The 112,489-nt window shown below is 45.8% G+C and overlaps 1 protein-coding gene across 1 annotated transcript; it reads left to right on the top strand.

Annotated features, from left to right (window-relative positions):
• Positions 1–20,466: 20,466 nt before the first annotated feature.
• ciroz (ciliated left-right organizer protein containing ZP-N domains) lies at positions 20,467–74,645 on the top strand. Its single transcript, XM_085967560.1, is given in 13 exon segments — positions 20,467–20,554; positions 55,618–55,719; positions 60,280–60,404; positions 62,536–62,679; positions 62,781–62,819; positions 65,390–65,527; positions 67,336–67,426; positions 67,794–67,981; positions 70,118–70,134; positions 70,136–70,197; positions 70,200–70,226; positions 70,549–71,318; positions 71,320–74,645. Coding segments are annotated over 13 exon segments (2,082 nt in total). The 3' UTR covers positions 71,611–74,645.
• Positions 74,646–112,489: the final 37,844 nt, after the last annotated feature.

The following is a 112,489-nucleotide window of genomic DNA, read 5'->3' as shown; positions in this document are numbered from 1 at the left end:
TTAGTAAGCGCTACGTGGCCTCCTGCTGCTGGAAAATGGGGCCCGAGGTGCACGCGCTTCTGATGGGAAGTGCGAAGGATGCCATCTTGGTAATGGGGTTTGTGAGCACACACCTCACGGCAGCCTGCACAGCAGGCAGATTTATGACGTCAATCAGTGTACAATGCTGATTTGACACTAGCGCTGCCATTTTTGAGTGTCACGCTCCAGCCTGCGCCCTGTCTTAATTGAATGGCATGAAGGATTGAAGGACCTCCCCACTAGTGCTACTTAAAGGGATCATGAAGTATTTACAGGTTAGTTGCTGGATTATTTCTTCTTGCGCAATTGGCTGGAGAGTCTCAAACTAGCGGTCATAGTCTCAGGATAAGGGGCCGTCCATTTAGGACTGAGATGAGGAAATATTTCTTCACAGAGGGTTGTGAATCATTGGAATTCTCTACCCCAGAGGGCTGTGGATGCTCAGTCGATGAGCATATTCAAGACTGAGATCGATAGATTTTTGGGCACTAACGGAATCAAGGGATATGAGGAACGTGGAGTTGATGTAGAAGTTGAGCCTAACAAAAGGTCACCAACCTGAAACGCTAACTCTGTTTCTATCTCCACACATGCTGCCTGACCTGCTGAGTATTTCCAGCAATTTCTGTTTTTATTTCAGATTTCCAGCATCCACAGTATTTTGCTTTTGTATCAGCCACAATCTTCTTGAATGGTGGAGCAAGCTCGATGGGCCGTACGGCCTACTCCTGCTCCTGCAATATAACATGGATAAATGCGAGGTTATCCACTTTGGTGTCAAAAACAGGAAGGCAGATTATTATCTGAATGGCAATAGATTGGGAGAAGGGGAAGTGCACGGTGGCATAGTGGTTAGCACTGTTGCCTCACAGCGCCAGGGACCCGGGTTCAAATCTGGCCTCGGGCGACTGTCTGTGTGGAGTTTGCACATTCTCCCTGTGTCTGCGTGGGTTTCTTCCGGGTGCTCCGGTTTCCTCCCACAGTCCAAAGATGTGCAGGTTAGGTTGATTTGGCTATGTTAAATTGACCCTTAATGTTAGGGGATTAAATACGTGGGGTTACAGGGATAGGGTGGGATATGTGTCGGTGCAGGCTCGATGGGCCGAAATGGCCTCTATCTGCACTGTGGGGATACTGTGGATACTGTGGGTGTCCTTGTGCACCAGTCGCTGAAGGTAAGCATGCAGGTGCAGCAGGCGGTTAAGAAGGCAAATGGTATGTTGGCCTTCGTAGCGAGAGGGTTCGAGTACAGGAACAAGGATGTCTTGCTGCAGTTATACAGGGCCTTGGTGAGACCACATCTTGAGTATTGTGTGCAGTTTTGGTCGCTTTATCTGAGGAAGGATGTTCTTGCCATGGAATTAGTTCAGCGAAGATTCACCAAACTGATACCTGGGATGGCAGGAATGATGTATGAGGAGAGATTGGGTCGATTGGGCTTATACTCGCTGGAGTTTAGAAGAATGAGAGGGGATCTCATTGAAACTTATAAAATTCTGACAGGACTGGACAGACTAGATGCAGGAAGGATGTTCCCGATGGTCGGGGAGTCCAGAACCAGGGGTCACAGTCTAAGGATAAGGGGTAAGCCATTTAGGACAGAAATGAGGAGGAATTTCTTCACCCAGAGAGTGGTGAACCTGTGGAATTCTCTACCACAGAAGGCAGTAGAGGCCAATTCATTAAATATATTCAAGAAGGAGTTGGATATATTTCTTAAGGCTAAAGGAATCAAGGGGTATGGGGAGAAAGCAGGGACCGGGTACTGAATTTGGATGATCAGCCATGATCGCATTGAATGGCGGCGCAGGCTCGAGGGGCCGTATGGCATACTCCTGCTCCTATTTCTTATGTACGCATTTTTGGAGCTTTCCCATAGTTACTTAGTTTCAATAGTCTACAGGGACTGGTCTGGCTGGTGCTGAAGTACTTTCTTGTTGATTTAAACTCTTGGGCTGAAACAAGTTGCTTCCAGACATGGGTGGCCTGGTAGGCCTTCCTCTTGCAATTAAGCATGACTGGGAGAATGAAGAAAGGCCATGAAGAGCAGCACATGCTACTGGAAGAGGGAGACTGAAGAATGGGTTTCCGGGGAGAGAGGGAGACTGGGGAATGGGATTGGGGGTCTGGGGAATGGGGTCATTGATGGGAGTCAGGGAGACTGGGGTATGGGGTGGGCATGGGAACCAGCATTTTCTGCAGATCCAGGAGCAATAGCAAAGTGGTGAGTGGCAGTGAGATAGGGGCAGCCAGTAAAGGGATGATTGAAACCTGGGGACTTTAGGCTGGGTAAATTGTTGGCAAATGGGGAACAAGAGGATGGAGACTGAGGATTCCCACTGCAAGAACCAGGGGTGAAAGGAGAAGGAAGGTTCTTAAACTGAGGGCCAGTAGACCATGGGATGCTTTACCACGTGGCTATTGAGGTAGATACTTGAACATCATTTAAATGGGAATGGGATAAATATTTGAAAAGAAGGAATATAAAATGATCTGGGGGTAATGGGGTTACAGGAGCGAGCCCCAGCACTGGCACAAGCACCAGGGGCTGAATGGCCTCCTCCTGTGCTGTAATTTCAATCATTCTTTGAAAACTCTCCTTTATTGAGTCTGAGCCCAGGGAGTGGTTTAGAAATGTTAGTGCTGAGCTGATGTTAGGACGATGTGCCCTGTGAGAAGTACCCCAAACACTGAGCCCACTGCCCTTTGTGAGATATCTTGATTTGGTTCAGGTCGGTCTGTGCTGGCTGGTTGCGACATGTGAAGTCCAAATATAGATCAGCTCTGACTGGGATTCCCAGTTCAGAGTTGTTACCTTCACACAAAATCTGAGTCCAAACCAGAGTCCAATGAGATGGGGAGAAAGATTGGGCCTGTTAAAAGTAACATCGACTGGGGAGCTTGACCGCATTGTGTGCAGTGCTTGGGATTCCGGCTGTAGTTACAAGGTGAATATTAGCGGGTTGTAGGATTACTACTAGTTACATACTAGGATACTGGGGTATTACTCTATACTGTATGTAACTTGTAGTAATAGATGTATCAGTGAGTTATTGTATTACTGTTGCTTATGAGGAGAATCTGAGGGTTACCAGTATTACTCTGTATTACGCAGTATTACCAGTATTACGCAGCAACTCGCCAAGGCTTCTTCGGCAGCACCTCCCAAAGACGTGACCTCTTCCACCTAGAAGGACAAGGGCAACAGACACCTGGGAACACCACCACCTCTGAGTTCCCCTCCAAGTCACACATCATCCTGACTTAGAAGTACATCGCTGATCCTTCATCATCGCTGGGTTAAATACCTGGAACTCCCTACGTAACAGCACTGTGGGAGTACCTTCACCACACGGACTGCAGCGGTTCAAGAAGGCGGCTCACCACCACCTTCTCGAGGGCAATTAGGGATGGGCAATAAATGCTGGCCTTGCCAGCGACACTCACATCCCATAAAAACGAATTAAAAAAAATTACTATTAGTTAACAATGCAATTTCAGTAAACTTCTGTGAGTTACTGGTGGAATCAAAGCTTCTCTCACCTCTGCGAATCCCTTTCCCATTCTCAGTTTCTCCTTTTCCCCGCCCTCAGTTTCCCTTCCTCACCTTGTTTCTCGAAACATCTCGCACAGTAGCTACTGGTGCGAAACCACGAGCAAAGATACTCAAATACCACTTAATAGACTTGTTAGCAACATTAAAGCCCATGGGATTAAAGGGACAGTGGCATCATGGATCCAAAATTGACTAAGGGACAGAAAGCAGAGAGTAGTGGTGAACAGTTGTTTTTCAGACTGGAGGGAAGTCTACAGTGGTATTCCTGAGGGGTCAGTATTAGAACAACTGCCCTTTTTGATAATATATTAATGACCTGGACTTGCGTATACAGAGCATAATTTCAAAATCTGCAGATGATACAAAACTCGGCAATGTAGCAAACAATGAGGAGGGCAGTAACAGAGTTCAGGGGGACATATACTGGTGAAATGGGCAGACACGTGGCAGATAAAATTTAACAGAGGAGCATGAAATTGCGTTCAATCCTGGGCATCACATATTATGAAGGATATCAAGGCCTTGGAGAGGGTGCAGAAGAGATTTACTAGAATGGTAACAGGGATGAGGGACTTCAGTTATGTGGAGAGACTGGAGAAGCTGGGGTTGCTCTCCTTAGAGTAAAGAAGTTTAAGAGGCGATTTGATAGAAGTGTTCAAAATCATGAAGGGTTTTGGTAGAGTAAATAAGGAGATACTGTTTCCAGTGGCTGAAGGGTCAGTAACCAGGGGGCACAGATTGAAGGTGATTGGCAAAAGATCCAGAGGCGACATGAGAAAATACTTTTTTACACAGCAAGTTGTTATTATCTGGAATGCACTGTCTGAAAGGGCGGTGGAAGCATATTCAGTAGCAACTTTCAAAAGGGAATTGGATTGAAGGGAAACATTTTACAGGGCTTTGGGGGGAAAAGCAGGGGAGTGGAATTAACTGGATAGCTCTACTAAAGAGCCACACAGGCACAATGAGCCGAATGGCATCCTTCTGTGCTGTATCATTCTATGATTCTGTGATAACTACGGGGACCCAACCTTTATAAGGTAAATGCAATGACATTTGCTGATGCCACATGATCAGATGTGACGTGATCAGATGTGATGTGTAGTCCCTTTGGACTTTCTGTTCGATTGTTCGACGCTGACACCATATTGGTTATTATATTTATGACTTTATTTAGCACAAGCAAGAATTACTACATTACAGTATTGAAGTAGTAGTTTACAATGTACAATTGAGAATTATAATACCCCTTCATCCTTTAGGGAGAAGGCGTGACCCATTCCCGCACCGTCTACTCGCATACGCTCGTTCACCTGCCTGGTGCCCTCCATGGATCTTCTACACTGTGAGAGACCCAAATCCCCTAGGTTATACCCTATAAAACGGAACTTTGGCAAAATGAAAAGTCCCAATTATCTGGAATCCACAATTTAAAAAAAAAACACAACTGAGAGAATCAACTTTGAACTGAAAAATAATGTTAATGCCACTGCTGTACAGAAGCTGGAAGGCTCCATCCTAATTTACAATGTTTTGTGGATTTTTTTATTTTCAGTTTCTCGAAGTGGACAACTAATAGTGTTAGGGAATGGAATATGGTTCTTCAATTTCCAGTATTCAGAGACCAGATTACTTTAAAAACATGATGAGGGTTTCTGCCTCTACCACCCTTTCAGGCAGTGAGTTCCAGACCCCCACCACCCTCTGGGTGAAAAAAGTTCTCCTCAACTCCCCTCTAATCCTTCTACCAATTACTTTAAATCTGTGCCCCCTGCAAGTTATTGAAATGGTATGTTGGCCTTCGTAGTGAGAGGGTTTGAGTACAGGAACAAGGATGTCTTGCTGCAGTTGTACAGGGCCTGTGAGTTGTGAGAAGGATGCAAAGAAACTTGAAGGCGATTTAGACAAGTTGAGTGAGTGGGCAAATACATGGCAGATGCAGTATAACGTGGATAAATGTGAAGTTATCCACTTCGGTAGGAAAAACAGAAAAGCAGAGTATTATGTAAATGGTGATAGATTGGGAAATGTTGATGTACAGAGGGACCTGGGTGTCCTTGTACACCAGTCACTGAAAGCAAACATGCAGGTGCAGCAAGCAGTTAGGAAGGCCAATGGTATGTTGGCCTTCATTGCAAGAGGATTCGAGTACAGGAGCAAGGATGTCTTACTACAGTTACAGAGCCTTGGTGAGACCACACCTGGAGTACTGTGTGCGGTTTTGGTCTCCTTACCTAAGAAAGTATATACTTGCCATAGAGGGAGTGCAGCGAAGGTTCACCAGACTGATTCCTGGGATGGCAGGACTGTCGTATGAGGAGAGTTTGGGTCGACTAGGCCTGTATTCACTAGAGTTTAGAAGAATGAGAGGGGATCTCATTGAAACGCATACAATTCTGACAGAGCTAGACAGACTGGATACAGGGAGGATGTTTCCCCTGGCTGGAGGGTCTAGAACGAGGGGTCACAGTCTCAGGATATGGGGTAGGACATTTAAAACAACAACATCTTGCATTTATATAGCAGAGGAGTTAGGGAGAGAGTTCCAGCGTGTGGGATCGAGGTGCCTGAGGATTTGAAAGTTTGAGTGGAGTGGGGAGGAGATGAAAGAGTGGAGAGCCTGTGCTGACATGTACAATGGGTGGAGATTGCAGATGTTTGGAGTGCCAAAGACATGAAGGGGTTTGTAAACAAGCAGGTTGATTTTGAATTCACTGTGTTGGGGGAGATGAGGCCAGTGGAGGCTGCAAGGACGGGGTGATAGGGGAGTGGGGCTCAGTGTGAGACAATAATCAGGGACAAGTGTGGATTAATTAAGGAAAGCAAGCACAGATTTGTTAAAGGCAAATTGTGTTTAACCAACTTGATCGAGTTTTTTGATAAAGTAACAGAGAGTGTTGATGAGGGTAATGCGGTTGACGTGGTGTACATGGATTTCCAAAAGGCGTTCAACAAAGTGCCACATAATAGGCTTGCCAGCAAAGTTGAAGCCCATGGAATAAAAGGGACAGTGGCAGCATGGATACGGAATTGGCTGAGTGACAGGAAACAGAGAGTAGTGGTGAACGGTTGTTTTTTGGACTAGAAGAAGGTACACAGTGGTGTTCCCCAGGGGTCGGTTCTAGGACCACTGCTTTTCTTGATATATATTAATGACTTGCACGTGGGTGTACAGGGCACAATTTCAAAATTTGCAGATGACACAAAACTTGGAAGTATAGTGAACAGTGAGGAGGATAGTGATAGACTTCAAGAGGACATAGACAGGCTGGTGAAATGGGCCGATGAAATTTAATGCAGAAAAGTGCAAAGTGATACATTTTGGTAGAAAGAATGAGGAGAGGAAATATAAACTAAAGGGTACAATCCTAAAGGGGGTGCAGGAACAGAGAGACCTGGGGGTATGTGTGCACAAATCGTTGAAGGTGGCAGGGCAGGTTGAGAAAGCAGTTAAAAAGGCTTACAGAATCCTGGGCTTCATGAATAGAGGTATAGAGTACACAAGCGTGGAAATTATGATGAACCTGTATAAAACACTGGTTCGGCCTCAACTGGAATATTGTGTCCAATTCTGGGCATCGCACTTTAAGAAGGATGTGGAGGCCTTAGAGAGGGTGCAGAAAAGATTTACGAGAATGATTCCAGGGATGAGGGACTTCAGTTACGTGGATAGACTGGAGAAGCTGGAGTGGTTCTCCTTAAAGCAGAAAAGATTGAGAGGAGCTCGAGGAACAGCACCTCATCTTTCTATTAGGCACTTTACAGCCTTCTGGACTTAACATCGAGTTCAACAATTTCAGACTAACCTCGGCCCCTGTATTTCTTTATATTTTCTCTCTTTTCTCAAATAGTAGCTGTTAATGATGCTGCCATCTTCATTCAAACATCATCTAGAGCCACCTTTTGTTTCTTAACTTGTCCCATTACCTCTCCTTTTGCCTTGGACCATCATCCCTTTTGCCAGTCGATCTCTCCTGCCTTCTGTCCTATCACAGACCTTCCCTTTGTTCTTTCCTCCCCTTCTCCCTGCCACTGCTTAAAAATCTCTCTTCTCTAACCTTTTCCAGTTCTGACAAAGTGTTTCCGACTTGAAACGTTAACTCTGTTTCTCTCTCCTCGATGCTGCCTGACCTGCTGAGTGTTTCCAGCATTTTCTGTTGTTATTTAAGATTGAGAGTAGATTTGATAGAGGTGTTCAAAATCATGAGGGGTCCAGACAGAGTAGATAGAGGGAAACTGTTCCCATTGGCAGAAGGGTCGAGAACCAGAGGACACAGATTTAAGGTGATTGGCAGAAAAACCATTAGGGATAGCCAGCATGGCTTTGTCAAGGGAAGATCATGTCTGACCAATTTGATTGAATTCTTCGAGGGGGTGACTAGGTGTGTGGATGAGGGTAGTGCAGTGGATGTGGTTTACATGGATTTTAGTAAGGCTTTTGATAAAGTCCCACATAGGAGACTGGTCAGGAAGGTAAGAGCCCATGGGATCCAGGGTACCTTGGCACATTGGATCCAAAACTGGCTTAGTGGCAGAGGGTGATGGTGGAAGGTTGTTTTTGTGACTGGAAGCCTGTGTCCAGTGGGGTACCGCAGGGATCGGTGCTGGGTCCCTTGCTGTTTGTGGTCTACATTAATGATTTGGATGTGAATGTAAAAGGTATGATCAGTAAGTTCGCAGATGACACGAAAATTGGTAGGGTGGTAAATAGCGAGGCGGGAAGCCTCAGGCTACAGGACGATATAGATGGGTTGGTCAGATGGGCGGAACAGTGGCAAATGGAATTTAACCCTGAAAAGTGTGAGGTGATGCATTTTGGACGGACTAACAAGGCAAGGGAATACACAATGAATGGTAAGACCCTAGGAAAGACAGAGGATCAGAGGGACCTTGGTGTGCATGTAAATAGATCCCTGAAGGCAGCAGAACAGGTGGATAAGGTGGTTAAAAAGGCATATGGGATACTTGCCTTCATTAGCCGAGGCATAGAATATAAGAGCAGGGAGGTTATGATGGAGCCGTACAAAACGCTGGTAAGGCCACAGCTGGAGTACTGTGTGCAGTTCTGGTCGCCACACTATAGGAAGGATGTGATTGCTTTGGAGAGGGTGCAGAGGAGATTTACCAGGATGTTACCTGGGCTGGAGCACTTCAGCTACGAAGAAAGACTGGACAGGCTGGGGTTGTTTTCCTTGGAGCAGAGAAGGCTGAGGGGGGACCTGATTGAGGTGTACAAAATTATGAGGGGCATAGATAGGGTAGATAGAAAGGAACTTTTCCCCTTAGTAGCGGGGTCAATAACAAGGGGGCATAGTTTCAAGGTAAGGGGCAGGAGGTTTAGAGGGGATTTGAGGAAAAACTTTTTCACCCAGAAGGTGGTTGGAATCTGGAACTCACTGCCTGAAAGGGTGGTAGAGGCAGGAACCCTCACAACATTCAAGAAGCATTTGGATGAGCACTTGAAACGCCACAGCATACAAGGCTACGGACCAAGTGCTGGAAAATGGGATTCGAATAGACAGGGCTTGATGGCCGGCGTGGACACGATGGGCCAAAGGGCCTCTTTCTGTGCTGTATAACTCTGACTCTATGACTCTATGACATGAGGAAAAACTTTTTTACACAGTGAGTGGTTAGATCTGGAATGCACTTCCTGAAAGGGTGGTGGAGGCAGATTCAATCACGGCTTTCAAAAGGGAGTTGGAGAAGTACCTGAAAGACATTTTTTTTTGCAGGGCTACGGGGAAAAGGCGGGGGAGTGGGACTAGCTGAAGTGCTCTTGCAGAGAGCTCGACGGGCCGAATGGCCTTCTTCCATGCTGCAACCATTCTATGATTCTATGAATATAATGCACAAAAACGGAAAATGCTAGAAACACACTGCGTCTGTGGAGAGTACTTACACCACATGGACTGCAGCGGTTCAAGAAGGCCGTTTACCACCACCTTTGAAAGGCTGTTAGAGATGGGCAATAAATGCTGGCCTTGTCAGCAATGTCAGTTAGTTATAATAAAATTCACGTCCTTGCAGTACTAAACTCTTCCTACAGGATGGTGCTAACGCAGCGCCACCGATTGGTATTTAGCAGTATTACAGCAATAGCGGGCTGATCTGCAGTACCTTTAAAATCCTACAGATGGTGCTGATAAGAAAAATGGCGTTTAAATTTTTATTCGGTCTGCAGCGCCATCATTTGGTACTTAGTGGTACTACAGTAAATTTCACGCGGCTGCAATACCAAAATATTCCTACAGATGGTGCGGTTGCAAACGATGCCTTTTAATAGTTAATCAGTCTGTCGCGTCCTCAGTTGGTATTTAGTGGTACTACAGTTTGAATACATGGCCCACTGCTGCAGTACCAAAACATTCCAACAGATGGTGACAGTTGGTATTCAGTCGTATTGCAGCAATATCGAGTTCCCAGTCGCAGTACCAATAAATTCCTACAGTTAGCAAGCTATGGTTTTTAATATTTAATACTTCTGCAGCGTCACCACGCTGCCATTTGGTGGCATTTCAATTAGTTATCATCTTTGGAATTCTCTGCCCCAGAGGGCTGTGGATGCTGAATCGTTGAGTATATTCAAAGCTGAGATCGATAGATTTTTGGACTCTAGGGGAATCGAGGGATATGGGGATTGGGTGGGAAAGTGGAGTTGAGGTCGAAGATCAGCCATGATCTTATTGAATGGCGGAGCAGGCTCGAGGGGCCGTATTGCCTACTCCTGCTCATAATTCATATGTTCTTTAAACTAAAAAAAAGGGGGGGCAGGGGTCAGGTGAGGGAAAATGTAGAAATCTAAAGAGAAAGGTCAAGGCAATAGAGCAGTGTAGCGATTTGGGTAAAAATAAGCAGAGTGTGACAGGAAGGGACAGAGAGTTTAACGGTAGCAGTGCAGCAGAGAATAAGGTCAAAGCATGGAATAATGGTAAAAAAATTAAATTAAATTCTCTTTATCTGAATGCACAAAGCATTCGTAACAAGATAGATGAACTAGTGGCACAAATAGAGATAAATGGGTTTGATTTAATAGCCATTACAGAGACGTGGTTGCAAGGTGGCCAAGGTTGGGAACTAAATGTTCCAGAGTACTTGACGTTTCGAAAAGATAGGCAGAATGGAAAAGGAGGGGGAGTAGCCCTGATAATTAAGGATGAGATAAGGACAGTAGAAAGAAAGGATCTCAGCTCAGAAGATCAGGAAGTAGAATCAGTATGGGTGGAGATAAGGAATAACAAGGGGCAGAAAACACTGGTAGGAGTAGTATATAGGCCCCCTAACAGTAGCTATACCGTTGGACAGAATATTAATCAAGAAATAGTAGGAGCTTGCAACAAAGGTAATGCAATAATCGTGGGGCACTTTACTCTTCATATAGACTGGACAAATCAAATTGGCAAAGGTTGTCTGGAGGACAAGTTCATGGAATATATTCGGGACAGTTTCCTAGAACAACACATCATGGAACCAACCAGGGAACAGGTTATTTTAGATCTTGTATTGTGTAATGAGACAGGGTTAATTTGCAATCTCGTAGTAAGGATCCTCTGGGGCAGAGTGATCATAATATGATAGAATTTCATATTAATTTTGAGAGTGACTTGCCTAAGTCCAAAATTAGAGTCTTAAACTGAAATAAAGCCAATTACATAGGTATGAGAGCCGAGCTGGCTAAGGTAGATTGGAAAAATAGATTAAAAGGTATGGCGGTAAATAAGCAGTGGCTAGCATTTAAAGAAATATTTCATAATTCTCAACAAAAATACATTTCATTGAGAAACAAAAAGTCCACGGGAAAAGTGATCCAACTGTGGCTAACCAAAGAAGTTAAGGATAGCATTAGATTGAAAGGAGAAGCTTATAATGTTGCAAAGAATAGTAGTAAGCCTGAGCATTGGGAGAGTTACAGAAACCAGCAAAGATTACCAAAAAATTGATAAAAAGGGAAAAAATAGAATATGAGAGAAAACTAGCAAGAAATATAAAAACAGATTGTAAGAGTTTCTACAAGTATGTAAAAAGGAAGAGTAGCAAAAGTAAACATTGGTCCCTTAGAGGCTGAGACAGGAGAAATTATTAAGGGGAATAAGGAAATGCAGAAACATTAAACAAATATTTTGTATCTGTCCTCACAGTAGAAGACACAAAAAGCATACCAAAAATGGTGGGGAACCCAGGGTCTAATGAGGGTGAGGAACTTAACGTAATTAATATAAGCAGAGAAAAAGTACTAGAGAAACTAATGGGACTAAAAGCTGACAAATCCCCTGGACCTGACGGCCTACATCCTAGGGTCTAAAAGAGGTGGCTGAAGAGATAGTGGATGCATTGGTTTTGATCTTCCAAAATTCCCTAGATTCTTGAATGGTCCCAGTGGATTGGAAGGTCACAAATGTAACACCGCTATTCAAGAAAGGAGGGAGAGAAAAAACAGGGAACTACAGGCCAGTTAGCCTGACATCAGCTGTCAGGAAAATGCTGGAATCCATTGTTAAGGAAGTGGTATCAGGGCACTTAGAAAATCATAACATGATTAGGCAGAGTCAACATGGTTTTATGAAAGGGAAATCGTGTTTGACAAATTTATTAGAGTTTTTTGAGGATGTAACTAGCAGGGTAGATAAAGGGGAACCAGTGGATGTAGTATATTTGGATTTCCAAAAGACATTCGATAAGGTGCCACATAAGATTATGGCTCATGGGGTTGGGGGTAATATAGTAGCATGGATAGAGGATTGGTTAATGGACAGAAAACAGAGAGTAGGGATAAACGGATCTTTTTCAGATTGGCAGGCTGTAACTAGTGGGGTGCCGCAAGGATCAGTGTTGGGGCCTCAGCTATTTACAATCTATATTAATGACCTAGATGAAGGGATCGAGCGTAATGTATCCAAGTTTGCTGACGATACAAAGCTAGGTGGGACAGTAAGCTGTGAGGAGAACACAAAGGGCCAGAAATTAGGATCGGGGGCTTGCCGTGCGTGCAAGCCCCCGATGTGCACTCACCCGGCGCGCCAACATCTGAAGCCTGGGCCTGCTTGGAATTCCTGTCACTGGCCTGGTTCAGATGTCGGCGCGATGTGCTTGCCTGATCCAGCGGCGTAGTTAGTGCGATGTGCCGGCTGGGATCAGGTGAGCACTGTGCAGCCAATCAGGGGAGGGGAAACTTCATTCATGAGTTTGATAGTAAGAACTGTCAAACTCATGAAAAGTACGGGCGCCCAAAAGACTAGTTTAACTTTAAATAAAATATTAAAAAACATCCCAATAATTAAATAAACTATAAATAACTTTAAAAAACTATTTTAAACAATTAATCAAATTTTTGAAAAAAATAATTTTTTAAGAAATCTGGTCTAAAAATAAACTTACCTTACTGTAAAGTCCTTAAAAACAATAAAGCTGTGGAAAAAATGTTATAATTTTAAATAATAGACCACTTACCTTAAAGAATCAAGTCCTTACGCCTCCTTTTTATATGTCTAAAAAGTTCAGGCCCTTACACACGGGCAAACCTGTCAAAAAGAAGGAAGTTCAACGCGTGCGCGCAGAGTTGGACCTCTGAACCCCTTGGAGGAAATGCCAGTTTCCCGCGCATGCGCTGTGCATGCTGAAATCCGGCACTTCCAACGGGCCCCCGCGTGAGTACTCCGTCCGTACTCATGCGTTGGGACCGGAATTACTGGCCCATTGAGTCTACAACGGGATATAGATAGACTAGGTGAGTGGGCAGTAAGGTGGCAGATGGAGTATAATGTAGGGAAAAGTGAGGTTATTCACTTTGGTAGGAAGAATAGAAAAACAGAATTTTTTTAAATGGTGAGAAACTTTCAAATGTTGGTGTTCAGAGAGATTTGGGTGTCCTCGTGCAAGAAAATGCACTATAATGTGGATAAATGTGAGGTTATCCACTTTGGTGGCAAAAACAGGAAGGCAGATTATTATTTGAATGGCAATAGATTGGGAGAAGGGGAAGTGCAAAGAGACCTGGGTGTCCTTGTGCACCAGTCGATGAAGGTAAGCATGCAGGTGCAGCAGGCGGTTAAGAAGGCAAATGGTATGTTGGCCTTCATAGCAAGAGGGTTCGAGTACAGGAACAAGGATGTCTTGCTACAGTTGTACAGGGCCTTGGTGAGACCGCACCTTGAGTATTGTGTGCAGTTTTGGTCGCCTTACCTGAGGAAGGACGTTCTTGCCATGGAAGGAGTGCAGCGAAGATTCACCAGGCTGATACCTGGGATGGCAGGAATGACGTATGAGGAGAGATTGTGTCGATTGGGCGTATACTCACTGGAGTTTAGAAGATTGAGAGGGGATTTCATCGAAACCTATAAAATTCTGTCAGGCCTGGACAGACTAGATGCAGGAAGGATGTTTCTGATGGCCGGGGAGTCCAGAACCAGGGGTCATAGTCTAAGGATAAGGGGTAAGCCATTTAGGACTGAAATGAGGAGGAATTTCTTCACCCAGAGAGTGGTGAACCTATGGAATTCTCTGCCACAGAGGGCAGTGGAGGCCAGTTCATTAAATATATTCAAGAAAGAGTTGGATATATTTCTTAAGGCTAAAGGGATCACGGGATATGGGGAGAAGGCAGGGACAGGGTACTGAATTTGGATGATCAGCCATGATCTCATTGAATGGCGGAGCAGGCTCGAAGGGCCGAATGGCCTACTTCTGCTCCTATCTTCTATGTTTCTATGTTTCTAAACACAGAAAGCGAGCATGCAGGTACAGCAAGCAATAAGGAAGGCAAATGGCATGTTGGCCTTCATTGCAAGGGGGTTGGAGTATAAGAGTAAGGAAGTCTTGCTCCAATTGTACCGGGCCTTGGTGCGACCACACCTGGAGTACTGTGCACAGCTTTGGTCTCCTTATCTAAGGAAGGATATACTTGCCTTGGAGGCGGTGCAACAAAGGTTCACTAGATTGATCCCTGGGATGAGAGGGCTGTCCTATGATGAGAGATTGTGTAGATTGGGCCGATACTCTCTGGAGTTTAGAAGAATGAGAGGTGATCTCATTGAAACATACAAGATTCTGGGGGGGATTGACAGGGTAGATGCTGAGATTTTGTTTCCCCCCTGGCTGGAGAGTCTAGAACTAGGGGTCACAGTCTCAGGATAAGGGGTCGGCCATTTAAGACTGAGATGAGGAGGAATTTCTTCACTCAGAGGGTTGTGAAGCTTTGGAATTCTCTGCCCCAGAGGGCTGTGAATGCTCAGTCTTTGAGTATATTCAAGGCTGAGATCGATAGATTTTTGGACTTGAGGGGAATCAAGGGATATGGGGTTCGGGTGGGAAAGTGGAGTTGAGGTTGATGATCAGCCACGATCTTATTGAATGGCGGAGCCGGCTCGAGGGGCTGAATGGCCTACTCCTGCTCCTAATTCTTATGTTCTTATAATATTCACACCGCTGTGGTACCAAGATATTCCTACAGATGGTGCAAAATGGGACAAACACCCAATTGAGATCCTACATGCAGAATTCTGTAAAAGTATCCTCCGGACTCAAAGGAAAACTGTAAACAATGCATGCAGGGCAGATCTAGGCCAATATCCATTAATAATCACTATCCAAAAAAGAGCCACCAAATTTTGGAAACACCTAGAAATGAGCAACCCCCAATGCTATCATTACGAAGCCCTGAAATGCCAAGAGAGGACCATAAAGAAGAATACCCTCAGTCAACTAGTCCTGGGACTCAGTGAAGTAACTACTAACACTACTAACAATAACCAGCCCCAGGACAGTGACAGCGTAACACAAAGAATTCGACCCAACACAATCATCGCTAAGCAAAAGGAAAAATATCTGTCATATTGGGCAGAAACAACAAAAACCCAAAGCAAACTCAATTGCTACTTGGCCCTAAACAGACAATACAACATAGCTGATTACCTGACCATGGTAAAGGACAGCAAACTGAGAAAAACCTTGACAATGTACAGACTTAGTGAACATAGCCTGGCGATCGAAAAAGGTAGACACAGGCAGACCCGGCTACCAAGAGAGGACAGGATATGCTCTCACTGCAGTCAGGGAGTGGTGGAGACAGAGATGCACTTCCTCACAGCTTGTAGAAAATATCAGGGCATAAGGGGGAATTTCTACCCAAAATTCACAAAAATATGCCCGGAATTCAGAAATTTGAATGACGACCAAAAACTCCCATACCTACTAGGGGAAGAGAGAAATTGCGTAACACTAGCGGCACACTATGTTACAGCTTGCCATAAACAGAGGGACAGCCACTAAATATAAGAAAAGAGTATATATAAATTATATGAAAGTATATTTATACACTCAGGGATATATCTGTTTATACACTGTATGGATAGATCTGTATTTTTGTGAACAAACATGAATGTTTTCCGATGCTTTGGCAACATAAGATGTAACTTGTCATGCCAATAAAGCGATTTGAATTGAATTGGTGCTGTTGCGAGCGCTGGCTTTTCAATTTTAATCGGTCTGCAGCGCCATCGGGTGGAAAGTTCAGGTACTGCAGGCAGTTAAAGCGCACTTTGTTACAGTGTTAAATATCTAACGATAGTGCAACTATAACTAATAGATGAAAAATAAAATCATGATTGCTTTGTTCAGCCTTTCTGATGTACGCAGAAACCTATTGTCATGTTTAAGAATCTCCAAATCAAGCCGCTGAGGAATCTACACCCAACAGGGAGTGTGCACACCCACTTACCTAAATCCAGGAAGCTTAGGTACAGGTTGGAAAGGACCTTAGAGATACCCAGAGTGCTGCTGGAGTTTAATTTACACTGAAAATGTACAACTTACCAATACAGAACACTGGTCAGCTTCCCTCTGCATACCCACCGAGGCCCACCCTACTGTTGGGGCAATGGCCTGCAGGGTTATTTGGAGCCAAGAGGGAAGAATTCTCCCCTCCTCCCCCAGGTGCATTGGTGAATCAGGCTGGCTGGCCAATCACAAACACTGGTGCACTGGAATACTGCAGACTTGCCTGGATTAGGTATAGGATTATCGAACCCGCCATCGAAGGTTGATTTGGTTCCAGATTACCGTTGCCGGGCATGTCAAAGAGAACATGCTTACCTGCCACCATGGAGTATAATTACTTTTGTTGATCTTCAGACCACTGGCAAGGCAAACATGGTTGGCAGCAGGTGAGCAGCATAACTCTTCATATATTGTGTGAGTGTGATGCCTCCATCCTTCCAACCAGAGATATAGAAAGAAAGACTTGCATTTATATAGCGCCTTTCATGACCACTGGATGTCCCAAAGTGATGGACACACATCGTATCACATAGGAGCAGGAGTAGGCCATTCAATTCGATCATGGCTGACCGATATCGTGACTCCATTTACCCAACTTGGTTCCATATCCCTTAATCCCCTTGCCTAACAAAAATCCATCGATCTCAGTTTTGAAATTTTCAATTAACCCCCAGCCTCAACAGCCCATTGGGGGAGAGAGCTCATGTTCCCACTACCCTATCTTGACTATTCCAAAGCACTCCTGGCTGGCCTCCCACATTCTACCCTACGTAAACTTGAGGTAATCTAAAACTCGGCTCCTCGTGTCCTAACTCGCACCAAGTCCTGTTCGCCCATCACCCCTGTGCTCGCTGACCTACATTGGCTCCCGGTTAAGCAACGCCTCGATTTAAAAATTCTCATTGTTTGCAAATCCCTCCATGAGCTCGCCTCTCCCTATCTCTCTAATCTCCTCCAGCCCCACAACACCTCCCCACCCCCTAGCTATCTGCGCTCCTCTAATTCTGCTCCCTTGAGCATCCCTGATTATAATCGCTCCACCATTGGCGGCCGTGCCTTCTGCTGCCTGGGCCCTAAGCTCTGGAATTCCCTGCCTAAACCTGCCCACCTCTTTACCTCTCTATCCTCCTTTAAGACCTTCCTTAAAACCTACCTCTTTGACCAAGCTTTTGGTCACCTGCCCTAATTTCTCCTTTTGTGGCTCAGTGTCAATTTTTTTTTGTCTTGTAACGCGCCTGTGAAGCGCCTTGGGACGTTTTACTACTTTAAAGGCGCTATATAAAAACAAGTTGTTGTTGTTACCCTTTGTGTGAAAAAGTGCTTCCTGACTTCAGCCCTGCAGAGCCAAGTTCTCATTTTAAGGTTGTGCCCCCTCACAGTGAACAGTGGTTCTATCAGTTGGCAGCTGCTTTTCCCCTTTTGGAACTCAATCACTGTCGGTGCTGAGGCCGAGATATATGAGCGTTTCTTCCGATACCAGGCCTCCAAGTAATTGCTCCAAATAGCTGTTGCCCCAAGTTTCAGTGTCGTGGGAAGATCTACACGGAGCAGTTTGCGTCAGCCCAGACACCTTGATGTTCTCGACACACGGATCCAAGGTGCACTCATCACCAACAGCTAATTGCTGGGGCTTTGGAACGACAGAGTGCCCGTGAGGCTAACTGCTCCTCCTGACTATGTGGCAGCAGGTTGGTGTGGGCCAAAGCACTTCCTGAGGCCTCTTTCTCTTCTTGCCTCATATAAACCCTACACCTTGTTCTTGGGCTGCACACACGAGCCAGAGGAAGCCCTTCGGTTGTCAGCCTTGGCGTGCTGAACCATCTTTGTAAACATGTCACACAACATATGACATGCTTTACCGCATCGGCATTTTACTGTTATTGAAGAAAGATGAAAATCTGAAATAAAAGCAGAAAATGTTAGCAGTACACGGCAGCTTAGTTATAAACAGGAGGAGCGGTGATTGTACCGAGACTGGAGTTGCGCCAGTCCGATTCTCAACCAGTCAGTTCCTTTTATTTCATTAGTTTTTTTTAAAAAGTCTGTTCTCCTGTGTTTGTCCCATGTTCGTTCAGTTTTCCTCCCCACGCGCTACCTCAGTGCAGTCGGTGTCATCTGAAGAGCAGAGCGCAGGGCCGAGGCTAATTTGAAGAGATCATTTTTCATTTTTCAGTCCTCTCTGGCTTCAGGTGTGGTGCCGGAGGACTGGAGGACTGCTAATGTGGTACCCTTGTTTAAAAAGGGAGAAAAGGATAGACCGAGTAATTACAGGCCAGTCACCCTAACCTCGGTGGTGGGAAAATTATTGGAAAGAATTCTGAAGGACAGGATAAATCTTCATTTAGAAAGACACGGATTAATCGAGGATAGTCAGCACAGATTTGTTAAGGGAAGGTCGTGTCTGACAAACTTGATTGAATTTTTTGAGGAGGTAACAAGGAGGGTAGATGAGGGTAGTGCGTTTGATGTAGTGTATATGGACTTTAGCAAGGCTTTTGATAAGGTTCCACATGGCAGACTGGTCATGAAGTTAAAAGCCCATGGGATCCAGGGCAAAGTGTCAAGCTGGATTCAAAACTGGCTCGGAGACAGGAAGCAGAGGGTAATGGTTGATGGGTGTTTTTGTGACTGGAAGGCTGTTTCCAGTGGGGTTCCGCAGGGCTCAGTACTAGGTCCCTTGCTTTTTGTGGTATATATCAATGATCTAGACTTGAATATAGGGGGTATGATTAAGAAGTTTGCAGATGATACTAAAATCGGCTGTGTGGTTGATACTGAAGAAGGAAGCTGTAGACTGCAGGAAGATATCAATAAATTGGTCTGGTGGGCAGAACAGTGGCAAATGGAATTCAATCTGGAGAAGTGTGAGATAATGCATTTGGGAAGGGGTAACAAGGAAAGGGAATTCATATTAAATGGTAGGACACTGAGTAGTGTAGAGGAACAAAGGGACCTTGGAGTGCATGTCCACAGATCCCTGAAGGCAGCAGGCCAGGTAGATAAGGTGGTTAAGAAGGCATACGGAATGCTTGCCTTTATTAGCCGTGGCATAGAATACAAGAGCGGGGGGGGTTATGCTTGAACTGTAAACACTAGTTAGGCCTCAGCTAGAGTACTGCGTGCAGTTCTGGTCACCACATCACAGGAAAGATGTGAGTGCACTAGAGAGGGTACAGAGGAGATTTACAAGGATGTTGCCGGGAGTAGAGAATTTTAGCTATGAGGAAAGACTGGATAGGCTGGGCCTGTTTTCCTTGGAACAGAGGAGGCTGAGGGGAGACCTTATTGAGGTGTATAAAATTATGAGGGGCATAGATAAAGTGGATAGAAAGGACCTATTTTCCTTAGCAGAGGGGCCAAAAACCAGGGGGCACAGATTTAAAGTAATTGGTGGAAGGTTTAGAGGGGATTTGAGGGGAAATTTCTCCACCCAGAGGGTTGTGGGGGTCTGGAACTCACTGCCTGAAAGGGTGGTAGAGGCAGGAACCCTAACCACATTTAAAAAGTACTTGGATGCGCACTTGGGATGCTGTAACCTGCAGGGCTACGGACCAAGAGCTGGGAAGTGGGATTAGGCCGGATAGCTCTTTGTTGGCCGGAGCGGACACGATGGGCCGAAATGGCCTCCTTCTGTGCTGTAACTTTCTATGATTCTATGAGATTCCTAACAGGGAATAGAACTGGGTGGTGACTACAGGTTCAAGAAACTGAGTGAGAAAAGTGAGCTTAGTTACAGGCCATAGTTGGAAAGAACAAAGGAGTTTGATGACGGCAGTTTTGAAGGAAAGGGCACGTTGCCTGTGCAAAGGGAGCCGTTAACAATGTTGGTGAACACTGGGGCAAGGGAAGGCAGTTGAGTGGTCAGGAGCTTGGTTGGAAGGGTTATTGAGGGAGCAAGAGGTGGGTCTTGTAGAGGAGATGACACTGGAGGAGGTGGGGGGCGGAGTGATGGAGAACAGTGAAAAGTCCTGCAGCAATATATAGGGGTCAGGGTTGATGTGAAGGAAGGAGGAATTGCAGTAGCCCTTGAAGGCAAAGAGATTGAAGGAGAAGTGGCAAGGGGAATTTAGGTAAAAGCTGATGTCATTGAGGAGATACTGGTTGCAAAGACAAGCAAAATGGTTGGAAAGTGGCAGCTTGCTGGAGGGCAGGAGAGCAAGTTCGAGAATCCAGAGGCTGCTGTCTGTCTCCAGAGGAGGTTCGCTGGTGAGCAGGTAGGTCACTGGGAGCAGATTTCGGGAGGGTCTTGTGGGAGAGAAGAGGGGGTGTCCAGGGCAGGGGAGGCTACGACATTCATTGTGGAGCCTGGAGGAGGTCTCCTGCCCCACAAAGGAAATGTTTTCCAATTACCTTGGAGTCTTCCAGCGCTCGCTGACCTACATTGGCCCCTGGTCCGGCAACATCTCAATTTAAAAATTCCCATCCTTGTTTTCAAATCCCTCCATGGCCTCGCCCCGCCCTATGTCTGTAACCTTCTCCAGCCCTACAACCCTCCGAGATATCTGCGCTTCTCCAATTCTGGCCTCTTGAGCATCCCTGATTTTAATCGCTCCACCATTGGTGGCCGTGCCTTCATCTGCTAAGGCCCTAAGCTCTGGAATTCCCCCCCTAAACCTCTCCACCTCTCTCTTCTCCTTAAAACATATCTCTTTGACCAACCTTTTGGCCACCTGTCCTAATATCTCCTTACGTGGCTTGGTGTCAAATTTGGTTTGATAATTGCTCCTGGTGCGCGCATTAGGACGTTTTACTGTGTTAAAGGCGCTATCTAAATGCAAGTTGTTGTTGTCGCACTTACCTCTTACTCCTCCCGACAGCTGCTGACCTGCCTTGACCTGGAGGGAAAGCTGTGATGGTCTCCCCACTGTGGCCCGGGTCGGGTCAAAGTGCAATCAGAGTCCCATTGACGTAATCGGACCCTGATTTGCATAAATGTATGAGGCTCCCGCCTGCTTCCAGTGGCCGCTTCAGCCTCTGAGCCGCGCTGAGCAGTTACAATGGTGGCCAATGGGATTCCAGCAGGAATGGGGCGGCAAGACGGAACACTTCATTTTAAAGGCTCCCTCTGCTCCGTTCCTGCCGGGTGCGATGGGTTAAAATCAATACCCACATTTCTATTCAATAAAGCAGCAGACAGTGGATTTACGGAGAGGCAATTGGCTTTCAGTTTCAAAGAATGAAAGAAAGAACTGGCATTTATAGAAGCATCAACCTGGGCTCGGTCATAGCATTCGTGCATCAGAACACCAGAAGGTTGTGGGTTCAGAGACTTTAATCTAGGCTGCCACTTCCAGTGCGGTACTGAAGGAGTGCTGCACTGTCGGAGGTGCCGTCTTTTGGATGAGATGTTAAACCTCTCAAGTGGATGCAAAAGATCCCATGGCACTATTCAAATGTTGGTGAAAAATAAATTCACTTGAGTCTGTCTTAAAGTAAAAGTGAAAGTACACAGTTTATTAAAAGAACGTTCTGGGAGAAGGTCATAGACCCCACGGTCTATTGACACCATTCTCGTTCTCTCTTGGTTGGTACAACTTTTTATTCCATTTTCATCCAATCACATTGTATTACAATAATCACCTGATCACATATGGCTTATTTATTCTTTTCAGTATTAGTAAAGGTTAGTTACATCTTACTATGTCTTTGGTCACAGGTCAAATTCCCATGACCCCTATATTCTGCTGTGTCTACAATTTTTAGCTAAAGCAGCACATTTCTTATCGCTTAACACACACATTCTGTCTTGTCCCACAGCTGCGTCTTATCTTTGTTTTTCACATAAGAAAGTAGCACTTTTCAGTCTATCCTTTGTTTAGTTTTGCCTTTTTACATAAGTCAATTTTTATTGTGATATTTCTTATCGCCACCTGGTTCCTTTTAGTTCATCTTCACATGACCCCACTCCTTTGTTCTGAGTTTAATTTTGCTGGCATCACTTAATTAGTGGTCACCTCGGCTGTCTGAATTCTGAGAGGATTCATTTTAACCCCTTCAGTCCCTCCTGTTGGTCCCGCACCAAATTTAGACTTTGGCTAGGGATACCAACTTCTTTTCCACTTTTACCATCCCCGGGATTACTCCTATACTGATAGTACCTAAGTTCGTCTTTCCCCTCTGTCTATCTTGTTGTGCTGGGCGTGGTAGTCTGTGCAAATGACCGAAGAGCTTTACATGTATGTACCTACTTCTGTCAGTTCATTATCCCGCATTAACTGTTTGGTTCCTGGCTCAATATTGATTATATCAACTGTAGCAACCGGCACTATTCGGGACACAGCTGCCCTACAACATGCATTCAAAAACCGTCATCATAACACAAAATAATACTACAACTATAATAACAATTATAAGTCCATGCCCAAGATCCTCCAAATAGCCAACTCCACCAGCCTTCCCCTGGGGTTTCGTGGCTCCTTGTTATCTAGCAGGTGCTATCCTCCCTGTTTCCTTGCATTTTACCATTCCCTTATCATTTCTATTTGTCTTTTGATGCTTGATACTCGACTTTGCTGGCATTTATGCTATCCTTTTCCACTTGCCTGTTGTCAGTCCCTGGTCTAAGAATTAAAACCCATCTTTGAATCTAACAGCTATTTCTTACAATTCCCTTTTTTGAGAAGGAAATATCCTTATTGACTTCTCACAATCGGCTCTTGACTAATCTAGCTAGCTCTTATTGCTCTCTCAACTTGGGCGTTAGTTAGTAGGGAGTCTTGAAGATTTCTCCCTTCCTTACAGTCCATTCCTTTGAGGAGAAGCAGCAACCTTTGACCCCTTACTCAAATTCAATTCACTGTTCCGGTGTTCCAATTCTGCCCCGCCTGGGGCATCCTCTGTTTCTTCTATCTTTCCTGATGTTACCCCGCCTGGGGTCTCCTCTACATTGCTTCGGATCTTCTCTTTCGGTATGCTCAATTAATTTGTTAGTGTTGGTTAGTCATGGGCATGAGTACACAATTGGCTTATGTATCAAAGTCTTACTGCACACGTTACATATATCAAATACACTATCATTACAAGTTGGATAACTACCAGAGCATGTGAAATAATACAAACCTAAGGGTGTGCTGATGTATTAAGCCCAATATCCCATCAATGTGAGTTGTCCCCTATGCTGTCAATTTCAATATCTATTTTCAAATTGTCTTGCTGCAAAACATAAAAATGCTTTAGGGAGGAGTTCAGTCGCATCATGAGTTCACTGAAACCCACAAACAACAGGGGAATGTCATATCCGAGTATCCGAATTGTGCCACATAATTGTGTAGCTCATACTTAAAAACGTGTTGGTTTATGGGACAGGTCCTGTTAGACCCATAAAGCATGGTAATTGCAGTAGTAGTGACACAGGAGGCACTACTAAAATCACCTCATACTGGATTCGTACTGGTTTTTCCCACGCTCTGTTACCTACAAAACACAATTATTACAGTCACAGTTAAATTCAGTCTTACAATCATATCAAATACATTACAGTTTAACATCTAATCAACAAATCATGGATTTAAAAGATTCTCCAGATCTCTCTTTTGCTCGTATCCATCGTGTGGATAATTCTTACTAATCATGATTTCTCCTTAGCCCTCGATTGTACCAATCCAGATCCCATGCAACTCTCCACTTCAACTTCAATCCCTACCCGTGTATTTAACTCTATTCTGATTGTTTCATTAATTAGATAGTTTCTCGATGGAGTATGCTTTAAAAGTTGTCTCGCTCTCCTGAGCCACATTAACCATTTCATGTCTTGCTGTTGTCAAGTAACTGAGCATGTCTGAGACCCATTCTTCAGTGCAAACTCAACATACATTCCTGGATGGTAATTACCTCATACGTATTGAATCACATTTGCACACTCATATCAGTATCTCAATATCGTGCCACATGTGCCATCCGATACAGGCCTTTCTCGGGCTTTCAGGTATCTTATCGAAAGATTGTAGTCGCCTGGAGATCTTTGCTCATCTTCCTCTGCATGGTCCCGATGTCTTGGGTAGTGGCCAGACTATCAAATTCAGTTTTCTTAAAAGTTCATTAAAGGCAGGGACACAAATGTCTCCAAGAGAAAGCTATCAATTTACTATTCTTAACTACGTTTTCCTGACTTTCACTAGAAAATTTTGAAAATTCCCATTCAGTAGTGTAATTCTCCTGTTTCAATCTTTCACTTTCCTTTAATTACCATTCATATCTCATTCATGAGTCCTGGAAAAACTTTACTGTCCAGTACAATATTTAAGATAGAAAACATAGATCAAACGTTCTCACTTGATCCAAGTTATTAACACATTTTATTATCATTATTTTTAGAGGATCTTTTATTTTCCCAAAAGTAACCAAATATATAGTGCCTGAGTCCATTTTGTCATTTCAAAATTATCCCAAAATCCAAATAGCAGTACAGTTGAACTGACAGGTTTTGTCAATGTTCAATTTCATCTCTATCAATTTATCTTCCATTTCCAATTTCAGAAACAAGTGATTCTCAGGCTAGGTAGCTTACACAGTGTTTTTAACATTAGAGACAGAAGTGCTGCAATTAGTTTACAAGGTAACTTCCATATAACAAAAGAAAGAAGGGAATCCATTGTGACTCTGCTTAGAGCCCAAGGGGTTAATTTATCAAATCTTAATTTTCCCTCTGTCACTGTGGTGAAATAATAACTTAAAATTAAGAAACTTAAATGTAATAATGTCCAATATCTTTAGATTTCATACTAAAGTTGTTGCTTGGTAAACTTAAACAGCTGTCAGTGGAAAGGGTTAACTCCTTTGCAGGTTTTTAAGAAGGTGGAGCAAAACATTATCAAATGCACGCAACTGCGTCAATTCACGTAAATCAAAAAAAAGAACTTTCCTGATCGAAAGACAGTTGTGTTTTCACACTTTAACTAAACACGAACACGGAGGTAATATGGACAGTGAAGAAAGACGGGATTGAGCAAAGTTCACAAGCTAAGTAAGTCTTTGTAAGGAACTCTGCAACTATCGGATGTTCTTGCGGAACGGAGTTATCTTATTCAATGCGGTCTACAAAAATTTACACCAGCCAAAATTTCACCGTGGCCACAATGAAAGTCTGGTTTTAATAGGTTAATTAACCTCATAACTCCAATTTAATCCAGATCTTGTAAACATTCAAATTAATTTTCTTCCAAGCACATTGGCAACTGTAACTTTAAGGCAGAAGCTTATCTTTTGTAAAACTATGAACAGACAAACAAAACAAAATAGCACATTCTTGTAGAAAACAGTAAATTACGTCATATTTTCTTATTGTCCTTTCTTCAGATGTCTTTCCAAAATACTGTAAAAACATTGAATATAACTGGAGAAAAATTAGTTTTTCACATTTAAACAAATCAAATCAAACTGCTTTAGAAGATTTCACCATAGCAACCGCGACTCCAAGGTTAAATCTTAGACTGAAACTTAATCTTTTGTTAAACAAACTTTTTGTTGCTCTTCTCAGTTTTTACACACCAGCTTAACTTAAATTAGTTCAAAGGTTTTTTCCAATTCTTGGGGCACAATCTTATTCGCACATTCTTAAAACTTCCAAAATCCAAGACAAGACAAAAGTTTTTAAACGCTTTTAACACAGAGAAGTGGGTGGAGCTAAAACAAACATAACAGAATCTTTCTTTTAAAGACAGACTTTCAGACAAAAGAAATAGGGTAACTTCTTAAACATTCATAGTCAGGAAATCTTCCACACTTTAACACACACTTTCACACAAACTGAATTTCCAGCATTTTTTAAGGTTCCTTTCACTCAGCAAATCTTGTGTTTTATTTGTCTCAGCACAAATGTTAATAACTTCCATGTCAGTAAAACTTTAAGGCCTAGAAATTCACTTGGGCGCGGGCAGCTCGCTCGCACCCAAAAGTTAGCGCTGGGCGGGGAGGCATTAGCGCACGCCGTATATTCGTCTTCTGCGCCCCAGTTCGGAAGCGGGCGCTATACCAGGGTGTGCCCGCCTCCGTTTGGGGCGCTGCAACTGAATATCGGCGCGCTAGTTGCCGCAGCGCCACCCGATGCGGTGCGGCAGGCTGTGGTACTGCAGGCCTCCTCCTTCTCTTAAGGGGGAGGTGCCTGCAACGGCCGGAGCCCTGATCGCGAGTGCCGGCAAAAGAGCCCGGCACAACGGAGAAGTGCCGGGCTCCACGGAAACCAGCCGGCAATGCTGCGGGGGGGGGGGGGGGGTGGAGGAGGCAGGGGAAGGAGGTGCGGGCAGGCGGCCGCCGAAAAAGCGGCCGGCCGCACCTTCAGCTTTAAAGCGCCCCACTATGGCAGCAGGACGGCCCCGTTTTCTGTTCGCTGTTTGCGCCCGCTTCGGAGGAGGCGGGCGCAAATAAATATGGGGATCGGCGCGGTTTCGGGGCGTTACGGGCCACCGCGCACACCGATGACGTCATCGGTCCCGGCGCAGCGCTAACGGCTACCGCCGCCAATACCGTTGCACTCAATTTCCACGCTACCACCCCGCCGGCGCAAAAGACCTCTTTAGGCGCTAAGTGGGCGCAAGGCCCACTGAATTTCTAGGCCTAAGTTTCTCTTTTTTCCTCTTTTTCCATCGGTGTCCCTATCTTCTTTCTCCTTGTTTATCCTTTAGTTTTGCCAATTTTTTCTCTAATTTTGTCACTTGCTCTTGTAGATCGCCAATCTCCTTATCCTTTCTCTCCATTTTCGTTTTAATTTCCTCGGTCTTTTGAATGACCGTTACTAATTGGTGTACCAATATAACTCCCGCTTTCTTTGTCTTACTTCCCTTTTGTGTCTCCCACTATTCTCGTTGGTACACTGGTACTTTAGACGGATCCCATCCATCCTTTTTCATCTTATCTATCAAACCCTTCCGGTCGTCTGCATAGAGCCTGGTAAGGGACCCAGGGGGTCCCCATTCCATCTCTTTCCCCGACGCCATATCCAGTCCTACGTCAGTCTTACCTACTCTGCTGCGTTTCTCTGTGCGGGTTTGCCATGATCCTGTCTTTATTCGTGGTATGTCCGTGACCTGGGATTTCTCCCCTCCGTCTTACCTCTAGTAACACCCCCGGTGGTCGTAAAAGACATTTAAAGTGGTTAATTAATCACAATTAAGCACACATATATTCATTGGCTTCACGATCCCAGGGTACTTTGGAGTCTCTCAGCCTACTTGATCCTGGCCATCACGTGGGGCCCAATCGCCCTCTTAATTCCGGCTCAGGGTAGGGTCGATGAGACCGGCACCCTCCTTGTCCTTGTCGATCAGTCAATCACTCATTCCTTCGCGACCTCTATTGCTACACAGTGTTCCCTTAGTTCATGTGATCCACACTCACACAACTGTGTTCTCTCACCTCTTACAGACTTTCGCTTGATTCGTAATGCTACGGCACTGTCCCTCCGCCTTCCCAGATGACTCAATTTCTGGACGGTCAGAATTTGACTTCTCCTCCGGGTTCACTGGTACGGGCAGTCTTTCAGTTCCGTAGCACCCTGCTCGCAGTGCCAATTTGTTGGTGAAAAATAAATTCACTCGAGTCTGTCTTAAAGTAAAAGTGAAAGTACACAGTTTATTAACGGAACGTTCTGGGAGAAGGTCATAGACCCCACGGTCTATTGACACCCTTCTCGTTCTCTCTTGGTTGGTACAGCTTTTTATTCCATTTTCATCCAATTACATTGTATTACAATAATCACCTGATCACATATGGCTTATTTATTCTTTTCAGTATTAGTAAAGGTTAGTTACATCTTACTATGCCTTTGGTCACAGGTCAAATTCCCATGACCCCTATATTCTGCTGTGTCTACAATTTTTAGCTAAAGCAGCACATTTCTTATCGCTTAACACATACATTCTGTCTTGTCCCACAGCTGCATCTTATCTTTGTTTTTCACATAAGAAAGTAGCACTTTTCAGTCTATCCTTTGTTTAGTTTTGCCTTTTTACGTAAGTCAATTTTTATTGTGATATTTCTTATCGCCACCTGGTTCCTTTTAGTTCATCTTCACATGACCCCACTCCTTTGTTCTGATTTTAATTTTGCTGGCATCACTTAATTAGTGGTTACCTCGGCTGTCTGAATTCTGAGAGGATTCATTTTAACCCCTTCACAAAGAAGAGCAGGGGAGTTCTCCCCAGTGTCCTGGGGCCAATATTTATCCCTCAACCAACATCGCTAAAACAGATTATCTGACCATTATCTCATTGCTGCTTGTGGGAGCTTCCTGTGTGCAAATTGGCTGCCGTGTTTCCTACATTACAACAGTGGCTACACTTCAAACGTTTTTCATTGGCTGTGAAGTGCTTTGAGATGTCCTGAGGATGTGACAGGTGCTATATAAATGCAAGTTCTTTCTTTCTTCACAGCCGGTGCATTATTTTCGGTACGTAGGCAAAGCTATGAATATAGTAAAGACTTTGTTGGAACATAACCATAAGGGATGGTTGTAAAGTGACAAGGTAGAAACCATTCATTTAAACCTGAAACTATTTTAGTAATCACTGTCAAGTGATCTAATCTGTATAAAAATATGGAGCCACAAGAAGTGATAATAAACCAGGCGTTTAAGGTTTCACTCAGAAACAAGTTAAAAATATCACTTTTTAGTTTTAAGGTCCCAGACAATTTATTAATAAAATATTGATACGAATCATAAAGCACCATCTGAAACTGACATTTTTAGCAGTAACACCACGGCCTAGAAATTGGGTTTTGGTCTTGCCAGGGCTGTAGCGCCAGAAAGTTTGCGCCAGCGGTAATGCGGCAGCGCGCGCCGAAAATTCGGGTGCGCCGGGCCCAGACGGCGGCGGGCGCTAAAACCCTCCTTTAGCGCCTCAAAACGGGCGTGAACTTGGGTTTCCCGGCGCTAATCCCCCGCTGCGGCACCCGATGCGGTGCGGCAGGCGGGGGAACTGCAGGCCTCCTCCTCCTGTTAAGGAGGAGCTGCCTGCAGCCGACAACTGTCCGGCGGATTGACTCGACATCTGAGCCCGGCACCTCGGGGAAGTGCCGGGCTCGCATCAGACACTGATCAGGGCCGTGGGGGGGGAATGCAGGAGTCCGGGAAGGGAGGTGCAGGCAGGCGGCCGTCGGGAACGCGGCCGGCCGCCGCTCCACCTTTATGCGCCGGCGCACACTGGGGGAAGACTCTGTTGCCAGAGTCTTAGTTGCGCCTGCCACGGGCGAGGCGGGCGCAACTGAATTTCGGCTTGGGGCCGGGTTACCACGGCAACCGGGACGCTGCGCACACCGATGACGTCATCGGTGCCGGCGCAGCGCTACCGGTGCAACGCCGATTTAGGGCCCCAGGGAATTTCTCAACTTTACAGTAGAGGACACGAAGAATATCCCAACACTTGACAAGCAGGGGGCTATAGGGGGGGAGGAGCTAAATACGATTAAAATCACTAAGGAAGTAGTACTTGGTAAAATAATGGGACTCAAGGCGGATAAATCACCTGGACCTGATGGCTTACATCCCAGGGTTTTGAGGGAAGTGGCGGTAGGGATTGTGGATGCATTGGTAATAATCTTCCAAAACTCCCTGGACTCAGCAAAGGTCCCGGCAGACTGGAAAACTGCTAATGTAACACTCTTATTTAAAAAGGGCAGTAGACAGAAGGCTGGAAACTATAGACCGGTTAGCCTAACATCTGTGGTAGGTAAAATTTTGGAGTCCATTATTAAGGAGACAGTAACAGGACATTTGGATAATCATCATTTAATAGGACAAAGTCAGCATGGTTTTATGAAGGGGAAGTCATGTTTGACAAATTTGCTGGAGTTCTTTGAGGAAGTAACATATAGGGTGGATAAAGGTGAACCAGTGGACGTAGTGTATTTAGACTTCCAAAAGGCATTTGACAAGGTGCCACACAAAAGATTGTTGCTTAAGATAAAAAATCACAGGATTGGGGGTAATATTCTGGCATGGATAGAGGATTGGCTATCTAACAGAAGGCAGAGAGTTGGGATAAATGGTTCCTATTCAGACTGGCAATCAGTAACCAGTGGTGTTCCGCAGGGGTCAGTGCTGGGTCCCCAACTCTTTACAATCTATACTAACGATTTGGAGGAGGGGACCGAGTGTAACACATCAAAGTTTGCAGATGATACTAAGATGGGAGGGAAAGCAGTGAGTGAGGAGGACATAAAAAACCTGCAAGGGGACATAGACAGGCTAAGTAAGTGGGCAGAGATTTGGCAGATGGAATACAATACTGGAAAGTGTGAGGTTATGCACTTTGGCAGGAAAAATCGTAGAGCAAGTTATTATCTTAATGGCAAGAAACTTGAAAGTACTGAAGTACAAAGGGATCTGGGGGTCCTGGTGCACGAAACTCAAAAGGTTAGTATGCAGGTGCAGCAAGTGATTAAGAAGGCCAATGGAATGTTGGCTTTCATTGCTAGGGGGATAGAATATAAAAATAGGGAGGTATTGCTTCAGTTGTACAAGGTATTGGTGAGACCGCACCTGGAATACTGCATACAGTTTTGGTGTCCATACTTAAGAAAGGACATACTTGCTCTCGAGTCAGTACAAAGAAGGTTCACTCGATTAATCCCGGGGATGAGGGGATGGACATATGAGGAGAGGTTGAGTAGATTGGGACTCTACTCATTGGAGTTCAGAAGAATGAGAGGCGATCTTATTGAAACATATAAGATTATGAAGGGGTTGGATCGGGTGGATGCAGGGAGGATGTTCCAGATGATGGGTGAAACTAGAACTAGGGGGCATAGTCTTAGAATAAGGGGCTGCTCTTTCAAAACTGAGATGAGGAGGAACTACTTCACTCAGAGGGTGGTAGGTCCATGGAATATGCTGCCCCAAAAAGCTGTCGAAGCTACATCATTACATAAATTTAAAACAGAAATAGACAGTTTCCTAGTAGAAAAGGGAATTAAGGGTTACGGGGAGCGGGCAGGAATTTGGACATGAGTCTAGGTTCGGATAGGTCATGGCCCTGTGGGTAGCGGAGCGGGCCCAGGGGCCGTGTAGCCTGATCCTGCTCCTGTTTTTCGTGTGTCTAATGCTGTTAGATTCAGGAGATAGTCCTGTCATAGTGGATTGGCGGTTAGGATCAGATCAGCCATGATCTTATTGAATGGCGGAGCAGGCTCGAGGGGCCAATTGGCCTACTCCTGTTCCTATTTCTTATGTTCTTATGTAACTGGCCATAACTCCGGCGCTAGGCCCTCTAGCGCCTCAAATGCGGCGCTAAGCCTACCGAATTTCTAGGCCCACATGTTTTAGTTCACTGGAGCAACCCAGTAAGATTCATTTTAATTGTAAAACACATTTGCAATTAAATTACTGTTATAAATTTCTTCTTCACATATTAATTATCTTGCTGAAAGGAGAAGGAAAGTCCAGGGGAATATGTTTTATTCAAAGTACTCCCCCATTTTATAGAAGAATGTCATAAACTTACCGTTAAACTTATTTGGCCTCTTTTTGAAAATCTCTCTTCCCCCTGGTGGCAGGAGACCCTCCATTAGGGTCCCCTTTTCTACTGAGCTCCCCTGGTGGTAGATTCATGGGACTTTCATTCCCATGTGTACCAGAGCTGCTCCAATGCAAACAGGACGAGATGGGAGGTCAGCCTAGACTGGGGGTCACTCTGGAGTGGCCCAATCCCGGGAAACCAATGCTCCGGGCTGGACATGTGCATTCCTGGCCTGCAGTGTGGTTTCTCGGAGTCTCCTGGCTCCGTCTGCCAACCCCGAGGGCAATTTAATGCCCCTTACCTCCCACTGTTTTCACTGGATGAGGTTTGGGACCCTCCAGTCCAGCCTGGTATCACCCAGTGGCCCAGCAGGGAGGGAGAGGCTAGGCGAGAGCGTATTCATGTTGGCGGATAAAACTGGCATTTAAAAAAAAGGGGCCAGGCAAATTGAAAGTAAGTTTAGAATTTCTGGGGGCGAAATTCAGTATCGCCCCGTTTGGGGCGCAATTATCGGCTGGGCGCAAAGTTTAGCGCCTGGTGCTAATTATCGCCTCCGACTGCAAACTTGGCTTTTTTCGCCCCTGGAGGTGATTCGAGTGCTAAATCAGGCGCTTCACAACTGTCTTAAGGCGCAAAGGCCGAGGAGCGAGGCGCTACCTCAGAGCGCTGGCGAAGCTCATGTGATGTCAGTCAGCAATGGAACACAGACACACTGGCACTGGCCAGTTCTTAAAGGTGAGGGTCGATCTTGCTCTCCATCCACACCCTGCTCATTGCAGCCTTGAATCTCGGCTTGGAGAGACCTGTACATCAAATCTGCTGGGAAGAACAATGGAGAGGCCCAGGGAAAGAGCTCAGAGTGCAGCCCCCACAGTCTCTTCTAAATCGATGCAAGGAAGGTCAAATCAAAATGAACCTGCAAAGTGCTGCTCAGTACCCAAAACTCCTTCACACAGCATTGAATCTCTCCAGAAGTCTCTCTCTCTCTCAGAATGCGTGGTGCAAAAATGTCACCAACAAAAAAAGTCAGGAAGCGGTTGCCTTTAAATAGCGCTCCCCCAGTCCCTTCCCGACTGCAAAACACTCCCCTCAACCTGTCGTTGCTAGCGGCAGGCGGTAAGGCAGGGGGTGCCACTCAATATCCGGTCCGGGGCGCTAACGGGGCATTGCGCACTCGACTGACGTCACGATCTGTGGTGGTAGTGTTTAGCGCCGCCGCAAAATGTCTAGTTAATTTTGTGAGCGGCGCAATCATCGCCGCGCCCGGGCGCCAGTTGCTTTGCGCCCCATTAGCGCCCTTTTAAGGTGCTAATGGGAGCTGCAAACCAACTGAATTTTTCCTCTTTCTCTAAAAAGGGGAGATATTTTGAATAAAGGTACTTTGCTCCCTTAGTGTGGTAATGGAGGACTGCCAGTAAAAATGATAGCTTGTGCAAGTATATTGATAAAAAAACATGGCAATAGGACACAAGCATTGGAAAGGCTCGGTCATTGCTGTTTGCTGGATTGACTCCACAGACCACCGCATGAGGCAGATTGATGGTCATATACATTGCATGCCCGCGTTACCATGTTGCCCATGTTGCCAACTATTGCTGGTTGATTTTTCAGCATTTTTTTCCAGCTGTTAACTACTGTTGGCTTCGAAGTAGACGGTGCCATACCCTGAAACCGCTCGGGGGGGGGCGCAGTTAAAATGGAGCGGGTGAATTCCCAGCTCCGTCCCTAACCCTGGAGGATTTAAAATGCCTGATATTTCAGGCATATGGGGTTCCCGAGTCAGGTGGGGGCCTCATACTCTCGTGCAAATTGGGGTCCTATTATGTCAATAGGAACCTGACGCTGAAAATAACTGACACAAGAGCCTGCCCTGGTTTAATAAATATCTGACTCTTTACCCTGGATTTTTTTTATTGAGAAACTTTGGTGAAAGACCAGGGCTCAAAGTCCCAGAATTTGCCACGGTTGTAGAGAACAAGCTATTGACTGAATTCTATTGATGATCGATATGCTATTTATTTAGGGTTAATTAGCAAACTCATAGTAAAGGATCCTCTGGGGCAGAGTGATCATAATAATCACATTAATTTTGAGAGTGACTTGCCTAAGTCCGAAACTAGAGTCTTAAACGTAAATAAAGCCAATTACATAGATATGAGGTGCGAGTTGGCTAAGGTAGATTGGAAAAATAGATTAAAAGGTATGGCGGTAGATAAGCAGTGGCTAGCATTTAAAGAAATATTTCATAATTCTCAACAAAAATACATTCCATTGAGAAACAAAAACTCCATGGGAAAAGTGATCCAACCATAGCTAACTAAAGAAGTTAAGGATAGCATTAGATTGAAAGAAGAAGCTTATAAGAACATAAGAAATAGGAGCAGGAGTAGGCCAATCGGCCACTCGAGCCTGCTCCGCCATTCAATAAGATCATGGCTGATCTGATCCTAACCTCAAATCTACTTTCACTCTCTATCCCACCTGAACCCATGTGATCTCCCGGGAGAGGCGAAAAACCAGATAAAAAACCCAATGTGCCAATTTGGGAGAAAAAATCTGGGAAATTCCTCTCCGACCCATCTAGGCGATCGAAACTCGTCCAGGAGATCACTCTATCCCTGTATTTCCTACAGTACTTACCTTCTGTAAGAGGTAATCTCCACCCCAGCCAGGAACAGGCCCAATTTACTCTTGAAGGACTCCTAGCTGGCAGCCTGTTCCCGAGGTCTTCACTAATCCCTGTGAATAGAACCACCTCCTGAAATCTAACACAGAATTAGAACACAAGAAGTAGGAGCAGAACCAGGCTACACGGCCCCTGGGCCCGCTCCGCCACCCACAGGGCCATGACCGATCCGAACCTAGCCTCATGTCCGATTTCCTGCCCGCTCCCCGTAACCCCTAATTCCCCTTACTTCTAGAAAACTGTCTATTTCTGTTTTAAATTTATTTAATGATGTAGCTTCCACAGCTCTCTGGGGCAGCAAATTCCACAGACCTACCACCCTCTGAGTGAAGAAGTTTCTCCTCATCTCAGTTTTGAAAGAGCAGCCCCTTATTCTAAGATTATGCCCCCCAGTTCTAGTTTCACCCATCATTGGGAACATCCTCACCGCATCCACCCGATCAAGCCCCTTCACAATCTTATATGTTTCAATAAAATCGCCTCTCATTCTTCTGAACTCCAATGAGTAGAGTCCCAATCTACTCAACCTCTCCTCATATATCCATCCCCTCATCCCCGGGATTAACTGAGTGAACCTTCTTTGTACTGCCTCGAGAGCAAGTATGTCTTTTCTTAAGTATGGACACCAAAACTGTATGCAGTATTCCAGGTGTGGTCTCACCAATACCTTGTACAACTGCAGCAGTACCTCCCTATTTTTATATTCCATCCCCCTAGCAATAAAAGCCAACATTCCATTGGCCTTCTTGATCACCTGCTGCACCTGCATACTAACTTTTTGTGTTTTGTGCACCAGGACCCCCAGATCCCTTTGTACTGCAGTACTTTCCAGTTTCTTGCCATTAAGATAATAACTTGCTCTATGATTTTTCCTGCCAAAGTGCATAACGTCACACTTTCCAGTATTATATTCCATCTGCCAAATCTCTGCCCACTTACTTAGCCTATCTATGTCCCTTTGCAGGTTTTTTATGTCCTCCTCACTCACTACTTTCCCTCCCATCTTTGTATCATCTGCAAACTTTGATATGTTACACTCGGTCCCTTCCTCCAAATCGTTAATATAGATTGTAAAGAGTTGGGGTCCCAGCACTGACCCCTGCGGAACACCACTAGTTACTGATTGCCAGTCTGAGAATGAACCATTTATCCCAACTCTCTGCTTTCTATTAGATTGCCAATCCTTCACCCATGCCAGAATATTACCCCCAATCCCGTGATTTTTTATCTTAAGCAATAATCTTTTGTGTGGCACCTTGTCAAATGCCTTTTGGAAGTCTAAATACACTACGTCCACTGGTTCCCCTTTATCCACCCTGTATGTTACGTCCTCAAAGAACTCAAGCAAATTTGTCAAACATGACTTCCCCTTCGTAAAACCATGCTGATTTTGTCCTATTAAATTATGTTTATCCAAATGTCCCGTTACTGTCTCCTTAATAATCGACTCTAAAATTTTACCAACCACAGATGTTAGGCTAACTGGTCTATAGTTTCCAGCCTTCTGTCTATTACCCTTTTCAAATAAGGGTGTTACATTAGCAGTTTTCCAATCTGCCGGGACCTTTGCTGAGTCCAGGGAGTTTTGGAAAATTATTACCAATGCATCCACAATCCCTACCGCCACTTCTCTCAAGACCCTAGGATGTAAGCCATCAGGTCCAGGGGATTTATCCGCCTTAAGTCCCATTATTTTACCGAGTACCATTTCCTTAGTGATTTTAATTATATTTAGCTCCTCCCCCCCCAGAGCCCCCTGTTTGCCCAGTGTTGGGATATTCTTAGTGTCCTCTACTGTAAAGACTGATACAAAATATTTGTTCAGCGTTTTTGCCATCTCCATGTTTCCCACCATTAATTTCCTGGTCTCATCCTCTAAGGGACCAACATTTACTTTAGCCACCCTTTTTCTTTTTATATAACTATAGAAACTCTTGCTATCTGTTTTTATATTTTTAGCTAATTTACTTTCATAATCTATTTTCCCTTTCTTAATCAATCTTTTAGCTATCCTCCCACTAGATTTGGCTACCTTATATGCCCTTGTTTTTAGTCGGATACTATCCTTTATTACTTTACTTAGCCACGGATGGCTGTCTTTTCTTTTACACCCATTTTTCCTCAGTGGAATATATATTTTTTGAAAGTTGTAAAATAACTCCTTGAATGTACACCACTGATCATGTACCGTTTTACCCTTTAATCTATTTTCCCAGTCCACTCTAATCAATTCCGCTCTCATACCTTCATAGTCTCCTTTATTCAAGCTCAGTACGTTTGTTTGAGATCCAACCTTCTCACCCTCCAACTGAATTTGGAATTCAACCATGTTATGGTCACTCGTACCAAGGGGATCCTTTACTAGGACATTTTTTATTAAGCCTGTCTCATTACACAGGACCAGATCTAAGGTTGCCTGCCCCCTGGTCGGTTCAGTTACATACTGCTCAAGAAACCCATCCCTAATACACTCAATGAACTCTTCCTCAAGGCTGCCCTGCCCAATTTGATTTGTCCAGTTAATATGAAAGTTAAAATCCCCCATAATTATAGCTGTTCCCTTATTACAAGCCCCAACTATTTCCTGATTAATACTCCGTCCAACAGAGTTGCAACTGTTAGGAGGCCTATAGACTACGCCCACTAGTGTTTTTTTCCCCTTATTATTCCTTATCTCCACCCAAACTGTTTCATTATCCTGATCCTTTCACCCAATATCATTTCTCTGTATTGCAGTGATTCCTTCCTTTATTAACATAGCCACCCCACCTCCCCTACCTTCCTGCCTGTCCTTCCTGATTGTTAAATACCCTCGTATGTTTAATTCCCAGTCATGGTCACCCTGCAGCCATGTTTCTGTAATGGCCACAAGATCATACCCATATGTAGTTATTTGTGCCGTCAACTCGTCCATTTTGTTACGAATGCTACGTGCATTCAGAAAAAGAACTTTCAAATATGTTTTGTGACACTTAGTTCCTGCTTTTTCCCCTTTTACTACTTTACCTTTTACCCCATACATTCTGTCCCTTCCTGACACTCTCTGGTTTTTAATTCCCCCACTGCTACCTAGGTCTATGGCCTTCTCCGTTGTCATTTTTATTATTTGCTCTCTAGAAACCTCCCCCCCACTAATTAGTTTAAAGCCCTCTCTACAGCCCTAGTTATATGATTCGCCAGGATTCTAGTCCCAGCACTGGCCAAGTGAAGTCCGTCCCAATGGAACAGCTCTCTCCTGTCCCAGTACTGGTGCCAGTGTCCCAAGAAGCAAAACCCATTTCTCCCACACCAGTCTTTGAGCCACATATTTAACTCTCTAATTTTATTTATCCTAGCCAAATTCGCTCATGGCTCAGGTAATAATCCAGAGATTATTACTCTTGAGGTTCTGTTTTTTAATTTGACCCCTAGCTGCTCATACTCCTTTAACAGAACCCCCTTCCTTGTTCTATCTACATCGTTGGTACCAACATGGACCACGACAACTGGATCCTCCCCCTCCCACTCCAAGTTTCTCTCCAGCCCAGAAGAGATGTCCTTGATCCTGGCACCGGGCAGGCAACACAGCCTTCGGGACTCCCGCTCTCGACTGCAGAGAACCCTATCTATCCCCCTAATGATACTATCCCCTACCACTACAACATTTCTATTTACTCCCCCTTCTTGAATGGCCCCCTGTTCCACGGTGCTGTGGCCAGGTTGCTCATCCTCCCTGCAGTCCCCGCTCCCGCCCCGACAGGAAGTAAGAACCTCAAACCTGTTTGATGAGAGCAAGGGCTGCGGCTCCTCCACTACCTCCTGGATCCCCGTACCTGCCTCACTCATAGTCACACCGTCCTGTTGCAAAGAATGATAGTAAACCTGAGGATTAGGAGAGTTTCAGAAACCAGCAAATGTTGACCAGAAAATTGATAAAAAGGGAAAAAATAGAATATGAGAGAAAACTAGCAAGAAATATAAAAGCAGATTGTAAGAGTTTCTACAAGTATGTAAAAAGGAAAAGAGTAGCAAAAGTAAACGTTGGTCCCTTAGAAGCTGAGACAGGAGAAATTATTATGGGGAATAAAGAAATGGCAGAAACGTTAAGCAAATATTTTGAATCTGTCTTCACAGTAGAAGACACAAAAAGCATACCAAAAATGGTGGGGAACCAAGGGTCTAATGAGGGTGAGGAACTTAACATAATTAATATAAGTAGAGAAAAAGTACGAGAGAAACTAATGGGACTAAAAGCCTCCAAATCCCCTGGACCTGATGACCTACATCCTAGGGTTCTAAAAGAGGTGGCTGAAGAGATAGTGGATGCATTGGCTTTGATCTTCCAAAATTCCCTAGATTCTAGAATGGTCCCAGCGGATTGGAAGGTCGTAAAGAAAGGAGGGAGAGAAAAAACAGGGAACCACAGGCCAGTTAGCCTGACATCAGTCATCGGGAAAATGCTGGAATCCATTGTTAAGGAAGTGGTATCAGGGCACTTAGAAAATCATAACATGATTAGGCAGAGTCAACATGATTTTATGAAATGGTTTGACAAATTTGTTAGAGTTTTTTGAGGATGTAACTAGCAGGGTAGATAAAGGGGAACCAGTGGATGTAGTATATTTGGATTTCCAAAAGACATTCGATAAGGTGCCACATAAAAGGTTATTACACAAGATTAGGTCTCATGGGGTTGGGGGTAATATAGTAGCATGGATAGAGGATTGGTTAATGGACAGAAAACAGAGAGTAGGGATAAACGGATCTTTTTCAGGTTGGCAGGCTGTAACTAGTGGGGTGCCGCAAGGATCAGTGTTGGGGCCTCAGCTATTTACAATCTATAATAATGACTTAGATGAAGGGACCGAGTGTAATGTATGCAGGTTTGCTGATGATACAAAACTAGGTGGGACAGTAAGCTGTGAGGAGAACACAAAGGGCTGGATTTTACCAGCCCTGAGGAGGTGGGTCTGGAGGTGGGACTACTGGGAAAATCCCCAAAAATGGGAGCAGGCCCCAAACCGGCTCCCAACCCGCCTCCAACCAATCTTCCTGGGAGTCGGGTCCCTGATTTGTGCAGGGACCCGACTCCTAGCAGCGGGAAGAAGATTATAGCCACTTAACTGCCTGTTAACAGGTAGTTAACAGGCAGTTAAGAGGCTTTTGCCAATTTTTTGACTGCTGCTGCGGGCTTCCCGATGTCGGGGAACCCCACCAGGGTAAGTGAGGCATGCTGTGGGTCTGTTGTTATGTTGGTGTTTTGATGACAGCTGCAGAAGTGGTGTGAAGGATGCAATGGGACACTGGTTAGTACCAGAGGTAAGGAAATGTTGTGAAAGTAATTTTTAATGTGGTTAGATGTTTCTGCATGTGACAAGCTGTGAAGTGTTTGTGTAGCCTCATCTCATCGGGAGAAGTGACAGATGGCTTCTGCAATCTCAGCTGCAAGTGCCATCTGTTTTATCCTAAGGAGAGAGTAATTGGAGAGCCTGGATGCAAGGGCTCACCTTTGGACAGTGATTGTCAGTGTTTGACAGCACCTCAATGCTGTCAAAACACTGTCAAATCATCTGCCAAACAAGTGTGATGCATGTTCCTTTAAGAAAACCAGCAGATGAAGCGTCATCAACTGACGTCATCTGACATCGGTTTTCCCTTAATTGAAAGGGGAAAATGCTAGAGTCCATTATAAAAGGTGTAATAGCAGAGTACTTGGAAAACAGTGGCAGGATCGGACAAAGTCAACATGGATTTACAAAAGGTAAATCATGCTTGACTAATCTACTGGAATTTTTTGAGGATGTAACTGGTAGAATAGATAAGGGAGAACCAGTGGATGTGGTGTATTTGGACTTTCAGAAGGCTTTCGATAAGATCCCGCATAAGAGACTAGGGTGCAAAGTTAAAGCACATGGGATTGGGCCTAAGGTACTGACTTGGATAGAAAACTGGTTGGCAGACAGGAAGCAAAGAGTTGGAATAAACGAGTCTTTTTCCGAGTGGCAGGCAGTGACTAGTGGGGTACCGCAGGGATCGATGCTAGGACCCCAGTTATTCACAATATATATTAATGATCTAGACGAGGGAACTAGATATAATGGCCCAGAAATTCAGGTCTCCACGGGTGAGTACGCACGGGGTACTCACCCGTAGGCCCAATGGAAGTGCTGGTTTCCTGCATGCACTGCGCATGTGCGGGAAACCAGCACTTCCGTTCCTCTGAACGAAGGGGTTCAGAGGTCGAACACGTGCGCAGGAGGGGCTGCGCGTGCGCATCGAACTTCGTTTTTATTTACAGGTTTGCCCGGGAGGGTAAGTCTGCAGAAGTTAGAAATGTAAAAAGCAGGCGTAAGGCCTGCTTTTTACAAGGTAAGTGGTGAATTAATTAAAATTAAAACATTTTTTCCACAGGTTTATTATTTTTAAATACTTTAAAGAAAGGTAAGTTTATTTTTAGCCGTTAGAAAATAAAATTATTTCTTTTTAAATTTAAATTATTGTTTAAAATAGTTATTTCATGTAATTTATTGTTTATTTAAAAAATGTGATTTAAAAAAAAAATTATTTGAAGATTTAGTGCTGTTTTGGGGCCGTAGTATTTATAAGTCTTGACAGCGCTTCCTGTCAGACTTATGAATGGAGCATTCCCTGCTCTAATTGGCTCCCCATGGCCCACGTGATCCCAGGGGATGCATTGAACTAACTGCGCCCCTGGGATACGCAAGCACTGCGCGCCGGCAGCTGGACCAGGCTCCGGATCGGAATTCCACGGGGGCCCACAGCTCAACGGCCAGCGCGCTAGGTAAGTGCAGGTCGGGGGCTTGCACCCGCGGGAAGCCCCCGACCCGAATTTCTGGGCCAATATCTCCAAGTTTGCAGATGACACAAAGCTGGGTGGGCGTGTGTGCTGTGAGGAGGATGCAGAGAAACTCCAGTACGATTTGGACAGGTTGGATGATTGGGCAGATGCATGGCAGATGCAGTATAATGTGGATAAATGTGAGGTTATCCACTTTGGTGGCAAAAACAGGAAGGCAGATTATTATCTTAACGGAAATAGATTGGGAAAAGGGGAAGTGCAACGAGACCTGGGTGTCCTTGTGCACCAGTCACTGAAGGTAAGCATGCAGGTGCAGCAGGCGGTTAAGAAGGCAAATGGTATGCTGGCCTTCATAGCGAGAGGATTCGAGTACAGGAGCAAGGATGTCTTGCTGCAGTTGTACAGGGCCTTGGTGAGACCACACCTTGAGTATTGTGTGCAGTTCTGGTCACCTTATCTGAGGAAGGATGTTCTTGCCATGGAGGGAGTGCAGCGAAGATTCACCAGACTTGTAGTGTATGTGCTTTAAGTCAGAACTACTTTTTACAGCTCCTGTATACTGTAGTACCGGCAGTGACCACACCGGTATATAAGCTGTGCGCATGCCTCTGTACCCCAGTCTAGAGATCACCCTCCTCCAGTAAAGACCTGTTATTTGTTTATGTACAGCATCCGTGTAATTATTTATCCACTGAACCACGGATCTAACAGTGGCGACGAGTGTTGATGCGAATCTACCTGCAACATAAAAAAATAAATTTAAAAAATAGTCGAGTCCAGGAACACGGGCGTCGACCGTGAACAACCGCCCAGCAGTCGGGCAGAGATCCAACTTCGCTGGGGAGGCTGTGGAGAGCCGGGCTTGGTTCCCCAGCCACAACGAGCAGTAAGAGACCGACGACAGGTCCAGAGCAGACCCTTCCCGAGCAGCGGCGGCTGGAGCCGACCGACGGCAGAAAGAGAGAGCCGGGCAGCGTTGACGGGGTAAGAAAGAGGGTGAAGAGAGCAGGGCGCAGCCGGAGGTTGATCACCGAGCGGCGTCGAGGAAATACTGCAAACCGGAGAGAGAGAGGGTAAGAAACAGCCGGATTCTAGACTGAGCGGCGTCGACAAATATCAAGAGAAGAACGCGCAGAGCACAGCCAGGGATCACGGGCTGATCAGGGTCCGCGGGGCGAAGCAAGGGGAGACGCCATTGAGCCACGGAGAAGTCGGGAGAGCGCGGGAGACGCCATTTTGCGAAGCCGCAGCGGAGAAGACGGGCGAGCGCGGGAAGGAAGGAAAGCGCGGGAGACGCCATTTTGTGCCAGCGGAGAAGAAGGGGAAGCGCGGGAGGCGCCATTGGGGATAGTTAACGCACAACCAAGGATGCCGAAGAGTGGCAGTATCTCTACATTCGACAATGAAGTCGAAGATTGGGCGACATATGTGGAACGTATTGAGGTGTACTGCAGGGCGAATGAAGTGCCAGATGCTAATAAAGCACTGGTTCTGTTAAATTCCATGGGTGCAAAAACTTATGGGTTACTGCGAAATCTAATAGCCCCAGAGAAGCCGGTAAACAAGAATTTTGAAAGCATAGTAGAAATTCTACAGGACCACTTAAACCCCACACTGCTGCTGATAGCAGAACGATTTAAGTTCCATAAAAGGAACCAACACAAAGACGAAAGCAATGCTGAGTACCTAACGGAACTGCGCAAGCTATCGAAATACTGCCAGTTTGGAGCGGGACTAGCAGACACGTTAAGGGACAAGTTTGTGTGTGGGCTACAAAGTGAAGGAACCCAGAAACGGCTTCTATCAGAAAAGGACCTTACGCTGGACAAAGCTTTCAATATGGCAGTATCACACGAAGCAGCCGCAAGGGGCGCTGCAGAGATACAACGGAGACCGCAAGAATATGGCACCAACGAAATGACCTATGGAACAGGGAAGTGCTATCGCTGCGGCAGAACAACACATGACCAGAAAGATTGTTGGTTCAAGGACCAAGTGTGCAGACAGTGTGGGAAAGCAGGACACATAGCAAGAGTCTGCAGGTCTGGGAAGAAAACCAACAGTAAGAAATCTCCACAGGAGTACAAAAAGGTACACCAGGTGATGGACAGTGGTTCAGACGAACAGAAAAGTGACAGACTCCGGAAGCAAGGAGCTGGGTTGTCTGAAACTACATAATGTAACCGAAATGGAGGATCACCAGACTATCTGGGTTACACTCAAGATAGACGGAGTCCAAGTGGAAATGGAATTGGACACAGGGTCAGCTCTAACAGTCATAAATCAAAGAGACTACAAGCGGCTATTTTCACACATACCCTTGAAAGCTACAGAGATTGTCTTGAAGACGTATACGGGGCAAAAAGTCTACCCCAAAGGAAAAATAAGGGTGAAAGTGACATATAAAGGTCAGGAAATACCTAAAATGGATATATATGTATTGCCAAATGGAGGACCACCACTGCTAGGACATGAATGGATCCAGAAGATACATTTAGATTGGCATTCCATACAGGCACTGAAGGTGGAGGCCAAAAAGGATGACGACGTCACACCTGGACGACTGTCAAAAATGCTAACTGACGCAAAAGAAGTGTTCCAGGAGGGACTAGGAACACTAAAAGGAATAACAGCAACAATTAAAATAGAGGATAATGCAAGCCCAAAGTTTCTGAAGGCCAGACCAGTGCCTTATGCGATCAGACCAGTGGTTGAAGCAGAGCTGGAAGGGTTGGAACGTTCAGGAGTACTGTCCAAAGTGGACTGGAGCGAGTGGGCTACACCCATCGTTCCTGTAATGAAGAGGTCGTTGAGTAATACGCCTGGGGAACCAAAGAAGGTCCGCATCTGTGGGGATTTTAAGGTGACAGTGAACCCAGTCCTTCACACGGTGCAATATCCGCTTCCACGAATTGAGGATATTTTCACCTCGCTATCTGGTGGGAAACGCTTCACCAAAATTGATCTAGCCCAGGCGTACTTGCAAATGGAGGTAGAAGAAGCTTCGAAACAGTACCTTATGAACAACACCCATAAAGGTCTCTATCAATACAACCGGCTGGTGTTTGGAGTAGCCTCGGCTCCGGCTATCTGGCAAAGGGCGATGGATCAGGTCCTGCAAGGGATTCCAGGGACCCAGTGTTATTTGGACGACATCTTGGTCATGGGTGAAAATGACAGTGATCACCTCGCTAACTTGGAGAAGGTGCTCGTCAGATTAAAGGAATATGGGCTACGAGCTAATCGCCACAAGTGCGAGTTTTTCCAGAAACAGCTCTCGTATTGCGGCCACATCATCGATGAAGAGGGGTTACATAAGTCCCCTGACAAGATTGAGGCAGTAGTCAAGGCTCCAGCACCGGAAAATGTGTCACAACTGAGGTCGTTCCTCGGGCTGGTAAACTATTACCACAAGTTCTTACCAAATTTGTCTACGGTATTACACCCACTGAACACCCTACTGCAAACAGGGGTACCATGGAAGTGGGATGACGAACGTAGACGAGCTTTCCAGAAGTGTAAAGAATTGATCACATCAAAAGAGGTGTTGGCCCATTTCAACCCAGCGCTACCAATTCGTTTGGCATGTGATGCATCACCCTACAGCATTGGAGCAGTGCTGTCGCACAAATTCCCAGAGGGGTTGGAGAGGCCAGTAGCCTTTGCGTCTCGGTCACTAACCTCAGCCGAGCGCAACTACGCCCAGATTGACAGGGAGGCCCTCAGCCTAGTATGGGGAGTAAAAAAATTCAACCATTATCTGCATGGGCAGAAGTTCACCTTACTGACTGACCACCAACCACTTGTCTCCATCTTTAATCCTAAGAAGGGCATGCCAGTAATGACTGCACAGCGGTTACAATGATGGTCCCTGTTTCTAGGGGCGAATCAATATGAAATAGAATATAAAGGCACGAAACAGCATGGGAACGCTGATGGGCTATCGCGCCTGCCACTGCCTACGGTGGAGGAAGCACCAGCAGTGGACCCTATCGAGATATTTTATTCGTCGATAATTGAACAATTGCCAGTAACAAACGCGGATATAGAGAAGGAGACACGCAATGATCCGACGCTGTCACGGGTATATGAATTGACGGTGAGGGGATGGCCAACACATGGCGACTCACTGTTGCCAGCATTCTCATCCAGAAGAGAACAGCTGTCAGTATGCCAGGGGACAGTGATGTGTGGATCCAGAGTGGTGATTCCACCCAAGTTAAGGGAGCGAGTGCTAAAGGAACTACATGAAGGTCATCTGGGGGGAGTGAAAATGAAAAGCCTTGCTAGGGCTTATGTGTGGTGGCCGGGAATCGATCAACAAATCGAAGACCGAACTAAGAGCTGCTTAGGATGCCAGAAGGTCCAAAATGCACCACCACAGGCCCCTCTACACCCATGGGAGTGGCCCTCCTCTCCATGGCAACGGGTGCACATTGATTTTGCTGGTCCATTCATGGACTCAATGTTCTTAATAGCAGTGGATGCTCATTCAAAGTGGCCGGAGGTGATAAAGATGTCTTCAACCACTACAGAGAAAACGATTGCAGTCCTACGGACCATATTTGCCAGAAACGGTTTGCCAGAGCAGATCTGCTCTGATAATGGACCACAGTTTGTGTCCGACGAGTTCCAAAAATTCATGAAAAAGAATGGGGTAAGGCATTACACATCCACCCCGTATCATCCAGCCACCAATGGATTGGCTGAGAGGTTCGTACAAACCTTTAAGAAGGCGATAAAGGCCATGTGCGATGAGGAAATTCCACTACAGCATAAGATGGACAATTTCTTATTAGCCTACCGAAACGCGACACATGCAGTTACCAACCAGACCCCGGCCATGATGTTCTTTAACCGAAGGTTGAGATCTCGTCTGGACTTGCTCAGACCAAATGTGCGAAGAAATGTTGAGGACAAACAATTTCAGCACATCAACGAGAAGCTGACAAGGAGCTTCAATGTAGGGCAACCAGTCTTGGCCCGTGACTATCGAACAGAGAAGTGGCAACCCGGAACGATATGTACAAGGCAGGGGCCATTAATGTACACAGTGGATGTCGGGGAGAACATTGTGAGATGCCACGTCGATCAGATCTTAGCGTCACAGGAAGGCGTCAACCCCATGTCTCGAGTACCTGGGGATAAACCCGACATACCGGTAGCATCTACTTCAGACCCAGTAGCAGTGGAACCCGATGAACTACCCGATGAAAAGGGGTCAGAATCGCCTCTGCACCAAGAACAAGAACCTCCGGAAAGGCGCTATCCCGAAAGGGTCAGGAAGCCGCCCCAAAGACTGAATCTATAAATGGACTTTTGTTATTGAATGTACATGTAAAAATGTAATTGTTATTTGAATATTAAGGGGGTATTATTAATCTAAAAAGGGAGGAATTGTAGTGTATGTGCTTTAAGTCAGAACTACTTTTTACAGCTCCTGTATACTGTAGTACTGGCAGTGACCACACCGGTATATAAGCTGTGCGCATGCCTCTGTACCCCAGTCTAGAGATCACCCTCCTCCAGTAAAGACCTGTTATTTGTTTATGTACAGCATCCATGTAATTATTTATCCACTGAACCACGGATCTAACAAGACTGATACCTGGGATGGCAGGAATGACGTATGAAGAGAGATTGGGTCGATTAGGCTTATATTCGTTAGAGTTTAGAAGAATGAGAGGGGATCTCATTGAAACTTATAAAATTCTAACAGGACTAGACAGACTAGATGCAGGAAGGTTGTTCCCGATGGCGGGGGAGTCCAGAACCAGGGGTCACAGTCTAAGGATAAGGGGTAAGCCATTTAGGACTGAGATGAGGAGGAATTTCTTCACCCAGAGAGTGGTGAACCTGTGGAATTCTCTACCACAGAAGACAGTTGAGGCCAATTCATTAAATATATTCAAGAAGGAGTTAGATATATTTCTTAAGGCTAAGGGGATCAAGGAATATGGGGAGAAAGCAGGGACAGGGTACTGAATTTGGATGATCAGCCATGATCGCATTGAATGGAGGAGCAGGCTCGAGGGGCCGAATGTCCTACTCCTGCTCCTATCTTCTATGTTTCTATGAACGGCAAGCCCGCAGGGCGGGCTTAACAAGGCCAATCAGGGCAGAATAGCATCTGTTCGTCAGACATCACTGGGGGTGGGACTGGAACCCGAAAACCAGCAGCCTTGCCTCGAACTCGGCCTTCCAGGTAAGATTCCGCCCAAAGAATCTGCAAAGGGATACAGATAGACTAAGTGAGTGGGCAATAAGGTGGCAGATGGAGTATAATGTAGGGAAATGTGAGGTTATTCACTTTGGTAGGAAGAATAGAAAAACAGAATAATTTTTAAATGGTGAGAAACTTTCAAATGTTGGTGTTCAGAGAGATTTGGGTGTCCTCGTGCAAGAAACACAGAAAGCTAGCATGAAGGTACAGCAAGCAATAAGGATGGCAAACGGCATGTTGGTTTTCATTGCAAGGGGGTTGGAGTATAAGAGAAAGGAAGTCTTGGTACAATTGTATAGGGCCTTGTTGAGACCACACCTGGAACACTGTGCACAGTTTTGGTCTCCTTATCTAAGGAAGGATATACTTGCCTTGGGGGCGGTGCAACAAAGGTTCACTAGATTGATTCCTGGGATGAGGGGGCTGTCCTATGATGAGAGATTGAGTAGATTGGGCCTATACTCTCTGAACCTTAAAATAATGAGAGGTGATCTCATTGAAACATACAAGATTCTGAGGGGGATCGACAGGGTAGATGCTGAGAGGTTGTTTCCCCTGGCTGGAGTGTCTAGAGCTAGGGGGCATAGTCTCAGGATAAGGGGTCAGCCATTTAAGACCGAGATGAGGAGGAATTTCTTCACTCAGAAGGTTGTGAATCTTTGGAATTCTCTACTTCAGAGGGCTGTGAATGCTGAGTCTTTGAGTATATTCAATGCTGAGATTGATGGATTTTTGGACTCTAGGGGAATCAAGGAGTGTAATGTAGCCACATTTGCTGATGATACAAAGATAGGTGGGAAAGCAAATTGTGTGGAGGACGCAAAGAATCTCCAAAGGGATATAGATAGGTTAAGTGAGTGGGCAAAAATCTGGCAGATGGAGTTTAATGTGGGAAAATATGAGGTTATCCACTTTGGTAGGAAAAATATAAAAGCAAATTACCATTTAAATGGGGAGAGATTACAAAATGCTGAGGTACAGAGAGATCTGGGGGTCCTAGTACATGAATCACAAAAAGTTAGCATGCAGGTACAGCAAGTAATTAGGAAGGCAAATGGAATGTTGGCCTTTATTGCTAAGGGAATGGAGTATAAAAGTAGGGAAGTCCTGTTACAACTGCACAGGGCGTTGGTGAGACCACACCTGGAGTACTGCGTACAGTTTTGTCTCCTTATTTAAGGAAGGATATACTTACATTGGAGGCAGTTCAGAGAAGGTTCACGAGGTTGATTCCAGAGACGAAGGGATTGTCTTATGAAGAAAGGTTGAGCAGGTTGGGCCTATACTCATTGGAGGTTAGAAGAATGAGAGTAGATCTTATTGAAACATATAAGATTCTGAAGGGGCTTGACAGGCTAGACGCAGAGAGGATGTTTCCCCTCGTGGGGGAATCTAGAACTAGGGGGCATAATTTCAGAATAAGGGGAAACCCTTTTAAATCGGAAATGAGGAGGAATTTCTTCTCTCAGAGGGTCGTGAATCAGGAGTGAGAGCTGTGGAGGCTGGGTCATTGAATATATTTAAGGTGGAAATAGATAGATCTTTGAACGATAAGGGAGTCAAGGGTTATGGGGAGCGGGCAGGGAAGTGGGGTTGAGGCCAAGATCAGATCAGCCATGATCTTACTGAATGGCGGAGCAGGCTCGAGGGGCCGAATGACCTACTCCTGCTCTTATTTCTTATCTTCTTATTTAAAACATTATATTTGAGTTGTATCATATTTTTAAAGAAACTTTGAAATCAAATTAAATTCTACCGTCTAATAAATAAGAAATGACTATGAGATAGGCCCACTGCTCGCTGAGGCCTGTCTCTGAGTCTCCCATTTGCATATCTTCATTTTATTACTAATTCTAAAGGACTGCAATTTCCCGCTCTCACATCCTTGTGTGTTAAATCAGGAGTGTCCAGATGGTTTGGTGTTCCAACACAACATGGCACAGACAGCAGCATTGGAGGTAGGTTTGTGCCCATAGTGTTGTGTCTGTGTGTTGATAGAGACACTGAAGACAGGAGTTGGTTTCATAGGTGTTTACTAAACAAAGTCTGGAGGGGAACTAACGGATACAACACAATATACAGGCTTATATAGCCCGAGTGGCCATTACCGGCATTACAGTACACCTGGGGCTCTTAAAGGCACATACACTACAATTCCTCCCTTTTTAGCCAACCAGTACATAATATTTTAAGTAATTATTAATTACATGTTACAAGAAAAATAATCTACACATTGCTGCAGTTAATTAACTATAAGTCAGTCTCTCTGGAGGCTTCCTGACTCGGTTCGGATAACGCCTCGGTGGTGTAGTAGTTTCTGGTGGTGTAGTAGGTTCTTTTGGCAAGGCTGATTCGGCTTGAATGCCAGTGTCGGGTTCATCAGGTTCCAGTATCACCGGATCGGAGGTAGATATGGGTATCTCTACTTCATCGTTAGGCGTATAGAGTTGCGGTGTAGGTTGTCCCTTTTCGGAGGACTCTATGATTTGGTCAGCATGGCGCCTTATTATGCTTTCTCCGATGTCCACGGTGTACATCAGCGGTCCTAGTCGTGTGAAGATAGTTCCAGGCTGCCATTTCTCGGTACGGTATTCCTGGGCCAAAACTTGTTGACCTATCTGGAAGGTTCTAGTTGGCCTTTCATTCATGCCTTGAAATTGCTGGTTCTCCACGTCCCTTCTGATGTTGGGCTTGATCAAATCCAGCCGGCATCTTAGGCTTCTATTGAAGAACATCATGGCGGGAGTTTGGTTTGTGACCATATGTGTTGCATTCCTGTATGCGAACAAGAAGTTATCCACCTTGTGCTGAAGTGTTATGTCTTCACCCATGGCCTTTATGGCCTTCTTGAAGGTCTGGACAAACCTTTCAGCCAATCCATTGGTGGCGGGATGGTATGGGGCGGACGTGTAGTGCTTAACCCCATTGTTTTTTAAGAACTTCCTGAATTCTTCGGACACAAATTGCGGTCCATTATCAGAACAGATCTGTTCCGGCAGCCCATTCCTGGCAAATATGGTCCTTAATACTGTGATGGTTTTTTCCATGGTGGTGGAGGACATCTTTATTACCTCCAGCCACTTGGAGTGTGCATCAACCGCGATTAAGAACATTGAGTCCATAAATGGACCAGCAAAGTCGATGTGTACCCTTTGCCAGGGAGATGAGGGCCACTCCCATGGATGTAGAGGGGCTTGGGGTGGAGCGTTTTGGACCTTCTGGCATCCTAGGCAGCTCTTGGTCATTTCTTCGATGTCTCCATCAATACCTGGCCACCATACAAACGCCCTGGCTAGGTTCTTCATTTTCACTCCACCCAGATGCCCCTCGTGAAGCTCCTTTAGAACTTTATCCTGGAGTTTGGGTGGAATCACCACTCTGGATCCACACATCAAGGTTCGTCGGCACACTGACAGCTGTTCTCTTCTTTGCGAGAATGCTGGCAACAGTGGTTCGCCATGTGCTGGCCATCCCTTCACTGTTAAATCGTAGACTCGTGAGAGAGTCAGGTCATTTCTAGTTTCCCTTTCAATGGCAGAATTTGTTACTGGTAGACATTCGACTATGGTAGAGTGGAAAATCTCCACTGGGTCTACGGTAGGTGCTTCTTCTACCGTTGGCAACGGTAGGCGCGATAACCCGTCAGCATTCCCATGCTGTTTCGATCCTTTGTATTCTATGTTGTATTGGTGTGCCCCTAGAAAAAGGGACCACCTCTGTAGTCTTTGCGCTGTCATAATGGGAACACCCTTTTTAGGGTTGAATATGGAGATGAGGGGTTGATGGTCAGTCAACAAGGTAAATTTTTGTCCGTGTAGGTAATGGTTGAATTTCTTCACTCCCCATACCAGGCTGAGTGCTTTCCTGTCGATTTGGGCATAGTTACGCTCAGCTGAGTTCAATGAGCATGACGCAAAAGCTATCGGCTGTTCCGAGCCATCAGGGAATTTATGCAATAATACTGCTCCTACACTGTAAGGGGATGCATCGCACGCCAGTCTGATTGGCAGTGATGGGTTGTAATGAGCCAAAACTTCTTTGGACGTGATTAAGTCTTTGCATTTATGGAAGGCACGTTTACAGTCTTCGCTCCATTTCCAAACTACTCCTGTTTGTAGCAGTTCATTAAGAGGGTGTAGAAGAGTTGATAAGTTTGGTAAAAATTTATGATAGTAATTTATTAATCCCAGGCACGACCTTAATTGTGAAACATTTTCAGGTGCTGGGGCTTTTATGACCGCTTCAATTTTTTCAGGTGACTTATGCAACCCTTCCTTATTAATTATGTGGCCACAATATGATATTTGATTTTGGAAAAATTCGCACTTGGGGCGATTTGCTCGAAGGCTCCGTTCTCTCAGCCTAGTGAGCACCTGCTCCAAATTGGCAAGGTGCTCGTTGTCGTTTTCTCCTGTTACAAGGATGTCGTCTAGGTAGCATTGAGTCCCCGGAATCCCTTGGAGGACTTGCTCCATAGCTCTTTGCCAGATAGCTGGAGCGGATGCTACTCCGAAAACCAGTCGATTATACTGGTACAGACCTTTGTGTGTATTTATCGTGAGATATTTTTTAGAGGCCTCTTCAACCTCCATCTGTAGATATGCCTGTGCCAAGTCAATTTTGGTGAAACGTTTCCCTCCGGATAGTGAGGCGAAAATATTTTCTATCCTCGGAAGAGGATACTGTACCGTGTGAAGGACCGGGTTTACAGTCACCTTGAAGTCTCCACAGATGCAAATTTTTCTCTGTTCTTCAGATTTATCATTATTCAATGCTTTCTTCATGACTGGAACGATGGGTGTTGCCCACTCGCTCCAATCTATTTTGGATAATACGCCTGCCTTTTCCAAATTCTCCAGCTCTGCCTCGACTGCTGGACGAATTGCGTATGGCACCGGTCTTGCCTTAAAAAACTTGGGAATTGCTGCATCTTCCACTTTTATTGAGGCGGTGATGCCTTTCAAGGTTCCTAGTTTCTCTTGAAACACTTCTTTGGCGTTGGCCAAGATGTCTTTTAATCGTTCAGGTATGACGTCATCATCGTTTTTTTTCTTACTGGTCACCGTCAGTGCCTGAATGGAATGCCAGTCTAAACGTATTTTCCTGATCCATTCACGTCCCAACAGCGGTGGACCACCATCCTGTAGAATATATAAATACAACTTTTGTATTTCCTTGCCGTTGTATACAACAGGCACCCTTATTTTTCCTTTGGGGTATACTTTCTGCCCCGTATATGTCTTCGAGATAATGGATGTGTCTTTCAAAGGTATATGCGGAAATAGCCGCTCGTAATCCCATCGATTTATGACGGTCAGAGCTGATCCTGTATCTAGCTCCATTTTAACTGGGGACCCTGCTATCGTGAGGGTAACCCAAATGGTCTGGTAATCATCTTTAGCAATTACATTATGTAATTTGAGACAGCTTAGTCTCTTGTTTTCAGAGTCGCTATCGCTCTCTGGTCTTCGGAGCTACTGTCCGTCATCATTTGTACCTTTCTGTACTTTTCTTTATTGATTTTTTTTTTCCTGTCTGTGGATTTTTTTTGTCCAGATCGGCATACCCGTGTAATGTGTCCAATCTTTCCGCATTGCCTGCATGTTTTGTCCTTGAACCAGCAGTCCCTCTGGTCATGGGTGGATCTGCCGCAGCAATAACATCTCTCGAAACCCTGTGTCATTTCATGGGTGCCGAAGTCCTGTGTCTTTTGTTGTATCTCTGCAGCTCCTCTTGCGGCTGCTTCGTATGATACAGCCATACTGAAAGCCTTGTCCAGTGTTAAATCTTTTTCAGAAAGCAGCCTTTTCTGTGTTCCTTCACTTAAGAGACTGCAGACAAATTTGTCTCGAAGATAATCTGCTAGTCCTGCCCCGAATTGGCAGTGTTTTGATAGCTTTCTTAATTCGGTGAGGTAATCAGCGTTACTTTCATTCTTGTGTTGATTTCTCTTGAAGAATTTGAATCGTTCCGCTATCAGCAGCGGTGTTGGGTTTAAGTGCTCCTGTAGGGTATCAACAATTTCTTTAAAATTCTTGTCCTTTGGTTTGGCTGGAGTGATTAAATTTTGTAACAGCCCGTATGTCTTTGCGCCCATTAGATTTAGCAGAACTGAAGCTTTTTTTTCATCTTCTATTCCATTTGCGGTGCAATATACCTCCACTCTTTCCACATATGTGGTCCAATCCTCTATCTCGTTATCAAAAGCATCAATATTGCCAGACTTAGGCATCCTAGAAATAAAATGGCGCTTCCCGCGCTTTTCTTTCTTTTCTGCAGAAAAGATATGGCGCTTCCCGCGCTTCCCCGCCACTGCTGCCGATGACAACGCTGTTTCCCGCGGTTTCCGTTCTTTTTATTTATTTATTTACAGTTGGAGACTCGTTCCCGCCGGACTCTCTCTCTAGGTCTGAACGCCGACCTGCTTGCAGCGCCGGCCGTCTCCCGAGTGCTCCCTCCCCGTCTGTTACTGCTTGCCTCCGCTTTCGCTGCTTGGCCCAGCTGTAGAGCCAGTCGCTGGAGCCCCAGCCCGATGCCCAGGAAGGATTATTGCAGTACCTGCCACCAGCTCGGCTAGCTGGTGAAACCGCAGCCCTTTCTTTTTCTTGATTTTTTCTTCAACTTTGGACGCCAGAGGAATCGATGTCCTTGAGGTGCTGCCAAATTGCAGGTAAGTCCGTTTCCAATTCGTCGCCACTGTTGTGTCTGTGTGTTGATAGAGACACTGAAGACAGGAGTTGGTTTCATAGGTGTTTACTAAACAAAGTCTGGAGGGGAACTAATGGATACAACACAATATACAGGCTTATATAGCCCGAGTGGCCATTACCGGCATTACAGTACACCTGGGGCTCTTAAAGGCACATACACTACAATTAGCTCTGTAAATGCTCCCTGTGGGGACATAGGCCTAGAAATTCAGTCGTGTTTGCGCCCACTTATTGGCTAAAGAGTGGTTTGTGCCGGAAGTTTTTTAGCGCCCGAAATTCAGTTGGTCCCTAACATCGGCGTTAGCCGGTAGCGCTGCGCCGGCACCGATGACGTCATCAATGTGCGCAGCGCCCCGGCTCCAATGCGATTCCGTGCCGACCGCCAAATTCAGTTGCGGCCGCCTCGCCCGTGGCGGCCGCAAACAGCGTTTGAAAAACGGTGCCTTGCAGCTCCAAGAGGCCAGCGCATAAAGGTGGACGGGCGGTCGGCCGCTTTCCCGGCGGCCGCCTGGCCACACCTCCCTCCCCGGACTCCTGCACCACCCCCCCGCAGCATTGGTGTCTGACTCCCGCGAGCCCGGCACTTCTCCGTGGTGCCGGGCTCATTTGCCGGGGGAATCCAGCGGCGATCTCACGGCTGCAGGCAGCTCCTCCTTAAGGGAAGGAGGAGGCCTGCAGTACCCCAGCCTGCCGCACCGCATCGGGTGCCGCAGCGGCAGCTGGACGCCTGCAATTGACTTTCATCGCCCCAAGCGAGGCGGCCAAACCCTGCAATAGCGCCCGCCTCCGTCTTGGGGCGCCGCAACTGAATTTCAGGCGGGCGCTACGGGAATCCGGGCGAGCGCTAAATTTCGGGCGCTAAAGACCTGGCGGGGCCTTACTGAATTTCTAGGTCATACAGAGTAAAATCTAAACACGTCTAAACACGCAAAAAAGGCAGAAGGAATAATCAGAAGTAGAAGCAGGGTGTCCTGACGTGTTTGGTGAGACTGGACAGCTGTGAGTGCGGGCTTGGGAGTACACATCTGGGAGTACACACTTGGGAGTACACACCTGGGAGTACAAGCTGGCAGATATATGATGAGAAATATATGCTGAGGAATTCATATTGGGGAATATGACAGGGCATACACACCTGGGAAAGCACACCTGGGAAATGATGTTGAGGAATGCGTGGAGAGCAGAGCCCTGGGAATATAGGCCATGGGTCTGCAGCAGAGACTGTGCAGAAGTACTAGTGGTAATAATATCATCCAAATGATTAGATGGAGCAGATTTCAATTTCTTAAATATATATCCACTAATTACATGTCCATTAATATTAACTGCCTTAAGATTATGGTCTATAAAAGGCCCCATTAAGAGTGTCCTGCCTAACTGTTTCTGTAAAACACATTTTCAGGCGAAGATGTTGAATGTTTTTCTGAATACATGGAGCTCTGGATTCAGAAGGAGAGAATTGATGTGCTGAAACAGTGGCTCATCAAAGCTTTACAGATACTAGGTAACGAATGCCCAATCCATTGTGGCTAATTCCAGTTCCATTGGATTCGGTCTGAATAAAGCTTTAACGGAAATCAACTTTTCCTAATTGTCTTCATGATTCATGAAAAAAATCAGACCAGTCATGGCCTTAAAGACCGTTTGCATAGAATGACCACCTTCCTTTAGTGACCTTTATTGAGAGTTCCAAAATAACTAAATCAAACCTGAATCCTGTATCATAGGCAGAATTTCCTCCCTATTGGTATGCAGGAAAGAAAGACTTGCATTTCTATAGCGCCTTTCAGGACCACTGGACGTCCCAAATTGCATTACAGCCAATGAAGTACTTTTGAAGTGGAGTCACTGTTGTAATGTGGGAAACACGGCAGCCAATTTGCGCACAGCAAGCTCCCACAAACAGCAGTGTGATAATGACCAGATAATCTATTTTTGTTATGTTGGTTGAGGGCTAAGTATTGGCTAGGACACTGGGGATAATTCCCCTGCTCTTATTCGAAATAGTGCCAAGGGATCTTTTACATCCATCTGAGAGAGCAGGTGGGGCCTCGGTTTTACGTCTCATCCGAAAGACGGCACCTCCGACAGTGCAGCACTCCCTCAGTACTGCACTGGGAGTGTCTGCCTAGATTTATGTGCTCAAGTCCCTGGAGTGGGACTTGAACCCACAACCTTCTGACTCAGAGGCAAGTGTGCTACCCACTGAGCCACAGCTGACATGGGGGCTGGGGTATGGGTGCGGGAGGGGAGGTGATGCTTTTGATCAATATCAATTGACATCTGTTTCAAAGGTGGTCATTCTAGAAGGGCTTGGCCCCCTTTCTCAGACTGTCCCAGGTATAAGAGCTTTGCTTTGAGGAAGAGAATTCTGTTTCTCTGGGGAATATGATGAAATCTGTACTCGTTTTGTTTGCTCCTTCACTTACGATATTACACATGGTTCACCAGGGACTAAAATGCAACGTTGGTTATTCATGTTGAAGCCAAGCTGGCAACTGAAATGGTTCCATGAGGCATTGTACCTAGGCACCTAGCCAAGACCTGACAAAAGACATCACGCTTGCTGCTGGGGGATTTGAGTGTCACCCACTGCCGGGACCTCACATCCCACCACAATAGCATCTTAATTTATTCATTTTTATTCTTGTTTAGAGGCGAATTTGATGTTTTTCAGTATGAGAGGTGACAGTCCTGGGGAATGCAACACCTTTCCCTTTTTATCCTGTGACGCTGTTCAAGATGTCAAGTGCTCCCAGCTCAGATGTAGTGCTGTTCTTGTAATTCCCCAGCATTCCCACATAAAATCAGCATAGAATCAGTCAGCTCAGAAGGAGGCCATTCGGCCCATCTGCTTGTGCCAGCTCTTTGACAGAGTTATCCAATTATCCCACTCCCCTGCTCTTTTCCCATAGCCCTGTAATTTTTTTCCTGTTCAAGTATATAACCAATCCCCTTTTGAAAGTTACTATTGAATCTGCTTCACCACCCTTTCAGACAGCGCATTCCAGATCACAACAACTCGCTGCTTAATTTTTTTCCCCCTCATGTCGCTTCTGGTTCTTTTGCCAATTATCTTAAATCTGTGTCCTCTGGTTACCGACCCTCTGCCAGTGGACATCTCCTCATCCCAAGAAATGTTGCAGAGACTGGGAGTAAGCCTAAGGCGCCTGAATATCACATGGACACAACTGCAACATTTCCCCTTCTGTCCTGTGGAAAAAAAATCAAATATTGAACAACATTTTCAGTGATCTCTCTGTGGACTTGGTCTTCAGCCCTGTTTGTTGCTCTGAATTGGTTTTGTGGTCGAGTGTTCAACTCATGAGAACTTAATAAATCTCTAAAATTAAATACACAATGACTAAACATAGAAACATAGAAGATAGGAGCAGGAGTAGGCCATTCGGCCCTTCGAGCCTGCTCCGCCATTCAACGAGATCATGGCTGATCATCCAAACCCTAGCACCCGGTCCCTACACCGACAGCCATCCCACCCAAGCTCTATCCCCGTAACCCCGTAACCCCCCGTATTTAATCCCCCCTAACACTAAGGGCCAATTTTTTTATCATGGCCAATCAACCTAACCTGCACATCTTTGGACTAATGTCTGGGGGGCTCTTGTCTTGTGGGGGGAATCAGTTTATGGCAATTTTTGTTGTTGTTGATTATTGTTATCAGGAGAGAAGTACTCTGGGAAATATTGACACTTTGTGGACCGAGAACCAGGTGGATCTGCATCCAAGATAAAAGTACAAAAACTAGGATGAACTAGCCAGTGTACCATGAAAGCTAGATATATTTCAACACTAGGGTTCCCAACCCTTGGGTTCAAAGGGTAAACCACTACCTGTATTGTTTAATCATTGAGTGTCAGCCATGGTTCAGTAGGCAGCACCCTTGCTTCTAAGCCCGAAGGTTGTGGGTTCAGGCCCCACTCCACAGACTTGAACAAAAAAATCTAGGCTGACACTCCAGGGGAGTGCTGCACTGTCGGAGGTAACGTCTTTTGGATGAAATGTTAAACTGAGGCCCCGTCTGCTCTCTCAGGTGGATGTAAAAGATCCCATGACAATATTTACCCTTCAATCAACATAACAAACAAAAATCTGGTCATTATCACATTGCTGCTTGTGGGAGCTTTCTGTGCTCAATTGGCTGCCGTGTTTCCTACATTACAACAGTGACTACACTTCAAAAATACTTCATTGGCTGTAAAGCACTTTGGGATGTCCTGAGGTCATGAAAGGCGCTATATAAATGCAAATCTTTCTTTCTTAAAGGGCTAAAAACATTGCACTGTGATTTTGCTACAATCTTTAACCAACTAGTCATGTTTCAATATCTGCCTCCAATACAGTCCCTTTAACCAGCACTACTTATGTAATTAGCCCAATTGCCACCAGCAAGGTGAGTCCCACGGCGCGGGGAGGGGGGGGGTGTCCCGGGGTGACAGCAGCCCAGATTATTTCTCCTGCTCCTCTGAGGCCTACAAAAATAATTCCAGACTTACCTTTGACGGGCCTCTTTTTCCATCGCTCGTGGAACTGATTGGACCAGTTCCTACCTAAAATGGCAATCAAGGCTCAAATTAAAAGGGGCTTATCGCCCGAATCAGGCGGACACTTTGCTCACCTGGCGTTAGGCCCCTTTTAAAATAACACTTCCAAATTCTCAGTCCTTTTAAATTGTTGACTGGGAATGAATCGTCTGCACTGACCTCTGTGCCTGATCCAGGCTCCCGTTGAGTGAAGTTCACACCTGGAGTGGAGGCTGGGAGTTTACACTCCACCAAGTGAGCTAGCACGAGGGAGCTGAACTATTAACAGCGATACAGTTAATGGCTCGGGATGTTTCATCAATTCTGCTCTCTGAAACTGCCGGGCGTATTAAAAGGAATGGGATCGGGCAGCGTAGTGGGCTGCACACTGTTCTTGCACCTTTAGGACCTGGGTTTGATGGGTGGGATGAAAGTCTCTTTGCTTTATTACCTGTAGTGGTCCTCTAGGCAATCTCAACTCTTTTCCCAGCAGCCACAAGTCCACAGCGCGAAACAGCTCGCAACTTGGCCCGAATTGGTAACAAATTAACAATCTGAGCCATGAAGACGACTGTTGTGGGAATTGGAAAATTTCATGGTGCTTCCCTAAATCTTGGACCTCAGTATCTGTGTCTACCATGCTTGACCTGAGAGTGCACAATGCTGACAGTGGATGCCCTAAATGGGAATTTGTTCTATTCTTCAGCATTGAGATTCTTCATCTCGTTAAGCATTAAAAAAAAGTAAAACTAAAATACAACCTGAAAGAAAAAGATGTTAAAGTTAACAAAAATCTTAAAGGAAAAGGTTGGATCATTGCAATTGGTTTAATATTCTTCTAACAGAACCACCTTGGCACTGGAGGTTGGTAGCATACTAGCAAAGTATACACGAGGTAGCGCTACCAAAAGAGATGGGTTTGGCTCGTGGTTCCAAGGGCAGGCCGGGCTTCAGAAGCAGCATAAACACAAAGCAGGCTTTCCATCGGAGGTGGAGGCGGCCATCTTGTTTGGTTGTTACGGGCCTGAGCTGCCAAAGTATTGTTGCATGCCCCGTACATGCCACAGATTAACCCTGGGTCCCAGGGGATAAACACGACTTTAAACCAAATGTGTGTACAGTTCAGGAGGTGGTTCTTCAATATAAATGTATCATCAGTTTGGTCAGATCTTTAACCACAAACATAAATAATTGTGGGCTCATGCTGTTCTGGATCAGGCCTTTAACAACACTTTGTAACACACACCGATAATAGACGGATTCAGAAGGAAAGTTGATGACGGTGCTGGATGTAAAGATACTGAATGCTGCAAAAGGGTGAATTAAATCCTCTGGCAAAAGCATGTCGTTGCTGCTCCTGTTTCCTGTCCCACAAAACAAGTCAATGATCACAGAGAAAAGAGTACAAAAGGGAAATCCGAAAAAAGGGGAGCAGCGTCTAAATTTAGCAAATTGCACATAAAACAATATTTAATATAGTTTGCCGCATTTATCATGTTTGTCACTGTTTAGTCTCATCTAAGTTGGTTTAGGGACTCTGGACCAATTAAACAGCTTCTTGGCTGACTGTGGATATTCCCTCACCACTGATCAAAATGGAAATTACCTCTTCCGAGTCCAGTACAATGGCTGCTTCATATAGCATGAGGTAAGGCAGGATAATTACAGCAGAGGCTGCATATTGGCACAAGCAGCCTCCTGCTGCATCAGTATCAGTGATATATATTCATATTTTATGATTACTCTATATTTATTATTGAAATGGAAGCAACCGTTGGAAAGACCTCATTAAGTTGCGGCAACTGCTGTGAAAAGTGCTAACGTACTGAAGTGTATTTTTAAATACTGCACTGTAACTAGACTGGAGCTGTAAGGAAACTTGGGAATACTTGGGAGCCACTCGGCTGAATCCATCGCTCCAAATATTTGTCAAAGCCTTTTAAGAAAGTGCCTTTGCTAATCCTTTGCTCTTCGCACAGAACTTGGAAACAAAACCAAGTCCTAGATGTCAAACCAGACCCTTCCTCCATATCAATTGACTCTACCCTCTGACAGACGCCTCTCTCTGCTCATGTCCCAGCTAGTGCAGTTAGCACTTCCCCATTACAGCTTTTCAGTCTGCCCCATCAATGTGCTCTAATTCCACCACCACCAGTCACAATTGGAATCTTTTGAAAAGCTTCTGGATACTTTGACCATTTTTCCATGGAACGGATCTAAATATGAAATGCTTTTAAGTTAAAGCTGGTTTTAACAGGGTAAAATTCATAGTGTAAGACAAAGGCTGCAGTCCTTGTATCAGAAATGAGGGTTCTAGATGCAGGAGCCCAAACACTTGCAAGTTTATCACGAGTGAAATGAACATACTCACAGACAACACACACGGTCATGCTTTGTTGTAGAAGATCACATGTTACAATCATTGAGCTCAACTTTCTAGATCTCCTCCTTCTGCTTCATCTTCAAACTTCTGACTATGATCTTGCTTTTTATAGACCCTTTCTAACTGTATTGATCCATATACATTCCCTAACCATGACACGCTCTGTACCATCTCACATTCGTCATTATCAAGAAGCCCCAGGCTCTCTGAACATCCATCACCCTAAGTTCTCTATCTGATGTACGTGGTCCTGAAGGCTATCAGAAACGGCTGGTATTAAGGCATAAAATGTACAGATAAGTTAGTCTCAAGGCACTCAGGAATTGCGAGAAAGTTCAGATATAAATGTAATCAATGCGTTGTTTAACCTCAAGATCAAGCTGTTGGTGACTCTATGTAGACTGCACTGTCAGCAAAGCTCTTCTAGCTTTTAACTTTAGGGGCTTATTACAACATGGATTCTTTACTAGCTCTCCATCCCTTAACAATAGGATTGCAGGGCTTGAAAGTATGTATTAGCTTTCAGATGGGGCTTCTGAACCAGCATCCTGGTGACAATGTGGCATTCAAGTGACTGTTTACATTCATTGCTGCTGTGACAATCATATTCACCTGAATTCAGCAGGAGTCATTGCCAAGTAGGCTGGTGGACTCCACTTCTGGGAAGGAGGTAGTCAGTTTTAACTAAAAGCTGACACTGTAGACAGGTTTGTTAAAAAAGAGACAGACACCAAAAAAGGAAGTCTGACCTTTTGGAAAGAGGACATGGCACAAGCAGGCTGAAGGTAGCAAAAAGCTTCAAAATACAAGGACTGCATTGAGAGTGGTTCTTTCCTGGGTTATAGATTAGGATGCAGAGAGATTATATTGTTTAAGTTCAGCAAGACGACCCACCGAAGTGGGATAGTGTTGCGTCTTCTTTATTTTGTATCAATACACGACTATAAGTTGTACTGATTGAACAAAGTGACTCTAATGTCTATTACTTTGTACATTTCAATGTACTGTGAAATAAAACAGATTAGAATTCAAACTAAACTCTGCCTCATCTCGTGTTATTGTAGAAGATGTATGCCATTGCACTAGTAGATATAGGAAGTGTGACTCCAATGCAAATGAATATTGGGGGAGAGGTATAACGGGCGACTGAATCGCTATCGCCCCTCTTACACTAACACCCAAGGGCAAAATTACCCCCAACAGAGTGAATTCGGAAAACTTCAGAATAATCTAAATGGAAAGAGATTTGAATACAAAAGCAACCAAATCGCATCTTTAACATTAACCAACGTGAGGGACCGAAAGCTTCATTAAAACCTTTACCCAGCCTGGTAGTTACTGAATGGATGAGCCCAGTGCAGAAAATCTACCTGTCATGTTGAATGTATCGTTACAGGGTGGTTATCACTTGCTGCAAGTCATTGTATGGAAAAGAGAAGCTGAGGATGGAGCAAGGCATGAGGAGAACATCATGAAGTGTCCAATGGTAATCTTAGTCACGGGCAAGGAAAACATTCTCTGCGGCCCTGGATATTTTCAAGTAAGTTCTTCTGACATGAATGATTATACATTATTCCTTTGTTAATTGTCTTTCCATTTGTTCTGAAAGTTAAGCAACTTTATTGTGCTATGTTTCTGCAGGTGACACGATCATTACCAAAAGGAAGTATGGATGGTTTGGTAAGTACCAACTTTTATGGCATTGCCACTGCTAACACGGAGCCCGGTATGGATGCTGCATTAATCCTACACTGATTTGGTACTTACCAATCATCGCACCTCACACCTGCTCACTATAACGCTCAGCCACTTTTTTTGTTCCAGCAGAAAATAACATGCAGCAAGGAGTGCTCAAGGCTCAGGCCCAATTCGAACTCAAACACAATGGCCTAGAAATTGGATCGCGCCGCACTCGTTCTACAGGTGTAAAATGGACGCCTAAAGGTCCAATATGGTGGGCGGCAGCCGTAAGTGCGCCACCCGCCATATTGGTAAAGGCTCCTCCATAGGTGTCCAGGGCACATATCGAATCAGGCATTAGGACCTTTGTACATGCAAATATGGGGTCGGAGGCCAGTTTGAGGCCCCCTTTGCAAAATTGGATTGTTTCTTTAGGCACTTGGCAGTCAAACCAGCGGTCCTTAAAGAGATGTCATTACAAATGTAAGTTTAAATTCTTTTACTTAGTTTATCGTGGAGCCAGGAGGAGCAGGAGTGCTCCTTCCGACTTCGTATAAAATCCGCAGCCTCTGCTGGCCACCGGTCGTTCCACTCCTGATTGTCTCCATCCCACTTTCCCGGATTCTCATTACAACCTCGACTGGCGTCTGAGCCGGCCGATCCTGGGACCTCCTGGGACCGGTGAGCTGCCTCTGGGGCCACGATTGGTGCCTGCAGCTCGCTGGGAATAAGCAAAGGAGGCCGGTGGACCAATTTCCCGTGGTCCTGCCACCAGCCTCTCTATACAGTGTTTGCTGCAACTGGACCACGTCCTGACAGAAACATAGAAGATAGGAGCAGGAGTAGGCCATTCGGCCCCTCGAGCCTGTTCCGCCATTTAATGAGATCATGGCTGATCATCCAAACTCAGTACCCTGTCCTTGCTTTCTCCCCATATCCCTTGATCCCTCTAGCCTTAAGAAATATATCTAACTCCTTCTTGAATATATTTAATGAATTGGCCTCGACTGCCTTCTGTGGTAGAGAATTCCACAGGTTCACCACTCTCTGGGTGAAGAAATTCCTCCTCATTTCAGTCCTAAATGGCTTACCCCTTATCCTTAGACTGTGACCCCTGGTTCTGGACTCCCCGGCCATCAGAAACATCCTTCCTGCATCTAGTCTGTCCAGGCCTGACAGAATTTTATAGGTTTCGATGAGATCCCCATTCAATCTTCTGAACTCCAGTGAGTATAAGCCCAATCGACACAATCTCTCCTCATACGTCATTCCTGCCATCCCAGGTATCAGCCTGGTGAATCTTCGCTGCACTCCTTCCATGGCAAGAATGTCCTTCCTCAGGTAAGGCGACCAAAACTGCACACAATACTCAAGGTGCGGTCTCACCAAGGCCCTGTACAACTGTAGCAAGACATCCTTGTTCCTGTACTCGAACCCTCTTGCTACGAAGGCCAACATACCATTTGCCTTCTTAACCGCCTGCTGCACCTGCATGCTTACCTTCAGCGACTGGTGCACAAGAACACCCAGGTCTCTTTGCACTTCCCCTTCTCCCAATCTATTGCCATTCAAATAATAATCTGCCTTCCTGTTTTTGCCACCAAAGTGGATAACCTCACATTTATCCACATTATAGTGCATTTGCCATGTTTCTGCCCAATCACCCAATCTGTCCAAATCGTACTGGAGTTTCTCGACATCCTCCTCACAGCTTACCCTCCCACCCAGCTTTGTGTCGTCTGCAAATTTGGAGATATTACATCCAATTCCCTCGTCCAGATCATTAATTGGAATGAAGCCCAATGATGTTTATTAAATAAGCCCTTCATTAAGAGAATTGATCTGCGTAGACACACCCCTATTTACAGTACAGTGCAAGGAAGTGGTCTCCAGAATTGTACGGTGTGAGTGGGATGGTAATGCTAAGCCACTGTATAAACCTCAATAGGGTTCCCCTGTGGATCAGTGGGTCACTGCACTGGTTGGTGGGATTCTAGATTGTACAGATCAGCAAGCTCTCTGGTCTGTGCTGAGTTAGCTTGTCTCAGCTGGAATCGGCTGGGAATCTGCAGGGATGATGGTAGGGGACTTCTAATTGGCCTCAGTGTCCCTGGCCTAGTTATGGACGTAGTCAGCCAGGATTGCTGGAAAGCCCCAAGTGGAGGTTGAATGAGGACATGATTGGGCTCAGCTCTAATGTGCCCAGGCCATGGGCAGATATCGTGCTGACACACGGGATTGACCATGGGGATGAGAAACATCCTCTTTCAGGTAGCACATCCCTCAGAAAAAGTGGGGAAAGGGGAGAAAGTTGATTTTAAAAAAAAGTTCAACATTTTTGTAATGTGATGCATCCAAGTTGCATTCCATTTAGCTTCTTGTATGGCAGAAAGACACAGGAGGACACAATTAACAAAAATATCAATGACACTGTAGAGCGTTTTCTGTTGTTTTTTCGGATTTCCAGTATCCGCAGTATTTTGCTATCGTATTAGAGTCACTGTTCTTGTTTGGTTTGGTGCAAGATTGCGATTTGTAACATTGATGGTTTTACTTCTTTGTTTTTGAAGTTTTCTTGGTCCTTTTTATTCCGAGGCGAATGGCTAGAGACACTGGAAGACGCCAGCCTGATTGGTTTATATGTGTCAATAAATGAGACTGATATCACAATACAAGGCAAAAGAAGGGGACTCCTCATCACACCGGAGGTGAGTCTGGATACAGTGCAGTCATTCCAATGCTGGTTCACCACTAACAATGTTTAATTTGCATTTATCTATCTTATGACCCAAAAAAAAAAATCACATTTCTTGTAAGCAACGTTGGCCTAGATTTTCCTCTCATTCATAGTCGATGGTGGGGAATCTAGCACATTTTAGGGAAATTTGCCGATAATGTGCTCCCAGCATTGAGTGAGGAACGTGAGGGGTTGAAGGTAGGCTGCAACACTGCAGCACGACTTCTCCTATATGCAGTCCCTTTGAGAGCTGCTTCACATTGGGTACAAAGGTTAGGTGAATCATGTTTCAAAGTTTGTTTTCCTTACTTTGATACTTTTATTCTTGTAGAACATTTAAACCAGAAATTAGCAGTGGGAAGCGAAGTGTGTTCGTAGGGCGTTCTTCAACCATTATCTTAGCAGAACCATCAACCTATTTAAAATAAATGGGTTAGTGCCTCCATTAATATGGCAGGCAGACATATGTGACACAAATGCATTATAGGGGAGAGTTGCCACTTGGTCCTTCTAGCACGTGCTAGGAATGGACATTGGGAAGTTACACACTCCCAGCCCATGATGCTCTGGTCATTAATTTTAATGGACAGGAATCATGGGCTTGTGAGGGCACAATTTCTCGATATGCAATGGGAGGGCAGGTGGAACATCTCCTGTTAAGTGTCTGTTAATACTATCAGTCTAATGTATGTTACTATATGTAAAGACTGGACTGGAAGGGATAAGAGCAGCATCATAGGAATTGGTGGGTGAAATGGATGGCGAGGTGCCAGCCAAACCATTTTTCCCTTAAGTGCCAATGTGAGAGATAATTCTGTTACCCTAATCAACTGTACATGAGTCCAAACAGATAATAAGTCTGTACTGAGCCTTTAGCTTAGAGTCAAGCCACCAGGCAAAGACAAAAGACCCTTCCTGAATAGCCAGAATGCAATCCAACTGCACAGCTGAACCCAATGGAAGGGGCATACCTCCCATGCTGCAATTCGATGAGCAGGCACTGAACTCTAATAACTATCTGTTGGAAAATTGGGTCCATTGGGATTGTGAATCTGGCTGACAATCTCCTATTGCAAGTTGGCATTCATCCCACACTGCCTCAGTCAACCACATAGTCAAGAAAGGAAATATTAGGTTTCAAAGTTTGTTGTCCCAATTGATTGTTTTGATTTCTGTATAACGTTTAGCCTTCACAATGTGGTGAGTATAGAGGAACTGGATCAGTTGGGGCTGTGTGACTCTTTCTTGTTTCATGCTAAACTTCATCCTGGACTGTTTCATTTGAATCGCACAGACAAGAAAAACCGTTCAGTAGCAGCCAACTGAATTTCCTACGCATCGCACCTCTTAAATGATCTCCTGCAGAAACCGACTTTTACCTTTGTTCCGCTATTTGCATCTTTTTTGCCAATCTGGGATGTGGAGTGGGTAGGAACAGATGGGATAATAAATTGGCATTTGAATAAAAATGACCAATGGGAATAACAAATATTTCTGCCTCAAGTGTCTCCCCTCCTCTCCTGGAAGTGCTGGTTCATGCTGGAGTATGGTTCCACAGGCACTCGCTGTGAAGGCCACTTGAGCTAGTTACCAGAAATGCCCAGTGCTCATGGAGTCAACACCTCCAGGAGAAGGTGAGAAAATTGGCTATTAAAAAGAAACATATTTCAGAATCAGCGTTCATTGTCTGCAAATAACAGACCAGCTTTCTGTACGTTCTGATCTATTTGGTTCACCAATAGGAGCCAGTTAATTCATTCTTGTGTATCTAAAACGTAGGTAATGGGCTCTATTGTAGAAGTGTTGCCGCTCTGGATGGTAAACGGTAATTATGCATATTCAATGGAGGCAAGTTGTCCACCAGGTATGTGTTCTGAATGTTCATAGTGTGCATACTTAAACCCTAATGAAATTAAATCATGCTTAAGAGCAACAATTTTCCATTTGCAAAACCACATTCATTCATCATATTGCAAAATGTAATATCAAATCCTACTACGGATCAAAATACTGTATTTAGACCAGCGTTTTAATCCAATACACACTGATGATCACATTTTCTTTTACCTTACCTACATAACCCATAAACCTCCAATCCTCACGTTGTTGGCGCAGATCTGGCACCCACACCAGTATTTGACAAATAATTGTTCCGATCTATTTACAGGTATGTGGTATTTTCCAACCATTGATGCTTCATCATAAACATGTACCTTCACCTTTGTTCTTTCAGTGAGTGTTTTCTGAAGAGATTAACATACCCATCATTAAAAAGAGGATGGGATTGGCCAAACGAAGAAGTTCTAATAAAGATAAACTAACGTTGAAGTCAATCACTGTAAGGCAGGTGGATACGTACACAGTGATGGAAAACAGAGACTTTGTAATGATCAGCACCCCCAAGGTGGTTATGCAAGAAACGCAGGTCAGTATTTGAAGTATACGAAGGGGGTTTGTAGATGGTTTCTTGAGCATGGTTTCTATAGTTAATACTAATCAGCGTGTGGATATAACTGAGACTGCGGGTAGGCCTATTGCCACTGCCTCAGAAGCTTGTGCTGTAAAGCCCCATAAAAGGTTTCAGCTCGCATTCCAATACAATACTGAGTGAGCGCTGGATTATTGAAAGTATTTTATTTTATAAGCTTTAAACAATTTTTGCTCATGTGAAGGAAATAAATGTAAAATACCACAATAAAAATGACTCTACTGCTCCCATCATGGTTCAACTGAGGCAGAAGAGCCAGGCAAATGGTATGTTGGCCTTCGTAGCAAGAGGGTTTGAGTACAGGAACAAGGATGTCTTGCTGCAGTTGTACAGGGCCTTGGTGAGACCACATCTTGAGTATTGTGTGCAGTTTTGGTCACCTTATCTGAGGAAGGATGTTCTTGCCATGGAAGGAGTTCAGTGAAGATTCACCAGGCTGATACCTGGGATGGCAGGAATGACGTATGAGGAGAGATTGGGATGATTGGGCTTGTACTTGCTGGAGTTTAGAAGAATGAGAGGGGACCTTATTGAAACTTATAAAATTCTGACAGGATTGGACAGACTAGATGCAGGAAGGATGTTCCCAATGGTCAGGGAGTCCAGAACCAGGGGTCACAGTCTAAGGATAAGGGGTAGGCCATTTAGGACAGAAATGAGGAGGAATTTCTTCACCCAGAGAGTGGTGAACCTGTGGAATTCTCTACCACAGAAGGCAGTAGAGGCCAATTCATTAAATATATTCAAGAAGGAGTTGGATATATTTCTTAAGACTAAAGGGATCAAGGGGTATGGGGAGAAAGCAGGGACTGGGTACTGAATTTGGATGATCAGCCATGATCGCATTGAATGGCGGAGCAGGCTCGAGGGGCCGAATGGCCTACTCCTGCTCCTATCTTCTATGTTTCTATGTTTCTATGAAAAGCTCCAGGTTTCATCGCTGGTCTTTGTTGAGTTAGTTGATCTCCTCCAAGAGTGACAGTAGATGTGTTAAAATGATCTCAGTGACCCAAAGTCTGGGGAATTTGGCTGGGGCTCCTGCCCATGATTGCCATCCAGTGCCCTGCGTGCAGGTATGCATGTGCGGTCCCTGGCGGGGAATCGGATTGGGATTGCCTGTGATACCAGGGCTACCCATGGTTGAGAGGCTGTGTCATTGCTCACCTGCTGGGCTTGTGATGGGGAATGGCACCTTGGGTGGGAAAACCGAGTCTGGTTGGCATCTAATGAGCCGTACAGTAACCTTGAGGAGAGAAGGGGACAGTGAGAGGATTGGTGGAAAAAGGAGAAAAGAAACCATTTCATTCAGTGTACAACAATCTACCAAAACCAGAAAAAACAGGAAACAAACAACCTTTGTGGGGGCTATCAGATTTAAACAGTTTCCTCATCAGTGCACAACAATGTACTAATATCTTACAGTGCTTTCCTTCACAAGATGGCAGTGTTGTACTATATACTATTTTCTTCAGGACTAACGCATTAAAAAGACGATAAGGTGAATGTCCTTGGCATGTTCAGACCTAGGAGGCCACACCAATGACCCATGTGCTGTCACAGAGCTTCTTCCATTTGCAGCAGTTAGAATGCAGATACCCAGAATACACTCAAAATGTAAATACAAGATTTGCCAAATGAAGAGGCACCTGCCTGCTGATTAGCTGTGAAATCAAGTGCTCCCATTCCTCGGTGTATCAAAGCACGATTGTTGTACCTGCCCACCGAAGAACTGATGGAACTGCTCTACCAGACCAGTTAAGCCATGCTTCATCTTTGTGACTTTTATTATAGAGTTGTGGGACAGTATTTTAGTTCTGAACCTTTAAAAGTAAAATCAAAATGCCCGTATTGCATGATGTAGCCCTTATTTCAGGTCAATCCTTTGCTGGAGTCTTGTTTCAAGCATTCCATTGCTACTGCACAGTATGTAGGCAATGACCTTTCAAGGAGTCTCAATGATAAAGTTCCTGTACCATGTACATAAGAAAAGAGATTTGTGAGTACAAGGAAGAGTGAATCCTACTTGTTTGACTAATCAATGCCTTGTTTATACTGAGTTAAACATTTTTTCAGGCATGTCAAGAGTCAGTCTATGGATGTGCAGCCTTTTATTAAAGCAAATGTGAAACTGATCTTCGAAGAAATGGTCAATGAAGTTTGGAGAATTATTTTGATTGCAAATGTAAGGAATTTAATGCCACTGTAAAGATATCAGGATAATTATTTCACACAGAGCTTAAATCTTTAAATTAGTCTAATTAAGTAATTATAATATCAGCACAACTGATTTTTGTGGTGGAATAATTATAACTGATTATTTGATGTTGAAATCTACAGACATGTTTGTATATGTTTTTGTGTGCAAAGCTTTCTTGGTATGTTTCCGTGATAACAGTTACTGGAAAGCTCAAGCAGAATGTGTGTTTTTAGCCACTGACAAACTTTTATGTTTAGGCATGAATACATCGGGACAGATTCATTTAATATTTATATTTTGTTTGCAGCATCATCAGTTATGCCAGAAACAATGCCATTCTCAACAGAAAGGAGCAAAGCAAGTGGAGCTTCATACAGCGAGTCAGAATCAGGGATAAACGCAAAGCCAACTTCTACATCACTGCACACTCTAACACAACGTCCTCCCGACATTACATCAGAAAGACCCGCCCCAGCCAAACCTACAACAGCCGAGTTTTCCGAGACAGAAGCAACACATCAGCCACTGGCCACAGCATCTGTGTCTACCTTTTTCACTCCAGCATCAACATTACATCCTAGATCTGAAACAACAATGGTGCAATATACATCACAGGAAGAATGGAATCTAAATACTTTAGTGGTAGCATCTACAGAGGTCAATATAAATCATACTGACAGATTAACATCAAAAACTGGATCAACTTTAATGCCCTTTGGATCATTGGCTTCAGTGGCATCAGAATCAGCAACGAAACTCAAATTACCTCAAGTTTTATCTAATATGTCAACATTCGTCATGTCTACAAAATTAAATGAAGCAAACATCTCGATAACTGCGGCAACTTATCACAAAAATTCTCAACTAAAAGAGAAAATGGTTTCAACTATTCCTTCAAAAATGGCCTCTACAGTGATAAATATGCCAGCTGATAACATCAGCTCACCAGAAACAGAAGTGCAGACATCTGTCATAGGATCGAAACCTGGGCTATTTACTGTCTCTGCCTCAACAGAAGGCAAACGTGATGAACAAGTAAGTTTATCATCAATAGGCACTGATGCACCAACACCCATTTTTGCTGTCACAAAAGTTAATCTCATTGACAACCAGACCCTCTCATTTAGCACTACTGCTCATAACACCGCCAATGCCATCAAAAGGATTAAACAAAACGGCAATTGCAAATCAGACAGCAAAATCATGGGCAATGTCATCACATCAGACAAATTCTGAACTTTTCAACGTTTCATCAAACCTAGTTTCTAAAATGGTATCCACTGAAAATTTAATGGTAAATGAAGTGAGCAATACGATGGCATTAGTGACAGAATCAGGACCTCAACTATTAGTCACCAATGTTGACTAACAAGCATGAGCATAGGGAGCAGCTTGATGTAAGATTAGTAATGAAAAAGGTGTCAACATCTAGCGCACGACCAACCTCACTGATTTTAGTGATGCCAAAACGTTCTGAATTAACACGAGCTCAAACCACAAGCTCAATGAAAAGTTCGACAGCTAATACAAACATGGGACCCAACAGTATAATATCACTGAACATTTGGTGATGTTACAATGACTACTTTTGGAGATATTTTTAATGGTTCTATCACAGGGAATAACAACTAAGGCAACTACTTTTCTCAATGGGGTAAGTTCAATCCTATAAATCTGTGGCTGTCTCAGTTTCTGAGTTAGTAATATTTTCAAATGTTAACGGGTGAAACTAAAAGGAAAATAAGACTGACATCAATGATGAAGAAACCCATATTATCACCAATGTCATTCAACACGCTGGCACCAGAGACCTCTCAATCGACATCAGCACGGAAGACAATTCCAACATTACGTGTAATAAAAACCTCAAGAATTCCAACACCACACCTTTCAAGTTCAGAAATAAACAGTATCATTTACCAAGATCAAGATTGACACCTACTCCATTTCACAAGACAACTTCAACAGCAACAAAAAGCATGAAGGAATTCACGGCTGTACTAGAATCAGTACCTATCTCCCTGGCTGTTACTGTTGCTGGATCCAGTAAAAATGGAGAGCAGGTGCTGTAAGCCATTCTATCACCATCTCCTGTGTCATCCGTATCATAAATGACATGGACAAGCCAAACACTTTATTCAGCACGGGAATGGACAACTTTACAGGTTTTATCACGTTCTTATGAAACAGCTACACTAAAAGGAGATTGGCCGTTTGGTAACTAAATAAAACAGCATAATACACTTTATAGATTAATGAGGAAACATTTTCTGATTCAGCTGTTCCAATGAATATGATCGCCCTAGTAAATTATATTATCACGATGATGTCTGTAACACAGAAACAGGACATAAGCTATCAAACACCTTCAGAACTACAGTGAATGAACATAAAAGAAATTCAAGTTCAAAATTAGTAATCAGTAAACCTGTGTCAGTACCTACTCACTCAATATCAATGCCAGTTTCATTCTCACCTGAAAAATATTTTCAATGTTGGAGAGTTTATAACACCACATATTTTATCAAATACATCAAAATATAAGTTGATTACAAAACTATGTATACTGCAAGCAACAAATGTACTTTTAAATGATAAACCATTGACTGCAACAGCATAACACTATACAACTTGTGAACAAAATTAAAAAACACACAACTGTTACATTAAGGGCAAGCTTGTAGGAGGAACCCTCACCTATGGTAGTGTTGCTACCTTTGGTCAGACTTTACTTTGGCGACTCAATGAAGACTAATCTTAAGGCTAAAGGGATCAAGGGATATGGAGAGAAGGCAGGAACAGGGTACTGAATTTGAATGATCAGCCATGATCTCATTGAATAGCGGAGCAGGCTCGAGGAGCTGAATGGCCTACTCCTGCTCCTATCTTCTATGTTTCTATAACTGAAGAGATGTCGACCAATATCCATTATGTTACCAACTTCATCTTCAGAAACAACTGAATCTTAGTAGTCAGCAATGCAGCTCCAGCTTTTTAATCACATCAGCATACAAGACAACTACCAAATTAGAAACCGAATGAATTGTGCACTGACAGGCCACCAAATCAACAGATGGAGCTTCATCTGCATTATCAGTCAAATTATGAACTGAATGTGGGAATATTATTAATTATTCTATCTATACCAACTTTAACATTTTATCAGCCAAATTTAACAGTTAAAGGGACAGAAGTGCGGAAGATTACATACATAGAATATTCAGCACAGAAACAGGCCATTCGGCCCAACCAGTCCATGCCGGCATTTATGCTCCACTCGAGCCTCCTCCCGTCTTTCCTCATCTAAATCTATCAGCATTGTAAAATAAATAGCCATATTCCAAGAGATACACCATCCTATGAACAGATTTCTGATATTATTAATACAAGACATACTGGGTTTAAAAGTCTAAAAAGCCTCAACGACACAGGCTGCAAACAGAACACGGGCTTTTGAGATAAGATCAGTTGTTAACAAAAGTTGTAAACACCACACAAGCTTTTGAAATGGGAATTGATTGTTAATACTGAGACAATGGCCCTATTGAAACAACAAGTTGCAGCTTCCAGAATGTCTGCAGTTTGGAACCAACACAATAGCTATGCCCAAGTAAAGTGTTAAAAATTAACACTTCAAACAGGAACACAGAATATTAAAAAACCATGTGCCTTCATAAAAGTAACATCAAATGAGAAACAGGAAACACGATTATATATGCAACCAATTGAAGTAGCTAAGAAATGCAACAAACACCCTAGTTGAAGTGTTTTTGATTTACATGTTGTAAAAGATACCTACAGAACACTTTGAAGTTATATCAATAGATGACACCAAGCAATCACATGGTTTTTGTATTGAAAATAGAATAGTTAGTAGACACGACATCTGCTTTCAAACAGCAGAGGTGATTTAGAAATTGAATGGAAGACCTTCAATAAGAATGACATCAAATAAATACTACTGTCATATTGTTTTTCATGATAAGTTTTGAAACACCTAAACAACAGACAGAAGTTTGCAAGCTAACTGCTAAATTGACAGTAAGCATAGAAGGAATTCAACAGAAGATGACTAGAGAAAATTAGCTTACATCAGCAGAAAACTTCAAAGGATAAACCACTAAAAAAAGGTATAAAAATAGAGCTTTTCAGATGGAAAGTCAGAAGTTGCTGGAAAGGGCAAGCGATTCTCAACTTCAGAGGCATGCTCTGTAAGTTTTTAATTCTTTGAGTTTCGGGGATCAAAAAGGTACTCTTATTTGATTTTGGTGGATATTCTGGATTAAGAATAATAGAAATGTAAAAATGTATGAAGTTAAGATTTGAGAATAAGGATCTCTGAGAATAAGAAATGTAAGCTATTTGTATTTTGAACTGTTAAAGTTGCGATTGACTCAGCAGCTGTTAACTGTATGTCGGCTCTTAAATAAATCTATATATTTTTAGAATTGTCTCAAAGGCCTAGAAATTCGGTGGGCTGCGCCACCAGTTAGCGCCTAAAGAGGGCACTCAGTGGCTTTAGTGCCACTGGCTGTGCCTCCCGCGATATTTAGCAGGGCACTAATGGCGGCGTTAGCCTGTAGCGCTGCGCCACCACCGATGACGTCATCAGTGTGTGCAGCGCCCCGCTACGCCCCGATCGTGATATTTGTAGCGCCTGCCTCTGTAACGCCGTTCGCAAATCGCTCCCGGTTCACGGGGCCTACCTGTGGCGGTAGTGGCGCAAATTAAGGTGGAGGTGCGGGGCGGCCATTTTTTCGGTGGCCTCCTGCCAGCACCTCCATCCCCGGCCTCCTGATCCCCCTCCGGGCAGTGCCGGCTGTGTCCCGAGAGCCTGGCACTTCTCCTCGGTGCCGGGCTCTTTTGCCAGCACTCACGATCGGTCATCACGCTGGTGCAGGCCCCTCCCCCTTAAGAAGGGGAGGAAGGCCTGCAGTACTGCAGCGCGCCATGCCGCAGCATGTGGCGCTGCGGCACGTTGCGCTGCGATATTCAGTTTCAGCGCCTCAAGAGGGACGCGGGGTGCCTCGAGCAGTGCCCCGTATCCCTCTTGGGGCGCTCAAGCATAATTTCCGGCGGGCACAACGGCTCCGATCGCAGCGGTAATTCCGGCGCCCAGGCAAGCTTGGCGCCCCGTTTGGGGCTCCACTGAATTTCTAGGCCAAATAGTATTTCTGTATTAAACTCGCGAACTCAATTTCTGTACACTCTTTTGAGAGGAGTTGCAGAATTCTGGGGGGGTTTTCCGAACCCTCATAATATCCGGAAGGTTACAGTCTAGTTAAACTTATTAAAAGTGCTATCTGGAGGATGGTAACATCTTTACGTCGTTCCTTTCCTTTAGGGAGAGACAGTCTGGATCTTTAGACCCAATTAAGCGTCTTATAGAATTTGGCTATCTCTAACTTTAGTTGAAGGTGAACGTCTGGGGAATACGTCTGATCTGGGGTAGCCCGAAAAGGGCTAGGACTAGTAATTATGCCTTCAGTATAACCCTCTATTCCCTTCTCCCTCATATGCATATCTAGCCTCCCCTCAAATGCATCTATACTATTCGCCTCAACCACTCCCTGTGGTAGCGAGTTCCACATTCTCACCACTCTCTGGGTAAAGAGGTCAACATCAGTGACAAAATGAAATTCTGTCACCATGACAGCAGAGTATGAAGAAAGGGGTCATGAAATATTGACATAGGTATAGAAGTAGGCCATTCGGCCCCTCCAGCCTCTTCTGCGAGCCTGACGTCAACAATTAAGCCTCTTCCAACTCTTTTATATCATCCACACCATTCATACTGCACTAGAAACATACTGAAATGGTTCTGCTATCCTGTTAACCTAACTTTTTGTGAAAGTAACTCGTCCATTTCTTCTGGTAAGTGGAGAGATGAGGAGAACGAAGAGATGTTGAGGTGTGCAGCAGAATCAGAATCTGAGCTGTCATCTCTCAAGCTGCCTGCAGAGACAGACGGAAGCCTCGCAAAATTAACAGCATTTGAAACTTTTCACCGAAGCTCGTGACACCAGTAATTCGCCAAGACAAGGGACAACTAAATATTAAATGCAGAAGCAAATACTTAGGCCTTGAAATTATGTTATGTGAAGATTAAAATATGATATTTTTAAATAAATGGGTTAACATCTTTGTTAAAATAGAGGACAAAGGAATTTAGTATGAGCAAATTAAGGATTGGTATGCTAATCTTCACACAGCAGAATCTCAAGGCCTTTGATGTTATTGCCAGTAAATACTGGGCTAAATATAGGAATATTCTGAACACCTCCTAGAATGTACAGTTCAGTGATATGACATTAATAATAAAAAAGAGCAGACAAAATGTTGACATCACCTGAACAACTGAGTGTAATTAAAAAAAAAAATTGTGCTCTTCGATGTGAGGGGTGTTATGACTGAGGAATGGAACCGTTCCCTTTGTAGGCTCCCAGTATCAGCACCAAGTACTCCCAGGTGAGGTACAGCACAGTTGGATACGGAGTAAAGCTCCCTCTACTTTGCCTCACTCAACCTCAGATAAGCACCCCTAACTGTACCAGAATGACATTTTTTCATCTCCCACAGCAGCCATCCTGGGGCCTCTGTGAGTGAGATTAGGGTCAGTAAGCCCATGGCCACTAGGAATAGGACTGAACGGCCTAAACACATTTCATGTTGGCCCTTTATAGCTAGAAGCCTGAGGACAGTTTCGTCCCATCAGTCTAGCCTGGATTGAACCCTAGTCCCAGAGGTAAAATGTCAGTGTCTAGTCCACTGCAGAACCTCGTTTCCTAACTATCAAAATTTTTACAGAAAAATGGTGGGGAAGTATATTTAACACTGAAATTTATCAAATCTGTATTGTTTCTCATTATAATTTCCTTTGACACCTGCATTTATTTAGTTATTATCAGATATTATACCTACAATCTAAAGCAGATAAAAAATTATATTTGACAAAGAAAAAGTGCTGTCACAAGCATTAACATCTACAATCTTGCAAGCGAAATCAGTCAATGCATGGTCTAAACATCACCACATGCATTCTGCACTGAATGTGGGAGTATTTTCAACTGTTCTTGCACAACTTGTCACGAGTTGGATTCACAAGTCTTTTATCACGCTGATTACAGAGACTGAGCACAAAAGACAAGTAACAGCAGCAATGGTTTTGCCTGTTTCAGCTCCTATTATGCCATCAGGGCTATTAAATAAATCATCTTCAACTCAGCTAGAGAAACCCTGGAGGTTGGTTTCCCAGAAATGCCCATTCTGAACTATTCAGAGTTCAAATACAAAACAGAATATAGATGGATTTGCTATACTTTCTATCACATTGAACTTATAAAGAGAAATGTGGAGGGGTTAGTAGTCCACTGCCACCAACGTTAACGAAGCTATCGGCTATACTTTCCATACAGCATTAAGGAAGCACTGTCTGGTGTCATTGGTTGTGGTGCAACATGTATATCAGAGTGACAGAGTCACGGGGAAAAATTCAGTGGCGCCGTTATCGGCCGTGCGCAGAGTTCCGCGCCTGCCGCTAATTATCGCCTCCGACAGCAAACTTGGCTTTTATCGCCCCTGGAGGTGATTGGAGCGCTAAATCAGGCGCTTCACACCTGTCTTAAGGCGCAAACGCCGAGGAGCAAGGCGCTACCTCAGAGTGCTGGCGAAGCAAGGAAGGGCAAATCAAAATGAACCTGAAAAGTGCTGCTCAGTATTCAAAACTCCTTCACACAGCGTTGAATCTCTCCAGAAGTCTGTCTCTCTCTCTCTCAGACTGCGTGGTGCAAAAATGTCACCGACAAAAAAAGGCAGAAAGCCGTCGCCTTTAAATAGCACTCCCCTAGTCCCTTTCTGACAGCATAACGCTCCCTTCAACCTGTCGTGGCAGGCGGTAAGGCAGGGGGCGCCACTCAATATCCGGTCCGGGGCGCTAACGGGGCGTTGTGCACTCAAATGATGTCACAATCTGCCAGCGCAGGAGATCATGGCGGAAGTGTTTAGCGCCGCCGCAAAATGTCTAGATAATTTCGCGAGCGGCACAAACATCGCCGCGCCCGGCCTCTAGTTGCTTTGCGCCCCAATTGGCACCCTCTTAAGGTGCTAACGGGAGGTGCAAACAACTGAATTTTCTCCCCATAGAGTTATACAGCACAGAAAGAGGCCCTTCGGCCCATCGTGTCGGCGCCGGCCATCAAGCCCTGTCTATTCGAATCCCATTTTCCAGCAGTTGGTCCATAGCCTTGTATGCTATGACGTTTCAAGTGCTCATCTAAATGCTTCTTGAATGTTGTGAGGGTTCCTGCCTCTACCACCCTTTCAGGCAGTGAGTTCTAGATTCCAACCACCCTCTGGGTGAAAAAGATTTTCTTCAAATCCCCTCTAAACCTCCTGCCCCTTACCTTGAAACTAAGCCCCCTGGTTATTGACCCTTCTGGTATACCTATCAATTCATCCAATGAAAAGCGACGAGTTAAGACAGTAACTATAGGTTTTTATTGGCTAAATAACAGAGCCCACCCTCGTGGGTGATCGGATCCAACAAGGAGGAATACCAGCCAGTCGGCCACCTTTATACCTGGGCAAGTAGGTGGAGCCATGGGCGGAGTCAGCAGTGGTCAGCCCAGGTATAACAGCGTGACAAGAGGCGACCTCGTGTAGTGATACAACAGTGTAAACAGTGATAACCATAGTGTAACGATATAACAGTGATAACCATAGTGTAACGATAAAAGTGGTTTACCACACCTTCTACTAAGGGGAAAAGTTCTTTTCTATCTACCCTATCTATGCCCCTCATAATTTTGTATACCTCAATCAGGTCCCACCCCCAGCCTTCTCTGCTCTAAGGAAAACAATCCCAGCCTGTCCACTCTCTCTTCATAGCTGAAGCGCTCCAGCCCAGGTAACATCCTGGTGAATCTCCTCTGCACCCTCTCCAATGATGCAATCACAACCCTCCTATAGTGTGGTGACCAGAACTGCACACAGTATTCCAGCTGTGGCCTAACTAGCGTTTTGTACAGCTCCATCATAACCTCCCTGCTCTTATATTCTATGCCTCGGCTAATGAAGGCAAGTATCCCATATGCCTTTTTAACCACCTTATCTACCTGTCCTGCTGCCTTCAGGGATCTATGTACATGCACACCAAGGTCCCTCTGATCCTCTGTCCTTCCTAGGGTCCTACCATTCATTGTGTATTCCTTGCCTTGTTAGTCCTCCCAAAATGCATCACCTCACACTTTTCAGGGTTAAATTCCATTTGCCACTGTTCTGCCCATCTGACCAACCTATCTATATCGTCCTGTAGCCTGAGGCTTCCCAACTCGCTATTTACCACTCCACCAATTTTCGTTTCATCTGCGAACTTACTAATCATACCTCCTACATTCATATCTAAATCATTAATGTACACTACAAACAGCAAAGGACCCAGCACCAATCCCTGCGGTACACCACTGGACACAGGCTTCCAGTCACAAAAACAACCTTCGACCATCACCCTCTGCCTCCTGCTACTAAGCCAATTTTGGATCCAATGTGCCAAATTGCCCTGGATCCCATGGGCTCTTACCTTCTTGACCAGTCTCCCATGTGGGACTTTGTCAAAAGCCTTACTGAAGTCCATGTAGCCTACATCAACTGCACTACCCTCATCCATACACCTAGTCACCCCCTCAAAAAATTCAATCAAATTGGTTAGACATGATCTCCCCCTGACAAAGCCATGCTGACTATCCTTGATTAATCCTTGATTAATCCTTGCCTCTCCAAGTGGAGACTAATTCTGTCCCTCAGAATTTTTTCCAATAATTTCCCTACCACTGATGTTAGGCTCACTGGCCTGTAATTCCCTGGTTTATCCCTACTGCCCTTCTTGAATAATGGTACTACGTTAGCTGTCCTCCAGTCCTCTGGCACCTCCCCTGTGGCCAGAGAGGTTCTGAAAATTAGTGTCAGAGCCCCGGCAATCTCCTCCCTTGCCTCACACAGCAGCCTGGGATACATCTCGTCAGGGCCTGGGGATTTATCCACTTTTAAGCCCGCTAAAACCGCTAGTACCTCCTCCCTCTCAATACTAATTTGTTCAAGTATATCACAATCCCTGTGCCTGATTTCTATGCCTACATCGTCCTTCTCCATAGTGAACACATATGCAAAATATTCATTTAAAACCCCACCTACATCTTCTGGCTCTACACACAGATTGCCACTTTGGTCCCTAATGGGCCCTACTCTTTCCCTGGTTATCCTCTTGCCCTTAATATACTTATATACTATTGGATCCATCTGGGATTCTGGGCAAACATTTTCCTCTTTTATATTCAGAACTTGCCCTGTTAGCTCCCGCGATTGGGCAAATACACTCTCCAGTGGGCTGAAGTCACAAATTAATTCCTTAGTTTGCATTGAATGAGTCTGCCTCAGGCAAGTTGGTAGAAGAGGTGCTACAATCGGCCTCAGTGGCCAGTTTGTCCTCTCTGCATAGCTGCATAGCCTATTGGTACTGTCGTTGGTCTGAGGGAGAAAAGGCAATGTGGGCACTGATGGTTCAGATTACCAAAATCCATTTATACTCGGAATGAAAGTTTAGCCCAGGATCATAGAATGTTATAGAAACATAGAAGATAGGAGCAGGAGTAGGCCATTCAGCTCTTCGAGCCTGCTCCGCCATTCAATGAGATCATGGCTGATCATCCAAATTCAGTACCCTGTCCCTGCCTTCTCCCCATATCCCTTGATCCCTTTAGCCTTAAGAAATATATCCAACTCTTTCTTGAATATACTTAATGAACTGGCCTCTCTGGGTGAAGAAATTCCTCCTCATTTCAGTCCAAAATGGCTTACCCCGAAGCAGACCATTCAGACAATCAAATCTGCACTGGTGTTTTTCTCCAAATGAGCCATAGTCTAATCCCACTCTCACGCTTCTTCCCTATACCCTTTCATTTTCCTCTTTTTGAGCAACTATCTAATTCTCTTTTACAAGAATCTATGGACTCTGTTTCAGTTGCGACAGAGAATTCCACACGCTAATCATCCTCTGTGTAAATAAATTCACCCTGAGTTCTCTTTTCATTCTTTTTGTGATCACCTTGAATTTCCCTCTGTTACCAGCTTGCCAACCAGTGGGAACAAACTTTATCCTAACCCTTCATGACCTTGAAGACTTCTATCAAATGATTGATAAGGTGGATAGGGTGGTCCAGGGTCTAGAGAAGCTTGGTGCTGTAAAAACAATGGGGGTGAAATTCAACCTTGGTGGGGGTGCAAGATGGGCAGGATCTGATTGTCTGCCCTTTACCCTGCCTGATTTTCCTTTTGATTGACTGCCACTGCCCGTTTTGTCACCACCCCCGCTGCCCACATTGAATTTCTCCCCCAAGATTTGCAAGTTTAAAAAGAAGCATAATTCTACATTTGGAAGATGGAGAACTTATTTCAAAATCAAGCCATGCAGTTTCTTTGTGTTTTGCTCCCACATTTCGTACGACATTGTATTCCCGCTTCCTAACTATGTACATCAAATGAAGGAAGTTGTAGTGGTTTGGACATGTGAGCAGAATAAAGCAGGATACACTTCGTTGAAATTCTGAGCTTGGAAATGGGTGTTGGAGGGAGCAAAGATGCCGGTGGCATTATTTGGACCAACATCACTGAGAACATTATGAATGGAAACATCAAAACCAGTGGAAAATTATCTCCGGAGGCACTTTGCTTTTTCTCCACAGAATCTGTTATTCATTTTGTTACCACACTTTTGTGCCAGCTTTTCTAAATTATGCTTGAAGCTACATGTGGCGCTTTACATATTCTGGCCACATGGCGTCAGTAAATCACCTCTTTCTTTCCGAGTTTCTTTTGTTAATTTAGTGTTCTTGCTTTCCAATGCAATATACTTCAGTCCATGATTTTACCAAGGCCCTCACTATATCCTTGTAATGAGGACTGGACTTTCTAAACAGTCTCTAAGATTTTCTTAAAAGTAACATCTCCATTTTATTTAGTTGCCTCCTATGACTGAATGTTATATCTTGAGATATTGCTGTGAAGTTTACTGAGTGTCCAGAAGTACATCAATGGAAGTCCTGCGGTTCTCTTTGGTACTCCAGTGGATATATGGAAAGAACCAAAGGCACCTCTGGAGGTTAAGAAGGTTAGCTGACTGGCAGAGTTATATAAACCTGCCTTTGCACCTTGAAGATCTGCATTTAAATTCAACAACAACAACTTGCCTGTAATACAGTGGAACGTTCCAAGGCACTTCACAGGAGCGATTATCAAGCAACATTTGACACCAGCCACATGCGGAGATATTAGGAGAGGTGACCAAAAGCTGGGTCAAAGAGGTCGGTTTTAAGGAGCGTCTTAAAGAAGGAGAGAGAGGATTGGAGAGGCGGAGAGGTTTAGGGAGTGAATTCCAGAATTAAGGGCCTTGGCAGCTGAAGGCACGGCCGCCAATGGCGGAGCGATGAAAATTGGGGATGCGCAAGAGACCAGAATTGGAGGAGCGCAGATATCTCGGAGGGTTGGAGGAGGTTACAGAGATAGGGAGGGGCGAGGCTACGGGGGGACTTGAAAACAAGGATGAGAATTTTAAAATCGAGGCGTTGCTGGACTGATGAGGTGAAGATCAATTAGAATTTTCTCTCTTATACATGAGAAGCAGAAGGTTTGCCGGTAAATATCCCGGTTGAACGCTTAACATAAAAACAGTCCAAACCCAGCATAACATATTGTGATTGGCATTCTGAAGGAGTCAGTGACACTAAAATCTTGAATGAAGTGTGGAACATACTTTGTATATATTCAAGTATCTTGTGTGTCCAAATGTTTTGAAAAGTTTGATACTGATTACAGGTTTACCTCCAATCCCATTCTACCTTGGTCAGTGCCAGCTGTGGCTCAGTGGGTAGCTCATTTGCCTCGGAGTCAGAAGGTTGTGCGTTGGAGTCCCACTCCATGGGACTTGAGCACATAAAGCTAGGCTGACACTCCAGTGCAGTGTTGAGGGAGTGCTGCACTGTTGGAGGTGCCGTCTTTCGGATGTAAAAGATCCCATGGCACTATTTCGAAGAAGAGCAAGCGGATTTTGTCCTGGACAATATTTATCACTATATCAGATTATCTGGTCATTATCACGTTGCTGTTTGTGGGACCTTGCTGTGTGCAAATTGGCTGCCGCGTTTCCCACATTACAACAGTGACTCCACTTCAAAATAATACTTCATTGGCTGTAAAGCGCTTTGAGATGTCCGGTGGTTGTGAAAGGCGCTATAGAAATGCAAGCCTTTCTTTCTTTTATTGCTGGGGTCACAATATTTCAGTACAATGGCAGCATTTGTTACTGATGCTCCTTAATACAGATGAAACTATCTGAATGTTGTCACTTAGCGTAAGGAGCGCTCGTCAATGGCATTGTTACAACCACTCCCCAGCGGAAATGAAAATGCTTTGTATACCTCAGGGCAGTTTTACCTCCGCTAATAAATATTGGCAATAACTGCCATTATTAATGGGTAATAAGTCATGAAGATATAAAAACTAGATAGAGCAGGTGACAGCTAAAATAATACTTAGAATAAATGCAGAAGAGAAAGAAATGAGGAATAAAAAGAAGGGATAGAAAATTTAAGTGTGAAGGGAATATATCACACTGAGGTGAATTTTCATTGATATAACAACTTGTATTAGCACCTTTCATGTCCTTAGATTGTTTCAACACAATTCACAGCCAATTAATTACTTTTGGTAACCAATCTGCTCACAAGATCCCACAAACAGCAATGAGATGAATAACCAGTTCATCTGTTTTTGTTATATTGCTTGAGGGATAAATATTGGCCAGGACACCAGGGATAACTCCCCTGCTCTTCTTCGAAATAGTGCCATGGGATCTTTTACACAGACGGGGCCTCGGTTTAACCTCTCATCTGAAAGACGGCCCTTCCGACAGTGCGGCACTCCCTCAGTACTGCACTGGAGTGTCAGCTTAGATTTTTGTGCTCAAGTCTCTGGAGTGGGACTTGAACCCACGACCTTCTGACCCACTGAGCCACGGCTGACAGATAATTGTCATTGGGGGAATGCAGAGAAACGTTCTGCAAGGATCATCCATTTCTAATAACTTGGCTCTTGTGTTTGGGAATGTTTCCGAGGGGGAAACAACTGCTACTGGATCTCAGCACTTCTCAGAGTTTGATAAAATAAGGATGTGGTTTATTTCATAAAAACACATGAAGTGCAGAGATCAAAGAGCATCCTGGACCCCGACTGACTGTAGTTCAATCATTCCGTATATTTAAACCAGAGGACTGGAAGTAACTAAGGGCTGCATTTTCCTCTGTTCAATAATTTTATTGAAAATTAATCATCTATGTTTAGTGCTATTATCAGGACTGCTCTCCAAAAATAGTCTTTTAAACTTAACATCAGTGATTAAGAAAGGACAATTTAACTTGCTTAGGCTTTGTTAAAGGACAAATGTGAAAAACTTATGCAAAATTATGCAGGATGAGTGATAACCAAAAAGGGACCATTTAACTGTAGGTCAGATCTGGTATTACTGCGGTTAAGTGTCAGAGTTTCAGCACAGCAATGACGGATGTGAAATAATATCGAGGGATTTCCTGCCTGAAAGCATCAGGAGAGTGACCATTGAGCACGAGAAGGAGAGGAGTGCAAAGGTGATAGGAGGTGCACACTGCCCCGGTGAGTTGGTGCACCACAAGCAGGTCAGTTACCTGGGTATGATGGAGGAGAGGTGCATGAGCAGGGTTGGCTTCAGCAGAGAGGCTATGACTGAGGTGTGCCATCTCAGAGAAAAGCTGCAGGGACCATTGACTATACAGGCTGCACTAACGGTGACATTGAAGATCACCATTGCACTCAACTTTGGTGCCGTAAGGTCCTTCCAGGGAGCCACAAGAGACATCACAGGAGATTGCCATTTTTCTGTGTATCATTTAATTAAGGTAGTAAATAAAGCTCTTATGTCACCTTGACACTTCAGTGTCAATCAACAGCATCAGGGCATTACTGACTGTACCTATGAGGAGAGATTGAGTAGATTGGGCCTATACTCTCTGGGGTTTAGAAGAATGAGAGGTGATCTCATTGAAACAAGATTCTGAGGGGGATTGACAGGGTAGACACTGAGAGGTTGTTTCCTCTGGCTGGAGAGTCTAGAACCAGGGGTCTTAGTCTCAGGATAAGGGGTCGGCCATTTAAGACTGAGATGAGGGGAAATTTCCTCACTCAGAGGGTGGTGAATCTTTGGAATTCGCTACCCCAGAGGGCTGTGGATGCTGAGTCGTTCAAGGCTGAGATCAATAGGTTTTTGGACTCTAGGGGAATCAAGGGATATGGGGATCGGGCGGGAAAGTGGAGTTGAGGTCGAAGATCAGCCATGATCTTACTGAATGGCGGAGTAGGCTTGAAGGGCCGTATGGCTGACTCCTGCTCCTAATTCTTATGTTTTTATGTACCAATCCAGGCACCCATCACCAATCCCATGACATACCTAAATAGGAATGACTATTTTTCCATAAATGTGCATATGGAACATGACTCTAGCAAGGAAAGATTGCACCTCAATGCAGGCACCCTAGGGGTATGTGTGATGCTTTAATTTTGTGGTGATTAAGTGTGCCACAGCTCTTCCAAGGGGAAGGAAGGATGGATGTCAGGCTCCTTAGAGACGTGTTGCAACCATGACGGATGCACAAGCTCCATATCCCAGCAGAGAACAGCTAAAGCAAAACAATGGTTTAACGAGGGCCTTCATTGAGCGCACAGTCTAGGCTGACACTTCGGTGCTGAACCTGAGGAGCGCTGCAGTGTCGGGGGGCGTCCTCTTTCAGATGAAATGTTAAACCGAGGACTTAAAAAGATCCTAAGTAGCTATTCGAAGAAGAGCAGGGCTTTCTCCTGCTGTTCTGGCCAACCTTCCTCCCTCAATCAACAAAACCAAAGATATCTGGTCATCCAATCACTCGCTGTTTGTAGGGGCCTTGCCGCGCACAAATTGGCCGACGCAACAACAGTATCTGCACTTCAAAAAGTAATTTGTTGGCTGTAAAGTGCTTTGGGATGTGCTGCGGTTGTGAAAAGTGTTATATAATTGCAAGTTAGTTATTTTATTGAACAAAGGCCTTCATTTGGAGTGCCTTTAGATGTTTGGGCCAGTTCAAGGGGAGGACTTATAAATCACATTTGTTGCAAAACAGCGTATTCAGTCTGTTAGGTTTACTTCTGAACAACTGATGCTTTCCTTTCTTCACAATGAAAGCATGACAGGCTGCTGGATATATTAATACATTTTATTTATGTTGCACTCCATGGGATATGTGTGTTATTGTGCTTTGCTGCTGTTTTCCCCTTATGTGCTGTGACCTTTATGTGATAGTTCTTTGTAAGCACGGAACACTGAGCACCCACAAAGTCTCTGAATCTCTCTCTTATTCTGTAACCAAAAGAACTGAAGCGTGCCATTGCTGTCCCTTAAAGCTTGGACCCCTAAGCCTGCACCGCATTCTTGAGCGATGTGCTCACTGTGTCCATGGCCTGTCTTTCTGAGGTTGTCTCTGCGGCTGACACTGGTGTTGGTAGATTGCAGCAGGGATGATTGTTCTCTCAAACCAATTTTACCAACATCCACCTGCATGGAGGCACGCGAGTGCTCAATACGGATCACAGGGGCAATTTTTACTCCCTCTGGTAGAAACGGGGCTGGTAGCAGAGTTAAAATCAAGGTGGCCAACTTACCAGCAAATTCCCGCTCCGCCGTCTTTTTAATTTTGGTCTTCCGCTGGGCGGCTCTGGCACCCGCCCGAATCAGACAGGAGCCTCATTGATTGATGCAAATTGGGGTCCTATGATGTACGTGGGGCCCTAATGCAATGTAAACAGCCTGCTGGGCAGGCTGTGCGTGTGGATGTTCCGCTCAGTAAAAATGGTGGTCAAGAGGAACCGGCCCCAAAAATGTAAATCTACAATTATTTTGCTGGGGACCAGGAGGAGCTCCGGGCTCCCTCTCCTCTGCAATTGGCCCCCCTCCCCAGACTTATCTTCACGCCAGCTAGATCAGCCTCCAGGCCGTCCAATATCGAGCAGGCCCGTTTGAGGCCTGCAGCTCGCTGGCAGCATGTTAATGAGGCCCAGCCCTGAAATAGGCTCACGGAGCCTCCCGCTAGAGGGATCGGGCGGCCGGCCCACGGTGCTGAATGTTGTCCACTGGAAAGCTGACTGAAATTGAAGCACTTTCTAAACATCAGCAGAACAGGAAGAGCAGAAAAAAGAGGGGGCATGAAACAGGGAGTTCTTAAGGGGATGCTAGATAAGTACATGAGGGAGAAAGGAATAGAAGGATATACTGATAGGGTGAGATGAAGAGGGGTGGGAGGAGGCTCGTGTGGAGCATAAACACCAGCATAGACCAGTTGGGCCAAATGACCGGTTTCTGTGCTGTAAAATTCTATGTAATACAAACTTTAATGGGTGTTCAAGGAATGTCCTAGTATCTAAGTGAAAAGTCCTGTGACAGCTGATAAGTTAAATTAATGATGAGAGTTGGTTCTGAAGCGCAGAAATGTAATATTTCATGGTTGAGTGATAAAAGATGAAAGCAGTTGTGTTGAGATCAGCAGGCTTCAGAACAGGAGTCCTCACATCTGCTATCCTACCACCAACCACACCGGCAGATCCTGACACATTTCCCTATCAATGACCATGGAGAGCTGGCTCCATAGGCTTCGGGTCAGTATGGAGCCAATTACAAATCTGTGGCATCTGCTGCAAGGACACTGTAGCTAACCTGCTCCATCGGACAGCACTGTCAGTGGCAGTCAAAGTCACCTCCCTCAATTGGTTTTGCCTCCCTCTCCTTCAAGGTTTCAATAAGGCTGAACTGCATTTTGCGCCAATGTGCACCCCACAAATGTATCAAATAGGTCAGTGTGGTCCACGTTTTCTTCCCCTTTTCCACTGAATAATAACAGCAGTATGACTTGGCTGCCAATGTCACCACGCCTGCTGTATTTTTGAAAGTAGAGGGATTATGTGTAGTCCTGCCACTTTAGCACAGAACTAAGAAAATACACCGTATTATACTAGTGCCGTATGATGTACTCTTTTGAAGTTACACTAAAGAGGAATTGTTAGAGGTGTAAGATAGCTGTAACATTGAATCTAAACTAGCTTGATAGTTCGGTGCCATTTCATTTTGGTAGGAATTAGTCAGACTCGAAGCAAGAAAATAACAGTTTACTGTTTTATAATTATTAATAACTCATTTTAACACTCATAAAAATAACCTTAATTCTGGGAGTGTGTGAAAATATTGCAGTAGGATCAATAGAACGGAAGAGTAAATATTCTCAATGGATTCTCAACTTGGAGCTGTTAGGTGTGAATTATGTCAATGTACAATTTCCAGTAAATACACAGAAGGTAAAATGGGACTATTAAATCAGATAAATGCTACAATCTGTAATTTAAATAAAAATGTTAATATAACCACTGCATATTTATTGCATAATAAGTAAACATCCTACATGGAACTGCATCCCACACAGTTTCGATTGAGTTCAGAATCAACCAAGAACAATCATCAGCTGCATGTTATGATAAAATAATTTATCAAAGAATTTGAGAAAATGATAATCAACCTTATTTGCTTGCAGGGTAGTTAGATTACAGATGTTTGGGGATTGACCAATGTATGGGTTAATGTGTTGACCTTTAAACTCTGGGATTGGGTTGAATTCAGCCAAGACTGGGGAACTAAATGAGTCTCAGCTCTCTCTCATGTCTAAAACAGTGCTACATGAAATGAATTGGCAGCATCAATCCAGTTCTTTATGGCCACAGGACCAAAGCACAAAACTGTCCATAACTTACCACACATGGACATTCAGAGAGGTCAAAGGATACCTGTGGTGGAGGCAATAGTGCAACAATGGTAAGACTCAATTGTTGAGGAAGCAGAGGGAGTTTTACTCAGCATTCAATCTGTGCTATGCTTCACCTAAGAGTACTTGCTGCTGATAATATCTTTCAAGACCTGAGTGTGGGCCAAAGATTGGTCTATCGTATCACAGCCCCGATTTTCTGACTCATGCCACTAGTGAGGCTGTGGGCATCAGTGGAGCCTCATGAAATTACTCTTTATAGAATCATAGAATGGTTACAGCGCAGAAGGAGGCCATTCGGCCCACTGAGCCCGTGCCGGCTCTCTGCAAGAGCACTTCAGCTAGTCCCACTCCCCCGCCCTTTCACCATAGCCCTGCAAATTTTAATTCCTTCAGGTACTTATCCAACTCCCTTTTGAAAGCCACGATTGAGTCTGCCTCCACCACCCTTTCAGGCAGTGCATTCCAGATCCTAACCACTCACTGCGCAAAAAAGTTTTTCTTCGTGTCGCCTTTGGTTCTTTTGCCAGTCACCTTAAATCTGTGTCCTCTGGTTCTCAACCCTTCCGCCAATGGGAACAGTTTCTCTCTATCTACTCTGTCCAGACCCCTCCTGATTTTGAACACCTCCATCAAATCTCCTCTTAACCTTCTCTGCTCTAAGAAGAACAACCCCAGCTTCTCCGGTCTATCCACGTATCTCTGGAACCATTCTCGTAAATCTTTATGTCACAGATAGAGAAAAGCGTTTATACAAAATATTTTGACTAAAATGAAAGCTGTACTAAGGTTATTGCTTGCCTAAACTGTAATGAAATGGGGGCTTTAGAGTGTTGTAAAACATTGGTAGTTGTAGTGTGCACAGCTTTTGGCCCTCATACTGGTCTCCTTATCCCAGTAGGCAACTGGAAAATGGCAGCTGGTGCCAAATGTCAGCTCTTTTTGTTATTTGAAAAATCTACTTTATTTACTACCCTTGCCTCACACACTTTGGTGTAAGGCTCTGAGCTTGCACATATGATAAATTTAAAATAAAATTATGCAAAATTAGCACCTTAAGTACCAGAAGACAGCCATTTGACTTTGCTGCAAGTCAGGCTTAGGAAGTGCAGTTGATAAAGACGAGGAGGTGCATGCAAAGCAAGGTAAAGAATATGCACCAAATACAAGGAGCACACCCTGAACATTACAAGTAAATGAACTGGACACATATAATGAGAATGGTCAATACATTTCTCACGTTATTAGGCATACTGAGGAAATGAATAAATACTTCAATTATCTCAAAAAGAGATAATATGACCAACTGTAGGTAGAAATAGCCAGCCATGGGGCAATTCCCACATCCAAAACATTTACTGAAGGTGGTTATCCAACTTACAATTCACAGGGACAGGACTCAAAGCAGAGGCATTTCAGATACTGGTAAAAAAAAACATTTATAATGCATAACTGTTACATAAGAACATAAGAAATAGGAGCAGGAGTAGGCCATTTGACCCCTCGAGCCTGCTCCGCCATTCAATAAGATCATGGCTGATCTTTGACCTCAACTCCACTTTCCCGCCCGATCCCCATATCCCTTGATTCCTCTAGAGTCCAAAAATCTATCTCGGCCTTGAATATACTCAAAGACTCAGCATCCACAGCCCTCTGGGGTAGAGAACCCCAAAGATTCACAACCCTCTGAGTAAAGAAATTTCTCCTCACCTCAGTCCTAAAAGGCCGACCTCTTATCCTGAGACTATGCCCCCTAGTTCTAGACTCTCCAGCCAGGGGAAACAACCTCTCAGCATCTACCCTGTCAATCCCCCTCAGAATGTTTCAATGAGATCACCGCTCATTATTCTAAACTCCGGAGAGTATGGGTTACTGTAACATTAGCTATTCAGTTTTAAACATATGCAAGACTTGACGCGGATATTGATCACCAGTTCACTGTAGCGACAGTCTTCATAGAAATATATTATAGTTTTTGGAATTTTATTTATTTATTGTAAATAATGCTGAAAGGACATAGTTCTATGTATAAACCATTGATTACATAATACTCTTTCAAAGTCATGTTTCATTTATACATTCACATCTTCACCATGTTTTTTCTTTGTATTACCTCATGTTTATCTTGTTTTGCTGTTGCGAGCCCTGGTTGTCACACTCACCACTTTAGGCGTGCTGTAGGCCTCAGGCTTCTGTACGTGATAACATTGGAAGGAGGACACCTGCCTTCAGCCCAATAGATGCACTAAGGCTGTTCTGTTTTTTTTTATTCATTGATGGGATGTGGGCGTCGCTGGCTAGGACTGCATTTAGTGCCCATCTCTAATTGCCCTTGAGAAGATGGTGGTGAGCCGCCTTCTTGAACCGCTGCAGTCCATATGGTGTAGGTACACCCACAATGCTGTTAGGGAGTTCCAGGATTTTGGCCCAGTGACAGTGAAGGAACGGCGATACAGGTCCAAGTCAAGATGGTGTGTGGCTTGGAGGGGAACTTGTAGGTGGTGATGTTCCCATGCGTCTGCTGCCCTTGTCCTTCTAAGTGGTAGAGGTCGCGGGTTTGGAAGGTGCTGTTGAAGGAGCTTTGGCGAGTTGCTGCAGTGCATCTTGTAGATGGTACACACTGCAGCCACAGTGCGCCGGTGGTGGAGGGAGTGAATGTTGAAGGTGGTGGATGGAGTGCCAATCAAGCGGGCTGCTTTATCCTGAATGGTGTCGAGCTTCTTGAGTGTTGTTGGAGCTGCACTCATCCAGGCAAGTGGAGAGTATTCCATCACACTCCTGACTTGTGCCTTGTAGATGGTGGAAAGGCTTTGGGGAGTCAGGAGGTGAGACACTCACCGCAGAATTCCCAGCCTCTGGCCTGCTCTTGTAGCCACAGTATTTATATGGCTGGTCCAGTTCAGTTTCTGATCAATGGTAACCCCCAGGATGTTGATAGTGGGGGATTCAGCGATGGTAATGCCATTGAATGTCAAGGGGAGATGTTTAGACTCTCGCTTGTTGGAGATGGTCATTGCCTGGCACTTGTGTGGTGCGAATGTTACTTGCCACTTGTCAGCCCAAGTCTGAATGTTGTCCAGGTCTTGCTGCATATGGACACGGACTGCGTCAGTATCTGACGAGTCTCGAATGGTGCTGAACAGTGTGCAATCATCAGCGAACATCCCCACTTCTGACCTTATGATGGAGGGAAGGTCATTGATGAAACAGCTGAAGATGGTTGGGCCTAGGACACTGCCCTGAGGAACTCCTGAAGTGATGTCATGTGATTGAGATGAATGACCTCCAACAACCACAGCCTGTCTGTTCTGTCTGAAGCCAGAAATTGATGCAAATGTAGAGTGAAACCATCAGCAAAGAGTGAATCAGTAGAGGAGTTACTGATATGAAGAAAGAACAGAGCGGGAGAGAGGACCAAGGAAGAGCGTGGAGAGAGCCCTGGGGAAACTCCTGAGTTAATGCAGAACATGTTTGTAGTCTAAATTGAGAAAGATCTCAACCCAGGGACAGGATACTTGAATTTTTGAAAGTGAAGTATGACTGGCATCACATCGCATTGATGCTCATTTTTCATGATATTCAGATGGATTTTGAGTGACACCAAATACCTTTCTTGATTTTGTCATGAAGCTGCCATTAAAAAACAGCGGTTAGTTTAAAAAGGTCACCATGGCAGCATCACATGGCTCCAGATTGGGCACAGGATGTCAGAGGGTGCCAAATAAATTAAATATGGTGATCGTATGTCACAAAGCGCATGAAAGAACCAGTCAGAGGTGACTAGAGATATGACAAAGGGAATCGTTACAATAACATCAAGCAATGCGAATACATAATGTAATAACCTTGGATTAGTATCTGCAATTCAGAGAGAAAGGCACTGGAAGGAAAAAATAGAGAGATAAGTATCAAAGGGAAAGGAGGGAGAGAACAGAGAAGCATCAGAGAGTAAACTGGGGGAGTGAAAAAGAGAGCGAGGGAAAGAGAAACATCAGATAAGCAAAAAGGAACCATAGAACAGGAGGAGAGGGAGGGAGAATGAAAATAAGATGAACAAAAAGGGGAAATAAAAAATAGCAGAGATTGAGAAGGCAAACAGGATAAAAGCATGGAGAACAGCAAAACAAGATGAAGATGGTGTGATGCAAAGATATAATACCAGAATTTTGGAACACTATTTTTGCAATTACGCATGTGTGAGAATCAAGCAGTGGAGAGTTCATTTTCCTATTTCTTTCCTGGAAATCATACAGGAGAAAAAAACTACACCAAAAAATACAACAGGCATAGCATTAGGGGGGAAAAGTCTGATCATGATGTGTCAACACTGCACTGAACTGTGAGAAACAGAATCGATTCTCCGTTAGAGAATAAGCCAGCACAGTACAGACACTACTGTCCCCGTTCATCTCCTTTGTGCAGTTTTTTAACACAGTAATGTGTTTTGTGTCAGAGTTTTAATATTGTAAACAGCTGTATGTGCTGCGGAGAAATTGTTTAAGCACAAGTCGCAAAAGCAGACAATTCTATCAGTCGGAGGTTGCTTCAGCAGCATCAATAAACAGCTGGCGACATAGAACCTACCACTGTCCAACAAAAATCACAATTTCTTTCCCATTTTTTAGTTACATTTTTATATACTTAACAGGGATCTACAGGCAAACCGTATAGTCTGCTGTACTTGAACAACAGGTTCATTTAGAAACATTTTTAATATGTTTATAATAATAAGACCATTTGTGACAACTTAAATGTGACATTTTCACCCGTTATGCAGCATAGTAGTTAGTGAATAATGAGCTGTTAAGATGACCTATTTTAGATGAACAATTAACAGATTAGCATTTTCAAGGGTGTGAATAGGACACAAATGACAGACTAAATATACTAACAGAACAGGCTTAGGTAGGAATTAATAGAGGGAAATATTTGCTTTTAACTAGGCATTTAATCAGGGAATTAACTTAAGGTAATCAAAATAGGGATTAAAATATATTAAAAGTAATATTTGAAAAACTACTACACTTTCATAAGTAACTTTAAAACATATTTGAATGATTAAAAGATTACATCTTGCTATTTTTAAGTGGTACAAATCTGCTTTTTATAGTTTCAAGGAGAGCTGACATCCCCATGCCCTATAAAAGTCACAATTGTGTACAAGTGCTGAATTTCTCTGTTTTTTCATGTGGTTTATTTTATCACTTAACCTATCGTTTGACCACCAAACTTATTACAAAGTGAAAAATGTCCTTTTTATCTTTTTTTTCCCCATTCAAAGCAGCGAGAAACATATGTCCCACATCTGGCTATTGTACCATATGCTTTAAAGTCGAGTTTATTAATCTGTCACAGTTTTCCCCCCAAGATGCCTACAATAAATTAGCTTTGATATCACAGTGCAGTTTTTTTTTGTTGACAAAATTAACTAAGATAGTGGTGCCATTACCATGTGACTCAAACGTTCATGAATAGCAGAACAGATGTGTAGATCAATGTAAACCGGAACAAAGATGATCAATCAGACATGCTTCTATTTACTTAATCTTTAGGGGCTGTGTGCCACAAGCTGCATCTTGATAGCACATCTTTTTTAATTTGCTGCAGTCTTCACGAAAAAAGGCCAGTTTTCTTTTTTTAAGACTATTTTTCCTTCCTTTTCCCATCCTTCAGGCATTGCCACTCATTTTCATAGATCTTCTCTGCAGCCCAAGGGTTGCGGGAATGGGTTGCAGGCTCCTGGGGGATGGCGGACAGGAAGGGATGGCGGTGTGGGGGAAAGAGATGGACGCCATGCTAGTGGCCTTTTGCCAACTCTAATGCTCCCTTCCTCAGAATTGTAGACAATGGTTGGATATGTTAAATAATATGGGGGAGAAATTCGGTATCGCCCTGTTTGGGGCGCAATTATCAGCCGGGCACAAAGTTTAGCGCCTGCCGCTAATTATCTCCTCCGACTGCAAAGTTGGCTTCTATCGCCCCTGGAGGTGATTGGAGTACTAAATCAAGCGCTACATACCTCTCTTAAGGCACTAACACCGAGGAGCGAGGCACTACCTGAGAGTGCTGGTGGAGCTCATGTGATGTCAGTCAGCAATGGAACACAGACACACTGGCACCAGCCAGTTCTTAAAAGGGAGGGTCGATCTTGCTCTCCATCCACATCCTGCTCATTGCAGTCTTGAATCTCGGCCTGGAGAGACCTGTACATCAAATCTGCTGGAAAGAACAATGGAGAGGCCCAGGGAAAGAGCTCAGAGTGCAGCCCCCACAGTCTCTTCTAAATCGATGCAAGGAAGGTCAAATCAAAATGAACCTGCAGAGTGCTGCTCAGTACCCAAAACTCCTTCACACAGCGTTGAATCTCTCCAGAAGTCTCCCTCTCTCTCTCCCAGAATGCATGGTGCAAAAATGTAGCCGACAAAAAAGGCAGGAAGCAGTTGCCTTTAAATAGCGCTCCCCCAGTCCCTTCCCGACTGCAAAACGCTCCCCTTAACCTGTCGTTGCTAGCGGCAGGCAGTAAGGCAGGGGGCGCAACTCAATACCCGGTCCGGGGCGCTACTGGGCCATTGCATGCTCGACTGACGTCACGATCTGCGGGCGCAGGAGATCGTGGCAGTAGTGTTTAGCAGCGCCGCAAAATGTCTGGTCAATTTCGCGAGCGGCGCAAACATCGCTACGCCCGGGCGCCAGTTGCTTTGTGCCCCATTAGCGCCCTCTTAGGGCGCTAATGGCAGGCGCAAAGCAACCGAATATTTCCCCCTATGTGTCCACCGGCTGGCTCACTTTGAAGGGAGTTCCTCCATCCTCCTCCACCCCCATAATCCTGGTTTCACCTGTGTGGAATCCTCCATGTTCTTCAAGTCCTCTTACAGCCCTGGCATAGAAGCATTTCTGTGTTGCAAGTCTCAGACTTTCAGTGCAATAACTTGCCTTGCTCTTAGTTCAGTGCAGTGCTGAGGGAGTGCTGCACTGTCGGAGGTGCCGTCTTTCGGATGAGACGCTAAACCGAGGCCCCATCTGCTCTCTCAGTTGGATGTAAAAGATCCCACGGCACTATTTCGAAGAAGAGCAGGGGAGTTATCCCCAGTGTCCTGGCCAACATTTATCCCTCGATCAACATAACAAAAAAAACAGATTATCTGGTCATTATCACATTGCTGTTTGTGGGAGCTTGCTGTGCGCAAATTGGCTGCCGCGTTTCCCACATTACAACAGTGACTACACTTCAAAAAGTATTTCAATGGCTGTAAAACGCTTTGAGACATCCGGTGGTCGTGAAAGGCGCTATAGAAATGCAAGTCTTTCTCTCTTCTTTCTAGTTGTAACATTTTTTCCCCTTTCCTTAGAAAGAAAGATAATACAGTATAAGCTCAAAATTCAACTCAAACTTATTCCAGATACATAATGAATTACAGGGTTAGTTATGGCTGACATTCAACTCTGCAGCCATGAGTGAAGGGGACCGTGAATGCTATAAATATTGGGATACTGAGCATGTGGTTTCAGTTTAATTACCTCAATGCAGTATGTACTGTACATGAGCTTGCAGATAAGGTTAGTGGCTGATGTTGGCCATTCTAGCTGCTTTTTTAAATTTAACACATTGCTTCTGTTCAACAACATTGCAATATTAGTGTTGTTTTCATATGTTTTGTGTGCCAATGAAGGAAGAGCGAGTTTAATAATTTATTGAGGAAGACACATGTATCGGATTCCCCTGTGCTATCTTTATCCAGCGAACGATCTGCAGAGATGCCAGAGAGGGAGGGCTTTGTCTCTTTAATCCTTTTCCACCTGACAGCTTTCCAGTATGGCTGCCCCAATAAATGTGACATTCAGTAACTAGTGGAATGTTACAACTTACAACGATATTAAGTTAGGAATCCAAGCAACTAATTCTAAATTCCACTATATTAAATCAGTGGATTTGCTAAAACTACCAGCAACATGCGATGGCTTTTAGCGTGAATCTGTTCTAAATGGCAGAGGTTTAATTCTTATGCTGTAATATTTGCATCTCATCCTACATTACAATACCGTATAAGCTCAAAATTCAACTCAATCTTTTCCTATGTTACAACAGTGACAACACTTCAAAAAGTACTTCATTGGCTGTAAAGCGCTTTGGGACGTCGGGTGGTCGTGAAAAGCGCTACAGAAATGCAAGTCTTTTTTTCATCCATGACCCTTGCAGTTTTTTCCTGTCAGTTACTCTCTTGTAAAGTGAGCTGCTTGCAAAGATGGATAAGAGTGTTTCTTTTTGTTGCCAAAGATTGTGCTTTTAATGTGTGTGTGTGTTGGGGGGGGGGGCGGAGGGAGGGAGGGGGGGGGGAGTGTTGTGGGGGCAGGGGGTGTGTTGGGGAGGGGGTGTGTGGGGGGAGGGGGTGAGTGGGGGAGAGGGTGTGTGGAGGGGAGGGGGTGTGTGGGGGAGGGGGTGAGTGGGGGAGAGGGTGTGTGGAGGGGAGGGGGTGTGTGGGGGAGGGGGTGTGTGGGGGGGAGGGGGTGTGTGGGGAAGGGTGTGTGTGGGGGGGTGGGGGGGAGGGGGTGTGGGGGGGAGGGGCTGTGGGGGGGAGGGTGTGTGGGGGAGGGTGTGTGTGGGGGGAGGGTGTGTGTGGGGGAGAGGGTGTGTGGGGGAGAGGGTGTGTGGGGGGAGGGGGTGTGTGGGGGGGAGGGGGTGTGTGGGGGAGGGGGGTGTGGGGGGAGGGGGTTTGTGGGGGAGGGGGTGTGGGGGGGAGGAGGTGTGTGGGGAAGGGGGGGAGGGGGTGTGGGGGGGAGGGGGTGTGGGGGAGGGTGTGTGTGGGGGGAGGGGGCGTGTGGGGGGAGGGTGTGTGTGGGGAGGGGGGTGTGGGGGAGGGGGTGTGGGGGGAGGGGGGTGTGGGGGGAGGGGGGTGAGGGGGTGTGTGGGGGGAGGGGGTGTGTGTGGGGGGAGGGGGTGTGTGGGGGGGAGGGGGGTGTGGGGGGGAGGGTGTGTGTGGGGGGAGGGGGTGTGTGGGGGGAGGGGTGTGTGGGGGGGAGGGGGTGTGTGGGGGGAGGGGGTGTGTGTGGGGGGAGGGGGTGTGTGGGGGGGAGGGGGGTGTGGGGGGGAGGGTGTGTGTGGGGGGGAGGGGGGGTGTGGGGGGGAGGGTGTGTGTGGGGGGAGGGGGTGTGTGGGGGGAGGGGGTGTGTGGGGGGGAGGGGGTGTGTGGGGGGGAGGGTGTGTGTGGGGGGGAGGGTGTGTGTGGGGGGGGAGGGTGTGGGGGGAGGGGCTGTGGGGGGAGGGGGTGTGGGGGGGAGGGGGTGTGTGGGGGGTGAGGGGGTGTGTGGGGGGAGGGGGTGTGTGTGGGGGGAGGGGGTGTGTGGGGGGGAGGGGGGGTGTGGGGGGGAGGGTGTGTGTGGGGGGAGGGGGTGTGTGGGGGGGAGGGTGTGTGTGGGGGGGAGGGTGTGTGTGGGGGGGAGGGTGTGTGTGGGGGGGGAGGGTGTGGGGGGAGGGGCTGTGGGGGGAGGGGGGTGTGGGGGGGAGGGTGTGTGTGGGGGGGAGGGTGTGTGTGGGGGGGGAGGGTGTGTGTGGGGGGAGGGGGTGTGTGTGGGGGGGAGGGTGTGTGTGGGGGGGGAGGGTGTGTGTGGGGGGAGGGGGTGTGGGGGGAGGGGGGTGTGGGGGGAGGGGGGGGAGGGGGTGTGTGGGGGGAGGGGGTGTGTGTGGGGGGAGGGGGTGTGTGGGGGGGAGGGGGTGTGTGTGGGGGGAGGGGGTGTGTGGGGGGAGGGGGTGTGTGGGGGGGGGGTGTGTGTGGGGGGGGGTGGGTGTGGGGGGGGAGGGTGTGTGTGGGGGGGGAGGGTGTGTGTGTGGGTGTAGGGAGGAGGGGGTGTGGTGGGTGGAGGGGGGTGTGTGTGGGGGTGGAGGGGGAGGGGTTGTGTGGGGGGGAGGGGGTGTGGGGGGGTGTGAGGTGTGGTGAATGTAGAACTTGTATTTTTAGCCCCCTTTTTTTAAACAGTAAAATCAAGTTATTTCTATTTTTAAATAAAATGATATTTTAGTTTGACTATTTCTAATAACTGATACCAAAATCAATGTGCTGTGAAACGCCAGTAAATTCTGGTGCATTCACCTTTATTGTATGTGTCGCTATTCTTGGAATTCCACCTTCTTTCTGCTGCTTTGTTTAAAGTGATATTCTATAAGTCACAGCAGCCAGAACTGGAATACCAATGGCCAAAACATGGTCACGTTGTCTGTTGAGCGCTGTGTGCTGCCGAGTTGCACACAGTGACTAACTGTGACTAACCATCCTGGTTTTATCGGTGGAATGAAAATAAAGCCTAAATTTAAAAAAAAGGTTCAGTGGGATTTTATCATTTGAAACTTTTGGTCCTATACATTGTGCAACAATGTGGTAGAATAGAAGTTTGTCCTCAGATTGCCCATTCCTGATCTTGACCTTGATGTTGGGAAATGTAGAGCTAAGACTTGGGCTTCAGGGGGAGGGGAAATTGTGGTGAGGTGGGGGAGGTGGGTGCGAGCGGAGGCCTGCAGTTTTAATGTAGAGTCGGGTAGAACACACCTGCTCCTTTCGGCTCCACATTCAGGTATTTTTTTAAAACACTTACCTTTTTGATGGCGACCTCAAGTGGTCCCTTTAAACACCACTGTTTAGGCCGCATGCAGACCAGGTAATCTTGAATGTGCCAAGCCCGATGCCTGCTGTGTTCAGGGCAAACCAGTTTTCGATTTGGGTCCTAAAACAGATTTTCGGCTCCTTAATAGCATATTCGTGGGGCCTAACATCTGTGTTAGGCATCCGCCAGGGACGCTGCTACAGCGAGCAAACCAACATGGCGTCGGATATGTTTCCGGCACAGTTCGGGTGAGGTTGACGCACTAAATTGGACCTCTTTGCACCTGTAAAAACAGGCGCAGTGACGTCCAATTTCACCCCAGGTGCTCTAAGGGACAGTGGAGGTTGAGTCATTCCAGCCTTTATCAGAGACCTTTGGAACATCCATCCATCCAACGTTCCCGCTATGCTGCGCAGTGATCTGGAGGTCCTGCCCAGGCCGCTCACTGCCTTTTAGATGGTAGAAACCGCGCAAGTGTGAAAATATGAACGGGCGACGCAGCCGGTTAAAGGGACCGCGCATGGGGAAAAAAATTAGAGGTAAGATTGCAGCCATTCATTCTCTTGGACAGGGAATGACCCATAACCGTAGACATATCTTAAAACAAAGAGAGGAAATACAAAACAATCAATATTTACGGAAAGCTAAAAATTGAAGGCCTACATATATGTAGTGTCATAGGCCTAGAAATTCAGTTGGCGCCGCGCCAGGGCATTAGCGCCGGAAAGTTAGCGCCGGCGCTAAGTCCCCCTGCGTGCGCCAAAAATTCAGTAGCGCCGCACCCAAACGGCTGCCGGCGCTACTGAAGGGTGTTTGCGCCTGAAAACTGGCGCTACGCGCCACATTGCGGCGCTATTCCGGCGCTGCGGCGCCCGATGCGGTGCGGCAGGCTCGGGAAGTGCAGGCCTCCTCCTTCAGTTAAGGAGGAGCTGCCTGCACCCGCCCGCTGGCCGGTAAAATCGCCACAAAAATGAGCCCGGCACCTCGGGGAAGTGCCGGGCTCGCAGCCGAGAAGCATCTGTTCCGCGGGGGGGGGGGGGGTGGTGGTGGGGGAGTCCGGGGAGGGAGGTGCGGGCAGGCGGCCGGCGGGAAAGCGGCCGGCCGCCGCTCCACCTTTATGCGCCGGCGCAAAGTCGTGTAAGACTCTGTTGCCAGAGTCTTAGTTGCGGCTGCCACGGGCGAGGCGGCCGCCACGGGCGAGGCGGCCGCAACTGAATTTTGGCGCTGGGGCCCGTCGGCATGGCAACCGGGACGCTGCGCACACCGATGACGTCATCGGTGCCGGCGCAGCGCTACCGGTCTACCGCCGATTCCAGGGCCCCAGGGAATTTTTAAACTGGCCATAACTCCGGCGCTAGGCCCTCCAGCGCCCCAAATGGGGCGCTAGGCCTACTGAATTTCTAGGCCATAGAGTTTTACAGCACAGAAAGAGGCCCTTCGGCCCATCGTGTCTGCACCGTCCATCAATCCCTGTCCAGTCTAATCCCATTTTCCAGCATTTGGTCCATAGCCTTGTATGCAATGGCATTTCAAGTGCTCATCCAAATGCTTCTTGAATGTTGTGAGGGTTCCTGCCTCTACCACCCTTTCAGGCAGCGAGTTCCAGATTCCAACCACCCTCTGGGTGAAAAAGTTCCTCCTCAAATCCCCTCTAAATCTCCTGCCCCTTACCCTGAATCTATGCCCCCTTGTTATTGACCCCCCTACTAAGGGGAAAAGTTCCTCTTTGTCTACCCTATCTATGCCCCTCATCATTTTGTACACCTCAATCAGGTCCCCCCTCAGCCTTCTTTGCTCCAAGGAAAACAACCCCAGCCTGTTTAGTCTTTCTTCATAGCTGAGGCGCTCCATCCCAGGTAACATCCTGGTGAATCTTCTCTGCACCCTCTCCAAAGCAATCACATCCTTCCTATAGTGAGGCGACCAGAACTGCACACAGTACTCCAGCTGTGGCCTCACCAGCGTTTTGTACAGCTCCATCATAACCTCCCTGCTCTTATATTCTATGCCTCGGCTAATGAAGGCAAGTATCCCATATGCCTTTTTAACCACCTTATCTACCTGTTCCGCTGCCTTCAGGGATCTATGTACATGTACACCAAGGTCCCTCTGACCCTCTGTACTTCCTAGGGTCCTACCACTCATTGTGTATTCCCTTGCCTTATTTGTCCGTCCAAAATGCATCACCTCGCACTTTTCAGGGTTAAATTCCATTTGCCACTTTTCCGCCCATCTGACCAACCCGTTTATATCGTCCTGTAGCCTGAGGCTTTCTTCCTCGCAATTTACCACCCCACCAATTTTCGTGTCATCTGCGAACTTACTGATCATACCTTTTACATTCTCATCCAAATCATTTATGTAGATCACAAACAGCAAGGGACCCAGCACCGATCCCTGAGGTACCCCACTGGACACAGACTTCCAGTCACAAAAGCAACCTTCGACCATCACCCTCTGCCTCCTGCCACTCAGCCAGTTTAGGATCCAACGCGCCAAGGCACCCTGGATCCCATGGGCTCTTACCTTCTTGACCAGTCTCCTATGCGGGACTTTGTCAAAAGCTTTACTGAAGTCCATGTAAACCACATCCACAGCATTTCCCTCATCCACACACCTAGTCACCCCCTCAAAAAATTCAATCAGATTTGTCAGACATGATTTACCCTTGACAAAGCCATGCTGACTATCCCTGATTAATCCTTGCCTCTCCAAGTGGAGACTAATTTTGTCCCTCAGAATTTTTTCCAATTATTTCCCTACCACAGATGTTAGGCTCACTGGCCTGTAATTCCCTGGTTTATCCCTGCTACCCTTCTTGTATAATGGTACTACGTTAGCTGTTCTCCAGTCCTCTGGTACATCCCCTGTGGCCAGAGAGGTTCTGAAAATTTGTGTCAGAGCCCCTGCAATCTCCTCCTTTGCCTCCCACAACAGCCTGGGATACATCGCGTCCGGGCCTGGGGATTTATCCACTTTTTGGCCTGCTAAAACCGCTAGTACCTCCTCCCTCTCGATGCTAATATGTTCAAGTATGTCACAGTCCCGTTGCCCGATTTCTATGTCTACATCGTCTTTCTCCATAGTGAACACAGATGCAAAAAATTCATTTAAAACCCCGCCTACATCATCTGGATCTACACACAGATTGCCACTTTGGTCCCTAATGGGCCCTACCCTTTCCCTGGTTATCCTCTTGCCCTTAATATACTTATAAAACATCTTAGGATTTTCCTTTATTTTGCTCGCCAGTGTTATTTCATGGCCCCTCCTCGCCCTCCTAATTTCTTTTTTAAGTATGCCCCCGCACTTTTTATACTCCTCTAGGGCTTCCTCCGTCTTTAGTAACTGCCAAAAGCCCCCCTTTTTTTCCTAATGCATTTTTGTATATCCCTTGTCATCCAAGGTTCCCTTTGCTTGTTGGTCCCACCCTTGACCTTTACAGGAACATGTTGGCGGTGTACTCTCTCTATTTCCCTTCTGAAAGTCTCCCACTGTTTTGATGTGGATTTTCCTATAAGTAGCTGCTCCCAGTCCACTTTGGCCAGATCCTGCCTTATCATATTAAAATCGGCCTTCCCCCAATTTAGAACCCTTATTTCCGGGCCGTCTTTGTCTTTTTCCATGACCACCTTAAATCTCACCGAATTATGGTCACTGTCGCCAAAATGCTCTCCTACTGACACTTCCACCACTTGCCCGGCTACATTCCCTAGAATTAGGTCCAGTACCGCCCCCCTCTCTTGTAGGACTTTCTACATGTTGGCTCAAAAAGCTCTCCTGGATGCACTTTAAGAATTCTGCACCCTCTAAGCCTTTCACACTCTGACTATCCCAATTAATATTGGGGAAGTTGAAATCCCCCACTATTATTACCCTATTATTTTCGCACTTCTCTGAGATTTGCCTACATATCTGTTCCTCTATCTCCCCCTGACTGTTTGGGGGCCTATAGTACACTCCCAGCAAAGTGCTTGCCCCCTTTTTGTTTTTAAGTTCTACCCATATGGCCTCATTAGAGGAACCCGCTAATATATCATCCCTCCTTACAGCAGTAATTGACTCCTTAATTAATATTGCAACACCCCCTCCCCTTTTACACCCCCCTCTGTCTCGCCTGAAGATTCTATACCCCGGAATATTGAGCTGCCAGTCCTGACCCTCCCTCAACCATGTCTCCGTGATAGCAACAATATCGTACTCCCATGTGTTCAACAACAACTTCAGTTCATCCACCTTATTTGCAAGACTCCTTGCATTAAAATAAATGCCTTCCAGCCTTGCCATATTCCCTTTTGCCTTCACATATTTGCTCTGCCTTCCCAGCTGACTTGTTTTTTCCTCCGTATTTGGCTGTAAATCACCCCCTACTATAGCTCCACTCTGTATCCCATCCCCCTGCCAAGTTAGTTTAAACGCCCCCCAGCAGTGCTAGCAAACCTCCCCGCAAGGATATTGGTCCCCCTCTGGTTCAGGTGTAAACCGTCCGACTTGTACAAGTCCCACCTTTCCCAGAAGCAGACCCAGTGATCCAGGAAACTAAAGCCCTCCCTCCTGCACCATCCCTTTAGCCACGCATTCATCTGTTCTATCTTCCTATTCCTATACTCACTAGCACGTGGCACCGGGAGTAACCCAGAGATTACAACCTTTGAGGTCCTGCTCTTTAATCTTCCACCTAGCTCCCTAAATTCTTGCTGCAGGACCTCATCCCTCTTTTTACCTATGTCGTTGGTACCAATGTGGACCACGACCTCTGGCTGTTCACCCTCCCCCTCCAGAATGCCCTGCAGCCGCTCAGTGACATCCTTGACCCTGGCACCAGGGAGGCAACAAACCATCCTGGATTCACGTCTACGGCCACAGAAACGCCTATCTGTTCCCCTTACTATAGAATCCCCTTCCACTATTGCTCTCCCACTCTTTTTCCTCCCTTCCTGGGCAGCAGGAGCACCCCCAGTGCCAGGAAGTTGGCTGCTGCTGCCTTCCCCTGGTGAGTCATCCCCCTCAACAGTATCCAAATCGGTATACCTGTTTGAGAGGGGAATGGTCACAGGGGTCTCCTGCACTACCTGCCTGCTTCTATTGCTCCGCCTGATGGTCACCCATTTCCTTTCTTCCTGTGCAGCCCTTACCTGCGGTGTGACCAACTCACTAAACGTGTTATCCACGACCCTCTCAGCATCGTGAATGCTCAACAACCCATCCACCCGCAGCTCCAGCGCCTCAATGCGGTCTGCTAGTAGCTGCAGCTGGATGCATTTCCGGCACACGTGGTCATCAGGGGCACCGGCAGTGTCCCTGAATTCCCACATAGAGCAAGAGGAGCATAACACGGGGCTGGGCTCTCCTGGCATGACTTACCCTTTAATGTGTGAATAAAGCGAAATCAGCAGATGTGATATATCAGTGCAACTGAAGCACCAAGATAAAAAAACCTGTTAGACACTGACAAACACAACAGCTGAAAGATCAGAGGATCCATTTCCAATACGGAACACCATCTCTCTGCATTTGTGTGTGAAACTGTGCTGTCATTTTCTGTCCTCTTGCATTGGACTGTGAAAGTGCGCAGATATGAATTACAGATGGCTGGTAGCATTTATGTGCAATCCTTTGTGCCGTGTACCAGGTAGATGGTTTGCCATAAATGATACTGGTCAACCTGTTCCAAAGTTACAGCGCATCCATATGGTCACATTGGGCAATTGTGCTAAGCTATTCAATGGGAAGGGTGACAAAAGTGCTGGTTATGGGATCTTGGGCTTCATAAATAGAGGTATTGAGTACAAAAGTAGAGAAGTTATGCTGAACCTTTATAAAGCGCTGGTTAGGCCACAACTGGAGTATTGCATCCAGTTCTGGTCACCACACTTTAGGAAGGATGTGAAGGCCTTTAAGAGGGTGCAGAGGAGATTTACCAGAATGGTTCTGGGGATGGGAGATCTTAGTTACAAGGACAGGTTGGAAAAGCTGGATTTGTTTTCATTAGAGCAAAGGAGGTTGAGGGGTGATTTGATAGAGGTGTACAAGATTATGACGGGTTTGGATAGGCTAGATGGGGAAAGGCTGTCCCCACTAGTTGATGGTACAAGGACCAGGGGACACAGATTTAAGGTTTTGGGCAAGAGATACAGGGAGGATGTGAGGAAAAACTTTTTACGCAGCGAGTGGTGAGGACCTGGAACTCGCTGCCGACGGAAGTGGTGGAAGCGGAGACACTCAATGTTTTCAAGGGGAGACTGGATAGGTACTTGAGGGAAATAAACTTGCAGGGCTATGGGGATAGAGCGGGGGAATGGGACCGACTGGATTGCTCTACAGAGAGCCGGCGCAGACGCGATGGGCTGAATGACCTCCTTCTGTGCCGTTATGACTCTATGGGGGCGATTTCCTCAGCCTCGAGGAGGCGGGTATGGAGGCGGGTCTGCCGAAAAAATGGCAGAATTTGGGGGTGGCTGCCCAACCCGTCCTCAACCCACCTCTGTGCCCTCTTGCCAGGAGGCGGGAAGCCGCCCCGCACTGGGTCCCGTCTCCTTGGAGGCAGGGAGGGATTAAAGCCTATTAATTAGTTAACGGGTAGCTAACAGGCAGAAAATAGGATTATCCCCATTTTGTGCCCTGAAGTGCGGGCTTCCCGACCTGGGGGAACCCCGCCAGGATGTAGGAGGCGAGCAGTGGGTCTGCAGGGGTCGGAGGGGTCTGAAAGTGCACTGTAGAGGTGCGTGATGGGTGCAAGTGTGGAGTGGTAAGTGTGTGAGGTGAGTGTAAAGTGTTAGAAAATGTTAACTTACCTTTATTTCTTCCTGCAGCCTTCAGCCGCTGTGGAGCCGGAGTCCCCGACATCTCCATTGTAGAGATCTTAGACTGGCTGTTGCATCCTCCGATCCAATAGTTATCTGATTTGTGCAAAGTAGAAAGGTTTGATGAGTCCTGAACACAAGGGGGGAAAATTCAGTATCGCCCCATTTGGGACGCAATTATCGCCCGGGCGCAAAGATTAGCGCCTGGTGCTAATTATCGCCTCCAACTGCAAACTTGGCTTTTATCGCCACTGGAGGTGATTGGAGCGCTAAATCAGACGCTTCACAACTGTCTTAAGGCGCAAAGGCGGAGGAGTGAGGCGCTACCTCAGAGCGCTGGCGAAGCTCGTGTGATGTCAGTCAGCAATGGAACACAGACACAATGGCGCCGGCCAATTCTTAAAGGGGAGGGTTGATCTTGCCCTCCATCCACATCCTGCTCATTGCAGCCTTGAATCTCAGCCTGGAGAGACCTGTACATCAAATCTGCTGGAAAGAACAATGGAGAGGCCCAGGGAAAGAGCTCAGAGTGCAGCCCCCACAGTCTCTTCTAAATCGATACAAGGACGGGGAAATCAAAATGAACCTGCAAAGTGCTGCTCAGTACCCAAAACTCCTTCACACAGCGTCGAATCTCTCCAGAAGTCTCTCTCTCTCTCTCTCAGAATGCGTGGTGCAAAAATGTCACCAACAAAAAAAGGCAGGAAGTGGTCGCCTTTAAATAGCGCTCCCCCAGTCCCTTCCCGACTGCAAAACGCTCCCCTCAACCTGTCGTTGCTAGCGGCAGGCGGTAAGGCAGGGGGCGCCACTCAATATCTGGTCCGGGGCGCTACTGGGGCATTGCGCACTCAACTGATGTCACGATCTGCCGGCGCAGGAGATCGTGGCGGTAGTGTTTAGCGCCGCAGCAAAATGTCTAGTTAATTTTGTGAGCAGCGCAAACATCGCCGCGCACAGGCGCTAGTTGCTTTGCGCCCCGTTAGCGCCCTCTTAAGGCACTAACGGGAGGCGCAAACCAACTGAATTTTTCCCCCAAGGACTCATCAAACTACACAGAACATCAGTGTTTGACAGCTTCACAGAGCTGTCAAACGATGACATAATTCTTTCAAAAATTCTTGACAGATGATACGTCATATGTTGACGTGCTCTGCAATCGGTTTCGCCCTAATTGGCCTGCTAAACCCGCTGGGCAGGTTTAACAAGGTCAATCAGGGGAAAATCCCGCTGGTTGGCCAGAAGCTGATGGAGGCGGGACTGAAACCCGACAAGTGGGAGTCCCGCCTCCAAAAACTGCCCATTGAGAAAATCATCCCCCATGATGCTATGGGCTGGATTTTCATTGAGAGGCGGGTCTACAAGTTTCAGGGTTGTAGTCCCGCCTCCATCGAGTTCTAGCCAACCCATGTGATTTTCACTTGATTGACCTTGTTGAGCCCACCCAGCGGGCTCAGCAGGCCAATTAAGGGCCACCCGGCAACAGGTGACGTCATAGATTGATATTTCATCTGTCAAGACTTTTTAACAGATGAAATATCAGCGTTTCACAGCTGTTTGAAGCTGTCAAACACTGACAATCTGTACTCCAGGTTAATTCCTTCCTCTCAGGATGATTTAGAGATCTCCCCGGAACAGAAAGCAGAGGCTGCAGATTTTGACAGCTGGCGGTCATTCTGCTTTCTGTGCCGGTGAGATGAGGGACTCCCGAGACCTGAAGGAAGGCAGTTTATTGGCACTAATCCCCTTCCCACCTCGGGGAGGCGGGTCCCAGTGCGGGGTGGGTACCCGCTGTGGTAAACCACTGTTATTGTTGTTGTTGTTGTTGCACACTGTTGTACCTATGCATGCCTCAGCATGTCTCTGCTGGCTCCGCCCCTGGCTCCACCCACAGGCCCAAGTATAAAGGTGACCGCTCGGCAGCCCCCTGCCTTCTTGGAACCCAGTCAACCACGAGAGACATGCTCTGTTCTTTGCTAATAAAAGCCTTTAGTTACTCTCCTAACTCTCCGTCTTTTATGAGTAATTGATAGCGCATCAATTTTATTAGCAAAAACAAAATGTCGACAACAAACGCTGAGCAGCAGGCTGCTGCACCAAACGCTGAGCAGCAGGAGCTGCTGCGAGCCCTCAGACCAACATGCCTGGACCTAGACCCCCAAGAAGCGGGTTCAGCTACCAAATTCGCGCATTGGCTGCGTTGCTTCGAGGCCTACCTGCAAGCCTCAACTGTGACCCTGGACGAAAACAAGTTGGAAATCCTGGCCTCAAAAGGTGAGCCACCAAGTTTATACAATAATCCAGGACGCGACGACCTACGCGTCGGCTATCGATCTGCTAAAAGGGCAATACGCACGCCCGGTAAATACGGTCTATGCCAGGCACCTCTTAAGATCCCGCAGACAGCAGCCCGGGGAATCGGTGGAGGCCTTCCTACGGGCACTATGGATACTCGGCCGAGGCTGCGATTGCAAAGAAGTATCAGCCGCAGCACACACGGAGGGACTGATCCGAGATGCTTTCGTTGCGGGTCTAAGGTCCGACTACTCCCGGCAGAGACTGTTGGAAAAGGGAGAAATGGACCTGAGAAAGGCAGTGTCCCTCGCGCTCTCGCTCGACGCGGCCCACAGGAATATGGACGCCTTCTCCCCTAGCCGCTCCGCGGACGCCACAAACTTGGGTCACGGGACCGCCACCTTCAACTGCTGCTGTGATGTCCAAGGCAGAGAAATGTTATTTTTGTGGCCAGGCAAAACACCCCAGAGCACGCTGCCCGGCGAGAAACGCTACCTGCTCCGGCTGCGGGAAGAAAGGACACTATGTCAGCGCCTGCAAAGGTAAAACCGCTAACGCCAGCAGCGCCGCGTGTGAACCGTGGGGGCAGCCATCTTGTCCGCCATCTTGGGCTCCCCCAGCCGCGTGGGGATCGGGATCATGGGCGCCGCCATTTTGTCCGCCATCTTGGACGTCTCCAACTTCAACCACGGGGGACCCGGACTCAACCACCGCCTCATCTGACGACCACATCGACTCGCTTGACCATACGCTGGCCTCCGTGACGCTGGACCAATCTCTCCCTCATCAACTGTCCAGGTCCATGATGGACATTACGGTAAACGGCCGCGCCACTACCTGCCTTTTCGACAGCGGGAGCACGGAGAGCTTTATCCACCCCGACACGGTGCGCAGTTACTCTCTCCCGGTCCTGCCAACGCGCCATCGGATCTCTTTGGCTTCCAAAGCCCAGTCAGCGGACGTCGGTGGCTACTGTGTAGTGACCCTTTCAGTAAGGGGCACAGAATACAAAAATTTTAAACTCCTGGTCCTGCCCCATCTCTGCGCTGCCGTTCTACTGGGGTTGGATTTTCAGTGCCACCTTAAGAGTGTCACATTAGCGTACGACGGACCCCTCCCCCCACTCACAGTCTGCAGCCAGCAGTTTTTAAATCGCCCGCCGCGCACCATTTGCAGCCTCTCCACCCTTAAAGTCCCCCCCCCCTCCTTGTTCGCCAACCTCACCCGCGACTGTAAGCCCATCGCTACCAAAAGCAGGCGTTACAGTGCCGGGGATAGGAGCTTCATTAAATCCAAGGTAGCGAGACTCCTGAAGGAAGGGATTATTGAAAGTAGCACCAGCCCATGGCGAGCACAAGTGGTGGTAGTGAAGACTGGCGAAAAACAGCGCCTAGTTATTGACTACAGCCAGACGATCAATCGCTACACCCAGCTAGATGCATACCCACTCCCCCGCATATCTGACATGGTCAATCAGATAGCACAATACCGGGTGTTCTCGACGATTGATCTAAAGTCGGCATACCACCAGCTCCCCATCAGGGCTGAGGACCGCCAGTACACAGCTTTTGAAGCTGACGGTCGTCTCTACCACTTCCTCAGAGTTCCCTTCGGCGTCACCAACGGGGTTTCGGTCTTCCAACGGGAGATGGACCGGATGGTTGACCAGAACGCGCTCTAGGCCACTTTCCCCTATCTAGACAACGTCACCATCTGCGGCCGCGACCAGCAGGACCATGATGTTAACCTAGAGAAATTCCTCCGTACGGCCCAGCGGCTGAACCTAACATACAACAAGGACAAATGTATGTTTCGTACCAAGCGCCTTGCCATTCTTGGCTGTGTAGTGGAGAACGGAGTCATCGGCCCCGACCCCGACAGGATGCGCCCCCTTATGGAGCTCCCCCTCCCCCACTGCCAAAAAGCACTGAAGAGATGCCTAGGGTTTTTCTCGTACTATGCTCAGTGGGTGCCCAACTATGCGGACAAAGCCAGACCCCTCATCAAGTCCACCTCCTTCCCCCTGGCAGCAGAGGCCTGTGCAGCCTTCACTCTCATAAAAAGAGATATTGCGAGGGCCACGATGCACGCAGTGGATGAATCCATCACTTTCCAAGTGGAGAGCGACGCATCCGACTTTGCCCTAGCTGCAACCCTTAACCAGGCGGGGAGACCCGTGGCCTTTTTCTCAAGGACCCTCCAGGGCCCCGAGATTCGACACTCCTCTGTCGAAAAGGAGGCCCAGGCCATTGTGGAAGCTGTGCGACATTGGAGGCATTACCTGGCCGGAAAACGATTTACCCTGCTCACTGACCAGCGTTCAGTAGCTTTTATGTTTAATAATAAGCAGAGGGGCAAAATCAAGAATGACAAGATCTTGAGGTGGAGAATCGAACTCTCCACCTACAATTACGATATCTTGTACCGGCCCGGGAAACTCAATGGGCCCCCAGATGCCCTATCACGTGGTACATGCGCCAACGCGCAGGTTGATAGACTGAAGACCCTCCACAATGACCTCTGCCACCCGGGGGTCACCAGGTTTTTTCACTTCATCAAATCCCGTAACCTGCCCTACTCCATCGAGGAGGTCAGGACCATGACCAAGAACTGCCAAATCTGTGCCGAGTGCAAACCGCATTTTTATAGGCCAGACAGAGCAAGCCTGATCAAAGCCACGCGCCCCTTTGAACGGCTGAGCGTCAATTTTAAAGGGCCCCTCCCCTCCTCTGACCGCAATGTGTACTTCCTCAACATAATTGACGAGTACTCCCGTTTCCCGTTTGCCATCCCTTGCTCAGACATAACCAGTACCACGGTCATTAAATGTCTGAATGACCTCTTCGCCTTGTTCGGTTTCCCTAGCTATATTCATAGCGACAGGGGCTCATCCTTTATGAGCGACGAACTTCGTCAGTACCTGCTCGCGAGAAGTATTGCTACAAGCAGGACCACCAGCTACAACCCCCGGGGGAATGGCCAGGTGGAAAGGGAGAATGCGACGGTCTGGAAGGCAGTCCTTTTAAACTTGAAATCTAAGGGCCTTCCGACCTCTCGCTGGCAGGAGGTCCTCCCTGCGGCACTCCAGTCCATTCGGTCACTGCTCTGTACAGCCACCAATGCCACCCCTCATGAGAGAATGTTCTCCTTCCCCAGGAAGTCCACATCGGGGATCTCGTTACCGAGATGGCTGACTTCTCCAGGACCCGTCCTACTGCGGAAGCACGTGAGGTCCCATAAGACGGACCCCCTGGTCGAGAGGGTGAGCCTCCTCCATGCCAACCCTCAGTATGCTTACGTGGTGTACCCGGACGGACGGGAGGACACAGTCTCCATACGAGACCTCGCACCTTCGGGTGCCCCCGAAACACCTCCTTCGCCACCCACCACTACCCACGCCTACCCCCAGTACGCTTACGTAGCGTACCCGGACGGGCGGGAGGACACAGCCTCCACACGAGATCTCGCACCTTCGGGTGTCCCTGAAACACTACCATTGCCATCCACCACTACCCACAACCGAACCCCGCTAGATGGCATGCCGCAGCCTCAGGACCCGTCATTGACCACCCAACCACTCAATGAGACGCCTGATTCAACGTTGGATGCTGCAACATTACCGCCGCCACCACGACGATCAGGACGG

Source organism: Somniosus microcephalus, chromosome 25, assembly GCF_052327205.1.
Source record: "Somniosus microcephalus isolate GS21.2 chromosome 25, FLI_Smic_1.0, whole genome shotgun sequence".
Lineage (NCBI taxonomy): Eukaryota > Metazoa > Chordata > Chondrichthyes > Squaliformes > Somniosidae > Somniosus > Somniosus microcephalus.
This window is presented reverse-complemented; position numbering and strand designations above follow the sequence as displayed.